The sequence below is a fragment of the Haemaphysalis longicornis genome, unplaced genomic scaffold (genome assembly GCF_048455015.1).
Source record: "Haemaphysalis longicornis isolate Haplotype H1 unplaced genomic scaffold, Haemaphysalis longicornis Haplotype H1 scaffold_4, whole genome shotgun sequence".
Lineage (NCBI taxonomy): Eukaryota > Metazoa > Arthropoda > Arachnida > Ixodida > Ixodidae > Haemaphysalis > Haemaphysalis longicornis.
This window is the reverse complement of record NW_027526361.1, coordinates 122,334,580-122,478,758: the sequence shown is the minus strand read 5'-3', so window position 1 is coordinate 122,478,758 and position 144,179 is coordinate 122,334,580. Positions and strand designations below refer to the sequence as shown.

Genomic DNA, 144,179 nt, shown 5'->3' with positions numbered 1-144,179 from the left:
GCCTGCGTTGCGTCGGCGCGTTAAACCCTACAATCAATGAATCTTTCCCGTGTTTTCGATCACCTTTGTTTTATTAGATTTTTTTATTACGCCGCTGCTACCCCTGCTGTTTCTGCAATGGGTGGACAAAAACATCATTTCCACGTTTGTCTTTCAAATTAGAAACTGAGCAACCCTTTACACAAAACTTAGAGCAGTGCTCACTATAAATAGAAATGTGAGCGGTCAGGATATTTCAGTTTAGTTTATTCGGTACAAGGCGGTAAAAGCGACGCGACCTTTGTGTCTTGGGTCACGAAGCAGAAAGGGAGGCTGTAACTGGTAAAAAGAGGCAGGAAGGGGAGAGGTTGGCGGATAAAAAAGGAGCACTAGTGAATGAATCTTTCACGATATGCCCATAATCGATTGGTCGCAAAGGAACTGAAACGATATTATTGAGCTGACACGCTTGCGGAAGAGAGGGAGCTGCTGAGGCGGCTGCTAGAAACAGTGGGGGGAGAGTGATACCTCGCTGGCCAACCGAGCTGCGTAAGCAGCTCTGGCAGTTGAAATTGTTTCCAGCAGCGCGGTAATTCCACGCTAGGCACGTGGTTCACCTCCAGCGGGTCGTGTGTCGCGTCTCCTCTGGTGTCACCTACACATCCCAGTCCAGGAACCTTGCACCTGCCCCCTTCCATTCTACCCTCGTGAGGCAAAACGGGGAGCCGAGGCTGTACGTAATCGGGCTCGTGAACCATGCATAAACCACAATAGAGGCTGCAAAGATGACCAGAAATTTCGTTGAAGTCGAAAAAAGCTTGCAAACGCTTTTTAAGCAACCTCAGTGTCTTGTTCTTTTTTTATAGGGCTCGTGGAGAGGGGATTAAGTCCCCCTACTTTCTGGCCAAGGGGTCGAGCTCATTACGGCAACGATATTAAAACCCTTCGAAATTATTTTGACGTGAGCCGGTGATAGAAATGAAGCGCTTACAAGAAACCGGCAACGGAAAAAATGGTTCAGGCGAAAACGGTTAAACGTTCGAAATTTGAGTACCTTTCAGATTTTACTTTCGTGCAAAATTTTAAAATTTAATATACCAATGAACAGTCCCAATCCTTTATACTTCAGTGTTACTGAAGCGCTTTGATTTCAATTGATTCATCCTGCCAGCCCCTCTCGGCCCCTCACTTGTCCTCCCCAGCCCGTCAACCGTCAGCCCGTCAACCGATTGACCAGGGGGAGGGGGGGGGGGGTTGCTGGAGAAGCAGCCTCCTACGTCGGTCGGTGCCATTTGTGCTTTTCCACTGTGTAAAGTGGGCGACGACTGTTGCAGCTCTCGCCACACCAGCCGATTAAAACTTCCTTCCTATTATAATGGGAGAAGGCGAGGAGACGTCTGCGTCCAACAATGTCAGAAGTGTTAATATACCCGGCTTGAAGAGTTAATCGCCGCTGGGGCCAACGGGGCGAAAAAGGAGCGATTCCTGGAGAGGGGCGCCATCGGTATGACTAAGGCCCTTAGCACGGTGTAAGAAGAAAACTTTTCTTACACCGTGGACTAAGGCCCTTAGGTATGACGGCGACGCGCGGAAGGGTGCAGGGAGCAAGCCTGTTCCTTGAGATGGGGGACACTGGGGCGAACGAGACTGGTCATTGTGTCCTCGGGCGGCCGCTTTTTTGATGGAGGCGAAAAGCAAAAACGCCCGTGTGTACGAGATTTCGGCGCACGTTAAAGATCCCCAGGTGGTCAAAATTAATCCGGAGCCCTCCACTACGGCGCGCCTCATCGCCTGCGTTGCGTCGGCGCGTTAAACCCTACAATCAATCAATCATTGTGTCCTCGGGGGCTTCTTCGGTGGCTTTTGTTGCGCACAAAAGAAATTGTGTCAACTCGTAGGGCATGTATTGTTAGTTTTTGTGGTGTGTGCAGCATGACCACAGTGCGAAGGGCGCAGAATGCGGCAGTTTCGCGAGGAGCCGAAAGAAACGACGAGCGGCCGTCAAGCTGCCATCTTCTTTATTGAAACGTAATACGCACGAGCGCGCGGCGCGCGGGAGTAAGACAATATGCCCGTACAAACGAAAAAAAACAAAAGCCACAAAAGCGCAGGACGGTGCGCGCACTCTGCGGTGAGTCACGGAGTCTCTTGGAGCAGACATGCGCGCTGCAGTACACGTGGCACCATCCGGTGGCCGTTTATTACACAACTAACACTCCCCCTTAATGAACTGCCACCGATTTATGGAGAACGAAGTGCACAGCACACACTTTTCACTCCCAAGCACTCACAATACGCATGCGTCTTCTTTCCATTTAACGGCTTCGTGAAAAGATCCGCGCTGTTCGTTGACAACTCAACGTATTGCAGCTGCAGCCTTCCTTCTTTGATCTTTTCCCTCAGGAAGAAATACTTGAGGTCAATGTGCTTGCTTCGCTCCGAAGTCACTTGGTTTTTAGCGAGAGAAATAGCGCCCTGATTGTCCACCTTCAAAATTTGCGGTTCTTGCGCAAATTCGCTTGCGGAAAGGTCCCCCACGAATCGTTGAAGCCAGAGCGCTTCTTTTGTGGCTTGGAACATGGCCACGTATTCAGCTTGAACAGTTGAGAATGCAGTGCATCGCTCTTTTCTGCTGTTCCATGAAATAGCAGCACCAGCCAACGTAAGCACGTATCCGCTGAATGACTTCCGATCGGTTCGGTCGCTGGCCCAGTCTGCGTCACAAAAGGCCTGTACGCAAGTTCCAGCTTTCCTGAAAACAAGCGCATAACTCTTCATCCCCTTTATGTAGCGAATAATGTGCTTTATGCCACTCCAGTGTTCTTCTGTTGGGTGCTCGCTGAACTGGCTCATGTATACAGTGGCAAAAGCGATGTCCCGCCTTGTGCCTCCAGCAAGGTAAAGCAGTGCACCGACTGCTTGTCTGTACCTATACTTTAGGTCTTCTTTCGGCGGGTTCCTGCTGTCTCCTTTTTCGTATTTGCTTCCTGGATCTAATGGAGATGACGCTGGTCTTGAATCTGTCATGCCAAACGTCTCCAAAATATCCTCTGCATAAGCCGTCTGATCAAGAGACAACTTCCCACTTCCTTCTTTCTTCAGTCGCATGGAAAGTATGTGACTAGCCTCTCCCAGATCCTTGGCGTCAAATTTTCGACCCAACCGGCTTTTGAAATCAGCGATTTCTGTCTCGTCTTTTGCGATGATGAGGGGGTCACCAACGTAGACTCCCACGGTGAGTTCTTTTCCTTGGCTGACATAAACACAGGGATCGGCTCTGGATCTTGTCATCCCTTCCGACTTCAGGAGACTGTCCAAAGTGAGATTCCACTCTCGCCCCGACTGTCTTAGCCCATATAAACTCTTCTTCAAAAGGCAGACCTTGCCATCTTCACGGGCTCTTGAAGATTGTGGCTGTTCCATGTAGACGGCCTCTTTCAATGTTCTGTTCAAATATGCTGCAGTGATGTCAACCTGGTGTATTTTCCACTCCCTTTCGACGGCTATCGCCAGCAGCGTTCTGATGGACTTGAGCTTCACTACAGGAGAGAAGGTTTCTTTGAAATTAATTCCCTCCACTTGCGAGTATCCACATGCTACCAAGCGTGCCTTGTACCGCTCCACGTCACCATTGGCGTCATACTTCTTACGGAATACCCACTTGCATTTCACGACTTGTCTTCCCTTTGGTCGTGGCACAAGCTCCCATGTTTCTGATGCCTTCAGGCTGTCCAGTTCGCTCTTCATGGCTGCTTTCCACTCTTCCTTGTCTGGAGCAGCCAAAGCTTCCTGAAGCGTCTCTGGGTCTTTCAAGCTGTGCCTGGCTACACAGCACCCGGGGCATTCTCTTGAACGTAATTCATTGTTTGCAAGTCTCTCAGAGCGTCTCGGTGCCAGAATACTGTCATCTGTGGCGTTGGACGGCTGTTGCATAGCTTGCTCGTTTTCGTCTGATGAAACGGCTGCACGGCCGTTTCGGTCATCGCTATGGTCAGCGCTATCAGCGTCCTGTGGGTCATCTGAGCTTGCTTCAACTTGAAACATTGCTGGTACATCAGTGCTGTCGCAAACCTTAGGGCCGGTGGTCGCAGCTTGTACATGCTTGCATGGGAAGCAATCCTCGTCAAAAGAGACATCCCTGCTAACGAAGAAGTGGTCTTCTTCGAATTTCCACAGCTTGTAGCCTTTCACCCCTTCTGGGTAGCCGACCAGTACGCACTCCTCTGCTTTCGGATCCAATTTGCCCTTCTTCCGCAGCATACCTCGCACGCTCCATGCTCTGCATCCAAACACCCTGAGGCCGTCCAACTTCACTTCTCCCCCTGTCCACAAAGCTTCCGGCGACTTTCCTTCAATCGCTTTGGATGGACATTTGTTTCTTATACGGCTTGCAGTGACAACGGCGTCAGCCCAAAGCTCCTTGGGGACACCTGACTCAATGAGGAGGCACCTTGTCATGTCTAGCAACGTCTGATTTATCCTTTCAGCAACTCCATTCTGCTCAGGTGTGCCAGGGATGGTTAGTTGGTGCTTGACGCCATGCTCAGTCAAGTACTCCCTGAAGTCAGGGCTGGTGTACTCTCCTCCGTTGTCACTACGTAAAACCTTCACTCTTCTGTCGTGAAAGTTTTCCGCCATGCATCTGTACTCTTCGAACCTCTGAAGCACTTCGCTTTTCGCCTTCATAGGATACACAACGGTGTACCGTGAGTAGTCGTCAGTGAAGGTTACGAAATAACTCGAACCGCCCTTGGATGTCGGCATGATTTTACCGACGACATCTGAATGAACCAGCTCCAATGGCGGTTTGGCCCGAGTTGCTTCTCCTTTCGGGATGCTTCTTCTTCTCAGCTTTCCTAGGCGACAAACGTCGCCATGATCCTCCATGTGATCTTTGCCGGTTCCGCACAGGCTACGAACAGCAACCTGATGCAAATAGCCCAGCCGCCGATGCCAAAGAGATGTGTCTTTTGTCTTGACGAGCCTCGACGACACCTCTGCTTCTTTCACGGCGTACAGTCTCCCTTGCTTCGTTGCAGTAAGGACTACTTCTCCGTTGCCTTTGGAAACGAAGGCTTTGCCGGCAGCGAACGTAACTTGCAACCCTCGCTTCTCAATCCTTCCAACCGATAGGAGGTTCCCGTTCAAAGCAGGCACATACAGGACATCTTCGAGCGTGATGTTTGTCCCACCGCACTACTCAGACAGCTGAATCTCGACTCTTCCTTTCCCTTCGACTTTGATGGACTCGCTATTTGCGGTCTCCACTGTTGATTCGCATGGCATGAAGTCAGTGACCTTTGACCTTTGGGACGTCATGTGATCAGGAGCACCGCTGTCAAGGTGCCATACAACGGGGTGTGACGCTGCCTCGTCCTTCGCACATAAGGCCATATGCGTTGCTATTTTTGCGTGTGGAAGACTTCTCTTCTTTTGCTGGTCCTTCTCTTCATCCGGAAACTGGTCGCAGTCTCTCACTATATGACCGATCTTGCGACAAGCAAAGCATCGCACCTTCTTCTTTTGGACACCTGACGTCCATTGGCGAATCTTGTCGTCTTTCGTATGAGCAGGCTGATAGCTCATCTAGTCGTTTTGCGGCTTGCTGTCGGACGTGGAACAAATTTTGCTGACCAGCGCCCTAGTATGACTGCCGTCCTTGTCGACGCTCTCTTCATTGCGACGCAGCTTTCTTTTTTCTTCAATGAGCAGCCTCGTCTTCACTACCTTCGTGGTCAGTTGCTCTTCGTCCTGCTCCAATCGTACGACGCTGGAAGCCCCATAAGCATCACCAAGGCGACTTCTCTGTCGGTGAATGCATGTCCTGCACTTGACATTGTTCTCTGCAGCTCCATGAGTCTTCTCTTCCCAGGTAGCTCTGCATTGATTCTTCTTTCTTCATCCTTACGTTGAAGAAATCACGCATTACCTGGAGTAGATGCACAAGTCCAAACTTCGAGTGCATCTCCTCAAGCGTCGTCCACGCTTCTCTCGCAGTTTTACTTTCGCCGATGTCATCCAGGTAATTGTCCTCAACGATGAAGAATGTCTACCTTCTTCTCTTTATCCGTCATTTCCTCAGAATAACCGGGTTCGATGGCGTCCCAGCATCCCTTCTGCACGAGAGCGGCTCTTGCTCTTATAGACCAGGTATGGTAGTTGTCCGCCGCCAACTTTGGTAGCCTGTCTGATGCTGCCTTTTTGATGTTGAACTGAATGCCAAACAGAAATGGTGTTCCCCTAGTTCGGCAAGCGCACAACCTATATTTCTAATACTCTTCTTTCTCACGCCACAACTGCAGACGACAACGCAATGTCAGTCCCTTCTTCCCGACAGTTTCGTTTCTCCGCAGCCGCGTCGTTCCGCCACTTACTGTGACCGCCGCCTTGTGTAAGCACCAGCTCGAGTGGCGTCAGCAGTGAAGCAGGTGTCGTATGACGTTTCGTCCTTCTAACGAAAACCACACACCCTGTTTCACACTCTTCGTGATTAGGCACACCCCATTCGTCAGTCCCTTCGTCCCGACACTTCCACCACCCTACACGCTTGTCGCTGGAACTTCTTCCGTGGGCTGTAGCACGTGAAGCAGAGAAATGGGTGTGGTTTGTGTTGTGTCTGAGATTCCAAAGTGGACAGGTGCCGCCGCGTATTAAAATTCGCGCAACTACACGCGTGAGTTCCCCAGTGCTACGATGGGTGGCGCCACGTCCCCGGTGGGCACCTTTCGGGAGACAATCACGTGACCGTGTTTTTCCCCGCCAACTCTCTCGGCACGGTCTCCATCTTGTGCACCGCAAGTCATGTAAACCTCGGACGAATAAAGTAATTTGCAGTACTCAACAAAGTACTTAACATTGGCGAAGAGGCGGATCACCCGCGGCAGGGAAACCCCCAGTGCATCCAGTAAGTCATGGCTGGCCGCCAGCATGATTTTTCGTCACGTTTAGAGGAGTTCACGAGCTCCAACTGGTCATCGTGGTTCGGCCGACTACAATTCTTCTTCGAGGCCAACGATGTGACCGACCCTGTCAAGCAACGTGCACATTTGCTTACACTGTGCGGTGCTCACATTTACGACGTGGTTTGTGCGCTACTTCAACCGAAGACGCCGGACCGAGTGAGCTATGCCGAGATTGTGGCCGCACTTCAGGCGCACTACGACCCTCGCCCGTCGGAGGTCTACAGTCGTGCCATGTTTCAAAGGCGGGATCAGCTTCCAGGCGAGTCGGTGAACGACTACGTTGCGGCACTACGCAAGTTAGCTACGAGCTGCAATTTCGGCACGCTGCCGACGGCAACAGCACCCCCGGCGACGCAAGCTGGTGGAGCGGCATCAACACAGCAGGCAGCTACGGACTACAATCCAACGCTTCTGCCGTTAGATGTAATGTTGCGGGATCGCTTTGTGTGTGGTCTCCGCGACGAGAACCTTCAACAGCGACTGTTCGCAGAGAAGGAGCTCACGTTTACAAAGGCCTACGATTTCGCTATTCGAGCGGAAAGCGCCGTCCAGCAACAACAAAAGATAAAAACTGATCACGCGGAAGTCAACAAGGCAGCAGCGCACGCCAGCGACAGCGCTACTAACTGCAAGGCGCATTCTCAAGGACAACGCTGTTGGCGCTGCGATGGATCCCACAGTCCCAAGACATGTAAGTTCATCAAAACAACGTGCAATTACTGCCGGAAGCAAGGCCACATTGTTAAGGCTTGTATCTCAAGGAAGAAGGCTGAGAAAAAGACGTACCAGCGCAGCATTTCCTTAGGAACTTCACAGACTGCCAACGTGACGGAGCAAACCAAACCAGACGTTTCAACGCTCCATGATCTCTGTACAGTGGCAGACGGGTTCAACACCCCGAAGTTCACCCTGAAGCTTACAGTGCATGGCAAACCAGTGACTTTTGAGGTTGACTCCGGTGCAGCGTGTACCATGGTTAGCAGAGACACTTTTCAAACTGTGTGGCCAACGCACGCACCTACACTGCAGCAGGACGACATTCATCTACGCACCTGGTCAGGTCAGCAACTCCAAGTCATTGGAACAGCGACAGTTAATGTTGTTCACAAGAACGCGACTTGTCAACTACCACTTCTTGTTGTCCAAGGCACAGGATGCAGCTTGTTGGGACGCAACTGGTTTGACAAGCTGGGCATCGAGCTTCACGGCATTCACCAGACAACGGACGAAGGCATTTTGACCAAGCTGCTACGGAAGTATGATGACGTTTTTTGTGAAGACACCACGGGACACACAGGCCCAGCAGTAAATCTGGAACTGAAGGAGGGGGCAAGCCCCAAGTTCTTCAAGGCACGGCCTGTGCCCTTTGCCATGCGCGTATCATCGGAGGCGCAGATTGACAAGTACGTAGAAGACGGTATTTGGGAGCCTGTCCAACACTCAGACTGGGCTACACCACTAGTATGGGTACGGAAAAAAGACGGAAGCTTGCGTGCCTGCGGTGACTACCGCTGTACCGTAAATGAGGCTGCGAAGAAGACTTCATACCCCTTGCCTACAACAGAGGAAGTGTTTAGCACTTTGAAGGGAGGGCAAGTTTTCAGTACCTTGGACTTGGCCCAAGCTTACACTCAACTTCACGTCAGTCCAGAGACAGCACAGATTCTCACAGTCAACACCACGAAGGGTCTGTACAAAGTTAACAGGCTTCCATTTGGCGTTTCAGCTGCTCCAGCAATTTTCCAGCGCTTTATGGAGACAACCTTGAGCGGCTTGCCAGGAGTATGTATTTACCTGGACGATATCATAGTGAGTGGAGCAACTGCGAAAGAGCACAAAGACCGTCTTGCGGCAGTTCTGGAGCGACTGGCCCAGGCAAACCTTCGACTGTGCAAATCCAAGTGTCAGTTTGGTGTGGCTGAAGTCAAGTTTCTTGGTCACAAGATTGATGCAGCAGGGATCCACACGTCAGATGACAAGGTTGAGGCCATCGTGAAGGCACCAGCACCCACAAGTAAGCAAACACTGCAGTCTTTTCTGGGCATGCTGGTCTTCTATGACCGCTTCCTGGAGCGCCGCGCTACAGTGGCGTCAACACTGTACGAGCTGCTGGCGAAGGACAAAACTTGGAAATGGGAGCAGCGGCATCAAAAGGCATTTGATGAGCTCAAACAGTGCCTTTTGTCGAGGACTGTCTTGGCACACTATGATGAAAGCAAGCCCCTCTTAATTTCATGTGATGCTTCGCCTTATGGCGTAGGTGCCGTGCTTGCTCAGCTGGACAGTCAAGGCAGAGAGGCACCAATTGCATTCGCATCCCGGACATTGGGTTCCGCTGAGCGTAACTACGCGCAACTCGACCGGGAAGGACTTGCTGTAGTCTTTGCAGCCACTCATTTCCACAAGTACATTGTGGGCCGAGAAGTCAACTTTTTGACGGATCACCAGCCGTTACTCGGGATTCTTGGGCCACGAAAGCCTGTACCTGAGATGCTTTCGCCCAGGATGAAAAGGTGGTGCCTCAAACTCTCAGCGTACAACTACAACCTCCAGTATCGCGCCGGTAGTCGTCACCAGAATGCGGATGCGCTTAGCCGACTTCCACTGCCAGACCGCATTGAAGAACCTCACCCACCTGGAGACATCCTAATGTTTGAGGCGTTACCGCGACTACCGCTGACAGCTGACGTTGTATCCACACTCACTCAAGAGGACCCCATTCTTGCGGAAGTCTTTTCAGCAGTACAGAATGGCACCGTGCAGCGATTACAGGGATACAGGTCACTCCATACCGAAGAAGAGCTACCGAACTTGCTATCCATCGAGGATGCATTAGCTGGGGCTCAAGAGTTGTCATACCTGCGGCAGCTCGAGAACAGGCCATGTCCTTGGTTCACGCGGGACATCGTGGAATTGTAGCCATGAAGGCTTGTGCGCGCAGTTACCTTTGGTGGCCTGGCTTGGACGCCGAGATTGAAACAACTGTCAAGTCATGTAAGCAGTGCCAGCGCACCCAGAGCGATCCCAAGAAGGCTCCAGTTCCAATTTGGACGCAGCCGACGACACCATGGCACACCTTGCATGTGGACTTCGCTGGTCCGGTGGAGGGACCTACCTTTTTGGTCGTCGTCGACGCTTTCACCAAGTGGTTGGAGGTGCGACCAGTGAACAGCCCGACATCGACAGCAGTCATCAGTGTGCTGCGTTCTCTGTTCGCCACGTTCGGCATACCGCGTAAAGTTGTGTCGGACAATGGGACTGCGTTTGTGTCTTCGGAGATACAAGGCTTCTGCAAAAGAAACGGCATTCGGAGTGTAACGTCAGCCCCATACCACCCTGCTACGAATGGGCAAGCAGAACGTTATGTAGGAGAACTGAAGAGGGCGCTCGCAAGAGAACCGTCCGGTTCGCTCAACGTTCGCTTGTCGCGTTTTCTGTTCAGGCAGCATACCACTGTGCATCAGTCGACAGGCATAACACCCGCTAAGGCTATGTTTGAGAGGGAGCTACCAAGCCAGTTGGACCTAGTCAACGCATCTGAAGGACAAGAGATGACACAAGCTGAGCTACCCCAAAGCCGTACACTCGTTGAAGGAGAAGCAGTATGGGTCAGGCAGTTCAGCAAAGCCAGCAGGGGGCCCGACTGGACAGAAGGAACTCTGGTTAAGAGGATGGGTCACCGATCCTGGCTTGTGCAGTGTGCAGGAAGAACGGTAAGACGCCATCTGAACCAGCTCAGGAAGCGTGCCGGGGAAGTGACCCTGGACAGACAAGCCTCAGCGACACTCACTTGGGGCATGGACAGTAATCCAACGGGAAACACACTAGCGAAGCCATCATCACGTCAACCGGAATCTGGCACACCAAAACGTCCAGCACGGATTAGACGACAGCCTACATGGTACAAGGCATCCTTCTAAGGGGGAAAAGTGTTGTGTCTGAGATTACAAAGTGGACAGGTGCCGCCGCGTATTAAAATTCGCGCAACTACACGCTTGAGTTCCCCAGTGCTACGATGGGTGGCGCCACGTCCCCGGTGGGCACCTTTCGGGAGACAATCACGTGACCGTGTTTTTCCCCGCCAACTCTCTCGGCACGGTCTCCATCTTGTGCACCGCAAGTCATGTAAACGTCGGACGAATAAGGTAATTTGCAGTACTCAACAAAGTACTTAACAGCTTGACTGTTCACGCTTCTTCATGGTCGAAACTTTCGCAGCTCATCATAAAGCAGTCCGTTGCAGTTCTTCGCCAATGATTGTCGATGCGCCGTCCTGGGCCCATAACCTGTTAGTTTTTGTGGTGTGTGCAGCATGACCACAGTGCGAAGGGCGCAGAATGCGGCAGCTTCGCGAGGAGCCGAAAGAAACGACGAGCGGCCGCCAAGCTGCCATCTTCTTTATTGAAACGTAATACGCGCGAGCGCGCGGCGCGCGGGAGTCAGACAATACGCGCGTACAAACGAAAAAAAAAAGCCACAAAAGCGCAGGACGGTGCGCGCACTCTGCGGTGAGTCACCGAGTCTCTTGAGCAGGCATGCGCGCTGCAGTACACGTGGCACCATCCGGTGGCCGTTAGCGGATAAGTGCCTGAACTAAGCATCCCTACTGCTCCCATTCAAAAGAGGGCTACGCGTTAGGCAATGTTTATACAGGCGGCGTTGGGGGCATTTTAGATATCTCAGTGATTGGCATACCGAGCTTCTGTCACGTTGCAGTATGTAGAATGTATCAGGTAAGCCTTCCAGCAGCGCTTAGAATCTTAACGTTGACTAGCCGAGGCGTACGCAGTTACTGAACGCGCTCCGCGTCAAGGTAGATGCTCAACTGCGTGGTGCTTTCCTCCCACTTTCGGAGCTTTTCCTGGCTCCTCCCTGTGTCGTAAGAGGCGCATTCGCACTAGGCCGACACACGGCTGATTCGGTACTGTGCCCGCAAGGTGCCGGTGCCTATGTAAACACCACGCCAACAAGAACTCGCAAGCGCGTCAGTGTCCGTCTGCAGGGCTTCGTAACGCGTACTAAAAAAAAGTTGTGTCTACCTCCCAATGGCTTCATCTCCGCTTGCAAAAACACCAAGGCACATACACTACACTTATACACGGCATGCGTCGCTCCTCCCAAAATTTTTACGTTAGTGGATATGGCCCCGGATTACTTACAACCCGCGAATCTCGAATAAAAAAATGACGTTAACAAACTGCTGCTACATAGCGAACAAGAGTGCGAAGCTGGGCGAGTCAGTAAAATACACGACAAAAAACTGCTCAAAAGACATGACGTGTGCACGACAGTGCCCTTACACTGTTTAATGTTTAAAGTGTTGGTTAGGAGCACCAGATGCGGGCGATGAGACTCCTCGTATTTATTGGCTACAGATTCATTTAACGTGAACACGTATTTAGACAAATAAATGCAACTTTTATGAAATAAAAACGGCTGAGAGAATTTGCGATTCTGCTCAACACTGCCGCCACAGAGCCACCGATGCGGCACACGTACCAATGCAATTCTCATGTAATTTGTCAGAACTACGATTTTCCTTTAGAAACAGCTGATAGTCATACACATTATTCCCATGGCCTGTGTTTATCCTAATTTATTACTTTGAAGACCACTCTCAGTGGGGGGTTTTTACCCCCATTTCTTGTCGTTACGCCAACATTACTTTAAACCACTACGTTGTTTCGAAATTTTAAACATCGCAACTTCGATGCTGCGAATCTTCACTGGCGCTATTAGGTGCGCCAAAGGGGAAGACTCTGGATTAATTTTAGGCACGACTTTGCCTAATTGAGCAAAGTCATAATTGAGCTGTACGTGAACACTTAAGAAACCTTTTAATGTGTTCTCAAAATCATTGAGCCGCCGTTTAATTGAACACATCGGGGAAATATTTCTGGCCTGGTATTTATTTATTCCGTAGGGGAATGTCTATGGGTTTAAACCCTTAGTTTTGTTTGTACGATTATTATCCTGACCACCGTGCGTGCTGCAGAAATTTTTTTGGCTCATTGCTTATAAAATCGTGCTTGAAATTTTACTACCTGGAATAGCTCTGACCCTCTCTTCGGGGTACCGGCTTTTTTTTGGCCCTACATGCTAGAAAGGGATACCTAAAGACAGGTTTTTTTGTTTATCTTTGGAGATCGGTCATATTGCTGTTGCAGAGAAATCTGTGGTATTCGCCCGTTCGTGTTTGGTGGGTAATGTCGCCATTGGCGGATTTTGGCGCAATGAAAACTTGGGGCTTTAATGAGAGACACTATCCCCATTATAATTTCTCTTCCACCAAAAGTCGGTCTCTACGAATTTCAACATGTTAAACTAGTATTATACTGTACGGCTATGGGCCATGGTTTTCTGACCGAGCAAGCGACGAAGCCCCATAAGCACGCGAGCGGTTCGCGGGATTTTTTCCTGGAATTAGCAGTGTCAAGACTGAATTCCAGAGACAGGCTGACCCGCTCCTCCCTGACATAGCAGGTCCTGAGCGTATTTGACGACAATAACCGCTAATAACCCCATTGTTCTTCTTTGCCTCAATATTAGGGCAAAAAACTGCTGAAAAGAGGGAGTTTTGGGGAGATTGAGCGATATCACGAGCCACCTGCGAAGTCACTCAAGCAGTATGTGGCGAGCGATCTTTTGATTTACTCCGTTTGTGTCATGGCTTTTGCGAAAACGTCTATTTTTCGGTATAATTGTTAGCCTAACCCTAGGTGTGGGCGGTAATTTGAGTTCAATGGTTGTTCTTGTGTGCAAGAGTAGATGCTTCATCTGAACATAATACAGCTCAGGCGTGTTGTATGTTCAACCACTCTTCCTGCTTCGATTGATGGCAACGGAAGGCAACAATAGTGGATAAACTGGGTGATTTACCAGTTCCCGGCTAGCCAATGTGTTCATTTTTGTTCGCAAAAAACATTCCACTTTTTCCGTACGTAATCTTAAATAATATGGTGGAATAGAAGGCAGCAAGGTTGAGAACATAAGCGTACAAAAGCTAGAGCCCGTAGCAAGGCTGGTCCGGTCTGGTACCTCAAACTGAAGACCGTGTAGTGCCATGCTAGAAATAATGCTATATAGGGTTAATTCCGTAATTTATATGACAGTTCTGTACAAGATTTTAGTATATTCATTATCATATTTATTGAATAAAGAAATTTTCCGTTTCCTTCCTGTAAGACCTGGCCTGCGGACAGTCGTCTTGTGAGAGATTCGGTTCGGTCCCCGAGCAACCCGATAGATTTTTTGGCGAATACCACCTCGTAAGATCATAACAGCCATCAGCAGTGTTCACTAAAAAGTGGCCTTTTAGAGTGATGGGCAACAACGTGCAAGGTGTATGCCAGTTGACTATACGAGGGCGATCTACAATATGGCTAAGATTTCTCGAATATCTACGAGTAAAGGTTAACGTGTTAGGCACTGCGCTTTAAGCAGCAGCGTTAGAAATTTTGGCAAATCGTTCTCCTCGTGTGAGAATGAAGAACGAAATAAAAGCAATTTCTTTCTTCACCAATTGTGAGTATTATATGTGATATTGCATGAAAGAAAGCCCAATTGTGGAAACTTCTAAGTTTCGACATTCTAAGAAGGCCACCCATGCAAAATAAAACTACATAGCGGTAATCACCGACATAATAAAACGTTTTCACGAAGTGTGATTTTAACCTGCCTGTTCTTTTTTCGTGTCACGGTGTTCCAATAATGCAATCAACTGTCAGGAGTTCTAGAAAAACGAAAACAATAGGAGCAGCCGGAAAAAAAGTGTGTTTTACGGAAACTGCCTAATGTTTTGTAATCAAATTTTCTTTTGGCAGCTGCCTGTACTATCTTATAATAATACCTAACGTGCATAAACAATATCTTGTTCCTTTCGCCTGCAGTAAATATTTTCTTACGGATAGTTACGTATCGGGGCCAAACCCGCCGCTGGAAGGCGTCGACATCAACCAAACGCTCGTAACGTGAGCTCCAGCCGCAGTTGATACTGAGAATTCTTGAAAAAAGATTCCACCGACTGTGTTTCACAAACCAGTTGGCATTTAATTTTCAGACAGGATATGTCTTAAAGATTCTGAACACTTTTAACACATAAAAAGAAGGACTGGCTTTGTAAACGGAACATCCCAAATCTTAGAAGGGTGCAGTATCTTCGATAAAAGCTGTCAGCAGTTGAAACGCGGCTCTCGGCTGCTCGTAGGGAACCATGTGTCCACTGTTCCGCACTACAACGAAGCTAAGGTTCTCCACACTCTTCTTGTAACCAATCAACTGCGTTCCATCCGCGCTCCACCATTGGTGCTGGGGCGCATGGGCCCACCGCTGTGCCCGTGACCAGGCCATCTCTGACAGGAAGCGCTCAGTGGTCGTTGTGGGAACGGAAATGTCGAGTGGGCCGCTGTAGACAAGCACTTTGTAGCCATTCTCCAAAAGCAAAGTCAGCTGCGGCACTGCCGAACGCATGATATCATCGACAAAATGATTGATCACGACATCGCGACTCGTGGAAAAATATTCCTGGCCAACGTGCAGGGCGCGGCGAACCTCCGTCCTCGATACAAATTTCTTGTAGTCTCTAGTGTCCCCTGGCTCTTTTTCACGCAGGAAATTGTAATAGTATTCAATTCCCGTGGCTTTCTTCAGAAACGTTTCGTTGGTTATCAATCCTAAAATGAGGCTGTCCATAATATGAAATGCCATTGACGTGCGACCCGCACGGATATTTTGTCTAGCTTCAAAGGAAGCCTGTGCCATGTAATCAGCAGATAAGCGGTCAATATATCCAATTGTATGCAGAAACTCGCCGTAGTTGAGCATATTGACTGGGTCCGTAAATCCGTTGCCCACGGCAATGCCTTGGAAATTTATCTTCACCGCTATTGTGTCAGCGTTTTCATGTATTGTGGCGCCAATTGCAGGGACATACTTGCCTGTAATGTAAAGAAATATACCGTCAGTAACCATCGAACCAGCTGCAAGAAGTGTGAACACATACGAGATAGGCTTCGATCACTCACACCAACGAGAGCAAGGCATGAAAAAAAAACGGGCAGGCTGGCAAACTCTGCTAAAAGACAATATTTTTCGCATCGCTGAATACAGTAAACTTTAGTTATCTCGAAACCTCTGTATGAACATATCGGTTGAGTCGAAACGTTTTCTCGCCGTGCATTTAGCTCCCCTAGGTGCTATGTATTTGGTGATGGTGATTGTGAGGTTTAACGCGCCGACGCTAAACAGGTAATAAGCCACTCCGAAGTAGAGGGCTGCGGAATAATTTTGACTACCTAAGGATCTTTAACGCAAGCCGATATCTCAAACATACAGGCGTTTTCGCTTTTCGCCTCTATTAAAAGAGCGGCCGCTACGGCCGAACATTGAACCCGCACCATTGGGCTCAACAGCACAAACTCTGAGTCACTGAGCCACCGTTGCCGGTTGCTCTGTATTCGCCCCCCTTTATCTCGGAACGCCTTTTAGAGGGCACTACGGATATTTCAAAACGTCGACAGAGAGAAAACAAGGCAAAGTAGGCTACAGGCAGCTGATAAGGTCTTGATACGAACGCTTAGCTACCACTACGCGCTGAATATGGTCGTGAAAACCAAACGTGAAATTCCCGGCACCGCAGCGGTTTTCTTACCAAACGTGTCAAACAGGTGTGGGAGTGATAATGTTCGCGTCACCGCGGCGCGCACTGGTGGCGCCACTGCTACGCGAGTTATCAAGTCTTTTAAATGCAGAGCATTTCTTAGCCTCGCCTGTTCCTGCGTCGGACGGTGTCAACAGTTTCGCGTCCGCAGCAGGTGCGCCTCTCCTTCCGTCCTCTCTCTCAACAGCAGCTGGCGCGCGCATGCGTCGTAGTCAGCCCGTTCGCTCCGTCGCGGTCTCGGCGTAACAGGTGCGTGATAGCAGCGCGGTGGGTCGTGTAAGGGCGCGCGCTGCTTGCGCATGCGCGCTCTCCCCCCCGTACTGCTCTCCCTCTACTGCGCGCGCTGCAAATATAGCGGCTAGCGGTCGCTCGTGTTTCAGTCACTGCGTTGCTCCTTCCTTCCTTGGTTGACGCTCGTGCCCACGTTTACTTGTGTCTGCTACTCCAGCATCACGGAAGAAGCGATGGAAGCAACACTGCCTTCAATCAGTACTGAGGCCCCAATGCTCTGCATTTACTCGTGTTCCCCAAGCGCGAAGGCGCGAGAATTTTTTTTTGTCTGTAACTCAGACCATGACCGGACCCAGGAGTTGTGTGTCTAATTAAGTGTTCCTGCGTAGTGCGTTGCCGGTGCGAGCATAGAGGTTCTTACAATATACACTAGAGAGGAATCTGGCGCTAGCGTCTATGCGGCTCACGTGAATCAAGGCCGTCTGTGTCGTCATGGACCGCCATGAAATCATGCGCTCGCCTCAGTTTCATTATTGGCTTGAATTGAAACGTTTTAGTGACCGCAAATTTAAGCAAAGTTCTACGAAAACGTGAAAAATGGTGTGCATTTGTGTAAGTGGAAAATAAACACAGCCTGTTTTAAAAGGAAGTAAAGCGTATTTTTGCCGGAAAGTTTGTGCATGCTGTTTTGCAGGCCAAGGTGGTAGTTACCAACAATGTTGATATTTGTGGAGGAAGCTCATCAGAGACTTTTATTTTATCAACTTTACCATTACTTCAAATAATAAGTTGTTTGAAGAGTTAGGAAAATCTTTTGAGCATCCTTATGAAAACGTCACCTTCTTGGTGAACCGGTCCACCGACCGTCAGCTACAGTTTAACCAGAAAAAAGTAAACGTGGCGTTAAAGAGTCAGGGATGATAACAAGATAGTACAGTTTCAGGCGCCCGTATGTGTCGTATCTAGTCTTCGCCGAAGTACCTTTGGTTATTTTTTTCGTCGGCTACAAATTTCGCGGCGGTAGACTACCCGCTCAGTCATTCATCCTTCGACTGCGACATTACCAACGTCAGGTACGATCACGCACTGCCTGCTGTTTCACCGAACACCGCTACCACAGGACAGGAAGGATTTCAGCTTCATCGTAGCTCTTGGTCGTGTTAATAAATAGTGAAGAATACGAATCCCCCAAACCGCTTAAGAATCCAATTGTCATTCCAAGCCGAAGCCAAAAAGCAGTGTCTTCCTATAACCCCCCCCCCGACGACATGGATTACGAGGCGCAGTTTCCTCTCTAGTATACTTACTAAGAAACTCTGTGGGTGCGATAACAGAAATGTCGCACCCAAAAGTGTGGTAATCCCGGACGCCGGAAAACAAACTCGCTATGAACAAGCAAGTGGAAATGAGCAGGATGGACTAAGTTGAGGAACACCGAAGAATTCAGCATCCTTTGGTCGATGCTGTAGACAGTACACAACAACTAACAGGATTTTTTTGTTGGCTTCAAGGAAAGCTTCTCCAGCCGGATGAAGAGGAATGATCACAAAATTTTCCGCATTTCGCGAAGTAGAGGCTGTGATTATCTTGTGATTTTAGTCATTTATGCTGATTTGCGTTATGCTATTAACGCAAAAAAGAGCGTGGAAATATCATTGTTCAATACACAAGTAAAGTAAAGGGAGGAATTTGTGCACTCTTGGCAGGTTGCTTCCAACCCCCAGGAAGTTATAATCGCACATCGGTTCCATGTACCTTCGGAAAAACTTGTAGACCGCGGAGAAAAGTCTCATTGATCTGGAATGTCTGTACAAATTGACATGACAAGACCAAAATATTGCAATCATGTTCATTTTTCATACTAGGGACAGCTTAAAAGACTGATGAATGTTTGAATTTAAAAAAAAATGTATTCCGGAAGTATTACTTTCGAAATAATTGAGTATCCAGTGTTCGTTGCGCGAAAATGGAGTACTTCATCCAGGTTGGACGGCGGCTTTTATGACATAACCTGAGCATCTGGTATCACTTGTTACGTGGTAAATGTTTCCATTATGTTGGCTGCGTTCGATCTGCTTATTTCAAATACTTTTTTATCACTTGTTTCTTATAGAAGCTTTATAATTCACCTGTGGTCTGCTAGAGCTCTCCCGTTCGTATATCAAAAAGCGCCTACAAAGCCAATCACGGCTCTCTGGTCAAGCTCTTCGAGTTTACTAATCCTGAAGTAGTTAGCGCGACTTCTAGAATAAAGTCTATGTTCACCGACAGGTTGGCATTACTGCTCTGAGTTGATGCATTTACTACCAGGTCTTCTCACTTAACTAAGTTTTACTATAGGTGATATATACGAGCCATACCGACACTGAAAACACCAACCTAGGTTACCGTCTTTTTGAGTAATCAAGTGTTTGCGGGTCCAGTTTTATTTTACAGTTGTACAATATTTCTTATAGGTCTTACTGTTATCTTGGTTTACACTTTTATGAAGCCCTACAAAAGGGGTGTGAATCTCTTGGTTGAAGTTAAGTGTCCTGGTTCTACAAAGGAGGTTCCTTTGTATGAAGTGTGATTGCCCCACGCCGGGCTCATGTGATTGTAAAAATTTATTTGCCAGGAATGGTTTCAAAAATTACTGAAACTATCCACTTGTTCTAGCAAGTAGCAACCATCAGAAGTTGAGTATGTGCAAACAGCCGGGATCGTTACTCTTTCGTGCTCCATCAAAGTTATGGCCCAATCACGGCTGCTAAGTCTTGGTTATCACGTAACGGATGGCCGCATTACAATGTGGGATGGTGACCATAACTTTAGAGATAAGGATAGAGACTTGACATTGGTGCTTGTATGAAATACAGAAATTCATATGTGCATCGCTGGGTCATGATTTAGCGAAGAGCCCACAAAGGCGTTCCGGCATTTTTAGTTTGATTGATTGTAGGTTTTAACGCGCCGACGCAACGCAGGCGATGAGGCGCGCCGTAGTGGAGGGCTCCGGATTAATTTTCACCACCTGGGGATCTTTAACGTGCGCCGAAATCTCGTACACACGGTCGTTTTTGCTTTTCGCCTCGATCAGAATAGCAGCCGCCGCGGCCGGGAATCGAACCCGCGACCTCGTGCTCAGCAGCGCAACGCCTTAGCCACTGAGCCACCGCGGTGGGTCGCATTTTTAGTTTCATTGACCTTGTTAACTGCAGTTCGTGAAATGTTTTGACTCTTTTGTTTTGTGAATTTCATAGATTTAACATCCGGAATGGTCACCTGACAAGGGTCATTATAACCTTGAACATTACTTAGCTTCAAGTTACTGGTCGGAGCTAGTTCGGTGTTCGGTTGTTTCTTTTAGTTCAAGTTCTTGTTATAGCTAGTTCGGTGTCGTACTATTGCTTCTTTTGGAACGCCAAAAACGCGAACTCAGAGTATATTTATTAGTGAGTGGAAAATTGCAACAGGGTTAGTAATTTTTGGGATAAATGTTCGGAAGGTATAATTCAAAGCCGTAAACCAGCCAAAAATACCTTTCCGGCCTGTATTTGCACCCATCCGCAGCGGACGCCTGTGACTTCACATTAACAGATACAACATTTTGGATGCCTACGAAATACACCAGCCGCTACTATCATTATCACACTCCCAATAAACACACAGTGGTTGTACTATGTTTTCTTGCTGGTTGGAAATAGAGGACTTTATTGCTCTGAGGTATCAATACTATTATGAACCGGTCCGCTAGCAATAGAATAATGTAAAAAATTACTATTATTCAACGCTTGCAACCTTCTAATAGCTCTCCGCCGTCACATTTTCAAAATCACTGTTTTTACACCAATAACGGAACTTCTGTTGACATTGTATTTGCTATCATCAATGCTTTCAATAACAATCGTGACTCCTGAAGTGCTGCCTACCAATATGGCTAACAAAAACATAACTTATCCATGATATTTTTAGAAAAGGGACATGTTGCAAGTTTGCAAATTCAGTTTAGTTTAGGTAATAGTGGAAAATGTCTCTGGCCGAAACGACGCTAACAAATATAGGCTACCAGCATTGTGTGAAAAAACACAAACCCGCGTAGGATTCTCCCGCAATGTAGAATTCGTTTGGCAACAGTTCGCTGAAAAGCGTGAAGAACTGCTCCAGGAACTGCAGCATGTCACGGCTAACGTCCGTCATGTTCCCGGCGAAGCCAGACACGCTCTCGGTAAAGCTGAACCCTGTTCCCGCGGGCTGGTCCACGTACAGCATGGAGTACCTCTGTGCCCATGTGACTCGGCGGAACTGCGCTCTCGTGCCGTCCCTGGACACGCTGTACGGCCCATGCTCGCTGAAGACTCAAAGCAGAGAAGTAGTACCCGGACCGCCTTGCAGCCAAAGTATCACCGGGGCATTCGCCGCATTATTCTGCGCAAAAGTATAAGGTAGATTTGTCCACGAAGCAGAGAAGGTTTGTGACGAACATGAATGGCCGTGTCTGCTGCCGAGAGCATGTTCTTAAGTTCAAATGCCAGCACGGCCCCAGCTCACGTGCACATGCTATAAGATGGCGGGTTATGGGTTGTAACACTTAGCTCCTCGTAGGAAATATCTGCTGTCTTCGGAAACCACAGCAGGCAAAAGACCAAATATTTCTTTTTCACTGCGTGGCGTAATGTGGTTTGCTTGCGTTTCGTCTCACGTGTGATTCGCTAAATGCGCAAGCTGGCCTCACGCAGTTAGTATTTGGCACCCCGATCGATCACTTGATCCAGGAGCCTTGGTATTGTTATGGTGAACGTCATCAGATGAGACAGAAATTGTGCCCGTAGGTGTCACTTCGTGACAACAAAGTACGACAGTGTGAAGAGGTCTCCACCGAACTGCTGCACGTAAAGAGCGTTCGACCACCAACTTCCGTAAAATGAGAAAGTCACAGCGAGCAGCAGTGGATGCACCCCGGAACGATGTACACTAAAGGCACCGACAAGCAGAGAAGCGACTAACACCGCCGTGTAGCGAGCAAGGCGATTGTGCAAGTGCAATATACGGAGCAGAGAAAATACGACACAAGAGGCAGCCAGAAATGCGCTTAACTGGATGTATCGCCACTTCTGATGGTACAATTCGCCGTAATTAGCAAATCTTCTTGTGTAGTTATTTTACCAATCCGCAGAACATTAGTAACTCCGCACTGAGAGGACACTAATGTGTGTTAGAACGCGTTTGAGAATCCACAATACAACATGCGTAAAGTAATAGACTAGCATTGCTGGAAGAAGCCGGAATCTTGACGCAATCAAAGCACCTTGCCTTGAAAGTCATGCATTGTTTAGCGTAATCTAGAGGCGCTGTTGTGTCGCGTGAATATCCCCGCGCGCATTGGAGTTTTTAGCTCCTTCCACGGTTCTTGTTTTTTAGTTTACGCCACGTAGAAGTTCGACGGCATCGACTGCTCAAAACGGCAGATATTATTTCGCCTCGCGTAAAATACATTTCTTTTTCAAATAAACCCATCCCTACAAATGATGCATCCTTACGGGTGGAGTTCAGTAATGGCTGTTTCTGCTGCAGCGCGAGTACTACTTGATTGCGAGCGCAGTCACCCAACTCGACACTTGCAAATTCATCTGTCTTTTAAATCAATTCAAATAATTATTCTACAAACATGCATTCTAGACGGTTCCCTGTGTTAAATCTGTACACCATCTTGTGATATACCAGGAAGTCAGCAAATAAATGTTCTCACGTCGCAAAGACGACGCAGGTTTCTTTAATGAACAAAGTTTCTTGTAGCGAACTTGTAATTCGCTAACAACTCAAAGAACACACAGGCGGCGAAGGGAAAGTGCACAAATGACCTTCGGAGGCCTGCGCGTGTCGGCGAATTCAATGTGGCGGTGTGTCCCTTGCCAACGGTTATCCCTCAGCGTTTATCGTCAGAGAACCACCGAGTCAGGTCTAGAATATTTACAATCAAAGACGAACATTCTACTCCAGTGAGCAAAGGCCATGCAGCTAGCCTGCGTGTCACGCAAAAAAAAAGTGACGCAAAACACGCAGACGCTGGCAAGAAAACAAATAAGTAACCAAACCAGAGGATATCGTTTGCCGTCTTACTTTGCAAATGAGAAAGAAAATTTCGTAATTTTCCGGGTATTGCATTTGCAGGGCGACACAGATTCTTTGATTTTATGTTTCCTATTCGATGGACAGCTGAAGGTCAAACACAGGTGAATCCAATTTCGAATTGGGCAGGTGCAGTACCATATATCACGCATAGTATAACGTGATATGCGGCGGTGAGGCAAGAATCAAACAAAAAATTATTTGGAACCAAATGCTCCCACTTGTGATAGGTTGGGCGTACGTAATATGTAGCCAGTCATGGCTCGTGCCTCAAATTGCCAGGGACGTCACAGAGCTTGAATGTATCCAATTTTTCAGCTTTAACACATCTGCCTGTCATCCAATGCTACACGTCACTAAAAACACCTCCTGTAGAACAACGGCTTCACAACGCTCCATCAATCATTTTGTGTTGTGTTCAATTTAACGTGCCAGAGCTGAAGTACGGCTGGGAAATGTGACGCAATCAATGTTAGTACGCTCGGATGGCTCGTGCAGGTTGTTTTTTTGCAATATATATATCCTTCAAATCAAAACTTGGCCACCCAGAATATTGAAAAGACATCATGAGAGCAATATAATGGCTCAAATTAGGAAAGCCACAGGAAAAAATATAAGGCTTTGGTGTATATGCAGTAAATTAATTTGCTTAAGCCTCCTAAAATTCTGGGACGAGCGGTCATCATCGTTAAGCAAGCTATTGCCTATTGTGGTTTTATACCGTCGAAGTTCTCATTTCAATTACATTGTTAAACACTTGCTCTCTGTGCATTTTGTTTGTGTGAGAACAGGTTAAATAAGTTCCATTTCCTGTAACTGCCGGCTGACATACATTCCTAAAACTTGTTACCGAGAAAATTAGGGGCTTACACGTACCTTCATACGAAAGCGCGCACGGCTCCAAAACACCATCGAAAATGGATACTACAGCGCATCCCGCCAATGCAAAATGCTTTTTAGAGCTGGAGACGAGAGTTGATTGATCAACCACTGGTTTTTGTAGACAGCATGCGGAATATGCAGGGGATTTATGTAATCGCATGCTTGGGGTAACCAAATGAATTACCTGTCAAATGACATGCCCGAGGACTCATAGTGTGAGACATATTGAATTGAACTGCCCCAAACGCGATGCTAAGAGTGAGTTTGTAGTTCGTAAGGTGAAAGTTCGTAAAGGGAATCACAGCGCATTTGATCCCTGAGATTTTCGCCTCATGTTGCCAGGGATGCCAGGAATTCGCCATGTTGCCAGGAGTTCGCCGCAGTAGACTAACATGCCCTCTTAGGTCTTGACCGCAGCATTCGCTTAGTATGACCACAACTGCTTACACAAGACTCGTCGGTGTTCTACTTACTTAGCACGCCTTTTTCTGGAGCTTTTATGGAGATGTCAAACAGTGTATGACTCAGCACCTTACCCTGAGGAACGCCTCTTGTCAACTTGGGTCGCTGCTGATGGTATAAATGTACACGTAATTATTGGAGAGGTATTCTACACCCATGCAAACGTACGTCCCAGATGAATGAAGACTTCGCCGCTGCGGGTATGGCTTCACGGGCCACGCAGTCTAACACTCACTTTTATGAATGAATACAGCAAACGTAATCTTCCGCTGACAGTTAGCTTGTCTAATGCTATTCCCGAGAGCATTAACGTCGAGGCTCCAAACATCCTTGCAAAAGTCATGCACCTGTGCCGGGTATGCATTTAGTGAACGCGTCGCCGCAGCCCTCACGAAGAGCATACCTCACACTCTTTGGTAGCGCCTTTTGCCATACTGGGCATTGCGCCAATAATATCTAAACATCATTAGCATACTTCATGCTTGAAACTACACGTAACTAGGGTTTAGGTTCAGCGTGAGGCAAGTGGCAGAAAGATTAACTTCAGAGATATATACGATCGGGCCTCTTTCCTCCTACCCTCGCCGTTAGCGACGCTAGGAAGGCGTTAATATTAGGATGTAAAGACCGTGAAGGTGTGTACGTGGGCAGCCTTTAACGGCGTTGGGATTGGCATTATTCTTACAAGCTATTGCAATGTCTGTTAGAAACGCGCACACAATTTGCACTCCGGAGTGTCGCACGGTTCCTTTTTTTACTTTAATAGAACGTACACGTGGGAAGGATGGCTGAATAACATACGGCTTAGTCGCCTTGGGCTCCACCGAGAAACAAAATGTATTTTCGCTTGTGTATAGTATATCTGTTTCTGACGAAGAATTTTAATTCTGATGTTGCTATTGGTAGGCAAGTGTCTCATAAATCCGGGCGCCTCTGGCATCACATATAATATTTAAAAGCTCTTTAAAATATTTTAAAGCGCCGTTGTAAGCCCTAGTAGGCAAACAGGTCATAAATGCCTCTACTATCATTGCTACCGGTGGTAGGTTTCGCAGAAAACCTTTTGCGAAATCGCTCCGCTTCCTAGGCGATGACGCCGATATATTCAAGCCTGACATTTTTAGGGGAGCCTAGATACGGCAGTAGATTGGGAAGTTGCCGCCGGAACTTTTTTTGCTTAGCACAGAATTACTGAGATCTCCACATCTCACCGTGTCAGGAGAATGAGACCTCCCGTACAACTAGACGTATGTTAATTGTTGCAAAATGTTATCTCGTTAGAAAGACAACAGGCTATAACGACAACAAAGAGAAGAGTAAAGGAGCCACCGGACGGGTAGCACTTCTCGTGATATCGCCATCTTCTACAGAATTACGCTGGTAATTTGAAGGTAGCCAAAACCCGGGGCTCATCTAACAGGCGCCTGCTTCCTTGGCTTCAAACATTAGAAGGCGGGACCAGGAGGGAAGCATTACAGCGTTGAAGAACCCTACTGATGAAGCAAGAATATTAAAAAGGACGCACGGCCAAAACCGACGCAGCGCATCATCCCCCACCCGAGCGACATATCTGCGTACCGAGCCCCATCATGGACCGTATGAAACCGAAACGTGGAGCGCTCCGCGCCTCCACTACAAAGATCATCAGAGAGATGCAGGCCGTGATGGAGGAGACCCGACTACCGATCGGTAATCTGGCTGAACCACTTAATATGTTCAAGCGAAAAGATACCGCCTTCACCGAAATAGTGAAAGAGATAAATGACCTCGTCACCGATGAAGAAGTAGACGATGAGCTAAGAACTCCAATAAAATACCACGCCTTTATCGCACGCGTGCTCTTCGCGCTGAAAGACATCTTGAAGCCACATGTCCTTTAACGACGCCAGGCGCGGTACAGGCCGTAGCTTTACTTTAAGAACGAGATCAAATTAGCTTGTCTAAATTTCATATCCAACCTTTCACGGAGAATTCATACGGTAGAGTGCATTTTGGGACCAGTTTGAGTAGACCACAAATAAAAACCCATGGCTAACAGAAGTTGACAAATCGAGGTAGTTGCGCAGTTATCTGAAGGAAATAGTGAAAATCGTCATCAGCGGATTACCAACAAATAACGAGAGGTATCTCATCTCCGTCGAACTGCTGCAGCAATGTTTTGGAGGCAAAAACCTCACAATCTACCACCACTCGAGAAAACTGCTAAAACTCCCGAACGTACCCTCCTACGAAGACTTGAGTGGCTTTCAGACGCCCCACGAAGGTGTGCAGATGTTAAATAGTCTAATAATCTTGATACAATGTGTCCTGACGAGTAATTTTAAAGTCTGCGCTATTTCAGAGTGCCCTATGAGCTCGTGCTCAATTTCAAAAGGTTCACGTTAAGGGAAATATTAGCACGAGAACTTAGATGTGAAAGACCCGAGGATGTATTGACGTCCAAAGACAATCAAAGATTGTCCAAAGACAATCGCGCCAAAAGGTCAACCTCTTCATTAAGGAGTAAACCTTTATCCCCGGGTACCATGATGAGGCAGATGTCCCGCAAATGGAAAGGCACAAGAAAGTTGAACTCACGAATCAGGGGTGAATTTTCGGATGATGACAAAACGGAACAGACGGATAGCGAGTCAGTAATTATAGCTATATTCAAGTGCTGCGGAGGTACTTGTTTTAAGGCCAGTACTACCGATAAGAATTCGGCTTAAAATATTGGAGCCAAGTCTGGTAAAGGCAGTGAGACTGAGCAGTTAAGGTGTGGACTAAAAATGCCCACACCTGCCCTATCCGGACGTTTTGATGCATCTGTTGCCACTACAGTCTAGTCCACTTGTAACAATATCCAAGTGCCAAGAAAATCCCATCGTTATAACCGATAATTGGTATAAGCGGGTTGCGAAATAAAAAGATGGAACACAGCTCAAAACGTTTTATTCGCATGCCAGCAAGGTCGTACTACAGATAATTAGCGGAAAAGAAGCCACAGTCGGTCACCTTTGTTTGCCGCGTGTAAAGTTGGCGCAAATCTTTTCCAAGAGCATTTGTTGGTGCTTTACCTAGCTGACGTAAATGTCCTTGGCGGAAACAAAGTCTCCGAGGGACTGTGTTCCGCATTGGGCCTCCTGCAAAAACACTACCTGAGAAGGCTGCGCAATCACGTTGTTAGAGTCATCACTGTTGCACTTGTAGTGCACAATGTAACCGGATTCAACCGTTATATCCGATATCGTGGCACTGGAGCATTTTGATAACCGGTTTATTTTATCATAGAAAGAATACAAAAGTTGACGGTGCCATAGCTGTTCATTGTTATGTCCGATGTATTGTTATAAACGGTATCGTTATAAGTGGACTCGACTGTATTACGTAATATTTCAAGCTGGCCAAATTGTCGTTCAGTAGTCCTACCAGTAATCTGGATGAAATGATTTTGACGTTATTGGTAAAAAACATTATGAAAACTTAGAAACGCAGGTGGGACCTCACAGATTATTGCAATTATTGTCGTAATGTGAATTTTCAATGGAGAACGTAATGCTTCGGCGTAAATACACTCAGGACGAATGAGCCAGGGCCCGCAAGTGTTGAAAAACAGTGCCGGCTGAGCTACCATCAACGAAAGAAATGGGCTCTGTGGCGATTAAAATGTGATTGAAGATACGTTAGACGATGACGACGCAGAAGCAGAGGCAAGGAGCCTCCGCACGTGACGCGAAACTCGTGATATCATATCTTCTACAGAAAAACGCCAGGCGCGCAAATGGTGCATCAGCCGGTGGTGTATTTCCGAACACGTCGCTGCACAGAGCACCCACGTGACATGTCTGTTCGCGCGATGGGGAGCAGTTTTTAACGTGGTCATTGGCTCCGCCCCAGACCTAACGCGACCTAAAACATACCAAATCGCTATTATTAAGAAAAACAACGCGTAGATTTCAGTGTAGGAAAAAAATGAATTTTAGACAAAAAAGTAAGGAAAGAAAACAAAAAAAAACCCGAAGAACTGCAAGTGGTGGGGCTCGAACCCAAGCCGTCAGCACCAGCACTAAAAACTCTACATAAAGGCCACAGAGGCTGATCGGCGGGCTCGTATTAGCAGGTGCTCAAAATGATAGCGCGCGCAGTCACATCACGCATGTCACGTGGCTGCTCTGAGCAGCGAAGCGTTTGAAAACACGCAGACCCGGTGTCCTCTAAGACGCGCATGCTTCCTGGTATTCAACAGTAATGTTACGGCGGGTTCACTCCTCCGCAAATATTATTGATAATGACCGCGTCATTCCGCGGTAGGAATTTCTCCTGCTTGAACGAAATCATACACATAGATTTCTATTTATATACACTCAAATATTCAATATTGATGCTATGGACAGAAAGCGATGTTTTTAACTAATCACACTATTAGTCGTTACGTAGACAGTTCGAAATGTATTGAAACAACATATGAGCCGTATTTCAGGCACCTAGAAGGGCCATGAAGGCAAATTAATAGTTCGATTCTTAAAGAGACTATATCATCTCGATAACAATGAGACTTATAAAACATTTGAAGCAGTCACAAATTTCCAGCCACTTTTCACACGATTTCACAGGGAGACTTCTTTGTGCGATTGGGGGCCGTTGACCGGATCCGCAGCAAAGCAACGTAACTGGAAGATTCTAGTTTGGCCTCCAGTTTGGTTTCGTAGTATCACTTTAAAGCAAACGCGCTATAAAACACTAGAAACTGTTTTATTGCGAGACCATATCTTACCATTTCTTCCCATAATGCGTCGCTGCTACGCGAAACTGTAGTTTTCAATGCTTATACGTTTTCTTCGTTTAGAAATAGTCTTTTATGGCTGGGATGTATCTGACTAAATAACCAACAGGTAGTTAGTCCAAGCTTAACAAACATACTTTGTCTTCTTCGGTTTCTCTAAATGATCTATGATTTTGATGCTCACCGCACAGTTACAGGACCGATGTGCTTGTTTACCCTAATAAAGCAGCCCTTGACTTGTGCTCAAGTGTGACGCATGTTTTTAGCGCGTCGAGAACGCATTCATTGGCGGTACCTAATATGGGTGTGCAAGGTGCTTTCGGGAAAACGACAAATTTATCGCAATTTCGTAGCACGGAACGGCTGTAACTCCCGTTTTATCAAAACTTCAAAGTTTTCGAAATTGAACAAGGTGACAATTAGCCGCTGTATTGACTATACGTTCCAATGTATTTTTTGGTGTTCATAGGTAGTTTAAATTGAAATTGCAAAGCTGGCGGAATTCTCGTCTGCTATCAAAGTTTTGGTCTCTACGTGAGGGACACGGAAAGCCTTACACTTCTCTGTTGGAGTTAAACTCCAGTTCCTCCAAAATCATTAAGTAATCACAAAGGTACAGTTTATTACAAAATAGCCCTCAAAATTAGGGCGTATATATTTTTTTCCACGTGCGTGATGTGTTCTCATTCGCATTCGCTGGTCATTTACTTTCACTGAGTGTAGTGATTTCTACTTTTACTTTGGTTTCTCTCTTTCTCCTCCTTTAGTGTTTTGCGGCGCTACCATGGCGGGAATTGTTTTTTTCCCCTGTTTAGAAAATGGTCTTCGACTTCGAATTGGCTTTCACTCAGAAAATTATTAGAGACATGGTGTAAGCTTGCACGAGTAATATGAGCATGCTAATTGCAAATTTGTCATAGCTTGGAGAAGAAAGAAGCTAAACTGGTGACGAAAACAATGCCGTGATATCTGCATTGAGTCAACTCCCGGACATGACACAGACCATTATGACAACCAAGGAGCTCATGCACCAGCAAAACGACCATTATTATAGCCATGGTTTATTTACCCAATCCATCCCTCCTCGAACAGAACGATTGATTCAAATGTGCTTAACGTTCTGTATCGCGCCTATAGGCCCAGGGGGAACGGTGCGATATAAAACGTTAATCCAACCCGACGATAGGCACGCACTGCACCTAATCGGACGAAAAACTTCAAATAAAAAAATTCTTTCCCTAAAAAGTGCGTAGTAATATTCTGAAGAACGTTTTTACTATAACGGATGCAAAAGTTGTAAGACCCGCAGGGTACAAACATTGGACGTCAGTGTCAGAACCAAAACGAAATTCTACCTTCAAGGCACAAACTGCTAACGGCGGGCTTCCTTTTGCTGTTTCCCAGGAGTATGAACTGTTTAAAGTTAACCAGGAGATGGCGACTGGCTGCACAACAAGGGCGTGGTTTTCTCCCTCCGGGCAATAAAATCTCGCACGTCGGCACATCGTGTCCTAAGTTTTCCTTTGATGGCCTCACTCTCGCATTTAATGTCTGACTCTTTAAACACAAGCAACTGTAACCACGTCGTCTCAATGCTTTGACACCCCTAGGACACCTCACCACCATCTCCACCCTCAGCAATGCAAAACAAATCGTTCTGAACAGCTTCGTTATAAACACCGACACATCGCCAGGGACAATCCCCTGCCGTTCTAACAACGTCCATGTACGCGCGCAAATTTCAAGTTGTTGCACTGCGAGTCTCTCAAGGGATACTCGTGAAAAAAACGGTTCGAACGATTCTGCTTTGGGAATGTGGGCTTTCTCGTTTTTCTCTTGTTCCGGATCAGTTGTCAAATGGCCATGCACATCGGCGGAGTCTTGTTTCGTGTACGGATGCTTCACGTACGCGTTCTTTGTCCAGAAAATTTCCTCAATTTTATGCTACCCGTATGCCACCAGGCGTTTAAAGGCTGCACAGGTGAGTGTGGTTTATGCCGTTATTTTTTAGGTGCTTTTTGATTGATGAGAGACCTTTCTAACTTTCTTGAAGTTGTTTCTTTGCACAGAGCGTAATTGTGTTCTACGAAATGTTTGAAACCCACACAAACTTTCAGGAGTTCTGAAACGGTGTTGCCTCACTGATGACCACTCATTTTTCTAGTAGGTAATCGAGGAAGTTCAATATTGAGAATGCCAAACCGTTGTCGAATTGTCAGTGCCAGCAGGAGTAAATGCAGTGCACAATGTGCAAAACAATACATTTCGTAATTTGCAGAATCCAGCTGGTTCAGGAACTTGTGACTGTTCCTAAACTTCTTTCAAGATTGCCGTAAAACAGATTATTTTCTTGATAAGGTTGGTAGTTCCTCATTGCTGGTTTACATTTACGATAAAAGTGCGCTCATTTCGGGCTACTGCTACGATGTCATTGTTACGTTTTTACGTCTTGAAAAAATTATCTGAATAAAAGCGATCAGCAGTGTCAAAGATTTCATTTCTGCGGTTTCAATTTCTAGAACTCGTTCAAATATGTGTTTTCCAAAAGGTAATTTAATTGGATGGATGTGACTTAATTGGCATGTGTAATTTTTTGGGACAATAATCACAGTCACTTCGTAAAAAGTGCGTAGAATTATTTTTCTTTAGTTTTTTTTTTTGCAAAAGCAGCTCTGAATCGGAAGCGACATGAGGCGGGTCTTTTCTCGCGGACCGTCCCTCATTATCTGTGCGTGGCCTTGAGGACGTTCATACTTTTTTATCATGTGCCCTGCCCTGGAGAGGCAACATCTCATCAGCAAAATTATCTCGAAAAAAAATCTTTTAGAGACCTAGCTCCACTCGTTACTTCCACCGTTGCCTCCGCGATTTGCCGCTGGCGGCGCGCCGTTGCTCCGGCCGTCCCATTCGGCGCGGAAGCAAGGGGAGCGGTGTAGTTTTGCTAACTCCGACACACGCCGCGAGGCGGCGCCGTTAGCCTAAGGTTGAAGCGAGGCTCGTCTGGCCGACGCTGCCTGCGCTTTGAGTTGTAAATCAGCCTTCGTTGCCGCGTCTTCGGGATAGAAAACTTGAATATATGGTCTATGTGTTTTGACTCGATCCTACAAGTACAAAGTTGTTTAACGTACGTTGTTTCACAGCCACGATTGCCTTTGCACGCAGCTTTAGTGGTCGTTTGCTTGAAAAGCGAATGCCGAGAAGGGTTCTGTCGCCGCCGGTAGCCGATCGCGGAGGCCACGCTTCCACCTACATGAGCAGTCATAATAACCGCCATACCAGCACAATGAAAAAGTGTAGTCAGGAATTCTAAATATTGGGGCTTTAGATATATTTAGACGTAAGATGCACCAATCCTGGCTTCCATGTTTTGGCTCAGGTTGAACGGGAACACCAAAAACAAATAGTGGTGTTGCTTGAAAGCTTAAAAATGCACATAAATCGTTCAAACACAACCGATTACTTAAAAATAGTTATGAGAACACCGCAATAGTATGCTGCCTGGGTCAGCTGCCCAAGCCCGTACCCACAAGAAACATTCTACTCCTAGACTGCTACAAGACTGGTAGTTTTTCTGTATACATCAATACATGCTATTCATTCGCTCTGAGCACTAGAGGTATTCTTTAGTGAGTAGCTAAAGAAATCATGCTCCCAAACTCCGTCCCAAAGTCCCAAACTCCCTCCCCCCGTTCTTAGAGGCCAGGCTGCCATATTTCCAGCATGCCTTGTCGTATATTAAAGTGAAGGTACTGATGTTTCATGAGAATGGTCACAGCATATGCATGGCAGTGTTCTTTTAAATAAATAGAATTGAGTAATTTTAATGTGAAGCTTTGGTGGTCTCACTGATGCGTCTGTAAGGCGAAAACGCCCCGCAGGAGAAGAACCTTTATTTGACGATGATGATAAATTATCTTCGGTGAAGTGAAAGAGAAAAACGCTTGCATTTGCCGCAATAAAACCTGGGTCCTATGCGTTATGAAGCTGACGTGTACTCAACTGCTCCATTTCGACATGGCCGAAGCAGGTTGGAAGGCTCAGGCAACCAAAGAATTTATTACGTGAAAGCTTCGAGTTCAACCATTGTTGTCGTTGGACGCACGGGCGCATAATGTTTATGCATCTTACACCCATGGGCAAACTGCATTACGTAGGCGAGTGTTCCCCCAAAAATTCAAATGCTCCGATTGCTTGCACAATAGGCCCTTGTCTTCGCTAAAGCCCTTTGCACCAAGAAAAAACCCGGTCAACTAGGTACTGCAACTGTGAAAGGCCAGCGCAAGCAATCAAATAAAAAAACAGCAAGAGATACAAAAAACGTGCAATAAAGCCATTGGTTAATGAAATATATTTGAACCATGTCTGCTGATTGCTCCACGACGAATAGGATATTTCAATTAACTGCTTCTGTGCGGGAAGGCATTAAGGGACACAGGCAGGGGGCTTCAGTGGCCAACCTTGTTTGTAAAATCTTATTTCTGCAATTTTTTTTCAAGCCACGGTCGATTCCTTCTTTTTTCCCACGACCGAATATTATTAGGAATCGCGCTACAGGCCCTGTTGTTTTCTTTTTCACTGCCACAAGTTCTCTTGGGCAGTTCTCGCACCATTTCGTTCTCTTGTGGCTCGCTTTTCTTCAATGCCTTACCGCTGTGAAACCTAAATACATAATAAGCATTCGCCAGAAGTGCCGCTCTCACAGCCTTTTTGTCGTTTCATGTCATGTGGAAAGCAGTGCCGCGATGTGTTGAACAGCGTTTTAGAAATGACGGGAAAATAAAAAGAGACATCGTTTTTAGGTAGCGTTGAAATGCGAGTCCAGCTGTGGTATGGCAGGAAAAAGAGTGGTAATTTTTTCTCAGGTCTAGGGAGCGAATTCTAGAGAACCTGCTCTACGGCGCACGTGACCTTGCATATCCTGCCACCCTGGCCTCAGCGACGGTTGATCTGTTTGGTTTCCTCTTTTGAGCCCCGTGTAAGTGTCCGAGCGCGAAGAGAAAATGCGCGTCAACTGGTTTTTTCTTTACTCTGCAGCGTATTCTGAGAAATTTAGAACTCAGGAAATCGTTTGTTGGTAACGCGGGCACCATGCCACCTTGTAAATTTGCCTAACCAGTTGTACAAGGCCACATTTACACCTTAAAGTATTATCTCCTAAAGGAACTTCCAAAGGTACAGCATGTTTTTCTGAGCTACTGGAATGCTGTTTTTAAAACGTCCTTCAATGAACGCTGGAAAAGAGTTACTACTGATCTGGCAAATGTTGACTTAATGGCGGATGGTTCTCTAAGCAATATACTCCTAATGGAATTGGTTGGCGCTTACATGCACTTGTAAAATAGCGATTTTGTGCAACTGTGCGCACACTCCTTTTGTCATTTGGTATTTTGTTCAATATGTACATAGTATGTGAAGAGTAGAGCAAAATAGAGCGAAGAAAATTGCACTTTCTTGAGTCAGTAGAGAGACATAAAAGTTTCTAAAGAAGTTACTGAACCTGCTATTTTGTTCGCAAGACGTGAGTTCAGTTGAATATGTTGTTTGCTAATTTTTACAGTGAACCATAAACCACCAACTCCTTTGCGAATAGCTTAAATATAGTGAGAGATTTGCTAGTAACCTCGAATTTATATTATCACGCAGCTGTGTTCAGTTCAATAGTGGACATGAAATTAGGAATTAATCTGACGACCCTTCTCTAAAGTGCGCGACACCTGACTGGTCTTGCTGCAATTGGTCACGACTGGCGTGAGTACACTGCTAACCCTGGCATTCTGCGTTTTGCAACCTGTACTACCCCAATCTCCTACTCAGCTCTTCGTTTCTTCTTCCGATCCGTACTTCGTGACTGTACGGTTGGAGCTTCATCCGTACTGAGTGACCTCTATGGTCATGATGATGCTAGGTATCGCGTGCTTAAATTTCTGCGCGTTGTCTGCATTTGGGCTCTCCTTCGATCGTAGCCGCCTGGGTGCATTGAAGTTCCGCTTTTTTTTCTTTCCTTCCATCATGTTCGCCAAATGTGCGACATTTTATACCGCTACCTTTATGCTTTTGCAGATGACACGATCGCTGTAGCCCGGCACATGTGCCTCTTCGTTCGTCTACAATGAGTAACTGCGGTTGTCCGGCCGCCATTGCAGCAATGACAGTGTAACTGGCGGAACAAGGTCAGCGGCAGATCGAGTGGCATGTGCACTCCTGCAGCGAGATGCTGTGCCCTTGGCGCGACGCGATCATTCCCAGCTGCGCAAAGAGCTTATAAAACTGGCGGGACCTGATCTAACTACGTAGCTGCAGCTGGCCTCGTCATTTGACCACCGCCTTCGGCCATCGTAGTTGCTATGGGGGCAGTTGTTTATGGAATAGTTGCTGTGATTCGGGGTTGGTATGGTTGGGAAAGGTGATGGGCGTATTAAAGCTTTTTTATCCCGCTCGAAAACTTATTGTGAGGGTACTGCGTAAAAAGGACTACTCAAACGCGGCGCCCAGGTTGATTTCGCAATGCTGCCAACCTCGTTTATTCTAGTGCAATGCTTTGGGCGACAAACGTGTGATAACTTAGCAGTTACAGGGTGATACGTGGCCTTGGTCCTGCAGTCCAAATAGTAATGCCTGGGGCTCAAACATGTCGTCTTTGCAGCAGAAGAGTCGCTAACTGCGAAGCTACGAGCGAGTGTTGTTTCCCGTCATGTGACAGTATTATCTCCCCTACCGGAAGTTTGTGCAAAATATTCGCCTACACCAATTATAAGCATTATTTGAAACGAGCGTGAGTTGGTTAAGGCTTGCTGAAAAACACAGGCCATCTCCTCAAGCGAGAAATCTGGGAAGGGGCGAAGCATGCAGTGTTTAAGCGTATTCTTGGCGCCTTGGCGTTCTTTCCACGGAGACGAAACTAGGGGGGGGGGGGGGGGGCGGAGGAGTTTAACGTATGAGGCGCGAGGCATTCTAACGAGAGGCATTCGAACACGAGTGTCCCGGTACGTTCTTTTAGTCCGCGTCTTCGCACACGCAGATGAAATGTTCTAGTACGGTGCGTTGAAAAACCAGTGTCTCGGTATTTAGTACCATAACTACGTGAGAATACGACGACGACAGGAGACGCCCACAAGCTGAGTCCCTAAGAGGCTACGCTCCTAGCATCTTTGCAGAAGGCTTTGGGGTGAGGATTGTTGCATACCAAAGCGATCTCATCAGCGGTTTCAGCTAGTGCAGGGAGTGGAAAGTAATAAATAACCATACAATGCTACGATACCCATGATATGCCTCCAGGGGCCACTTTGCTGACAAAACCAGCCACATCCCAGATAAAAAATGAAATGTCAGACCAGGAGTACCTATTATCGGGGTCATTTAGGTCGCCCACTTAGTCTATTCCTTCGTTCCTGGTGATTATACCACAGTGAACCGTCAGGCGGGATGACATTTCAGAATATTATTATTTTAACACATTCTGGAAAAAGTTTCAGAAATGAAAATACTGCCTGGAAGAATAATGACAGCATGAAATTGCAGAAAGAGGCTCGCAATCACACATCTCGTTAGACACTGTTTCTTCCAACAGACCAGCCGTTGTGCTGCTGAGCGCGAGGTCGCGGAACCGATTCCTGGCCGCGGCGGCGGCTTTTCCGATGGAGGCGAAAAGCAAAAACGCTCGTGCGTTCGAGATTTCGCTGGACGTTAAAGATCCGCAGGTGGTAAAAGTCAATCCAGAGCCCTCCACTACGGCGGACCTCATCCCCTTCGTTGGAACGGCGCGTTAAACCCTACAATCAATCAATCAATCAATCAATCAATCAATCAATCAATCAATCAATCAATCAATCAATCAATCAATCAATCAATCAATCAATCAATCAATCAATCAATCAAGCAAGCAATCATTCAAGCAATCAATCAATCAATCAAGCAAGCAAGCAATCAAGCATTCAATCAATCAATCTTTAAACGTGAACTTTTGTGCTTGCAGAACTCACTCTAAACAGAAAGTATTTAAAAGCAGATTGAAATACTTTTGCTGAGGTGAAAGCAACGAGATTTTGTTACAGGGGCTAAACAGCAATTGCTACTCAACTTTACGTCAAACGAGGCGAAGTGTGTGCAACAAAAGCCATTGGTCGGAAAAGGCATTAAAAATATCCGGAGATACTGAGTTTATGGCTGTTCGATTGAAATCGCGTTAGTCGCGTTAGCAGCGCTTTGGTCTTCGTAAATGAAATGTTGCCAGCTTGCTGTTTATTTTTTCTACTGCACAGACATAGGATAAGTGATGAGTATAAATATTCTGAATATTAAATGTTATATACTGAGAAAAACAAAAACTGCAAATTTTTAAGTTTTTGTTTACGAAGCTAATGGTAGAAATGGTGAAGTGCCTAAATGTTTGCCACTTTGCGATCAAAAAATCATATTTGTGGTGCAATAGAGACCGAATTTTCTTGACAGAGAAAAAAAAGCTTGGAGTACTGAACGCTTAGTCCTTAGAACGGTGAAAATGATCTAGATCTGGAAGCAGTGCAGCAAAGTTACCGTTATTGCAACCTTATTTTGGGGGATGCACCACAAACACATATTAACAGGTTGTTTTTATTTCAGAAAAGAGCAATTCGACATATTGCGAACGTTGCATATACGGACCACAGGAAAGAGCTGTTTGCCGCCTTCAATGTTGTTCCTGTCACGCAAATGTATAGATAACAGTATTTTACAAAATATAACAAATACCTAAATCTTACGAATGATTGCTTCTTCAAATTATGCATTCTCCGGACACCCGCACAAGTCCGTTATGATATGAGACAAAAAGAGAATTGGCCTGCACCCTTTTGCAGAACAAACCACGGCATGCACCGAATAGAGTATGCTATGCCTAGTTTTTTAAACTACCTAGAATACACGAACGTTAACACAAATACTCGTTCTAAGCGTAAGTGGAAAGACTATTTTATCAACTTCTTATTGGCTGTGTCCTAAATTGCCGACACTCATACATTTAAAATATGCCGACGTGTATGTACTGTTCATTTGCTCATTTTTGTCACTCATGTGTTTGTATGTACCACCATTTTACTTTCGATTGTATTCTTGTTCTTGCATACCCGCATATCAAGTTTGTGTTTTAAGACAAACCAAAAATGTATCCTGTTTTAAATCTGTGTTCATTGTATGTTATAAAAGTGTATGATGAGTTTTCCTCTCGTTGTTTCCGATGACAATTGTGGGGCAGAAACCCCGTCAAGCTACCTTTTGTGGCTTTTTGTTTCTGCCCTGGCGTTGTTTTTATGAATGCAAAAAGAATGCTGAATAAACTGAGAACTGAAAATTAAAAAAAATTGCAAGCGTCCGCAATTTCAATGCGGGAGAACCAAATCGTGCAAATGCCGTTTGAAAGGCCACGTTTTAAATACAGTCTTTGCCCTGAATGATCGGTGCACGGGAATAATATATATATACAATTCAATGAGGCTAGTCATTTTTATGAGAAATATTAGTTGAGAAAAATTCTCTGGTATTGAAGTGGGCTTACGTGACTTCAAGGTGAAGCATGACAATCTATTGTGCCGGGTATTTTTATATACAGACCACTTCTTGGCACCGCAACCACGATTTTTACCGCTCTCAAATGCGGAGTTTATTTTGATCTACCTTCAACCATTCCATTCGATCTTTATCACTCTGACATATTTTCGGGCTGCAGTTCCCCTTATTCTGTTTCTATATCACCTTATTTTATCCTAATCCGCCGTATCCCACCGTAATCTCAAACTAGGTCACGATGATTTAAATTGTGCTATTCATTCATTCATCCATTCAATAAATAAATAATTTATTTATTTTTTATACTGCAAGTGAAATGCTATTCTTCCGTAATTGCACTTTACTAATCAATAACTATTATACAAAGTTATCCTAATTCATCTTAGCCCGTCCTATTGCACGCAAACTTCTTTTTATTTATTTTAGTTTATCTTATTCCCCCTTCGGCCCGCCTAATATAACTAACTAATCTTTATTAATAATCACCAATTCACAATTTTTCTTGTTTGGTTACAATTGCTGATCGAATGCATGGCTGGCAAGCATTTGTTCGCGTGTTGGGTTCCTCGCATCGTTGCACCATTAGTGCCGACGTAGTTGTGGTATCAACCTTCCGGTAACACATATAAGGATTTCCCTTATATATCGTGAGGCACTTTAGATTCCTGCCTGGCTTTTAAAGCCAAAGCCTGATATTTAAAAAGATGGGTAGAGTCAAATCTTGATACAACCAATTTCATGGTACCGCTGAAAATAGTTCGTTATTTTGAATATACGTTATAGTAAAAAAATAAAAAATGCGCGGTAAAAGTTGTGAACGTAACAAAAGCTTCCAGCTACCTTTACTGGGAACGCTCGCACAATCGCGTTAGCCTCCAACGCGAGTCTGGATGCAGGTTTTTTTCTTGAAGAAATTGGTGATCTTTGCCTGACGTGTGCCACTCAACTGCTGCAAGACGAACGATTCGAATCTGTCGACGTTCTTGAGCACTGCCTCGGTGGCATTGGTGCACCTGCTCAGAAAAGTGCGCATTTGTGCTACGCACTGCAAAACATCTGCGTTAGACACGGCTTTCGCCTTGGCTTGCGGGCGCTGTCTCAGCGTCGTCCTCGTCGCTGGTTCCGTCATCGCGACGAACGGTGTTGACGATATCTTAAGTCGTCAGTTTAGCCGACCTGCATGCTTCAGCGTCGCACTGCATGTAATCTTCAAAGGTGGCTACAGCGTCCACGGTGAGCTTCTCTGCGACTTCGTCCCGTGCATCGCATTTTTCACTGTCTTCTCGCCGCCACTGGCTAGCATGGCGGCGAAACCCCCCAAGCGCAGGCGATGGCGATAGAGCTCACGCGCATTTAGCATGCTGATGATGAGAGTTGTACATGCGCACCATTACTCGTCGTTCACACCAACACGAGTAATTTCGTGAGACTCAAAATTCGTTATTTTTAAATGTTGCTTTATATGAAGTATTGTTTTATACTTCTTATTCACACGGTGCTCCTTCAACATAACGGCCAGGCTATGTTATCGTTCTCATCCGTTTTATTTTGTTCCATTCGGCCCTAGATCAACGTATTGAGCTTAATCCATTCCATCAAAAAATTCATTTTATTCTCCCATAACATACACTAACTTATATTATGCCCTCCTAGTATAACATTATTCCCAAGTTAAAAATACCATTCTTGTTTCAAATTCCAGCACTTTCCTCTTACTTGTTATTACTATCAATTTCCAATCTTTGCCGATTTATCTTAGTTCAGCTTATACCACTGAATTCATCTCAATCAACGCTACTCCCTTCCTAAGCACATATTTGCCGCAATAAATCTATAATAAATTCGTTTTTTGTATGATTTCCTATGCATAACCTGCATGCTTTGAGCGTCTGGACATATTTGGTTCTTTGTAGAGTTTTGCCCCAGGCCGGCGTCTCCTAAAGTCAGCCTTTTAAAGGAGCCATGAAGACAAAATACAAGTTGGGCTTATTAGAAAGACTGCTTAGTCCCGATAACAATGATACCAATATCATCGCAATCTTCGAACAAATAACGGAGATATTAAAGAAAACGTGTGAAGCAGTCGCGACCCCCTAGCCAATTTCCCGCAACTTTTCTATGACGTCACGGAACCTTGTTTGCGCGATTGGCGGCCGCCTAACTGACCTGTCGCGGTGACACATGACTCGACGTCTGTAATGGGGCCTCTAGTTTCATTTGACCGCATCACTTGAATGCTAACGTGCAGTTAACGCACTGAAAATTATGTTTTATTGTTGGCCCGTATGACGTCATGCTTGCTCATAGCACGTCACTGTGGCGCAAAATTTGAAAGTTTTTAAATACTTTTTGCTTTTTTTTCGTTAAAAAAACATCTTTTGGGGCTGTAATGGAGCTGAGTGAGATACTGAATCCTAGTTCTTTCAAATTAAACGAAGTTGTATTTTCTCTTTATGGCTCCTTTAATGAGACAGATAGAGATTTCGCCTGAAAGGCTCCACGTGACTGATCGAGGAGAGAATGAACACGCGCGAGTGCTCGTGACAGGCGAAGACCTGACACTCACGAAGGGTCGTGGTGCCTCATGTAATCTTGTCATCGGTTCTATTTTGGTTTTCCTATTCCCAATTAACTAGCACACACAAATAGCCTCTAAATGAATTCAGGCCTATTCATTTTTAATATAAACGAATAAACTTGGGGTAAAGTATTCAGACTTCTAATGAGAAACAATGCCGGTCTGCAAAGCTTTCGCACAGCGGCAGCGGCGACCAGCATCGGATCCCCGGCCTAATTGTCTCCCGCCTGTTCCGCAGGTTGGTGCATCGTCGCATCCTCAAACCAACAAGCCAACGCTACCCCAGCGTTGGAAACGAAGATTGGCAGCAGCTGGGCTTCTGCGCACGCGCCTGCGCTGGCCACTGCAAATCGCCGGCGCAACCAAGCCATAAAAGTGACGGGACTCGGAGACACTCTTGGCACTTTCGCACAGCGACAGCGGTGAACAGCATCGGATCCCCGGCCTAATCATCTCCTGCCTGTTCCGCAGGTTCGTGAACTTTCGCATTTTGTGCAAACGCATATCCAACTTCGTTCACTTCTGCTGCTGTGCTGCTGTTGCGTGCTGCCCTGTGCCGATGGTATGTCTTCCGGTACGGACAGAGCGTGCCTGGCATGCCATTTACAACTGCCCGACGATGAAATGTACCTTACATGTACTTCTTGCAACTACATGTACCATCTTGGCAAATGTTCGGGTGTCAATGCTGCTTCCTTTTGAAGTAAAGGTGACGCTCTTAAAGCGAAATGGTACTGCACGACTTGTGAGACAGCGAGAAAAAAAAGCGCTTTGACCTCTAGTCAAAAAGGCAGTTCCAACATGCAGCGCATGTTGACTGAAATAACGAAAAGCTGTCCTTGCTCATGCCACTTGTAGCCACAGTGGATGCCCTAACTAACCTTGTTGCGAAGGTGGACGGTATCGCGCCTTCAATCGAGCACATGTCAAAACAGTACGACGCTGTGTTAGAAGTTGAAAAGCAGTCGAACGATGTCTCGGCACTAAACAAAAGGGTGGAGCGCTTAGCGTCAGGTAACGCCCCTGTCATGATAACAGTGAACGCACAAGTTAACGAACTTGACCACTACAATCGGCGTCAAAATCTCGAGATCCGTGGTTTTGTGCAAGAAGACAATGAGAACTTGTTCGAGGAGTTAAAAGACCTGGCAGTGAAACTTGGCCTCCCTGAGCTAAAGCAGAGCGATATTGAAAACGTACATCGCCTGCCAGAACACCCCCGAAAAGAGCCTCCGATAATAGTTCGATTCTCGTCGCTAGCTCTGAAGAAAGAATGGGCCCAGAGTCGCTCTCTTCTGAAGACTCCAGATCCGAAGGTGGGGTTTTTGGATAACTTAACGTCAGCAAACAAACTGCTTCTGTGGCTTGCACGCAGAAAAGCCGAGGAAATAAACTACGCCTTCACATGGCCAACGCCGCCTGTATTAACATTGCCTGACGCGTCGCGCGCTTTTCAATGGGAAGGGTAGGGACGCTTAGTTCAGGCACTGATCTACTATGTGGCGCGTTCCGGCGGACATCTCGCCTTACGTCACTGCTCGCGAGTCGCGAACGCTGCACCCACTTCTACGACGTGTGTCTGTCAGCTTGCCTGTTGGGCTTCAAGGGCCGTTTCGCTTACATCTTAGCCGCGACGGGGCGCTAGTTCTGTGGCGCACTGGGGATCTCGTTCAACGTGTCTCTCGCTTCATACTTGCTGCATTTTTGGAAAGGTAAAGACGGAGGCGAACTGAAATAGTGTAAGAACATACTGATTGTCGGGTAGGCATATAGTTAACAGAAAAACGATATTTTCTGCTGGGGCCGCCATTATTTTACTGATATTTTTTTTCTGGGGTATTTAGAGAAGAAAAACTTGCGTGCGCGTTTTTTGTTCAGGCGCTCACTTCTATGATTACTTTCCAATAATATCGCGTGCTTGTAAACATCAGAAAATTATAGGAAACAAAAGGATAAGCAGCTGGGATCCCGCCACGCTGTCCGGGCGCTTCTACAGTACAGTCCTCAATTTTCGAAGTGCGTAACGATACAAAGTGCGAACACCGGGGTCAAAACAATACCTAAATGCGGAGGGGATAGAGGTGGGATGCCCCACTCAGAAAATTTCAGGGCCTGTGATCGGAGTAGATAAGCGCGCAAAGCCGGCATCAGTCTGCTGCAGCGCAAGGGATTTTGCTTCGTGACAAAGGAAGTTTTATCAGTGACATACCAAGACAGACAGGCATGGTGAAAAACAAGAAGGCGTAGGAGCGCCGCCTCGGGAACGCTAAACAAACTTTCCACTATTTTGCATAGTTTCCGAGAAGCGGCGCTGGCTGGCGGACACGAAAGCACGCTGGAAGGCTACGGAGCGGGGAAGGGTAGGAGAGAGCAACAGGAGAGTGGCTGTTTGGCCATTTTTCGCTCACGCGTTAGGCACTGTTTATAGAGGCGGCGTTGACATGGCAAAGAAACGGCCACATCTTTGTTCGGAAGCACGAGGGTGCGAAGCCCCTCCGTATTCGTGACGAACATAACCTTGTTAAGATGACGTAATCCGCTAACATGAAACAGAAGATTGTGATAGCGTTTCCTTTCTTCAATTGCTGCCTCAAGCCCGTACTGCGCTTATCATGACACAGATTCTTCCCGTGCGTTTGGCTCTAGTCTTCAGAAACCGTCCAACTATTTTGCTTTTTCTCATTTAAATGCGCAAAGTCTTAGAAATAAATAGAAGGAATTGAGCTTGTTGCTATCTTCTTTCGATAAACAATTTGACGTCTTGGCCTTTACTGACACATAGTTTTCGAGCACCAGTGATACAAAAGTTATTGACGGGTATTATTGCAAAGCAATATGTAGGACGAAAAATAAGGGTGGTGGTGTCACCATTTATTTACAGAACAAGTACTCTTATGACGTTCTTCAGGATTACTGCATTATTGATCCAAACTTCAAATCACTTTTCCTAAAGACAAGTGCCTTTATAGTAGGTGTGATTTATCGCCCACCTTCTGGGTCTTTGAGCCAATTTTATCTGTTTCTTGAACCTGTGTTAGAATTTATACCAAATTCCAAGACACCAGCTGTTATTCTTGGCGAATTCAATGTTAATCTCCTGCCCGTTTAAGATTTAAATAGAGAATTTTGCGATATGCCGTCCGTAAATGGTTTTTCCAACGTAATCGATATTCCTACTCGTATCACACCATCGAGTGAGACACTGATTGACCTCTATTTGACAAATTTTCACCGAAGTGATAATCGAGCGGGTGTTTTAACGAGCGATTTGAGTGATCATTTGTCTATTTTCTGTTTTTCTCCAAAAAAATTGTACAGCGCTGCGAAGAAAACAAGTGACAGAACAATAATACGTAAGGTTTAAGAAAGGGGACAGACTTCACATATCAAACTACCGCCCCATAGCCGTATTATCCTTCTTTAGCAAAATTATTGAAAAGCTACTTGTTCTGAGGCTCACAAGTTATATATCAAAATTTAGCATACTATCGGCGAATCAATTCGGGTTCAGGGCTGGGTATTCCACTGAACTTGCTTTAATATTTCTAACTGATAAATTTAAAGAAGCCATTGATGCGGGATATCTGGTTGGTGCGCTGTTCATTGACCTTTCTAAAGCTTTCGACTCTCTGAACCATACCATATTGTTTAAAAAATTAAATGCAGTTGGAATTACCGGCCCTGCTCTAACCCTAATAAAAAGTTATTTAATTGATAGGAAACAAACCGTATGCATCTCTGGTACTTACTCTGAATTCAAATTAACAAACATAGGCGTACCACAGGGATCTCTTCTTGGTCCTCTTTTATTTTTAATCTTTATCAATGATCTCCCGCAATGCCTTAAATTTTCAACTGGTGTACTTTATGCTGACGATACCACTATCTTTACAACTGATATGAATTTAGAATCGCTAATTGTGAAGCTTAATGCTGATAGTAATAATTTAGCTGCATGGTGTCGGGAAAACATGTTAACCATTAACTCGTCCAAATCTCGATTTATTATTTTTAGATCTCAACACAAAATAATCCCGGAAAACTCTTCCATCTGCCTAAATGATACTCAACTTCTTTGCTCGGTCTACGCCACTTTTTTAGGTGTTGAGCTTGATAAACATCTCAAATTCCAAAAACACATCTCTTTGTTAACTAAAAAGGTAGCATATGGAATACGAATATTAATTAAGGTTCGTCCTTATTTTGGCTTGAAGACTCTAATTTCATTGTACTATGCTTTCATTCATAGTCACATTAGTTATTGCATATCGTCGTGGGGCAATACATACCCGACGCACCTGCAACATATGCAACATATCCAGAATCAAGCCATACGGATTATTACTCATAGTCATTTCCGTTGCATTTCTTTACCTCTGCTTCGTGCACATAACATTTTATCAGTTTCTAATTTGGTTAAGTATTCTCTTTGCATCATAGTATTTAAATTCTTCAGCGGTATGCTTCCCATCGAAATTATCACTGCTAACCAACTTCCACTTCAGAGCTGCACTCGTTTTGCCCTTCATAACAATGTTTTACTTCCTAAAGCTCAAACTAATTATGGTAAACAAGCTGTTCATTTTTCTGCTGCTTACGAATGGAACTGTTTGCCTCACTTGACAAAAAGTGCTTCAAATATTTTTTCTTTCAAAAATAGCTTACGTGCTCATCTTCAGTCAATTTGAGTTCAATTCGTTCGCGTTTATCACATGTTTTGTTTGCTTTCTTACTTTGATTGTGCAATCTGTTTTGTAATATGTTTTGTCGGTTTCAACATAATACTGTAACCACTGTTTGTTAAAACTTTTACTTGTTGATGCTTGTTTTATAGGAGGTCCCCCTGCAGTCATTGACTTCGGGACCTCCTCCTGTATATACCCTTTGAATGTTGTTTTTTTTGTGATAAATAAACCACCATCGAATCGAAGGTAACTTGGGACAATACGGAGCATTTTGGCCAACTCGTAGCGTTTACAAATTTGACGCAGTGCTTGAAACAGATGGATCCAAATGTTATGTATGATAAGTTTATTAACAAAATTATTGAGTCGTACAATATCGCATTTCCAGAAGTTATCTTGCGAAGCTGCAGATAAATCATAAAACCTTGGATAACAAAAGAACTACTACACAAAATAAAAGCCAGAAAAAAATTATTTAGCAAGGTCATAACTTCACATGAATTACCACTACTAAAAGAATACAAATCGCTCCGGAACAAACTTTCTAGTGAAATAAAAAAATCTCGTATTCGATACTATTCGAACAAATTCTTCCACATGTTACGATCCCAGTGAGACATGGCGCACCGTAAAAGATTTATTACGCAAAACAACCACTACTTTTCCAATGGAAATAAAAATTGGGGTCAGATGTTAAGGGGTAAAGATCTTGAAATGAATTTAACCGTCATTTTTACCCTCCGGAGCTTACAACAAAAATGCCAACAACAAGGTCGAAAGGTACATGCCTCCGAGTCTGCAGCAATCAATGTTTTTTTGCCCTACAACTCCTATGGAAATCTGCGATATGATACATGAGCTTAAAAATAATTGTGCTTGTCGTTTCGATTGTATCAAATACGCACTTATTAAGGCAGTATCTGATCTAATTTGTTATGTGATTTGTCATTTATGTAACTTAATCTTAGAAACTGGCATGTTCCCAGACAAAATGAAAATTGCCAAAGTTACTGTCTTGTACAAGGGTGGTGCGGTTACCGACATTTCCTATTACAGGCCAATATCAATACTCCCGCTTTTTTCAAAGATCGCTGAAAAAGTAATTAACGCCCGAATAACTGTTCACCTTAAAAAATATCAACTCTTATCTCCAAAACAATATGGGTTTCAAAGGGGGAAATCAACAGAATCAGCTTTACTTAACATTAAAGGAGCCATGAAGAGAAAATGCAAGTTGGTTTTATTCGAAAGATTTCGTGTTTTATAGTGCCCCCAGCGCTTGTCCGGATACAAAAGGTGCTTTATTCACTGAGAAATTAAACAATTTAGGTTAAACTTTTGATTTTCCCGCTCAATCGTGCGTTTTCGTGGTCCCAAATGACATCACAGGAACCGACCGCTCTGCAGCCTAGAGTACCTTCATTCACGCATCCGCCGTACAGGGTAGAGACACGTATACGCTGGCGCCGCCATTTTCGGTTGCTCGCTCGCCGCCGAAGCAAGTCATTGTGTCAAAACCACGCTAAAATTACCGCCGCAACGCGGTTTACTGAAGAAGTTTGAATCATATTGTCTGTTTCGCGTTGCTAGGTCTCGTGGGAAACGAAAAGAATAACGCGTTTAGCCCGTTGGCCCAATTGCGGCGGCACGGGACCGTTCAAAGGTTGTCTCCACCCTGTACAGCGGTGTTGGTTTGTTGCCGCATTTCTTTACGTTCCGTAACCTAGATGGCGCCACCATACCGTGGCAAGCGTTTGGTTTGTTTTTGCCCGCATTTAAACCTGGCTTTTTTTTTGTTCTGGGAGAAAATATTCGTTCCCTTAAACAGTGCTCGCTCGACAAATTGGGTCACGTAAGACACCGTTGCTTGCGTCAATCGGCCAGTGTCGTCTGAGACAACCCCATGCCCCGTAGTGCTGTGCAGCTAAACCAAGCATGCTGTGCGCAGTACGAACAGCAGAACGCATCAGTACTTCTATGTTTACATGTGCTTTCGTAACTTCCACTGTTTGTGCCATCATTCTTATTGCTTTGTAAAGAATGTGCCCTAAATTTAAGCGCAAGTCGCTCGTTCGTCTAGTTTGTAAGCTCTACCTAATTTGCGTCTGCTTCTGCCAGCCTCCGCCAATCGCAGAGTTTAGCTCATGTGACATCACAGGTTCTTTTGCGGGAAATGAGCTGGTGGGTCGCATGACCATTCCCGTTTTTCCTAATTATGTGGCTTATTTGAGCGAAGTTTACGATAAAAGTGGTGTCAGTATGATTCTAACGAGACAATCTTTTGAATGAACCAAGCTTGTGTTTTCTCTTCATGGCTCCTTTAAGGGAAAAAATGTTTCCAACATAGAAAACCGCCTCTATACAATTGGAATTTTTGTTGATTTTAAAAAAGCTTTTGATTCAATTCTAGCATCATATTCTTTTCAGACAGCTCCCATATTACGGAATACGTGGCACGGCGTATAAGCTTTTCCAGAGCTATCTATCAAATAGAGTACAGTTTATTGTATATAATAACGTATTATCAGATGCTGGATACCGCGGTTTTAGTGTCCCACAAGGGTCTATATTAAGACCAGTACTATTTGTTCTTTATATTAATGATATTTTCAACATTCCTGAGACTCCTGAAATGGTGTTATACGCTGATAACACAAATGTGTTCTTCTCCTCAAAAGATTTAACAGTCCTCTTACGTGATGCTAACATTTACCTCCAAAATTTATCGCAGCGGTTAAGTGCAAATCAACTACTGTTAAATACAAAAAAAACTAAGTATATTATTGTTTCTGCTATAAATAAACCAGTTCAACGTATTAATGCCATATCGTTCGAATCAGAAGTGTTACAAGTTTCAGAATGTAAGTTTTCTGGCGTGTATTTCCACGAATCTATTCGTTGGACCTATCATGTAAATTATGTAAATGCAGTGTATACATGTAGCCCAAACAATTGGCACCATTAACAAGCTTCGTATGCTGTTACCCGAGAGCATAAAACGACAACTTTACGACAGCGCTGTTCACTCAACGCTACAATATTGTTTACTAGTTTGAGCCGCTACGTCAAAATCGAACATTCATGTCCTGTATTTAATGCAAAAACATGGTTTACGATTCATTCACAACTTATCAAGTCGACAACATGTCTCTTCGTATTTTAAATGTACCTACATATCGACTATTAAGGACATATATATTCAACGCCTAGCCGAAATAGCCTTCCTGAACTTCAAATCAGACCCAGAAATATTTTTATCATTATACGCAAATACTGATCCGCATTATAGTCTCAGGCACACTGAATTTAAAAAATTGAGACTAGGACAGGGTACGGCATGCAACTGCTTCAATGGCAGATACCAAATCTTTTAAATATGTATCCTTCTCTACTTGATGTGATGCAAAGCTGCACTTCTCTGTTAGCCTTCAGGAAAAAAGTTAAAAAGCTTCTACTCAAGCAATAATGTAATGTTCTTCCGTCTCCTTTTTCGTAGCTCTATTATTGTGTGCGTGTGTTTTATGTAATAATGCTTTTGTGTTGTCATCACTGTAAAAAACTATTTTTCGGTACGTAACAAGAGTTATTTTATTACGCATATTTGTGCTCACAAATTCGGATCGTGAATACTGTGCAGACTTCAGAAATGGATACAAACTGTGTATGGTTAGCCTGACGTTGTTCTATAGTTGTACATCGAATTGTATGAGGTTTGAATTACAATTTCTAAGCCATTTGCGTTTTGCAACAAACTGCTCTTTGTGTGTTTGTGCTGCCTGGGGCTAGGGGCGTAGTCGATTGATTGATTGATCTTAGGGTTTAACGCGCCGACGCAACGCAGGCGATGAGGCGCGCCGTAGTGGAGGGCTCCGGATTAATTTTGACCACCTGGGGATCTTTATCGTGCGCCGAAATCTCGTACACACGGGCGTTTTTGCTTTTCGCCTCCATCAGAAAAGCGGCCGCCGCGGCCGGGAATCGAACCCGCGACCTCGTGCTCAGCAGCGCAACGCCTTAGCCACTGAGCCACCGCGGCGGGTCCTAGGGGCGTAGTCAGGCGAATTTAAATGTTGCCTTTTGCCATAGCCCCTGGGCAACCTCCTTTTGTTGCCGAAATAAATAATTCAATATTCAATGTTCAAAAATATCGTATGCTATTGTAGCGTTGTCCTAAATCAATTCAGCTAGATATTATCGGGTACCACTAAACCATTCGCACTCATTTCGCTTCGCTCGCAGGCCGAACAAATAGCTTTCGCTTAGCGGGTTTTGCGTTCATTTACAGTACGCCATAGTTAACTTTTATTCATCTCACATTTGATAAATCACTGGCAGGAGGTAGGTTGTATGTTAAAATGAAACTGAAGTCACAACAATTTTTCTCATGGAATTTGACTAAGGCCATTACGTTGACATGCCTCCCTTGAGCGGTTTATTTCTGCTACGTAAGGTTCACAAACTTCATCGTATGGCGGTGGGGGGCGGGGGGAGGGGGTGCAGTGTTGCCGCAAAACAAATTAGCCCATCTGGTCGAGTGTGAAATCCTGGTGTATTCTTTTTTTTCCTTCTTTCTGTTTATTAGGTCATGTTCGTGCTTTTATTCCTATTTTTTCTGCTAGGTTCTACACCTGTGCGAACGTTGCTCAACAGAACTTTGACGCAGCATTGTGCTACCATCGAAGCGTCACCGACCACTGTCCCGCCACGTGTTTCAGCATTTCTATCTGCACTCTAACACGCCATCTTGAATTCCACTTGTCAGAGAAATGCACGAAGTTAAATTATAAACAACTCATGTAGTTTAGCCGTACTGCGAGAACTTTAGCTTGAGTGCAATTCATTTCCTTCGCCCAAATTACACTTGCCCCATTTTGGCATAATAGAAACTGAGATAGCAGAAGCTCCAATTGAGCCACCACTGATAACTCAGTTACAATAACTGGTATAAGAGGGGGAAGCATGTGTGTCCACTTACCGGTGTTGCTCAAATCCCTACACGTGAACGTTATTGTACAGGGTATACTGGTACCGCAAATATTTGTGTTAAAACGAAACGGCCCTCTTTTTCAGGGTTTTCAACATGAAACCTATCACAGGGCTTTTTCTTCTTCATGCAAGTATCCTGGTTGTCCGCATTGCTCATGGGTGAGATATAATTTCGCTTTTTTTTTCTGGTTCGGAAAAAACCGTATAGGCAAAAAAAGTGAAACTCCGTTTAAAATACAATCGCACTTGGGGATGTTTTTTGCTCTGTCCCCATCTACGCAACTCTTGTTCTATACTCACCACTAAACGTACACTTCTGCTGTAGGGTTCTTAAAACATATGGACGCCTGCGCGCATCACGTAACTTGGATTTATTTAAGACATATGTTATTCAGGCGGAATATGAGCCAATAATGCAAATAGCTACTCGCTTTTGATCAGGTGCTTCATTGCAAAGTTGTGGCTAACATCGGAGGTTGAAGTTTATTTAAGAATATAAAAGTCTTTCTGCCGCCACAGCTTTATTCATTAAAACGCAGGAAATGGCTTCCTAGCTTCTTCTGGTACACGACCAATTTTTTTTCACAATATATATACGTAAATTATCAGTGGCAGATGTTTGCCTTACTATGATGCGCCTATAGTGGCGTCAACCCAGTAATTTAGGTTCTCTGAGTGCAGGTATGACTGCCAACTTGACGGTGGTCCAGGTGTTTGAAATTCACCTAATAGGTTTTGGCACACAAACTCGCATTCTAGAATGAGTGTTTGCTAAAGGGAGTCATATCCTTTCAGATACGCGAGTTTTTTTCTGCTTCAATGACGGCGAGGTTTTATGTACAAAATTATTGGGCGAATAAATTGTTACCTTCCCTATTTAAGTTTCTTCTCCCAAAAAGTATTTTCTCTTCACGAAATTGCAAACCAAGCCACTGACAGACTAATCCTCGCTTTTTTTTTTTACTCCAGAGTAAACATGGATTTTTAGTATATGATCACACTGCATTCATGAAGAGTCGATGTGAGTTCCATGAATGTGTTTAGAAAGAAACCTATGCAGAGCTCGCAACATTTACTTAGCGCTTAGGATTTTTTCATGAAACCAAATCACTGCTCTTCGCAATTTTTTCTTCGTTCTTAAACTACATGCTCACAGAAATGTTGCAAAAACCGGAATTATCTGGGAAGAATATTTGTCAGCTTTTCAAACTCTATAAAATAGTAATGAAAGAGACCTTGTCATGGCCTAAAAGCAGCGTCGAACAACTGGGTAATATATGTATAAAAAACAAAATTAATAGACAGATAGATCCTGTCTCGCACTGTCGGGAGGGGCGGCAAAGAAAACATAAACAAAAAATGAAGGCAGTCGGGTTGGCCCGCCTAAACTCCCCAGCACTTGTGGCGACCGCCCATTCGCTTGACCAAGAGCGTCCTACAAAGGCGATCCAACTCTGATTTCTATTCACGAGAAGGTGGCGAGTGTTGGGGGCAATTTTTTAGTTTACAAAGCAGTTACTTTAGCCCCATAGTCGTCTTGGATATGCGCGGAAGTTCTACTACAAAGCCTAAATCAAAATTCCCCCGGGACCACCAAATGACGCCTAGCACTGGGTGAGGAAAAGAGAACACGTGTCTCCTCCATTGCTGTCCGAACGTTTTAGCAAAGAAGTTGTTTTCACTACCTTTAATCATAAAGTCCTACAAAAGAATCACATTCGCAGAACCATTTGTCAAACAACGTTGATCAGATATTCAAGAGTGCGTTTGTGGAACTTCCGGTGTGAAATTCCGGTCATGTTTCCTACCTTAAGAATACAACAACGCTGTTTAAAAGATCAAGGGATTGAGACTGTAGCCAAGTTACTTTTTCCGAGATTTCAAGGACGGCAGAAGTGAGTGTCCACAGTAGACATTTTGAAACATTGTCCGACAAGTACTAAAAAAAGCCGCACTGTTTTCTTAAAGACATTTATCGTTGCAATGCCCTCTCGACCCTTCCAGATTTTCGCTCCGAGAGGAAGCTTCTCGCGCGGACCAACCTGATGACACCAGTGTCGGTGAGTCTATTAATTTATACCAGAAATTTATTACAGATCACCTTGCTTGCTGTCAAGTCCTAAAAGTTGTTTAATATTTGTGACTGTGAAAATTAATTTTTACAAAAGCAATTCTCCAGCACTTTAGTCAAACGCAAACAACCAGTGCTACAAGTTACTCTCCGAAAAAGTCTGTTTCTGTTTTTCCACAAGACCGAATATTGCCATTGCCACGTTCATAGCTTCGGAACAAACTTCGGTAGCAGGTACAGCGGTAGGCATCCATAAAACAATAGTATCCAAGCCACGCTGTGAAGGTGGTTGGAAAGTAAAGCTTTAAACGACACCCACAACAACTGCCCACGCGACGTCACTTGAGTTCGCACACGTGGCCTTACAAACAGCGAAAGCAGAAATTCGGCCAGCCTTTACCTGGAATGCGCGGGGGTGGCGTCCCGAACACAGCAACCTCGGCCAAGGGGGGGTGCGGGGTGTCTCAAGCGGTGGACGCTGTCGCTCTAGGCCAGCCATGGGTCGGCAGAAAGAAAACAGAGGGGAGCGCCTTTCGAAGGGTAGACAGCGGTACCTAGCCATCGGGATGTGCTAGCTCGGGGCTACACCACCACGTGACACACGCGCAGTCACCGAAACAGTTCTGCATGTGAGCTTAGTGATTCCCAAATGCACCCATTTATACTAGTTAATAGCAAGTTTTACAAATGCGAGAAAGCTGAGGGTACTATTATAATCGTTATTTATCATGACCAGTTGCTCCTTTCGCCTTTTGCAATACCTCTGAAAACACAACCGAATTCGTAGCGTTTCTCTAGCGTCCAGATGTCTATACGTGGTCTATACATTTTTTTGCCGCCCCGAAAACAAATCCTCAGCGTATCTTTGCCGTACGACCACTTAATTCCGCCGTGTCCGGATTACCTAGGAGATGCTGTCGAACAAGTTGATCAATTTATGCGAAGGAGGCGTGCAATGGACCTGAAGCTGCGCCAAAACAGGTTCAAAACAACCGTCGATAAAGAAGGCGACAAACCCGGTGAAATAGTTTCCGCCGTAGTGCCCGCCGGTGCGGGGGGAACTCTGGGTAATAGCACGCGTTCGCCGCACCGTCTATCTTCTCCTCTGTGAGTGATAACCGCCCTCCTCTTTCAGCCGCGTTAACAGTGTTTTCCCGCACTCCACGAAGGAACCGTTGGCTGGTAGAGGTAGAAAGCTTTGCTTTAAAAGAAGAGATTGCCGCTAGCGGTCTGCGATAAACAAATGCCGCTATCCAAAAACAGAAAAACCGCAATTACTTAGCCACGCTGGTTTACATCATTAAAGGATGTGATTCCGGCGGGAAAACTCTTTCTTAGAGATATGAGAATGGAGCGTAAACGACGTTGGTTGTAGGTATCTAATGATATATTTTGCACGACCTACTCATTATCTTAACACCACTCATTCCACAAACCTGATGATGATGGTGATGTAGAGGATGCCCTCAAAGGTGCTCGCACGTACCCACAAGGGGGATTGGCCAGGGCTAAATAACTTAATGAAATTGAAATCACTTATTGAGGACCTTAAAATTCTGATTTATGTCGGGAAAGAAAAAGGCCGAAATGAATGTTCGTTATCATTAAAAACCAAATTACGCTATAATTAGTACCCTTCAGCAATTGAAGCGACATGGAGCAGAATGAAAAGCTTGAATACAATTATATGTATCCCATTTTACACACCGAAACTTTGCAGCGCTAATAGATAATCTGCACGGCATTGGGTCGTGTGGTCTAGTGCTTCGTCGTTGTTTTCTACCAGCTCATTTGCTGAGCGCTTCGACGTCCTCTTTCACCGTGCAACATTATAAGTACGCTATAGCATCATCGCCCCCGCTAGACAAGCAGCGGCGAAAGGAAAAAGAATAGCGAGGAGAAAATATCTAGAGTGGAAAGTTCACATGGCAGGAAGGGATGGTGCGTTGGACAGAGTATGCAACAGCGCAGCTGGCGATGGAGTTACGGTCGAAGTATGGAAATTTGAGGTGATCCACGGGAAGTGCCTTTCCGGCCGTTGGTGAGCAGATGGAAAGGTTTGAGTTACGCTGAACACCGGTAAGGGACCGCCGTGAGGGGCCTTTAGATGAGGGCAACTGCTTCGTAGCAAACAAGGACATGTACGCAGGTCTGCAAGAGTGGGTGGACGTAGACACGCAGGGAAGAGTGTTGTTGTTGACGGGAAATGACGTGGCGCAAAGCGATGCGTAAGGGCGAGGAATAGTCGGAAATGTCCGCAGGAGTGCTTGGCGAGGAGTGGAATGACTCACGTGGGATTGGAAAGGTGGGTCTAAACAATAGATTGGCAGGTCTGCACAACCAATCATTACGAGGAGCGTACGGATGTCTAGCATAATGGTGCTGGACAAGCTGAAGCAATGAGACAATCATTCAGGTAGCGCGGAAAATGTTCGGCAAGACTGCTTTGTTTTAAGACGTAACAACTTGTCTTGATGTAATTGGCGTTAAAGAGTGTTTATAGGCAGTAAATGAAGCGCGGTCAAACTGGCGACCACGGTCGTTCATGATGACACAGGGTAGGCCATAGCCGTTGATTGAGAGACTAGTGAGGGCTCGAGATATCGACTTGGCTTCCCTTGTGTGTACATCTTTAAATAAACCCCTCATTCCTAAATTCCATTAGCTACACGCACAGGGAGCGACTCGCTTCAGACAGCCTTGGTGGCATATTATGCATAGAGAAGGCAATCTTCTAGCTTACCGGTGCAGACGGTGTAGACGCTCGATTTGTGGTTCGAGGGTTAAAGAAATCTTCTTCCCGCTGAAATTCTGAGCGGCACTGACTACCACTCTCAAGCGCAGCATGTCATTGCCTTGACCTAAATACCCAGGAAAGTAAAGGGGCGCAAAACATCCGCGCTATTCGAGTTGGTGAGGTATAAGACGGGTGTTCTAAAGGTCGGGGGTTCGGATCTAGCCGGGGACATGATTCTTCTCACTTACTTTCTTTTAAACATTTAAAAGCGAATGTTTGAAAGAAAGTGGGTGAATAAATACGTGCGTTTGCGTTTGTGTACAGCATATAAACCAGTAATTCTCTTCGTGTTTCCTGCAGCGCTAATTTTCGGACTTCAAAACTGCTTTTGAAGTCCAGATATTCCTTATTTTGAGCACAGCATATTTGTTTTTAGTCGCGGTGCGTGTTCATTATTGCCTAGAGGGAGCGTCCCTGGTCCAGTGGGTGCAGTTTCATGCCAACCACCGGCGGTTTCTTTTTGCAGGCGAGACGCTGTACCTTACCCCGTTTATCAATGAAGGTCGCCTGGAAGAGGCTAAAAGCTTGTCCAAAGTAGGCGACATCCCTGCCGACGTACAAGTGCTTAGCTATTCCGGGTACATAACGGTGAATCCGCAATACAACAGCAACCTGTTCTTCTGGTTTGTGCCTTCACTGGTGAGTAGAGTACCAATGGTGCAGATATTCTTTTTCTGAGAGAGTGCTCATTCGCGGGATGTTGAGTACCTGAACTTGTAAGTAATGAACAAAAGGAACATCTGTGGGTCGATGGTCATCGGGAGCCTAGTATTGTCCTCCTGCTTTCTTACTAGGCTTTCAGATCAGCTGACGAAGGTACATTGTTGTGTATGGTATACAACACCCATTCTTTTCTGTCTGACAAATGCCTCTGATGAAGTGAGCTCGCGTTGCAGGCCTACTGAAACCCCCTTGCTCTTCTCGCGTTTTACAGGAAAGCTGCATACCTCTACCCCAATAGTTTCCTGGCCTTGGGCAAAAACCCCAAGGCTCCAAGGCCTGAGACGCCCTGTGCATGCGCCATGCTAATCAGGCATACAGCATAGAGCTCAGAATTCGTTTAAAAAGACAACAAAAAGAGCATCGCAACCGCGTTATGGATGATAAGGCGCCTGTGAATAATGGGACTCCCCACCATGTGTTCCTGGTAAAGATCATGTTTGTAGATTATCGTTGAAGGGTCTCAGTGGCTAAGGCGTTTAGCTGCTGAGCCCAAGTACGCGGTTTGTTTCCCGTTAGTGGTATCCGCTTTACTGATGAAGGCGATACGCGAGAACGCCCGTGTTTTCAAGATTTCGGCGCACATTATTGTAATGCAGGTCTTCAAAATTAATCAGGAGCCCTCCAGTAAGGCGCGCCTCATCGCCTGTGTAGCGTCGGCGCGTTCTAGCAGTTCCAGCACTCCCGGTCTAGTGGAGGGCTCACATAGACCGTACACTTCTCGTCCTGGGTGCCTGATAACGTATCCTGAAACTAGCACCGAGTTTGTTCACATTTTGTGCCACAATATATGCAGAATCTTATATAAATTTCGAAGTACCGTAATAATCATGGTAGGCGATTTAACGTACCCAGAATAGAATGGTCCACATATTTTCTTACTGTGCAGAATAACCACTTCGAATACGTCAGTTTCCTTCACTGCCTATATTAACACAAACTTACACAAATATTTTGTGAACGAATCAACCCGACGTAAAAAACGTGCTTGTTATGGGTGCGATAAGTGACAATAAGCGATCCCTTGCTTTGTAACAATCCTGCGAGCTATCAAAACTGAAACACAGAAGCAAATCTTCAGTTACGCCCGCACCGACAAAGCAACAAAATAGAAATTACGCCATCTTCTCGTAGGGGAACCCTGAGTAGTATGCAAAGCATCCAAGGGGTCGATTCAAGGGCCCATTAGTTTTCAGTTCGTCGTTTCCGTTAGGTTGATGTACGTAGCTACCGTTATATTTACAGTTAGGTTTTGATGGTAACTACCACAATTTTCACTTACAGGAACTAAGAAATGGGTTCCCCTACGGAGAGTTGGTGTAATTTTATAAGATGCGACGGGGCTATTTCCCTCCTTTATCATTGTTGCGCCGTCCACACCCCCACTGCGCATGCTCGGCATGTTGAATGCCCGGTGGTGTCTTACCCTTTAATGGCTCCTGGAGCGACAGTGTTGCCGGTGTCTTCCTGGGCCGGCACGAGGCGAGAACGCTTCCCCTAAAGGGCTCATGGGGCGGCAGAGTTGCCGGTGTCTTCCTGGGCCGGTGGATGGACGGACGACTGACGACGGACGACGGAGCGGAGAGCAAGAGATGCTTTGCATCTAAAATGAGCCATATGCTACTTTCTTAAACTACCGAGCTTGATATTGGCTTTCAGGATTCAAGCAAAAGTGGTCAATCTGTCGTGACAAAATAAAAGTTATAGATTCAACTTGCGTGCCCAAAATGGGAATAAGTTCCAGGACGAACGACCCATGGTTAATTCGTGATGTACAACGGCATTTAAACGAACGATAGAGGGTACAGAAAGAACGTACAGAAATGATTGCGAAGACTCGCAGAGGTATAAAAGGTTTTCTACTTTACCTGAACAGGCAATTAGTGAGGCAAAACACATTTATTTTATTGTTACGCTATCAAGCCTAATGAAAATGACCCCCAAAAATTCTGTAATATTGTAAAGCCAAAAAACATCCGCACAGTACCTGTTCTGAATAATGCTACTGATGATGCTCCCCCGCTGGGAGATTGCACCGAGAAATTTAGCAAAGCCTTTGCTCACGTTTTCACAGCTGAGTTACCTCGCAGTGGCAGTGCCACAGCCGAACACACCTCACAGATTCGCACCAATTGTAATTACAGCCCATGGCATCGCCTGCGCCATTGACCGCATAGAAGACTACACCTAGACCTGACAATAAAATTGTAAAGCTCCTAAAAGAACCAGCCCCACTCAGCTTACCTGCTATCGCTATTATTTCAACAATCACTTGATTAAGGTCGTTTGCCAGAGGAGTAGAAATTTGCTCAAACATTATTTTTGTTTCAATTCAGCGACAACACTGTTGTTATAAACTCTAGGACTATCTCAATTACCTCCATTATCTCCCAGTTACTTGAAAATATTTTTTCATGCGTATAGTCACCCACCTCAATAAGAACACTTTCCTTTTCAACATCTAGCACGAATTTAGAAAACATCCCACTTGTCATGCTAAGTTTACTGCCCCGGTTACAGACCTTCACGTTTGACAGCACATGTCACTTTGAACTGATGCCGTCTTTATTGATTTATCGAAGGCTTTTGATTGACTTTCTCATACGTGCGTAAGTATTTAAATTGGAAACCTTAATCTTGGCAGAAGCACAACAACTTGTATTAAACTTCTTAACAAAACCGATTGCCATCAGCAAAATTAATTGACTGTCTCCAGCCCTGTGTGTGATTACTCTGGTATCCCTCAGGGGTCTGTGCTACCCCTCTTCTGTTTGGAATTTATATTATAATAGAGTTAGTTATACATCCTTGTGACCTCACCTATTCCCCGACGGACGCCTGCGTAATTTGAAAATAATTATATTAGAACAGGTTACGCGACTGCACTACGGCACAATTAATCAAAATTAACTGAATGGTGCTAACGATGGTAAGTGGAATAAAGGTAAAAAACAAAACACGTGCAATTTTCTTTGGCAGGGAGCCAAATAGTTCTGAAATTCTGTTTTCTCCTATCAATACCTTGGTATCACATTCACCTCGAACTTAAGCTTGATTCCTCATACAGAGAAAATTACGTTAAGGCGCTTAAAACACTTGGTTTGCTCAAGCGTCGCCATCATCTTTCTGACTCTGAAACGGAGCTCCACTCGTACAGTTCTTTCACGCGCCCTCCTCTAGGATATGCGGGAATAATATGGCATCCTCATCGAAAGGTCTCATTAACGCGATTGAATTGTTACAAAACAAAGCTGCTCCATTTATTCTGTCCTCAATCTTCCAAAACCAAAGCATATCTCCCCTTACGGACCATATTGAATCTTGTCTCGTGTCACTCTGCGCCGGCCATTTTCAATGTTTTTTTTTCAGACGATTCACCATAATTCATCGGCCTTCGCTCGCAAATTTGTCTTTGGTGAGGTTTACCTGCGTCTCCCCCCTGCCACAGCTATAAAATGCCTGTTTGGGCCCTTGGGTTATTCAACTAAATAGACAAACACACAAACAAACAAATACACGAACAAATAAATAAATAAACAATAAATAGATAAATAAATAATAATAAGAAGTCATTAGCGTCTGCAGTTGTCGGATGGGTATACCGGTAACGATGGGCTCTTTTTTTAGTAACTTCCACACATTTGCGTGCGAAAATGCTCTTCACGGCATTCGAGAGTGTGGGAGAGCCCTCTTTAGCCATTTAAAACGTTTCCCTGCGTTAAGTTTTTAACAGTGCCAGTAACAAGACCGACAAAAGCAGAGCTGTACACATTGAAACGCTGGGCATTCTGCAGACAGTATTGGCTAATTGGAAAAGGATCATCCTATCAAGAAAATAAGGCTTTCAACCTTTTGTCCCTACGTGGAGCCCGATGTAAAAGAGCAGCGTCAGAAATTGATTATAAAAGCTGAGCTGTCTTCGTCAGAGGCAGTGCTGTCTTGCTAAAAGTCCGCGCTGCGCGTACCGATTTCTTGTTTTTGTGTGTTGTGTGATGTATTCACGATCACGTTGAGCCGATTAGCCCAACTTACAGGGTTTATTCTTTCCCCGTGACACTTTACGAATTCTGTTGGCCAGCGCAGGCGGAAGTTGATATCCCGTGAAGATCATTTGCCAAACCAAAGGTGCGTACAAAATACGGCGACCGATAATTGTCCGTTATCACCCCTCACAGAGCGACCCGCAGAATGCCCCCGTAATACTCTGGCTGCAAGGTGGACCGGGCACCACTTCGCTGTTGGGCTTCTTCGCCGAGCACGGGCCATACCGAGTGGCAGAAGGCAGTACGAGGGCTGAGTTCCGCCAGCTGACGTGGGCACAGCGCTACTCGATGCTCTACGTGGACCAGCCGGTGGGTGCGGGGTACAGCTTCACCGAGAACGAGGCTGGCTACGCCCGCAATATGACCGACGTCGGCCGCGACATGCTCGAGTTCCTGCAACAGTTCTTCACGCTGTTCGGCGAGTTGGCTGACAACGAATTTTACCTCTCTGGAGAATCCTACGCTGGTATGTGAAGTCTTGTGATGCGGAACTTGCAACCTGAATTAGTTGATCGTGATTCCGACGCTATAGACGCCATCAAACGCCTCCTATAGGACCTATTCGTGAAGAGCTAGAGTTGTTTCCGCATTGATAGCAAATATTACTCCCCAAATTTCATCGTGGCAACTGCACACAACAACCCGACGAGTAAAAGATGTTCCTATCGCATCAGCTATTTACGAAAAAAGCCAATATTTTATTGCATTTTCCATCATGCAAATGATTGCATATAGTTTTGTAGATTTTCTTGTTTTATACCACCAGCTTTTTACACTGATCTTCTGACTTTATATCTTCACGATGCGTTAAATCATAGCAGAAAAGCCTTTCTCTTTGAAAAACATAATTTAATGGCTGGTTTTTTCTATCGCTATAAATGTCCTTCACTTGCACAGTGGTGGTTCTAACTGACGGGAACAAAAAAACAACGCAGGTATTTCCAAGCAGAGCACGTATTATCATTTGTCCATTTTATATTTAGGCACTTTTTTAGTAATGTAGACTTTTAATGGGTGTTTCGAATTTTATCATTACCCGTTCTGTAGGTAGTCGGTTTTGTGTATTGGAGGCGTAAAGAACGGGTAGTGCGCCAACGCATTTTTTGGGCGGGGCGGAAAAGAGGGGGTTGATTAACTTAATGCTTTGTATCACATTAGAGGCGGCTCTCTACGTTGAACTGCTTCAACACGTTGTGCGGCATTACAAAGTATGCTGCAGGGACCTTTCACTGAGAAAGCCCTAAGCACGGCCAAACATTTTTCAGAAACATGACTAATCGCCTTTGAGATTTTACAAACTCCTTCAAACTCGTCGCCTCCTTACGCTCACTTTTTCCAGATAGCAATCATTGAGCATAACCTGATAGGTATCTATATAAAGGAATGATGATGATGATAAATTCTTTTATTAGGAAGGGGAGGACCGAAGGTCGCTGGAGGGGGAAGAGGGGGAATAGGGAGGGAGGTAGACACCCACTAAATCACGCTCGCCAGGCCACTGGCAACGCCAAACTCAGCTAAGGTCACCAGGTGTTGAGGATGTTCGAGAATGTCCCTATATAATGCTTCCATATTTGAATTTTGAAAAACACTATGGTTTAGTCTATGAAGATCAAAAGCGGAGCAGTGCAGAATAAGATGGTCCATGTTTGCTTCACACACAGTGTGGCAGAAGGTACATGTGCAGGGGGCAGCGGGGCCAATGCCCTTCTTCCGGTCAGCAAGTGTCTGCCACTTATGGATCATATGAGGTGTAGTGGCCGTGTTGGCAAGTACTTTGTTAATAAATATTTCTTGCGATCGGCTGAGGGGTAAATTCTTAAAGATTTGTGGAGGGGTAATGTTTTTTAATCTCTCGCGGTGAAGAAACTGGAGGTAGCGTCGTACTCGCGCCATTTCGAAGTGGCCGCCTGGCAGTGAGTCCGCGTAGGGGTGATCGCGGAGGTCGGGGGATCCGAGCAGGAGAGGCTGGAGATGTACAGGTATAACTCCAGATTGTGAGGTGGCAAGACCATGTGCCACCTTGTTACCACCCCCGTGATCCCCGACGTGTCCCGGCGTCCAGCTGACCCTGGCGTCAATGTCGTTCCTCTGCTTGTGCTGGAGTATCTGGCGGATGCGTTGAGCAGTGGCGTCGTCTGTTTTTGGGTCCTCAATACTACGTAGTGCCTCAAATGAGTCTGTATATATGACGGAAGGCCCGGTGTTGTCCCTCAGAGCTGTCCAGATAGCCAAAAGTTCTGCTTGTGCAGGTGTTGCGTGGTCCAGTGTGCAGACTTAACGTCTGGCTTCTCTTGTCGAGGGTTTGTACCAGGCCAAGGCCAGGCGAAATTCATTAAGAGCGGCGTCAGTAAATACTGCATTGGCGCTGTGCTGATTGTGCCTATGGGAGAGGTTCTCTCTGGCTGAAGTGGCGTCATTTGCGGGGGTCGTGCAAGTCTTGGAGGGGTGCAGGGTAGGGAAACTCAAGGTGGTTGTTTCGCCTGGAGTAACCCGGGCTTCTGTACAGACTCGTCGGGTGTCCCAAAGCAAGGTGTCTTGGCCCTGTATTGTGAGGTGCAGCCGGTTGTCCAATGACGACTGAGCGCTTCTGAGGATGTCCTCGATTGGCGGTAGGGGTGCAAGGTCCCGAAGCTTTCGTAGATCGGTGAACTTGGGAAGCCCCGTGATAGTCCGAAGGATGTGTCGGTGAAGTACTTGCAATGTCTTTTCAGCTGTTTTCGACAGGGTTACGACTGTACCCCCGTAGGTGATCTTACCAATTGCAATAGATCTCAAAAGGATAGTGCAGGCTGTCTGTCGTGTTCTGCCGAACTTGTTGGAAACGCGTTTGATTGCGTGTAGGACCGCAGACCATTGCCTTTTGAGTTCCATGATCCAATGGCGGCCCGTGTTGCAGCTGTGTAAAGGAATGCCGAGAATTCTGACATGTCCATGCTTAGTCTTGATTCCATGTTGCCCCAGTGTTAACGTGATTGCCTCCCCTGCCAGGAGGGCACTCCGCCTTCCATTGACAAAGAGGAGTTCCGTTTTCTCCGGCGCTAATGTAAGTCCTAGTTTTGGAAGTGTTTCCTCAAGTGCAATTAGCGCAGCCTGCAGCTCGGTGGCCATATCTTCAATATTCCCACTGTAGTCCCGTCCCTCTGTCCAAATGGTGATGTCGTCCGCATAAATGCTGTAGCGGGCACCAGTATTGGTTTCAAGCTCTTGGGCCACAGTAAGCATGGCTACATTGAAGAGCAGGGGACCCAAAATCGAGCCCTGAGGGACACCACGATCGAGATAATATGTCACTGGCTGGACACTGATTGGATTGCCAGATTCCTGGAGGCCCGACCAATTCGACTTCGGAGTATAAAGGAATGAAATCGTGCGATTTCCTCACCTAATGTATGTTTTTATTAGTAGATAATATATAACGGCTAACATATCCCGCGAAGAAGGCTACAAGCAAGTAAAGACTTTTTTGCTGGTCGCAAAGAACATGTGCTGCAGGGCCTCTTTTGAATATTGCGAAAGCCCGGGTCAACGAAAAAAACTATAGGCCACCATAATTTCTGTCTAGAGATTATTCCTGAGCATTCAAACACAATGAGTATAAAATATCTCTATAATCATAATTTTGTATACTAATGTAAAAGGTACTCGTCACAGTAAAATTATGCAGTAGCTCAATGGTGACTGGCGAGAATGACGAAGTTCACACGGAGATCTGTATTGACAAAAAAACACCTGCAATAGTACAGCAAAATCTAACACGGAGCAACCACATAGCTGTCAATCAGAAAACAAAATTAAGCTCCCACAAAATCTGGCAGGAGCCCTTCCCAAATGAAAATAAACATGGGTGAAAATTTGTTTACAAGAACAAGGTCTGACGACAATCTGCGTGCGCACAACGTATACTGACGAGAAGTTTTTTTTAAGTGTCTGCCACTGTTTCCACCTGCTTCGGTATGCATTCCCGCAACCAGCATGTACGAAAACGACCAACCCGCCGCGGTGGCTCAGTGGCTAAGGTGTTGCGCTGCTGAGCACGAGGTCGCAGGTTCGATTCCCGGCCGCGGCGGCCGCTTTTCTGATGGAGGCGAAAAGCAAAAACGCCCGTGTGTATGAGATTTCGGCGCACGTTAAAGATCCCCAGGTGGTCAAAATTAATCTGGAGCCCTCCACTACGGTGCGCCTCATCGCCTGCGTTGCGTCGGCGCGTTAAACCCTACAATCAATCAATCAATCAACGAAAACGACCATTAGAAATCGTCGATTATCCGCCGCAATCCAAATCGTTCGGCTTGAAGAAGTAAGGTCGCTCTGTCGCGGGAAATTAGATCAGAGTCATTGATTAAAAGACACGATTGTGTTTTAGAGTGCATGATTTGTGAGGGAAGCATAAATTGGCCATAAGTAGGAACAGTGTTTTTTTTTTCGTCCTAGCCACAACGACACCCGGAGAACAAGTTGAGATCAGAAGTTCAGGTCGAATGATGCCGTAAAATCCAGCAGATAGAGCTAATGCTTTGTTAGGTCAACGTACGATATACTTCTTGCGGTTATAATTACAGATGGAATTTTTTCTTTAATATGATAGCTGATGTTTAATGACGCAAGGCTAACATGGGCAAAGAACGCCAAAGAACGACTTATTTAGTAAGTGATACAAGCTTAAATTGAAGAGCCTGTGAATAACACAAAGTATAATGAAACAAAAGACAATTTACATTACTGATTTATAAGGCCAGAATGATTACGCGTGATAATACAAACGCCGCAGAAATTTTATCTCAGCCAGAAACTTAAGAACACGTTGACTATAAACATTGGTTCGTCGGCTAAAAAGTATGATAGGTGCAGTGGAATGTATCGTCTGTAGAGTTCGGGGACATGCTAGTGTCATGTTGTGTCAAGTGCCTTGCATGGGATTAGGATGTGGAATACGGATAGGCCCTTCCCACACCCGCTACACAGGTGTCTTGAAGATCCAGTGAGCAGGTCGGAGTGCGCCACATGTGTGTGGCCTATCCGTAGCCTAGACAAGGCCACTTCAATTTGTCAGTAGTGTGATCCAGTTGTGTAGCATTCTAAGTGTGGTTTTGTTGCTTGTAGTTTGTTTTCTGTTTGTTGAGTCTAGTGGGATTGCCGTGTGTTACAAAGCGGTACATTGCTGTGTTTCTTGAAGTCAGTGTAAGGTAATGTTGGTATGTCAACTGTGTTCATGACAGAAGTCGCAGGAGCCTTTTCATCGGCAGCTTCACTGCCCGGGATTCTACGGTGCCTTGGTACCCAGCCTATAGCAATTTCAAGATTTGAGGCATATGCGGTCATTAAAACCTTTAAAAAAGATTGACCCCATAGTTTTTAGAAGGTGTATGACAGTGCATGCACAACGCTTAAGGAATCTGCGTACACGATGGACTGGGTAATTTTATGTTTGATGATCTTTTCTTTAGGCTGTTCGTCCGGTGCTAGTCAATGAAAGCTCTAGTGAAAAGAGGGCGAAGCTGGTTTCATAAATATGTAAAAATGAAATTTGTTCAAGTTCTTTTGTAAGCTGTTCATTTCTCAATGTATTTTACTTCTGGGCCATTCACTCGGTCCCCTAAGATTCCGGGCACTTTCTTTATTTAACAGAAGTAGCGTCTGTCACTGCGCATAGACGGTGCTGACGGTGGTTTCCATAAAGAGAAATGGATCTTCTCTGCAGCAGATTGTCTAGTTTCTGCACAATAAAACGGCTAAACCAGTCAGAACTTTAGGCGGTGCAATTTTCGCCTTGTCACTGCCCCTGAAAGTGACCCAGTGAGATGTCGTGGCGAAAGATATTTATCCTACGGGCTAGTTTGTGCTGTATTTTCAGAACATACACGTCCCTGGTATAACTAAATGCAAACATTTTGCTCTTGTGCCCGTCTTTGTGTCAGTCTATTAAATGGCATGGCAAAAAAAAGGTCAAGTAATGTTTGACCACGGATTAATTCTTGGCTAGAACACTGAAAACTACTAAGACTGGAGCGACCGCCCATACTTGTCTACATAATAAGCGCAAAGAAAACCGCACGTTTATTTAAGGCAACATGAGTACATAACCAAGGCTACCAGCGTCTTTTCATTCGAATACGCATTGAACTGGGCCTCTTTAGAAGTAAAGGAAATGAATGCATTCAATGCGTTCTCAAGGAAAGGTGTGGTGAGAGAAAACACGGAAATAAAAACATTTGGCACGAAGAGTTCTCAGCACAATGCCAACAAAACGTCTAAAATTGTAGCGCACGACCAGCGCCAACGAATGAAGATAGAATTGACTTTGGGGAACCTCCATCATATTCATCATGGGAGGCCAGACAAGGGAGCGCAAATGTGGGTGCGACTGAAGCGGGAGCAAGAAAAGTCCGTTACGAGGAGGCAAGAGTGGCCAAAGCCTCGCGTTTTCCACGTCAATTCGAGCAAATCTAGACGGAACACGGCAATCCTTTTTTATTTCAGCTCTTCATTCAGACAGCCTCATACAATTGCACAAAACACGGCTGCCATAGTTTTTCGTTCTACAAAGATCCTCGTCTACCTTAAAAAAACCAGCGGCATTCAATTGCTTGAGCGATATATGAAATGTTCTTGTGAGTTTTTTAGGTAAAAAAACAGCCGCATTCACTAGCTAAACCGACACACAACCTTTTGTTTTTTTGCAGTGCCCCCACCAGGTGGTGTAGAACTGCTTTGACTGCCCCTGCAGTTCGAAGGTGTGGTGGCAGCATAGAGACCTGCTGGCACTTAACACCCGAGTTGCCAGAGCAGTCAAAGTAGTGAACACTTCGTGGTACTAGCGCGAGCTAGCGATAAAATCCTGAGTAAGCAAGAATTCCATTACAGTTTTATCGTGTGCGGGACGAAATTAAAAAAAAACGTGAAAGTAAACACCAAAGCTAGCAGGCACACAGCGCCGTCCAACACACCGTATCTTATCGCCGCAATGTATAGAGAAGCATGTTCGAAGTCCCCATGGCGAAGTTCAAATCAAATTTTGGCTTTCATTTGTGCGGAAATAACATTATTCATTACGCATTTGCTGTTGTGATCCAAACTCTTGTGGTGAAACGGAGTTATAGCATGTTAACACCATAATGCCTATTGAAGATGAGAGAAAGGCTGCTGGGGAATGTGAAAAAAAAAAAACTACTTGAACAACCTTGTACTGCAGCTGGCGTTCTTTAGAGAACACTGCATGAAGCAGTTACTTCTGCATAATATATACCAGGCAGCAAACCTCGAAGCATGGTGCTGATCTCCCTGATAACCGGCAGTACGGCAACTTGTTAAAACTCTGCTCTATCCAGACATAATAATGTGTGGGCGTGAGGTATATAGGCCTGTTAAAAGTGAATCGCCATATTCGTGCCAGTTCCACACGAATGAGTGAATGGGAAACATCTAGTCTCATTTCCAAAACTCTCAATATTACTCACCGTGCCGGTTTAATGGATATGGCGTTGTGCTGCTGAGCCCAAAGAAGCAGGTTTAATTCCGTCCGCAGTGTTTGCTTTTCTGTTCGAGGCTGAACGCGAAAAATCCCGAGGGTCGAGATTGGCGTCTACGTTAAACGTCCCAGGTTCTCAAATTAAATCCAGATCCCCCACTATGACGATGCTGATAGACCTACTGTAGCTTCAGCACGTTCAGCCCCACAATCAATCAATCAATCAATCAATCAATCAATCAATCAATCAATCAATCAATCAATCAATCAATCAATCAATCAATCAATCAATCAATCAATCAATCAATCAATCAATCAATCAATCAATCAATCAATCAATCAATCAATCAATCAATCAATCAATCAATCAATCAATCAATCAATCAATCAATCAATCAATCAATCAATCAGTCGCTCAATCAATCAGTCGCTCAATCAATCAATCAATCAAACAGTCGCTCAATCAATCAATCAATCAAACAGTCGCTCAATCAATCAATCAATCAAACAGTCGCTCAATCAATCAATCAATCAAACAGTCAGTCAGTCAGTAAGTCAGTCATTGAATGAATCAATGAATGAATGAATGAATGAATGAATGAATCAATCAATCAATCAATCAATCAATCAGTCGCTCAATCAATAAATCAATCAATCCTTCAATCAATCAACGAAAACTAGCATTTTTATGTTTTTGAGGAAGCGGGCAGGCTAACTTTATCATCACTGCGGGAGGGTGTATGGGTTGAATGAGAATTTTGTTTTGCCAGCTAAAGAGGTAAAGTAACAAATACCCGGTTAACTGAACTCAAAATATATTACCAAGCTTGAAATATAATGAGCATAATTTTATCAAGCACCTTTATCTAGTTTGCATGCACAAGGCGTTTAGCGGAACAAAACTCATTCCATTAAAACTGCAATGCTATGTGTTATTCGCTTTCAAACGTGACGTTATTGCCCCCAGCAACATGGCCCGGTGACAATCATTCTGGAGGAAGCAAGTCACGTGTAATAAATGAGAATGACGCCTTTGTAATCCGGGGAAAAAATTCCCTGGCACTTCCCCGAGGGGGAGAGTGTGTAAGTGCGAATGCACGGTTGTTGATTGCGCGATTACGGTGGATATCGTGATCTTAATGAGTAGTCGAGAGATTACACACACGCACACAACTACAAAGAAAGATATTTCACTCGTTATTGCTGGTACCGTTGCCCGGTCCGCCATCATCGTTATCGAGATGCAGGACCAGCGACCGCTCTCGACGACGGCGCGCGCTCGACTAATACCCTCCCGCGCCACGCGGCCGCTACACGAGCGCCCTCACGCGTCGGAATGCGGAGCGCCCGCTACGCGAGCGAGAGCTCTCCCGCCCGAAGTGAAGAGGAGGCGCCCAACACCCGCAGTCACTGAGCGGAGAGAGGAGGAGGAGAGTAGCGCGCGCCCATCTCCCCCCGTTGCTAGGGAAGACGAGGAGCGCGCGCACCCGCAGCTGTTGCTATGCGGGCGACGGCGGCGGACGATTCAGGCTCGCTTAAGAAGTGCATTCGCACTTAATACATGACCGTTCACGTGAACTTAATCACAAATTTCAAAAAATTAGGTCGCGAGAATCATGCCGCGAAAGAATTTAATGGAAACAGCAATCGGCAATGTCCAATACCGAAGCTCTGTTCAACCGCGGGTAGTACGTAGTCACTTCGCGTAATGTTAACTGTCACTTGACCGGGACACCACCTGCGTGTATCGAATTGGTTCTTTTTTTGCTCTTCTGGGGTCCACGTCTATTCGGGCAGCAACTCGGTAACCCCAGATCATGCCAGAAACAATTAGTTTTGTATGTTGATGAATGAACTCATCAATTCTTTATTAGCACTTGCGGACACGCGTGTACGCATGACGTGGTGGGGCCCAAGAAAAAAAAGCTGTATTAGACAACGGGACTAGGCCGTGCTCTCCTGTATTGTAACCCGTGATTTCAAAAAAATGAAGTGGAGTAATTTTTGTTTCCACTACACCAATTTGTTCGTCTTGGTAAATTAGTAAGCATAAGTAAAAGGTGAAGCCCTAATGTACTCATCCTTTTCATCCCACGTACTCCAGCTGTAAATTTCTCTATCAACGTCGCCTTATACGAATTGTGTGAGAAGTACTCCTATACTCCTAGTAGGGAAATTTACTCGCTTACTTTATAGTGATTCCGCACGCACCGGAATGTATAATTGCGTTTGGCGAGCCTTAGAATGTAGAAGCAGAGACAGGCGCTATTTTTTGCAGCGTCTTGCTAGTGGTAGGCCTGAGTGTTGCCCAACCTTGACAATCTCATATGTTGTTTCGAAAGAATACACGGATTAGGCACACTCACTCAAAAAGGAGAGAAGCTGACATGCATTGCTATTCCGCTGGCCGCATTACTCGCGATGCTACGTCACCAAAAACATTTTCTTTTAGTGCGATGAAGCCTCACCATACTTTCAGGCACGTGAGAATCACTTCTGAAAACTTGCACACACTCGTGCCTTCCAACGGGAATAATGGTGAATCGAAGCTGCTGTATATGCAATACGGAATACATACTAGTCCATGCTTGGAGCTCCATGACCACCAAACAGCGTGTCGCTTTAAAGTCCCAGAGTACTGTAAAGAAGTTGCTGGATTTACACCTTATAAAAAATATCCCTTCTTCATAACAGCGTGCCGCTTTCTCAAAATATTGCTTCGTTTTTTTCGTGTGGCCAAATAAGAATCCCTTCGTTTTTATTAAAATTGATGGTAAAATAGGTCGTGCCTCAGGTGCAGTGCTTCAGCCATAAAATCTGAATAAAATCGCATACGAAATAAAGTATTTTAATTATTTTGTATCGGCGACCGCTTTCTTTTGCCTGAAACCAGCGTCAGTTTTTTTGCAGAATGAGCACTTAAAGTTGAAGCCAAATATCTTGTCGCCGTAAAAAAAGCAGAAAGATGCTTTTATAATCCGCCGCGGGGGCTCAGTTGCCAAGGCATTGTGCTGCTGAGCACGAGGAAGCGGGTTCGTCACCCTCCCGCCGCGGCCGCTTTTATGATTGAGGCAAAAAGCAAAAGCGCCCGGGTGTACGATATTTCGGCGCGCGCTAAATATCCCCAGGTGGTCAACATAAGCCCGAGCCCTCCACTACGGCGTGCCTCATCGCCTGCGTTGCGTCGGCGCGTTAAACCGTACAATCAATCAATCAATCAATCAATCAATCAATCAATCAATCAATCAATCAATCAATCAATCAATCAATCAATCAATCAATCAATCAATCAATCAATCAATCAATCAATCAATCAATCAATCAATCAATCAATCAATCAATCAATCAATCAATCAATCAATCAATCAATCAATCAATCAATCAATCAATCAATCAATCAATCAATCAATCAATCAATCAATCAATCAATCAATCAATCAATCAATCAATCAATCAATCAATCAATCAATCAATCAATCAATCAATCAATCAATCAATCAATCAATCAATCAATCAATCAATCAATCAATCAATCAATCAATCAATCAATCAATCAATCAATCAATCAATCAATCAATCAATCAATCAATCAATCAATCAATCAATCAATCAATCAATCAATCAATCAATCAATCAATCAATCAATCAATCAATCAATCAATCAATCAATCAATCAATCAATCAATCAATCAATCAATCAATCAATCAATCAATCAATCAATCAATCAATCAATCAATCAATCAATCAATCAATCAATCAATCAATCAATCAATCAATCAATCAATCAATCAATCAATCAATCAATCAATCAATCAATCAATCAATCAATCAATCAATCAATCAATCAATCAATCAATCAATCAATCAATCAATCAATCAATCAATCAATCAATCAATCAATCAATCAATCAATCAATCAAATATTATAGATATTAATGACCTCTGAAGCACCAATAATGACCCCTAAAGCTTCCGCGGCATACGACAACCAAAGAATTTGTTTTGCATGCCGCTTGCAAAAAACCACTATGATGTTTCTGTGAGAAACAAATAAATTACAAGAACGAGACTTTTAGCTTTTCGATGCCATAATCATCTTTTCGATGCCATAAGTGTAAGTTCTGTTACTGCATCAACTTTATTCATTCTATTACAGGTAAATACGTGCCTACAGTGGGCGCTGCAATTCACGAGAACGCTGACACAATGCGGGTGAAGATCAACTTTCAAGGCATCGCCTACGGCAACGGCATAACAGATCCCGTCAATATGCTGGACATCGGCGAATTTTCGTACGGGATCGGGCTCATCGATCGCTCAACTGCAAATTATATGACACGTGTTGCCGGCGAAGCCATAAAATACATTCGTTCCGGCCAAACAGGCTTGGCATCCCAGATCATGGATAGCCTATTCTTCGGCATCGCCACTAACACCACCTTTTTCAAGAATGTGACAGGGTTTGAGTTCTATTACAATTACTTGTATGATATCGAGCCGAAGGATGTCAGATATTACAAGCAGTTTGTTAGTCGGCCTGAGATGCGGCGCGCCCTGCACGTCGGAAAGCAAGTGTTCTCCACGACACGTGACGTCGTTTACGGCCATTTTGTGGATGACTTCTTGCGATCTGCTGTGCCCCAGCTAACCGTTCTTCTAGAGAACGGCTATCGCGTCCTTGTATACAGTGGTCCTCTTGACATTGCCGTGCCTACAACACAGAGCGAGCAGTTCCTCTCACGAATGGCCTGGTCACGGGCTGACCGCTGGGCCCACGAACCTCAAAAAATTTGGCGGAGTGCGGACGGGCAAAAGTTGCTCGGCTACAAGAAGACTGTAGACAACCTTAGCTTCGTGGTGGTCCGCAATAGTGGACACATGGTGCCTTATGACCAGCCGGAGGCAATGCTGGAACTACTCACAGCATTTATTGATCGCACCGCGCCGTTCTAGGCGCAGCTGATGTTACACTTTTATATTTTTGATCATAAAACAGACCAGAAAGAAGGGGGATATTTCTACTTTCTTACATTCGCTCCTAAATTTTTATGGTAACGTACTTAGTAGTAATAAGACAGACTCCACAGTCAATGTTGGTTTGCTCAATGTCACAAAAATATTAGAAAAAAGAAAAGTGTTCTCTATATCTTGCCAATTTTGTTATATCCACGCTGCAGTTGTAAATCTGCTTTTGTTTCCTCTTCACCACACTCCTTTCTTTTACGCACGGTTGTCAACCTTCAGCTATCGCCTTGAAGTAAGAAACGTGGGGAAGGCGGTTAACCCCGGTAGAGGTAGATTGTGTGAAACTAAAATATGTCACTTAACGTGTAAAAAAATGTTATATCTTTGTCTGCCATTTCAAAAATAAAACTGTTTCTTGCTCTCACATGCCTTCATTCAATTGTTGTTGTCAAAGATTTCTTTATGGCACCACGGCAACTGTAACTTAAACCTAACAGCTTTTATAAAACAGCGCCCCTGACTCTACTCTTGAGTCTTCTATCAAAATCTCAGTTCTACCAGAATATTAATATAAATTTTAATGGCATTCCATAACCTTCAACTTGTATTCTAGAGTATATTTATTATAGTAGGTATTAAAGTCATCCAAGGCTTTGGGAATGAAGTTGCCCGTGGAAATAAAGTTGCTTGATATCTCACAAAAACAAAAAGAAACACAAAGAGTTTACAACTCCCCGAAAAAGGTTGTCCATCCAACCCTGAAGAAAAATATACATTAAAACAAGCTCTTACGGCCGAACATTCTCTGATAGAACAGAGCAGTATATAAACAGACACAGATTTTACAAATTAGGACGAATATAACGCATCATTCCTTAACAATAGGTGAAGCAAACATGCGGCATCTTTAATTCGGGGCTTCATATGCAATGCGATATTGCATCCTTCGGTCACCAGAGAAGAGAAAGTCTGGGCCTACTTTACTGTTCGCAAAAAAGTAGTCGACGCATTGCTATATATATAATTCCCACCGAGAATGTTTTCCGCCCGGCTTGAGTGGAAAACCACATACGTTTGCACGGGCACAATAATGAGGGCATGTTCCTCACCAACACTTTCCTCCGTCACTTTTTCATGAGCAGTTTTTGTCGTTTCCTGTGTACTTTTGTGGTGGCCCTCTTACCAAGCCCTTTAGAAACATAGGTTAAAGTGTCCAGCTACTTCAATTTTTAGTTTTTGCGGAACAGGGCATACACTTTTTATATGTAAAAAGGTCCTAAACGACGATGGACACCTCGGTCTAAAAATGTTTTTGAGTACCCAAAAAAATAGCCCGCTGTAACAACACCATTAGAAATTCGTAACTTTATATAATTTAGCCCTAAGAGAACTTAAATTGCTTGTCCGAGGTGCGCTGCATGCTTGAAGGAAACCAATACGACCAAAAGGAAAATAACTCTTGGCCTTCTTTTTGTGTTATGATCATCTCTCACAATAGAATATTGCCCTTGCTGACTAGAATCACGGCAGAACTGTAACGGAAGAGTGGCTGAACATTGCGCAGGCCCTCTGTTCCGATGGCTTCTGCCTTAGTACCAACTAGCGGATTGAAGGTCAGGCTCTACAATACCTAATATTCTAACCTCTCACCCTCATGAATACATGAATACTCAAATTGGCAAATTTATAAAACATAGTTTTCATCAATAGCTACAATTTCAATTCTTGACCTCCAACGTTACTGAAATACCTGTACCTAAAACATTTTATATTGTTCCTAAACGCCCCTTATTCTCGTAGTAGCATAAAAAGATGGCAGTGAGCCTGAACTAGGTAAGCGAAACTACACACGGAAGAATTACGGAGACACAAATGACATTACCAGCAGACGCTCCAAAGTGTCTGTTCACTTTGGTGTAGAATTCGGCCCACAGCTTTGAGCGACCAAACAACAGAACTCGTGTATTTCAGCCCACAGCAGAAGCGGAGCAAAAGTCTGAGGCAGTGGCAAGCTGATGGGTTGGAACCGCTGGACGCTTGTCACCAAAATTGTTAAAGTTGCTCGAAAAGAAGCCTACCATTGGTGGTGAGAAACTGCCATGGGCATGGGCGTTTGCCGTGTGCTGTGGGGTCTGTTTTGTTTAATACGAAAGCCCCAGTCAAGAAAAAACTATACCAATCCCCTCCAAAATTTCCGTCTAAACATTATCACTTAGTATTCATATATAATAAGTATAAAATATCTTTAAATTATAAATTGGATAATAACGGTAAATGCACTCCTCAAAGTAAAATTATGCAGTAGCTGTATAATGAATGACAAAAGGCAAAGTTCACTCTGCGATCAATATTATGAAAAACACGTCTATTAGTACAGCAAAATTCAACGTAGAGCTATCATATCACTGTCAGTCAGTAACACACAATTATGGTCCAACAACAGCGCAGGAGCGCTTCCTCAAATGAAAATAAACAATGATGAAAATTTGTTTACAAGAAGAAACTCTCACAACCATCTGCTAGCACTGAGCGCCAGCTGACGACTAATTAAGTTGCTGTCAATATTACCCCCTCCGTATTCATCCTAACAACGAGCGAGTATGGAAATGGGCATCAAAAAATCTTCGATCTCCGGGCAAATAGAAATCATTGGACTTGAACAAGCAAGAGCGTTCTCTCGTGGGAAACGTTATTCTAATCGCTTAGGAAGAGAAACGTATGTGCTTTAGGGTGTATGTTGTGTCATAAAATATGCATGTTGGGTTAGAGAAGCATTTTTAAATAGGCTGAATAAATTGGCCACAATTAGCACCAGTATGTCGTCCTAGCCACAAAGGCACACGGGTGAGCATATGGACAAAGATATTTGAGGCTGAAGGACTCAGTAAAGTGGAGTAGAAAGAGTTAATACTTTCTTGTATCCAGGTACAAAACACTTCCTGCGATAAAAACTATAGCTGCAGTGTTTTATTTAGGCTGCTTATCAGCTGCTTTTCAATGAAAGTTCTACCTTAAAGAGGGCGAGAGTAGTTTGATATATATGGACAAGAATTGTTCAAATTTTTGGTAAGCTCTTCGTTTCTCACCGCATCGTAACTGACTCACCTCGTCCACTGAGCTTGCAAGCTTTCGGTTCATGTATGAGAAGTCAAATCGGTCAATGCGCATACACGGTGCTTACGGTGCTTCATCTTAACAGACATGTCTTCCGTCACACCACATTTTTTAGGTTCTTGCAGAATAAAACAGCTTAGTGGATTCTAAATCAGCCGAAAGTTTACGCCGTGTTATTTTCGCCTTCTGACTGCACGTAAAAGTTACACGGTGAGATGTGTTGAGGAAACAAGGTAGGGATACGCGGTGATTGTTGTTCTATTTGGAGCAAATATTTGTTTTATGTCTGCCCTAAAGAAACCATTCTGCTCTTTCTGTCCGTCTTTGTGTCAGCCTGTTGAACGCACTGGCCAAAAAGGCGAAGTAAACGTACAGGCACGCCCGTTAAAAACTACTAAATTGGGAGGAATAGGTTTCCCGTAATGAGCAATGTCGATACATACCCGAGGATACCAGCAACCTTTCATTAGTATGCTCGCTGAATTTGGTTTTTTCAAAAGGATAAGAAAACAGTACTTGCAATTCGTTCTCAAGAAGGCTACAATAAAAAACACGTCGAAAAGATTTTGGCACGAAGTGTTCCCGGCACAATGCAAACGTGACGTCCTAATTGGTTGCCCACAAGCAGAAAAAAGGATGACAGATTGAATTTAACCTCCATCGCATTTATCATGGCAGGAAGGGCAAGGGAAAAGACAAATGCATGAGACTGTCGGGGAAGCGAGAAAACTGTTACGGGCAATACGACTGAAGCCTAGTGTTTTCAACGTCAACCCCATTGAACCCAGCCTATACACAACAATATTGTTTCAGCTATTCATTTAGACAGCCTCATATTATTGCATAATACAATGCTCCCATAGTTTTCAGTTCTACAAAGATCCTCGTCATCCTTCCAAAACAAACACCGGTTTTGAGTTGCTTGACCGACACATGAAAGATTCTAAAACTATAAAAGATTGTAAAATGATTTTTACCAAAAAAACAGCGGCAGTCAATTTCTCGACCAACACACGAAAAATTCTTGTGAGTTGTTCTGATAAAACAGCTGGGTACAATTTCTTAAACAACGCATGATCTTTTTTAGATGCGACGCATCTCTTGCTCTGAGGCATGTCCCCCCTGCGTCGGCGTCAGCGTCGGCGGCGTCCGCACGCCACCTGCGCAGGCGCGACTCTCCTCCGCTCTTCTCTCCGACAGCTGTACGCAACACTCTCACTCCGTCGCATTATCATAAACAACAGCTGCGTGCGCGCGCTTCGCTCGCTTCGCTCCCCTCCCGCCGCGCAAGTGCGCGCATGCGCGACTCTCCTGCGCTGTCTCCTATCCTTCAGGCGCTGTGAATATAAAGCGGGTAGCGCGCTGCGGCGCTTCAGTCAGCGCTCGCTCTCGTTCGACTTCGCGTCACAACACGTTTCACCCGATTTAGAGAATCAACCCAACGGAAACACCAATTTAACCCCCCGATGCCTCGCATCACACAAGGGTTCCCTCGCGGGAAGATGGGCGTAATTTTTTTACAACATGCTCACCTGGTGGTGTACAGCTGGTGTGGCTACCGCTGCATCTCAACATTGCAGTGGTAACATCGACAAACCTACCAGCATTAAACACTGGAGTTCTCAGAGCAGTCAATGCAGTGAATACTTCCTGATGGTGGAGCACCGCAGCTATACAAAAAGTGAGAAGGGAAGAGCTGTTCTTAAGCTTCAACGTGTGCCATCCCAAAGTGACAAACCTTGGCAGTAAATACTAAAGCACCCAGTTCCGCTGCCTATTTAACATAGCGTGTCTTCTCGCAAGCGCTATGTATAGACACGGACCTTCACCGTCCTGTGGCAAAGCTAGAATCAAATTTTGACCTTGCTTTCTCAAGGAATAATTTCTCTTTATTAAGCAATAGCTGTCGTGATACAAACTATCGATGTGAAGTGGTGTTTTATCATGTTAGCAACATGGCGCTTTTCGAAGACGGGCAAAAATCTGTTAGCGACGATGAATAGAAATTAACACTTTGTATTGCACCCGGCGTGTTTCAAAGTACACTGCCCAAAGCTGTTGCTCCTGCATATTATACACCAGATCCCAAACGCCGAAGCATGGCGCTCACCTTTCGGTTGACCTGAATTACAGTATTTTTTAAATCATTAACCTAAGTCACCCTGACAATGTATGGGTTCGAACTTCATAGGCCTGCTAGAACTGAATGTTCACATTCCTGCCAGTTCCATACGAAAGAACGCGAGGGAAACTTGAACGCTGAATGCCAAAAATTACGTTATTCGCGGCAGCGGTGTCTCATTGGCTAAGGCGTAGGGCTGCTGAGTTGAAGGACACGTCTTCGACCCCGGTGGCACTGGCTGCTTTTCTGATGGAGGCGAAAAGCGAAAACGCACGTGAGTCAATATTTTACCTAATATCGAAGAGCCCAGGTGGTCAAAATTATTCCGGGGCTCTCCACTAGGGATCCCCTTGTAGCCCTGTTGTAGCTTCGGCACGATAAACGTCACTATCAATGAAACAATGAATAATTTAATCAATGAATCAATTATTGTGTCAACCAAGTATTAAGCCAAAACTTGAATTTTTATGTGGTCCACAAAGCGGCTGCGGTAACTATATGATGACTGCTCTACAATATGCGATGAACAAAAATTTTTATTTTCCCAACCAAAAAGGTGAAGTATCGGATTCCGAGCTAACTATCCAAAATACCTTCCCAAACTTCAGACTTATTTTGCAGGACATCACCACGCATATGTCTATTTTGAATACACGAAAGCTGCACCGGAACCAAAAACGTGTTGTATAGAATCTACTATTGTACCTTTCACTGCCTCAAAAATAGGGCTTTTGTGCTCAGGGGGCACGGCGACATTGTCACTCTAGAAAAACAAAGTCACATGCAATTTATGAAAATGACGCCATTGTTAATTGAATGTACCCATCAAAAACCCCTTTTTCGGTAACCTGATGTTAGTCATAAATAGAAAAAAGTAGGCCACCATGATCAGGCGTACACAGACTTTTAGAAAGCACAGACTGCACCAATGAATGTCAACGAACCGCTGCACAGCTGCGAGGGGTATATTTTCTCTGTGCAATGCAGACTGTCACGCTACTACGATAAGAGATGCGGTACACAAACTGATAAGTGAGGCATGTTTTCCAGCGATAAAAAGACGCAAACACCAGGGAAGAATGTGGACAGGACAGCTGGTGTTCGCGTCTCTTTCGTACTCGGAAGGATGCCTCAGTTATCCCTGTACCAAATTGCCCCAGTTTCTGCACTAGTTACCGTACTCAATTTGGTTTGTATTTTTTTGTCTTTGTTCTCCTTAGCACATTTTTAGTGCACACGTCGATCAAGACAGAAACGCTCCACCGATTGCATTACGCACACACTTCTTCTTTTTAGATTTTTTGCGCATTTCTTGGAAGCAGAAGTTTAAAAATTGTAGTGGAGAAATTTTTGTCTCCCCCACACATTTATACTTCGTATTATAATAATAAAATCAGAATATATACTGATTCTGTAATTGAATCGTGCTTTTCATGGAATGTGCCCCACGTGAATTTTCTCAACCAATACTGCGATGTATGAACGCTGCAGCAAGAAATATAACAAGGAAAAATTGTTTACATACCATTGCTGTAGTTCACCTGGATGAATCACCTTCGGTGAGCCTTATACACCAGAACCCGCGACGGCCGCTGTTTTTTAGAAGCATGCTTGTATTAGCTATGAGTGTTGCCCCACCTTGACCATTTCATCGGATTTCAAAAGAATGCGGGGCATAGTGGACATTCTGTTCTAAAGGATAGCAGTTGACACACGCGCCCAGCGCGCTGTCCGCAAGCCGCGCTGTTCTACGTTGAGCGCAACTCCTTTTGCCTGTTCTAACAAGCTTCAACTTACCTTTAGCAATGAGAAAACCGCCTCTAAAAACAGGACATTGAGCGTACTTGTGTTATTAAACAAGACTAATAATAAATCAAAGCTCGTTTACATGCCTTGCGGGGCCTGCTCGTGTATGGTTCGCGTTCCACGATGTAGGCGGAAAGCAAAAATGCGTATGTGTTCGAGATTCCGGCGCACCTTAAAGATCCCCAGGTGGTCAAAATTAATCCTGAGCTCTCCGCTACGGCGAGCCCCATTGCCTATGTAGCGCTGGCGCGTTAAAAGCCCTAATAATCAGCAATCAATCATCAAATATGGATGGTGCAAAGCAGTATATTGAAGACAAGTTCGGCTAAATCTGTTTCACGGTGGCTTTATGTTGAGGCCAGAGACGATTCAGGGAGGCGGCTGCGTGATATATTGAACAAAGCTGCTACATAATGTATCGGTGCTACATAATTTATGCTGCAACTACTGGCGTTATTTGACAAAGTCAAAAGCAAGAATGATCGATGGCACCAAATATACAACATTGAAATACTTCGTTCTGGCAATCTCCGCGCAGTTCTTTGTCTGGATCCTTAAGATCACTGCAACCGATGCTTTTTTTTTCGACGTATTACATATATGTCGCGCGAAGACTTCAGAACTTGTACAAGCAAGAAATCCGTCACACACACTGCTAACCATAAATAAAAAGAAGAAAGAAGCAATAAAATATTTTTCCTACATCTCTTACACGTCTTAGAAAAACCTCACTAAATTCTCCACAGTTGATGTGCGATTTTTTATTTTAATTAGCGTTTTGAACAAATGAAAGGTGTCATTTTTTCCCTGTACTTTTACATGAAGCAAAACTGATAGAAACCTCATTTAGCCCATACACGAGAAAAACAACCGCGTGTAATAAAGTTAGTTAACCAGTTTTATGTTTCACGCAAAAATAACGGGGCGTATCAAAGCCACGCTGCCCTCCTCTCGAAGTTTATAATTTAGAATTTCTCTATCGGAAACACTACCAAGCAAAACTGAAATGTAGGCTTGTTCGGAAAGCATGTCTTACGGCAAAAAAAGCGCGCAAACGGACGGGACGAAACAAATCTGCACACGATGTTCACCTCGCCAGTGAAAAAAAAACGTCTACGGCACCCGCGCGCACTCTCAATCCCCGCGCAGTACGGATCTTCCTGGCGGGTTGTCTCGCCAAGATGAGGTCCTGCTCAGATGTATTCACCTGGGAGTCGCCCTCACGCCGGCTGTGACGAAGTCCTGGCCACCTCAATACCATGCCCCGTTCAACAAAGCGCTAAGGTTTATCTATCACGCATACGGGAGGCCAGTTTCTATCACGGAATGATACAACAGGTCCGAGCTCTCAACGCTTGAATCACGCCGAAAAGTACACCGCCTTAAAACTCTGTTCAACATTGTCAATAGGCACACTAGACTAAACTATCATGACTATGTACAATGTAACACAGCGCGCGAGACACGATGGAAGCATGATAAGACACTTCTTGTTCCTCGTAGTAAAACTAACTCCCACCGTTTATTTTTTTTTCCAAGGACGATAAGGAACTGGAACGTTCTTTTGTACGACGTGGTAAATGCGTCATCCTCGGATTTTTTTTGGCCACGCTCCGCTTTAATTCTTGAACACAGAACTAAATCTGCATGTCTTATCTGAAACCCGACAACTGCTGAACTCTGGCTTCGTACATCTGAGTGTCGTTGAACCATTCAATAATATGAATTTATAAGTGTGGGCTGTTGCCCTGTGCTGTTTTTTCTACGCCTGGATTTCCCCTGATCATGTATTTACAACTAGTGCTACGCCTGTCGTAAACTTTTTTTCCGGTGTGTACTTTGTCATTTACATGCCCAATCATACTGTTGCGAACTTGTTCCTCGCACATTAAAGAATTCAGTTATATTTGTTTTTTTTTGTCGCTGTTCTTTGAATATTCTGCATATTTGTGTTATATGTCTAATTTATCCCTTGGGCCTCTTCTGTGCTCGCAGTTTTCAAAATGTATTGTTTCAGTGCTTTGTACACTCCTGCCTTGGCAGCGAAAAGGCTGCGAGCAGTATTGATCAAATAAAAATAAATAAAGTGCAGAGCTTACATAAGATGATCAGGAGAGCTAAAATTCCCCATGTTCATACCATTCCTTCTTGGGTCTTGCTCGTATCTGATTTTGCTCGTGTGGCACATCGCCTTTTTTTTTGTATCTTGCTTTTCAGTATGAGTGCTCTGATGGGAAGCCTTTGCGATGCGCAGGGGATCATTATTTTTTCGTAGTTGTTTTTATGTTTTCGGCGTCTTTGCACATTATACTTCTACATGCTGTGGCTGCCAGTAAGAAAAAATCGGCGACACAGAGTAAACACATCCACCAAAAAATCCGAAGCTCCTTTGAGGAGCATGCGACGGCTCCTGAACGTAAACAACACGCGCGAAACATCGCGCATCTGCCTGGTGCGAAGTTTGATTTTAGTGGACGAATGAGGTAAAAAAAACACTATTAGGGCTATATTATAATTTTGTACAGGATAAGATTGTTAGCTAACAAGCTAAAAAATCCAAGCAAGGGTATTTTTGTGTTGCACGCAAAACTGCACTTTCAGTTTGGGTTTCCTAGGCGCCGAGTGGGTTTACATTTTTTATATATCTTTTGAAAAAAACTCTGCGGGAAGGAACTATTTTAAGCAAAACAGTGTCCAATTAATTCCACATCTAACAAAAGGGAACAAAAGAAATTGACATTTTGAAAAACTTTTGCGATTTTGACTTGGCGTCAGGCGACAAATCAAATTAAACAGTACTCCTTTCTTTGCAGAAGCTGTTTCCTTTACCTGCGTCTTCGACACACAGCCCACTAGCCACAAGGGCTGTTGTCGAATATAATCATTGTGACTGCGGTCGCAGAATCGTGTGTTTCGGAATAATTAAAGTGAGGGATTTTAATCTTCTTAATATAAACTCTCAGAATTTCTGGAATGTTTCTTTTTCGGAGACCGACTAAAGGCTGAAAAATTGCAAACGGAAATATTATTAATAAAACGTTAGAGTACGGCCCGACAATATACACTTTGGCTAATTGAGGGCTACATTCTTTTGCTCAAATTGAGAAGTTTCCATTGAACTTGCAAAGCACGAAGAAACCTTATATTTTGGATAGTGTGAAGAAAACTTTTTTGGCAGTGTAGCGAAAGTTTCGCCATCGAAAAGCGGAATCTACTCGATTGCCGAAATCTTGTGCTTCCTTAAAGGAGCCATAAAGAGAAAATGCAAGTTGGTTTTATTAGAAAGATTTCGTGTTTTATAGTGCCCCCAGCGCTTGTCCGGATACAAACGATGCTTTATTCACTGAGAAATTAAACAATTTAAGTTAAAATTTTGATTTTCCCGCTAAATCGTTTGTCTTCGGGGTCTGCAATGACATCACAGGAACCGACCGCTCTGCAGCCTAGAATTCCTTCATTCACACATCCGCCGTACAGGGTAGAGACATGTATACGCTGGCGCCGCCATTTTCGGTTGCTCGCTCGCCGCCGAAGCAAGTCATTGTGTCAAAACCGCGCTAAAATTATCGCCGCAACGCGGTTTACTGAAGACGTTTGAATCATATTGTCTGTTTCGCGTTGCTAGGTCTCGTGGGAAACTAAAAGAATAACGCGTTGAGCCCGTTGGCCCAATTCCGGCGGCACGGGATCGTTCAAAGTTTGTCTCCGCCCTGTACAGCGGTGTTGGTTTGTTCCCGCGTTTCTTTACGTTACCCGAACCTAGATGGCGCCACCATACCGTGGCAAGCGTTTGGTTTGTTTTTGCCCGCACTTAAACTTGGCTGGTTTTTGTTCTGGGAGGAAATATTCGTTCCCTGAAACAGTGCTCGCTCGACAAATGGGGTCACGTAAGACACCGTTGCTTGCGTCAATCGGCCAGTGTCGTCTGAGACAACCCCAAGCCCCGTAGTGCTGTGCAGCTAAACCAAGCATGCTGTGCGCAGTACGAACAGCAGAACGCATCAGTACTTCTATGTTTACATGTGCTTTCGTAACTTCCACTGTCTGTCCCATCATTCTTATTGCTTTGTAAAGAATGTGCCCTAAATATAAGCGCAAATCGCTCGTTCGTCTAGTTTGTAAGCTCTACCTAATTTGCGTCTGCTTCTGCCAGCCTCCGCCAATCGCAGAGCTTAGCTCATGTGACATCATAGGTTCTGTTGCGGGAAATGAGCTGGTGGGTCGCATGACCATTCCCGTTTTTCCTAATTAAGTAGCTAATTTGAGCGAAGTTTACGTTAAAAGTGGTGTCAGTATGATTCTAACGAGACAATCTTTTGAATGAACCAAACTTGTATTTTCTCTTCATGGCTCCTTTAAATACCGATGCGAAACTACGGTGCTCACTATCCCGTTGCGTCAACATCAAAACGATACGCTTCTCTTTCGAACCCGTACTGTTTAAATTTTATCTTCTTCCTCAAGTCAGAGTTGCTCGTTAAGGTTCTTTCTTCATGTCATTCAGGCCCGTCGTTTCAGATGTCGACATCTTAAAAGAAATAACTAAAAATAAAGAATCTCAAGCTACAGTGTCTGTACCTTAATAAAAAATAACCACCGGCTGCACCGTCAAGACCGAATCCAATTAGATAATAAATTTTTCTTTCCTAAACTTAGTTCGCTAAAATGTTTACGGACAAAACAAAATACATTAAAAACGCGTTTGCTTGCTTGCACGTAATACGAAAAGTCTCTCAAGTGGCACCTTTTTGTTAATTTTCATGAGGCCAAAACTGTATTTTTAGTATCCTCATTATTTCTCGTTTACCGGCCACATTGGAGCTTGCGTAGCCTAAATTAAGGCCAAACGTTTTTCTTCTTGCAGTCGAACTACGGCGTGCAGGTGAGCAAACCTACGTGGAACTTTTATTAGTACCGTGCAGGGTTGTACACAAAGTTCACTGCGTGTAGGAGAAATGATAACCTTGGAGGAATTCGGAAACCTCGTCTTGTGCGAAACCCATTTCACTTCATCAATTTTCTTCCGTCACTTTTCATTTTTTTGGTGGATATCTTTATTCCTCCTATTTTTCAACAAGGTCAATGCATGATGTCAAAAAGTATTAACTCTAAGGAAAAACCGACCCCTGTCACGCTTAGAATTGCAGGCTGTTTTTCTACCCCAGACAGCTCTATCACAGTCATCAGACATCCTGATGGGGTCGAATGATTGAGTGCTAAGGGAGCGCAGTTCTCCTGGCAGCATTTTGTTAGTGACATCAATTTTCTCAGCCTTGACATGGCACTACATGGCAGGACCTCTGTACCGCAAAAGCAGCAATCAAGGGAACACTGAGTCCGCGCTTCAATAAACTGCATAAGAGGAGGGCGTGAGTGTGCATAGCTTCTACGCTGTAGTTACGTCCGCGCACTGAAGAAAAGTGGCACGCATTCGCTTCTGGAATACTCCCACTGCAGCCGTTAAAAACGAATCGTAATTGATTTGGCAGGGTTTGTCAACATGCAATCCACCGCAGCCATTCTTCTTTATGGAAGTGTCTTGTTTGGACTCCTAGCTAACGGGTGAGGCAAAATTTCGTTTTTTGTTTGGCTTAGAGATCAGGGTCTGTTGTAAAAAAAACCTAACACTTCGTGAAAAAAAAAGCCCTGTTCAGGCTGGTTACGGTCTTTCTCCTTGTATGCACAGCCTTGTCTTCAAACAACCAAGTGACCGCTACATAAGCTGCAAGACTTCCACATACTCACGGCATTCTGTGGACATGACGTCGCTGAGCATCATTTCGCGCTAAGTTCGTATGGCCTGCCATGCGGGTGCGCAACTCAGTACGTCGGACGAACGCTAAACCTTCTCAGTACTCTATGGCCATAGTGCCGTATATTTGAACTATTTCATCGGTTTAGAAAACCTGATGACGGCAATTGCAGACCGGCGTTTCACAGTGAGTCGGTAAATTGATCGAATACCGGGGGAGAAAGTGCGAGTAAAACTTCTTGAAGGAGCACCCCTGCAGGCTGCAGCCATTAGTCTGGATGGCCATTCGCCGGCCTGATAACTACCGCTCCCTCAATCTAATGTTCATGAGGTTCATTTCGATTAGCGAACAGCAGGTGCATTCGTGTTATTTCAGAGTATAGCTTGGCTTGTGCCAGCAAGTATTTGGGGCTGCGGCAGCGAAAAGGGTCTGTAACTGAGTCTGCAACGTTCCGGTTTATTTGATGTAAGTTCAGTGGTGCAGGTTATATTCTAGGTTCAGATGAATCCTCCGTGGCCTGCTCGACGAAGCATTGGCATGGACGTGTGCCTGCTCCTCTTGTTCCAGAAAAGAGTGGCCCGCCTAACACTCCACCTCTATTTTTCTGCATGCTGCCTTGATTCATTGCGTGCGCTTTGTCATCTCAGCCGCCCATCCCAATTTGACGGTCTTGCATATTTGCTGGTGGCCTGTATAAAGCAGTCACCGTTTGCGTGAGAGCTCAAGCTACGGCTTGTTGTGCCCCTTGCGTGGAGTGACGTGACCGGGAGTACCGACCAAGCCGTCCATCTTCGCGCTCACCACTCCTGCTGAGGAATTTCTGTGAAATATAAGGCGGCGTTAGTATCGACCATTCTTAGTGAGAACACATTGGTTTTGTTCAGAGTTAATATTCTTGCTTTTCACCCAACATTACGGTGTACAGGGTGGATGAACATCTGCTGCTGCCACTCTTCCGCCATTTTTTGTGTAGTAGTGCTTAATCATGTTTATTTATTTAAATATTTTTTTTTCTTCTTGGTGCAAAGTGAATCTTTGAGCTAAACTGTGGACACATTCTTTGCTCTATCGCTTTCTTACGCAGCTTAACATACAAGAGCCTAACGGCGGGCATACCCATCGAAATCCCAAGCGCTTGTAGCCTCGACATTATCATGATGATGCTAAGTCTGTTGGTTTTCTTGCTAGTACCGCGCGTACAACTAAGTAGAATATTCGTGAGAGTACGACAGCGTGGGCGAGACGCACGCTACCTATCTCTTTTGGGCAGTAGTGTCGTTTTGTTGCTCTGCTGTAATTGAAAACAACTGCTTGGAACTTTTTACGGTGCCTACTCAATTGCCCGAAGAACACTTGGGCAAAATTTGCGAGCCGCTGTATTTCGGAATCTTTTGTGTACATGGAGCGAAAATGTCAGCTCTGCGAACGGTAAAAAGGGAAATAAAAAGGACAGTGCCCTATACAGAAAACGCCGTACAGGGGGCATGTCAAATAAACAGCTGGTAATAGTGGAAGTGACACTCCAGCAGGCACTGCTATGGTGCCAAATAACGCATACCGCGTATATAGTTGTCTTAAAGAACAAATGGCACACAAAACGTCTCCAAAACATACAAAATGAAAGACAATAGTTATCAATGCAAAAACGCCGCGACGTCATTAGTGGCATCCGCGACATGCTCTTGTGGCCTGCAAGTAACGTTGGCAGCCGTTCTTTAAAAGTTCTGAGAATGATGTAGATAAACAAGATATTTTAAATGCACATATTCTTTACATATTGTACAGCGTAGACATGTTCCAGAGGCCGAAGCTCCCGCTCCTATTTTGGCTAGCAGCCTTTACGGTGCGACCTTTTGCTACCACTACACAACACCGGCTGTACAACCTGTACAACAAGGTGACGGGCAACACACGTCTGTATTCTTCGAACCTCTGGCCTTCACCTCCTTCTTAATGCAGACCACTTTTATGGCCCTGTGTGGGCGCCTGACATGAGGCCGCGCGTGATGCAGGCTTTTATGCACCCTGGGGTACATGGTGGTTCAAAACCACTTCCTTGGCGTATCCCTCTCGCCCACGTTTGCATAAAGCTGCATTATAAGTCTCCCCGTCCAATACCAGTCTTTCTAGTGGAACTTGCTCCCATTTGGGACTATCTCCACGCCATTGCATTGACAGTGACTTGTTCGGTGACGCTTGGAATTTACAGACACAACTGTACGCTTAATTGGTTTACGTCGCGTGTCACACCGTACCAGCGTACGGTTGTTGTTTTCTACTTTCAAAAATATATTTGGCAATGCTCACTTAGCTCCCCAATTTTTGTGTGCTTCAAAACTTCTAACACTGACGAATCAAAGCACACTGCTCTAAGATGCGCTGGGGAAGATTAAAACGAACTCTTTTTCCTGATCAACCAGGACCACCGAATAAACGCTTCGCACAAAGCACGGGGAAATAGACTAAAGCCTTCTTAATATGTCAACTACTTGTGAAAAACCGAGATATCTTCTGTGTCCATATTACAGTTAACTGCTTTCTCTCTCGTCGCAGGTTCCCGTTTCCAGAGGACGCAAGTCATCGTGGTAAACCCGGTCACAGAAGTGCAAGTGAGCTTAGTTGTTTAGACAGGGAATAAAATACATGAGCTAATGGTTTCGCATGAAAGCCAGGTATTGTGTTTGTTCGTCACTGTTGAAATAGAGCTCCCTTAAAGATATCGAGAAAAAGATTTGTGGAAAGGAGGATTACAATCGTCACTGTTTTTCCATTGTCATAACCATTTTTTTGTCGCTATAGTATGATTACTACAGTAAAATGGTTTATCCCATGGCCCTCACCTGCTCTCCTCATTCACTGTGTGAATCTACGACGGGAATTCTGTGCAAATTTACCCCTCATTTATGAATAAAGGCGTCACTGTTGTGCGCTTCTAGTTGTATATGGATAGCCAATCGGTTATAATTCCTACCCATTTGTCACTTCTTTTGACTTTTATATAGCCAGGCACATCCACTCTGTGCTCTTAGTTTTACAAATAATATATTTTGTAAGTGTGAGATGCTTGCCGTCAAATATCGTATCTGCAGCGTGACCGCATGGCACGGGTAGAAGTTTCGGACTGGTTCACTTTGGATTGCCTTTATCTCTACCACACTTCTGCGGACTCAGATTTCCTGCCACTGAACCCCTCGCAAGGGACTTGCAGTCGTCAAGCCTCGTGTCTTTGCCATAACGAAGACAATTTTCTGTGCCAAAACGGGGGCAACCCTCTGAGGCCGGAACCTTCTTCATAGTTTCCGTTTTCGTGTTTTACGCAACATCCTTTAAAGTTTTTCGCTTCCTCTCTCTCTCTCTCTCTCTCTCTCTCTCTCTCTCTCTCTCTCTCTCTCTCTCTCTCTCTCTCCATATATATATATATATATATATATATATATATATATATATATATATATATATATGTGTGTGTGTGTGTGTGTGTGTGTGTGTGTGTGAGTGTGTGTGTAGCGAATCAGAATATGAAATGAGGGGCTCGTTGAAAGAAGACACCTCGGAAAGCAAAGGGGAGGATGTGGTACGTCATTAAAACAGCTAAGGCTACCACATACCTACCACATCCTCCCCTTTGCTTTCCGAGGTTTTCTTGACTGCCAACCCTTATTTTCGTCTTATTTCAACGAGCCCCTCATTTCCTATTCTGATTCGCTACATGCACAGAGAGGGCCTCTGTTCCGGCAGTCTATGTGCCATAGGGAGCTTAAGAGGGTTCAACGCTGTCGACCACTCTCGACATGTCGTAGACACTCGAGTCACGGCCCGGGGGTTAACAAGAAGGTCCCCTCCATCCCGAGTAGTCCGAGTGGCGCTGGCTACCACCCCCAAGCGCAGGAAACAAAAATACCTTAACATAAATACCCCAGAAAGTGGAGGGGAAAATAGCCCCGCTGGTAACGTAGTGGTCATCGCACCAGACCGGTATTCTGGTGGTCGTGGGTTCGGATCTCACCCGGCGGGCATTTTTTATCCACTTTCTTTCTTTCTTTCCAAATTCTTTATCTGTTTCAATGAGCTACCACATCCTCCCCTTTGCTTTCCCAGGTTTTCTTGACTGCCAACCCTTATTTCTATATATATATATATATATATATATATATATATATATATATATATATATATATATATATATATATATTTATTCTCGTGACCGCATAGCAACCCCAGCATACCTACCTGCAATGAACACATTCGGTTGTCTTTAACTTTCAGATTCATAATTATTCAGATGGAACCTTATCTGTGCCATCGAAGCACTCCCAAGAGACCACAGCTTCCGGAATATTTCCGTAAATCACTGCTTGTTTTTGCAGGCCAGACGCTGTACCTGACGCAGCTTATTAATCAAGGCCGCCTAGACAAAGCTAAAAGCTTGTCCATGGTATCTGACATTCCTGCCGACGTACAAGTACCCAGCTACTCTGGATATATAACTGTAAACCCACAATACAACAGCAACCTCTTTTTCTGGTTTGTACCTTCACTGGTGAGTAGAAAAATGTAGATGCAACTTTGTATTTCGGGAGAAAACATTTATATCCGAGGAGTTCATCTTTGTATATATCAAGCCTTGCACAGATGCAACAATGATGCCTTTATGGCAAGGAAACAGGAACACCAAATTTTTCTCCTTTTCTACGAAGCCTAGCTTCTACAGCAGTCAGCTAAGCCCGAGGAGGGGTGTCGGCATTTATTAAAAGAAATATCCCGCCGGACTTTCACTCATCTTACGAAGCTCCCTTGAATAATTAGCTCATGCTTATGGCCGGGCAAGAAACTGGCCAGGTCCCACGCACGACCGGTGCTGTTTTAGTAGATTCAACAGCCCATGTTAGGCCAGATATGATGCATACTACAATCCTCGAATGTTCGAAGACGAATAAAAACTGCCTTGCACGACAGCAGCTGCTCGTTAAAGTGGAGCTTTTCCAAGGAAATCCACCACCACACTCAATGGGTGGGTGTATAAACAGCCCCCGTCATCGACTGTCGCAGTGCAACTTCCAACTATTCTGAGAATGTAAAATTTCCAGACAGAACTACCGACCTGTTTCTGTGCCTAAGGAGTGCGTCTTGGTTTCCGGTGACTCGTCAAGATCAAGGAAGTATATTAGCGCGCCGAGACCGCGGAGAGTTTTGGGGCACAGACATTAGTGGTGTGCTTCCTGTTTTAAAGTTCAAATAAGGAATGGTTGGTGATGTTCCCAGTTTTGCAGTTGCAGGTGAATACACAGGGGGAGTACACGGTAATGGTTGATTGATTTACTGGGTAATAGAATTATAAAGACGCGAATGTTTACGCCCCAAAGGGGGACGATAAGTTCCAGTACGCATTTGGTTAACTGGCATGCACGGAGTGTGAATATGCCTGGAGCTGTTACGTGAGGACTTAAATATACCAAACTCTAATGATTGAAATTTCGGCCGCGGTAAAACAGGGTGGCCAAGCCGTTCCTCGTTCAGCGAAATATATTAGAGTAAAAGATCGTTATTTCGACTTCAAATATTCGAGGTTATGCATAATTAGAATTTTACATATTGTTCCGGCAAAGTCTTGGTAGAATCCTATGTATCAAAAAGCCCGTTAATTCGAACGCGAAGAACCTCCGTCCAGGATAGTTCGAACTACGCGAAACCGCGCCAGCAGCTTGGGGCCTGGAGTGCGGCCAAAGAAACGGCCCCACCGCGTATACACGCGAGGCTGTGTCGCCCCGTAAAGGAGATAACAACCGAGAGAGAAGTCAAACAAGCTAAAAGCGATCGGTAACCCTATAGCGGACGTTTCGGAAGGAGTTGTTTTGGCGGACTACGTAGATGTGAACACGAGTTCAGGGTGTCAGGCGTGCTGGAAGATGGCATTCTCTCTGATGTCAGTAGCGTACAGCCTGTCGCTGCCAGTGACGACGAGGAGGTGGCGCACGCAGCACCACTGCGGCCATCGCTCGCAAGTAATGCCCGGATGGAATGCCACCCTTCACTGCTTCAGTTTCGCCGTACGTAAAAGAAAGCCTTCCACTAAATTAGCTCGTTAGAGAAAACATTACACCATCTTCCCGTAGGGGAACCCTGAGTAGTATGCGAAGCAGCCATGGGGTCTACTAAAGTACACATTAGTTCTCAGTTGGTCGTTTCCGTTGACGTTCAGCTTCGCGTGCCTTCGTTGTATCAGTAGCTTTTTCACGTAGTTTGGATGAGTGAAGGACATAAGGCGCGTTCGTAGTACATGCTCCCGTCTCGGTTTGTAGCGCAGAGGGAAGAGGGCCACGTACCTCCCGTTGCGGCCAGAGAGTCGTGGGATCGAAACCGGGCGCCGCCTATTTCTTTTTATAGTGGACTGCGCAGACGTCAGCCCAAACGCTCACGGGGCTGAAGAGACGCGCATGCGGAGTAGAATGCGGACAGCGGACAACGACCACGACAACGAGTGATGGAGGTACACAGCCCCAAGCATGAGATGCTTCGCATTTAAAAAAAGGTTCAAGCTTTTGCCTTCAAACGTAAACGCAAGGTTTTAGTGGCCGCCTTTTCCAAGTGTTCAATTACAGACATGCTTTACTGCTCATCTCTCGCGCTGTATGGCTTTTCTCCTTCACTTTTGCTAGTTTGAACTTTCATTATTTCGAACTCAAGTGCATTCCCTTGTAGTTCGAATAATCGAGCTTGTACGGTATAGGCAAGTGTCGACAATTTTCGTCTCCGTGAAAGCGGTACGACGTTTAAGCAGTTGATTGCACCTCTTCTTAAGAACAATGTGCTAAAATCACTGCTTGCGTCATTCAGCCTGAGGGTTTGTGGGATAATTGTTCAAGTGATTTGAAGTCGGCGTTGGGTTTAAGTAACTGTAGAGAGATCAGTTGTCTTAAGCATGTTCCGCGAGAATAAAAAACGTTGTTTGGTGAACGGAAGTTGCGGTCCAGCCCCATTTGCGGTATATAGTTGTTACTCATTTAGTTGAAGATACTGCAGTGAACAGCTAAAAGGAACAACAGACAACAGCAGCCGAACGCAACGTTTCACATCTTGTAAACCGGCGCTCTTCCCATAGAAACGGCTAGTGGGTCGGAATACTTCTTTACCGCAGAACTTAATCCAGAAATTTATCGTTTTCTTTCTTCTTGAAAACAGCAGCTTAAAGCAAAATTTTAAAGCCTAACACTTCTAAAAAAAGGTCCACGCAGAAGGCCCTGGACTCTCGCTGTAGCCACAAAGGTGGGCGACGTCTGCATGCTAGATTCCCCATTTGCACAAAATTCGGCAAATGTAGTTCCGTAAATGGAGGCCAAATGCACTTGCTGCAAGCCAAGACCAAAAATGCTAACCAGCCAGGATAGCTTGCTATTATTGGGTACATTCGAGTGCTACTCGTGCTCGGAAATCCAACACGTGCGGCAAGACTTGTTAAGGGGCTACTCGGGTACGCAATAACGTTCTCACAGCAACAATAACATGTGCACAACAGTAGACAATGCGTACATATTTTTATTCTTAAAGAGCAAGATATTTTTGTCGACTTGACTCACGGCTTATAATTTCCGCCACTAAATTGGTGGCGTGAGCTAAAATTGAAGAATAAAACCCAGTTACAAAATACCCCAGACACGCGAATAAGACGTTTTGTATGTCAAAAACTATTGAAGGAAGTACCGGCCACTTCCATTTCTGCAAACTCCCCTGCCGACGACATGGGCGCCTCATTAACAGCCAGATTTCTACTTGTAAAAAGTACAATCTTCTGCCGTTCCCCACCCTGGCCAGTAGGGCCATACTTGGTTGATGGCGTAGAAAAACACAGCAGCTGACCAACTGGACAAAGTCACCGTAGAAGCTTTTGCAAGGCACATCCTCAAGAATTAAAACTTGGATAACGAGCTGCTAAGTCTCTTTCACCTATTTCCTTGAAGTATAAAGTATAATCTTTGTGTGTAGAGAAGAGAAATGTTAAGCCACCGATAATCAAGCAAACAACACCTAAGCGGTTTTGGTACAAACCGATATACAGCGGCGTTACCAGATGTACAGCTGCATGCCTGGACACCAAGGCTAGCACACCTGACTCTCTTTTTTATCATATCTTTGGTTACGTTGAACAGCCCCACTTATTGGACATCTGCTAACGATTTATGCACACGACGTTAGCATGAAATGCCATGATAAACCTCTGAAGGGCAGGTTATCAAAAACAGCGGTATTCTGCGCACGCAGGTAGATACGGGTCCTGAAGAGCATTTCGAGCGTTGGCTTTTGTTTAACGTGGGTGCAGAGAGAGAGACTTGCCAAATGTTTAATGCAATCCCTGCAGAGTATCTCGGCTGATTAGCTTCCGGGTAGTCCAAAGAACCTAGCTACCATGTTCCTTTTCATGTTCTATCACTCATTTAGATTAAGAAGCGAATTCACACAGAGGAAAAAAGACCTGCGTTATCTCTTTATCAAACACCAGGCAAGCATACACTATAATGAAAAGTATTTGTTTAAATGATTTTTTCTATCGCGCTTTGCACTATATATGTCAACCACGGGGCGCCGTTCACCGTAGATAAAGACACTGCTTGAAACACAACCTAGTCATACGGACAGGGTGTTGCTTACTTATTTATGTCATGACATCCTTGCAGAGCAACCCCGAGAAAGCGCCCGTGGTACTCTGGCTGCAAGGTGGGCCGGGGACAACTTCACTGTTGGGTTTCTTTTCTGAGCACGGACCGTACCGAGTGTCGAAAGATGGCACCAGGGCAGAATTCCGCCAGCTGACATGGGCACAGCGCTACTCGATGCTCTACGTCGACCAGCCGGTGGGTGCTGGGTACAGCTTCACCGATAGCGACGCCGGCTACGCCCGCAACATGACCGACGTCGGTCGGGATATGCTCGAGTTCCTTCAGCAGTTCTTCACGCTTTTCGGCGAGTTGGCTGAGAACGAGTTCTACCTCTCTGGGGAATCGTACGCTGGTATGTTAGTTTGGACGTTCAGCTTACTACATGTACTGCTTGAAAGCTCAATATTGTCATAATGGCCATCTGCATACATCTTTCCGTATCCACTATTCGCATTGAACTGTCCTTTCGACACGATGATAATGATCGTGATTATAAGTGGCTTCTTTCTGATGCGACAGTTGAGCACAGCAGCATCACCACTAACTACGCCGCTCACCACGTTACCATTGTGGCTAAAGAGAAAGTGATCAATCTGAGTGAGCCTTTAGTATACCGCGTGACCAGTTTTTTAAATGCTTCTCGCTCCTTTTCCCGCTGCTTTTACCCAGCAATATTTTATTCTTAGCTTACTAATTTTACTGTTGTACCATTCATATTTCCATTCACATCGAGACCACGAGCTTCCTTAAAAGCTTCAACTAGCGGAATAATAAGTAGCATATATGGGTTTTTTCCCTGCAGTCTGTCTTGTTGTATCTCAAAGTCGCCAAAAGAAGCGTTAATACTACTACAATGCGCAGGTATTCTCACCATTGTATGGAAATTATTGATGCCTTCAGCATCCAGGCCTTCATTAGGTAGTTAGCGTTCATATCTGTCTGAACAATAGGCAATCACGTTTGTTTGCAGTTGTGAACTAGTTATAAGAGGTTCCACTAGTATACATAGGTTTTTTCTGGTTTGATCAACGTTCGAATTAACAGTGCAAGCTACTGTATGTTGTTCAGATTCGCCTCAGGTTAGATCACACACATATCATTCTGCACAGGCTCATTATCTAAGTGAAGAAGCATCGCAAAGTATTTTGTCAGGACGGATGGGTATGTGTGAGCTCGGTTTGACCCTTTGTAGGTAACAAATATGTCAAACCTAATGCTCCTGTACTGGACATCTTTAGGCTCACTTCGGTATGGATTAACGTGAAGTTGAATTCGACCCCTACTGCGCCACAAGTAGACAGGCTGCTTTTTAGTTACATTATGTAATCCGTGACATGCGCCTCAAGGAGGGTCGTATACAAAATTAGATGCCGCCTTGTATTCGCCTTGCGCATGCTTATACGCTTTATTATTACAACGCCCGCACTATGGAACACGCGTTCCTCAACGGGGGTGCGTAAAAATTGCCCAGCCACGGCCCCTAGGCAAACGAGTCACGTTTAAAAATTCGGGTTTTATTATTTAGGAAGCACGCGCAATGTACCTGCTTGCCGCAAATGGGAGGCTTAGGGGCCGTTTAGCTTATGGAGGCTATGTACACCGCATGTCTGCTTTTTGCAAAATGGGCCGTTTTTTATTGGCCTCAAAGCAGATGTTTAAGATTCCTGTCCGACGAAATGTAGTGATGTAAAGATTTAAATAGCGAGCGGCAAACAGAACTTTCCGTTTCAGTATTGTACGAAACCCACACTTCATAATAATTAGGAATTGTATATGTGCGTGTATGTCCAGATAGGATGACTTACCTAATACGCTCTTGGTGTTAATGTTGTGGCTAACAAATATGGGCATTTTATTTATGCTGAGTACAAGATGTGCTAAATATCGGCCACTGCTGCTCTACCCACGCGTGGTGAGAGTTGAGCGCTGGGCGATGCACTTATGCCATCGCTTTTTTGCTCCCAAAAAGTATTTTCACTGCTTTTCACGATGTTAGGTCCAAGCATGACAAGAGTGTGTGAAAAAAAGACGCCAACAAGAAATTTCGAAAGTCAACAAAGTTTATAAAAGAGGTGTCTTTCTTTAATGAAATGATTCGATCTATTGGAGGTGCATTTCTTGAAACTGGTTCAGCGCTATATTTCCCCGCTTCACCTAACGTAACGGACGATGTCAGCGGAAGACGAAAGAGAGTAAAAGATGCGGAGGTGATAGCTAGGGGTTGCATTCCGTTCACGTGCTTTTCCAAGAATACAACCCTTTATTATATGGATTGTAATACACAAGCGTACTTATGCCTAAACCTTATTCTAAATTGTCATCAAACCTAATTTACCAAAATAGAGCCAGTTGAGCTACGTGGAACTTTGATGAATCAAAGTAAAATGCCTTTTCCAACCATCTAAAGTTCAACTGCCCGAGAAGTATGTGCAGTCATGGAAAAATAAAACTTGATCCCAAAAATATGAACCAGACAAGACAAATAGCGCGATTTTTTTCAATGCAAATCACATTTACGTGTAACGTAATTACAGCAACAAAGTTGCAAATCTGTTGCCCCCGAACATACCAATAGCGCGCCATTATTGGACCTTTACGAAGACTATTTTTTTATTTTGAATGTTCAGTTTTTGTTTTTTCGTGTTCGCACTTTAATTTTTTATGGGTATACATAATAGACTTGGCATGAACTGCGATCACTTCATTCTCTACTCCTGGTTTAAAAACACAGAGAAAAAATGTTTTCGCAGGCTGCAAGCTTAATATCATTTAAAAGAGTCCGTACGACGAACTCCAGCTAAAGAAAGCATATTGTATATTTCATACGGGTGACATGTAACCCTCGGAGAACATATATATTCATGTTTCTGTTATTTATAGCTCGGCTTCAAAATTAAAGTTGAGCAAACTAAACTCTTAGAAAACCTTCAGAATCAGTACATGGCTTTACTTGACCTGTCGTACTTCAACCGCTAACAAATATCGTACTACAATGTGGAGACGCCGGGGTTAAAACGAAGTTACCCATTTCTTCTTTAAAACGAGCGGATAAGCTTGCAATCGCGTAGGTACCCACTATCCCTCAGGCGGGTTCACGTCAGCTATATTGCGAGCGCAGAGAGACCTTCCGTAAATGCGTTCGCCACGTCAAAATATCTTCAGAGTTCTCCTCTTTTTATAGATCTGCGTGCTCTATTTTGTGCTATTCCTTAGGGGAAAAATTACATTGCAGGTAAATACGTCCCTACGATCGGGGCCACGATACACGAGAACGCCGGCTCGATGCGAGTGAAGATCAACTTCCAAGGCATCGCTTACGGAAACGGCCTGACAGATCCCGTCAACATGCTAGGCTTCGGCGAATTTTTATACGGCATCGGGCTCATCGATCGCATCACCGCCGATTACATGACACGTGTTGCCGGTGTAGCCGTTGAGCACATTCGGTCAGGTCAAACAGGGTTGGCAACCCGCATTGTGGATGCTCTTATCGCTGGCATTGCCAGTAAAGACACGTTTTTCAAGAACGTCACAGGCTATGAGTACTGCTACAATTACTTGTATGACGTGGAGCCCTCTGATATCAGAGATTACAAGCAGTTTGTTATTAGACCTGAGGTGCGCCGTGCACTGCACGTTGGGCAGCGGGACTTCTCCACAAAACGCGACGTCGTTTACGAGCATTTTGTGGAGGACTTCGTGAGATCAGCCGTGCCGCAACTGACTGTGCTTCTAGAAAAGGGTTATCGGGTCCTCGTGTATAGTGGTCCCCTTGACGTTTGTGTCCCTACGACACAGACCGAGCAGTTTCTCTCTCGAATGTCCTGGTCGCGGGCTGACCGCTGGGCGCATGCCCCCCAGAAAATTTGGCGCAGTGTAGACGGGAAAAAGTTGCTCGGCTACAAGAAGACCGTAGACAACCTTAGCTTCGTGGTGGTCCGCAACAGTGGCCACATGGTGCCTTACGACCAGCCGGAGGCAATGCTGGAACTACTCACAGCTTTTATCGACAGGACCACGCCGTTTTAAGCACACTTTATGTTTCCTGTTTCTGTGCCGCAATGACGCAACAGAAAACAGACGAGTTACAGTTTTTTTTTTCAGTTGTTGGCGTCCTTCATAATTTATTATTCTTGGTGCAGTTAGAGTAAGAGAGAACCCAGAAGAAGTGAAAATTGCTCTACGCCACCACACTATAATAGGGCTCAGCTTTGCCTTCAATCTCCGCACAATCTGGCACTTGCGTTCACATCAGCTGTGAACTTGCGTCTCCCCTGCCCCTCCACCCCCGGCTTCCCCCATCTATTTCGCTATCCCGGGTTTCACGCAGAATTATTCCTTCTCAAATATGAACTTTTATTCAGTAACGCCTTACCAGGATGCGCAGTAACGCATCCTTGTAATGAAAATAAAACTTTTTTGTTAGCTCGAGTATATATGGCGTTAGGTATTGAAATATACTAACGAGGTGAGCGGTCAGCCACATGAGTAATAAAACTTTTCGTCTTTGCAATCTGTTCTATTGTGGCGTCTGTGTCAGTTTGCCGGTGCCTTCATCGCAGGATAACGAAAGCTCACTGTGCCCAATACTGACGAAAAAGAGCAGCGGACAACAAGGAAATTTAAATTAAAAAAACGCACAAGGCATTTCGGCTTTCCAGTTTGTGCTCTGGTAATAATATATTGTATCAACGGACAACTGCATTTCAAGTTTCACAAAGTAAAATTAACGTCGTCTTAATACACATAAAGTGCGGACTAAATGCAAAATACCGCGTTTCAAATATGAACGCGATTTGACGCGAACGGTCCGTGAAGACTGGCGTTTTCGAAACCGAAACTGAAAAAAAGGCAGCGATTACCTGCAGCCGGACGTGACGTAGGTTTTGTAATGGAAGCGGCCTCGCAAGCACCGGTCATGGCCGTTCACTACAGCATCCGAATGCGCGGTGTACCGCCGTGTTTTCCATTGTGATTTCGATGGAAGGGCTTCCACTAACGCTTGCCCAGGCTAATGGACTTAATGGCAATTCTGACGTCGCATTGCTATTAATCCACATGAAGCAAACCGGCAGCAAATCCTTGGCATTGATAGTAAACACGCGGATGCATATTTGCAAAGCTACTTCCTCGAACGATATCGAAAAGTATTTTTGGTTAGACAACCACTCGGCTCTCGTATCGCTCGTTTAGAAGGAAAAAAACCGCGCGCGGGCGGAACTCCATTACAAACAATTTTTACTATATACGAGCACACGACTGTGTGAATATCGGCCCAATAACTTTCGTTTCGCTGCCCATGTACAATCGACATGAAAAGTTGTCCTGAAACCGTATGTCAGCTGTCACAGCCAGATGATGCCCTAAAACACGAAAAACGTTACTTACTGCTGCTTTCTCCTCTCATAACACACGTGCAGCATTCATAACATCAGACAGTTTCAGTTTTAGTACAGAGAGAGTTTACGTACGCATGCGTGAGAAGTATGCGTAGTCCACGCGCATGTAGTTGGAAACTCTATAGTTACACGTACGTGACGGCCGCCGCTGGTAGGGTGCCTAAATGCGTAGCGCCATCTACGAACAGAGACAGACACTGCTGTAACCTCTTGTGATCTCGTTAGACCATTGATACGGCGGCGAACGACAAACGCTACTTCGTCAGGCTCTAAAGCTGCAAAATCACTCTTCTATCTGAAATACAAAACCTACTTGTCGCTTGACACTTTTTTTAGGGTAAGAATGGGCAAGTTGAAGGCGAAATCGACAGCTTACAACACGATATCGTATCGAGCGATTAGCGACGAAGCTGTTATCGCTGCGAAGTAGGAGGACAGGGCAACACACCATGTTGGTAAACTCAGCGTACGGAAGCAACGTAAGTACCGCAACGTAAAAATTCGAATCTCACACGTCCATAAGACGCATGGCAACCCTTTGCGTTCTGAGCATGCGCAATGGTCACCGGTGAAAGCTCTACGGACGTCAAGCTTCAACGTACGTAAAACTAATACTGTCTTCTTTACTTCCAACAAACTAAATCTAACACACTGAAAAAAAAATTACACCATCTTCCCGTAAGGGAACCCTGAGTAGTAAGCAAAGCAGCCATGAGGTTGATTCAAGTGCCCATTAGTTTTCAGTTCATCGTGTCCGTTAGGTTGAGGTACGTAGCTACCGTTATATTTACAGTTTGGTTTCCATGGTAACTACCACACTTTTCACTTACCGGAACTACGAAATGGGAAATTGCGTTGATCCTATGGCTGTTTCGCATACTACTCAGGGTTCCCCTACGGGAAGATGGTGTAATTTTATTAGATGTCGTTGTTGCGCCGTCCACACCACCACTGCGCATGCTCGGCTTGCTGAACGCCCGGTGGAGTCTTACGTTTTAACGGCCCCTGGAGCGACAGTGTTACCGGTGTCTTCCTGGGCCGGCCCGAGATGAGCCGAGCATGCGCAGTGGGGGTGTGGACGGCGTCACAACAAGGGAGGGACATAGCCCCGACACTGAGATGCTGGAGCGACGGTGTTGCCGGTGTCTTCCTGGGCCGGCACGAGACGAGCACGCATCCCCTTAAAGGGCTCCTGGAGCGGTAGTGTTGCCGGTGTCTTCCTGGGCCAATGGATGGATGGACAACGGACGACGGACGACGGAGCCGAGAGCAAGAGGTGCTTTGCATCTAAAAGTAAATTAATCATTTTGGGATTGAAAAATATAATGTGGTTTATCGATTAGGACAGCTGCAGTTCCGCTAGCTTTTGCACTTCGCGGAGACTACAGACAATCTTCGTGCAGATGTATTTCTTACCACACGAGCAAGGCTGATTTTGTTTCAATCAGGGAGGGAGGCGAAAGTCACGGAAAAGTTTATACCCGTGCGTACAACAACTCTAGAAAGTTCATCAAACTTTCGGAGAGGTCTAACGGGTGAGGTGGCGTTGGGCCGGGCCAAATACGGCAGATATTGCACGCTGAAGTGCAAGTGGTCAATACTTTATAAAAGATCCTTTTTGTCTGTGAGAGGCGCTATAGGAATGATAACTTTACAGGCAAGGGTGGGTTGTCGCTGTTTGTTGGAATAAAAATATTATTTTCTAGAAAAAATTTTGCGAGGTCCAGAACCTTCGCATGCGCGCATGTAGTTTAAGTCTTCTAATCTCTTGTATTGTATAAATAAGTGGCGGATATCGCTACTTTTGCAGTTAGTTTTAACCATGCAGTGCTGACGGCGGTACAACGCCACGGTGTAGAAGAGGCAAATGCATCCCTGCACCTGGCAGTGCGCCTTGCAAGTCACCGAAGAAGCGCGAGCACCCCTTTTTCTTTCCCCTCCACCTTTCACTGGGAGAAAGCTCTAGGAATCTCTGACCTGGCAACCCAAGAAACAGTCACGGCCGGACACCTGGACGTCGCGGGGCTCTTTGCACCGCCGCCACCCCCTTACCCTGCACACAATGTTAAATAAAGTGGCACTACTACTACTACACAGGACAGGTTCCTCTTCTCCATCACACGACGCACGGGATTTGTTTCGGCGACTCTCCGCCAGGTGCAAACTTCATCTCCTCAGCGCTACCTTTGATGACGGCACCTAGAGCTCCCTGTGCTTACGAAGCTTAATATGTTGCATGGTGATTTGACAGGCATAAACTACTTAATTGGATCAAATTTGGGGAACGATAAAGTCGAGTGCCTTTAATCATTTTGTTAATTTTATGATTACGACCAAACGAAATGTCCACCCTTCCAAAGCCACGTAGGTCTTCATTGGCAGCGTCTGACAGACAGAACCAGAAAAGGCAACAGCAGATGCATAGGGAAACAGCTCGTATGCGTCACATGTACATAAAAATACCTTGAAAATACAGAGAAAAATAGAGAAAGAAATAAAGAACGCAAACATAATTGGTCAGCTTACTTTTCGCAACCACCCGACATAGAGGTTCCGGGTGGGCGCTTTGTCAGACAACATCCAGGAGCCCATGGTTCAATGTGGCGCTTCCACGAGCAGTACGCGCGCAGCTTGTGCTTCGGGGATACAGCTGAGCAGCGTGGCCTCCCACTGCTCGTAAGTACTGATATTGTCATATCACAAACCCAGGCCCAGAACGAAGGGGTGCTTTAATGAGTGAGGAGCGGCGACCAGAAATGCTATCAGCCGAAGCCTGGAGAGAAGAAGAAGAACACATGGCAACCAGGCCGAGCCTCGCGCTCTTAAAGCCGTGCAGCCGCTTGGCGGGGGCAGCAGCTTGCCAAAAGTGTGAGGCCCCCAATGCCATGTCATCGTGGCAATATTAAAACCGTGGTTGGCGCGATGGGTGCGAAACGCTGTAGAATGCTGGCACAACATATGATTATCAGTTGTTAATTTGTTTATGGAAACATGCAATCAATATTTTTACCCCACTAGTTTTAACGAGCAGAAACATCGCATTTTTGAGCTGTAAATACGTACAGCTGCTGCAGAAACTCAACAGGGCACGTGAGCGGGGCCAAAGCTGGCAAATATGCACGTCAGCGCGATCTAAATGTAGATGCGCCCAGTTAGCGGTGCGGCACGGCACATTTTGTTGATTCATTTCGATGTTCAGACGCTTCCTTCATCGCCTGCTGGAGCGAAGTCCGGTGAAACTATAAGCGTTCACTTGGGGTGGTCATCTTGCCCTAAGCAAGGGAGAATTTTCCCCGGCGCACGAACTATATAATTAACTTGTGGGATGTCTCAGCAGCTTACTGAAATGTTATTTTTTAGCTCGAAAAGGAAGGGTTACAACACCTTTGGTTGTCAGCAGCTCTTAATACTTTTTCGACGCATGTTTCCAATACTTAACTGATCGCGTGAGTCCCACGCTGTCGTTTTCAAAGATTATATTTTTAAACTTTCTTTGAAGAATCACCTTAGTAAATCGTCTCCTATGTAATGAGAAAATTTTGCATTAGCCACGTGTCTTCAACCGGTTTACTTGCTCAATTCTGTTGGGTGCCTATTTTTAGTAAACAAATAGTGCAGCCCACAGACGTAAGCCATACTTTTTTGCGTGTTTGTTTCAGTGAAACATACTTTTAACCACACTTCCCAAACTAGTCTGTTCCACAAGGCGCAACGAATTTTTCGCTGAGAGAATTTCAAACGCTGTAGTCACACCGAAAGACCCGTGGCATTTGCAACAACAATAAATCGCCCACCGCTTAGGACCAGCTTTTCTTGAATGCCCGGTACAGAATATTTTGGCGTAAAGCACTGAAGGAGCGTTTGACGACCAGGGGTTGTTATAAAGTTCACATGGGAACGCCAGAGCACAGCGGCTGTCCCCAAAATCACAAGCAAGAGAAATGAGAGGTACTGCTGGACGGCGACTGCTGTGAATTAGGGTCGGATCAGTCTGATTCAGCGGGCACACAAAGCAGCAGCAGCTGCTGTTACCCTGGACCAAGGTGTGAATGACGACCAGGGTAGAAAACCACCCGTGCTGAGCCCGTCGTGAACTCTAGCACGTTGCACAGGACCCCCGAGGAGTGCTGTACAACCACAAAAAAAAACAAATAGACATTTTCTCAATCCCTCTTATGAAGTTCATTCTTCGGAATAAGTTCACGTGTTTCGTAATAGTAAAATTCCAACCCGCCGCCGACACTCGGCTGCTCAGCACAAATTTGCGGGATCAATAACAGCCACGGCAGTCCTTTTATGATAAATGGCTACGATTTAAAAGGACCATGTAACAGTTTTTTAAATTGATCTCTGAATCTTAAATGCTTGCGGAACGAATTCAACACATCCAGTACATCGATTCGGGGGTCGTAAAGTACCTCAGCCAAAAATGACTGCCCCATGTTCATCAGACAACTTTAAACTTGCACAAAACGTTTTTCTCTCTTTCCCGGGTTTGGCGTTCTCCCACCGCTGGAATTACGTCATCACAGCGGTGTAGAAGCCATTGGCAGGCTTTCTTTCAGTTGCAGCAGAGAATGCATTCGATATCCACTTCAAAAAGAAAGCTACGAGAGCAAAGAACAAACGGCCAGGCGCACCCGCTGTGACGAGCAAATCACGCTGTGCCGTTCTGTTGATTATCAGGTTTCTCCCGCCGACGCTATACAGGCTATGAGGCCCTCCGTAGTAGAGGACGCGTTTTCGCTTTTCGCCCCCATCTGAAAAGCTGCCGCAGCGGCCGGGAAACGAGTCCGATTACTTGGGCTAAGCAGCACGACGCCTTCGCCATTGAACCGCCGCGGCACGGAGCGGCACTGCCAGCACGGGCAGTGCCGCTCCGTGCTGGCGATACCTACAGCTTTCACAGTGCTTACAGACGCGAAGGCAAGAGTTAAAGCGTTTATCACAAGTTTTGCATACTTACTTTAAAAGGCTATTCTGTGGCCACACATTGGTGTGACGGATTGCCCCTGCTGGTGGCCTTTCCTTTAACTTTTTTCAATAATATCATTCATTCATTCATTCATTCATTCATTCATTCATTCATTCATTCATTCATTCATTCATTCATTCATTCATTCATTAACTCATTCATGCATTCATTCGTGCTTAACACTTCTAGACCTATTTACCACGTGCGAAAGCAAAGACTACGCACATGACGCTTCATAAAAGGTTGCCTTGCTGGAGATTACGCAGCATTTTGTCTAGCTGTATCTGGATGCATCCTTTCGCCTGTGAGCAGAACAGTCAGAGCGAGCCAAATCGGTACGCCATCGATTTCGAGACAGGAACCAAGCGTCAACCGAGCCTCCGGCAAAGCACCATCTTTGCGTTCCAGCATTCTCTTTCTCTGGCCTTGTTCTTGCAAAAGGAGGCAGCGCAGTGTTATCTAGTATAAGTTGTTGAACCATGGATTACTCACGGGGTTTTCTTGCGCTGATTCGCCAGTAGAGATGTCCTAGCCGTCGCCTCAATGATAAGGCACAGGCGAAGCAGCCATTTCCCCCTCGCCTCGTAATATGGAACAGAAGTGGCGAAGCTCTGGGCATGCGAGGCGATAAGAAAAATAATGGCTCGAATCCACGCTGTGAACGTGATTGGAAAACAAAGCTTTAATCGACATCCACAACAATTGCCCATGCGAGGTCACTTGAATTCAGGCACGTTACTCTACAAAGAGTGCCAGCCCTTACATGGGATTAGCGTCGGCCACGTCCGGGCTACAGTGGTGGACGCCGCCGCTGTATCCGAGATGGGCGTCGGAGAAAAAAAAATGGAGAGGAGTCTGTCGAAGGGTGAGACAGCGGAACCTAGCCATCGTAATGTGCTTGATCGGGGCTACACGACTGCGCGACACAAGCGAAGACACCGAAACAATTCGGCATGTAAGCTGACTGATTCCCAGTTATACCAATTTAAACTAGTTATACAGTAGGTTTCAGAATTGCGAGAAAGCCGAGGGAACTTTTATAATCGCTGTTTATCAGAACCGCCTGCTGCCTTCGCCTTTTGTAATACCTCTTTAAACACAACCGAATTGGTATTCACCAACTTAGAAAACGGAGTCCCATTCGTGGCAAGCAGTGAGCCAAAGGTAGCGTTCATCTTGCAGCCAGATATCTGTATGTAGTCTCTGCATTTTATTTTCCCAACCTGCAAACCAATACTTAATGTATATTTCCCGTACGACCAGTTGATTCCGTCGGGGTCGGGTTACGCAGGAGGTGCTGTCGAACAAGTTAATTAAGCTCTGCAAAGAAAGCGCGCAATGGACGCGAAGCTGCGGGAAAAGAGGCCGAAAACAACTGTCGCTAAAGCAGACGGAAAAGCCGACGGAATGGATCCCGCCCTCGCTAGCGCCGGGGTGAGCTGGCTCCGGCGCGCGGGGAAAAGCTGGGTAATAGCGCCCATTCGCCGCGCCATCTACACTGTGCTCCGCGAGTGAGGGATATTAAAGGGGCCATAGAGACAAAACACATGTTTGGTTCATATGAACGATTACACTGTGGGAATCATACTTCACCACTTTTAACGTAAACTTCGCTCAAATAGACTGTATAATTAGGAAAACCCGGAATGCCATGCGACCCACTAGCTCATTTCCCGCAACAGAAACTATGATGTCATAAGCGCTGCTGTGCGATTTGCTGAGGCCGGCCAAAGCAAAAGCAAATTAGACAGGACTTATAAGCTTGCCGGACAGTTATTTACGCGTAAATGTAGGGAACATTCTTTTTACATAAGTAAGAATTGTGTGGTGAACAAATAAAGTTCGGAACGAACACGTAAACACCCAAGCAGTTACTGCGGCACTTTGCCGGTTGACCGCTAACACAGCCGTCTGACCCGCTGGACTTGTCTGAAACAACACTGGCCCACTGACATAAGCGGCACGGTCGCTTGCGTCACCATTATTGTCCAGTCAGAGCTTACGTTTTCCGGAACGATTAGTATGAACCTTAATAGAAATACGGCAGGTGTAGAAGTCCTGCCAGGAGCAAAATGCGTACCTGGCCCTTCAGCAGTTTGCAGTGCCATCTATGAAAGTTGGCGATAAACAAGATAACCAATCATGGCCTCCGCGATCGGCGACCGGCGACCGGCTGCACGCCGTTGCTCCGGCCGTCCCATCAGGCGCATCCCCACGCTAAAAAAAACGAACGAAGCTCACACTAACACGTAAGACTTGAAGGTAACGAAGCTGGACGCAGCAGTTGCGTGTTTCCTCTTTTTTGCATCGCGGCATTGTATAAGCGTCACCGCTGTACCAGCGACCACAGCTGGACGTTCGTCCAACTCCATCGCACACGTCTCTGCGCGCACGTCGCCTTCCTTCGTCCCGCGCAGTTATCGCTACGGCGGCGGCGTCCTCGCCTTCCTCCGCCAGGTGGCGACACGGGTCCCGCGCACTTCTCCGTTCCCTCGTCGCCAATTTCTCCCCGCCATCGGCCGCGGCTCAAATCCAGGCGCTTGCGGAAGCGGGTGTGATTTGACGTCTAGCTTTCAAGGTCAAAACTTGTCACCCCGAGAAGTCTGCGCTAGGCAGCGTATTGTAGCTTTCGCTACAAAATGTAATGCGGCTCACTTCGCAACGTGCCGTGAAGTGGCGGCGTTAGCCGATGGCTGAGCCGCTCGCACCGGCTCCCCTGAATGGGTTGGCGCTGATTGGGGAGCCTGGTGTCTTCGCCGTCGTCATTCCTCTTAACTCCCCTGCGGGCGTCAATTTTTATTCAATAATAACCTTGACAATGATATTAAGGGCCGTATTCTGAGTCCCTCCTCGACTCCGATTGCTCCCTCCACTTAGATGAAGGGAAGGATTCCCCATTGCCTATGCATGCGGAAATCGATTTCAAGGGCCTGCTCCACTGGAGGCTCAAGTGGAGGAAAGATATAGAATACCAGGGTAATCGGCTCGTCTCAGAAGCTTAGAGAAACTGAACTCAGGCAAAGGTGTGCCAGTGATCAACGAAAGGGTGACCATGTTACGGAGCGAGCGTACGGAATGGTACGCAGTACTTTCTCGGAGGTTACGTATAGGTTTATTATAGATAGTTATTTATGGTAACGAACAAGGTTGCGGTTGCCATGCCATGCTGTTACAACGGTCACCGACCAGGCCCCATCGCGCAAGAAACTTTAAGATCCAGTCCACTGCAACGCAAGTTGAAATTGTAAGCATGTATATGAAGTTTCTCAGCACACTGAAATATTTTCTGTTTGTGACTACATGTGCACACCCTTTGTGATCCTACATTTGTGAATAAAACTGCTGGGTGTATTGAAAGAACAATGGTTACTGCCGTTCCTTTCTGTCTTGGCTGACCAGCGGACCAGTATGGTGCAATCGAAGAAGTGCACGAAATAAACACGTTGTTTTAATTTGTGATTGAACGCCTTAGTTAATTGGCTTAATGAAACTTGTAGGGACTAGAGTTTATTCCAGCGGACAACCATGAATCTGTCCGTTTACCTCATGTCAGACAGCAAACGGAAATTCCAACTTTACTGTGAAATACGCGATGATAAAATGCAGATAAAACCTGGCGTAATTTCCGAGTCATCGCCGCTGCTAATTTCCATATAATTTGTTTTGCGATAGTGTTGATGAAACAAAACTTACAACCGTTTTCTGTATCTATACACTCGCCGCGGGGCCATGCAGAGCAAACGGGTATTCTGTAACGTTCAGAACGTCACTGTAAACTTGATGTGACAATTATATGAAGCACAGTGTACTATTTGAACATCTGTGGCGGCCAATTTCTTTATAATTTTTTTAGTATACCAAGATTTGGTCGACATAGCCTGCAACATTTCACCTCTAAAAACGTCCACAGATGCACTTTGCTTATTTTCAGTCAGAGGGATAATCTGGCGTTTAATCTACTTGTCGCAACGGTTGAGGAGCCGCCGATTACGAATGGAGCAAGAACTTGCATCTTCATACCCCTCGCGTCATTATTTTGTTCTCTTGCATCTTCTTGCGAGGCCCCTTCTCATCGTCGCCCGTGTTTCACAGCCCCCGCTGAGGAATGTGGACCTGCCTACGCCGCTAAAATCGAAACGTAACAGCATAACGCAGATGTGCCACAGATATTACAATGTCGCTCAGGAATCATTCAGCAAAATTAGTTTCCGGCGTTTTTCGATCTCTTAACAATACAACCGGTTTTACGTCCAATAAACGTTGATTCGAATGCCAGAAAAGAGAGCGGCCACCCGTTGCCTCAACTTAATAGCCTTGACGGTACAGAACTGAATTAATACCGTACGCCCGCATTTGAACCTATTAATGAGGGAAACATCATTTAAGGTACAAGGACAAGGGCAGGGGAAATTTTAAGAACAGAAAGATAAACAATACAGATTTTTGATCTGCATCGCAAAGCACACTTTATTAGGCCCACGGGAGCTTTATAAAGCATGTTTCATGTTTGCTTTTTTTGAAAATTGTATTGAATGTGGATCTGAGGTCAACACTCACAACTCCAATTTACCTCCATGAAAACAGACAATTTTGGGGAGTGGTGTAGTGGAGGCTTTGGCCTGTAGAATAAGGCAAAGGTAATAAATTGGATTGATCCTCGAAGCATAGTGATCAAATAACCGAAGAAATTGAATGTTTCGATTGGTGTGCCTTGGCGCAAAAGGTCGCCATATCAAATCTTGTAGTTCACTTTAATTTTCTGAGGTTCATTGCACACCCAATAATGTGAGAAAGGATTGTTCCAAGTTTTACTAAAAATTCTTTATTAGGTTAGAAGTTATGAATGTTCGCGTCTGGAGAAATCGCCAAAGAATAGGTTCTGAGAAACTCGACCAAAATGTTTTGAAGCAAGTGCAGCGCTTACATAAGATGACCAGAAGTGCTAAAATACCCACATTCGTAGCCAGTTCCATCTTGGGCCTTGCTCGCGTCTGATGTTGCTCGTGTTGCACATCGCCTTTTTTTTCTAGCTTGCTTTTGTATTATCAGTGCTCTGGTGGGATGCATTTGCGATGCGCGGCTGATCATTCGTTTTTGGTATTTGGTTTTTCATTTTGTGAGTCGTTGCACTCTAAACTTTCCCCTACTGTGGCTGCCAGTAAGAAAAAGTAAACGACAAAGAGTAAGAAAAACCCCCAAAGAATCCAAAGTTCCTTTGACGCGCACACGAAGGCTACAGAACGTAAAAACACGTGCGTAACATCAGGCATCTGCATGGAGAGAATTTTCATTTAAATCGGCAAATAGAGGCCTGAAAACACTATTCGGGCTATATTTCATTTTTTACGTCACACGATTGTTCAATAACAATCTAAGACCTCCAAAACAGGCAACTTTTGGGTTGCACACAAAATTGCCAGTTTCCATGTCGGTTTCGTACACTCCTACTGGGCGCACTTATTTATATGTAGCGTTTGAAAGAGACTGTCTAAGAAGAAATCTTTCTCAGTAAAATGACGTCCAATAAATTCCACATTTAACAAAGAGGAAAACAGTGAATTGACCTTTTGTAGTTATTCTTGTGAATTTCACTTGGCCTCACACATTAAAAGAGGGAACTTTGTTGTTTCCGACGGCCGTGTTATCGGAAGTACATAGTCGGCTCCGAGAAGCGTAGTGCGGAACAGCGCTTGTGAAATAAACCCGTCTAGTCGCACCGCCAACAGGGGCTATAATATTGCTTTTCATTTTTAAAAGCAGCCATGGCCATTTATTTTTGTCATGCGGAGCGCAAAAGCTGTAGAAAGCCATTTAGAGGACTGTCGCAGCACGGACGGCAGTTGATTTCATCCATCGGCTCCGCTCTCCGTGGTGTGGTGAAAAACGGCGAAACAGCCCCTTCGGAATTACGCTCTCTCCGGCCGATGGGACGCCGGAGCAATGGAGCGCCGCCGGCAGCCCATCCCGGAGGCTATGACCAAGCACTGGCACTGATGATGATTATGATCATGATTAGATACCTTCCCTTTGTATCGGGACGTCGGCTGTCACCAAATTCTACTTATTTGCCCTAAGCTTAACTAACCTAATGAGTTCGCCCCCCAGCACACCCCCCCGTTTTAACTCCAATCACTACCCTCATTCCTGCCCGTCCACACCTGTTGCACACCCCCCTCCCCCTTCTGTTCTAAATTCTAATTGGGTAGATTACTATACCTATGTCCCGCTCCCATCCCTACTTTTCCTCTCATTACCACTTCACCCCTCTATGGCCCTGACGTTGAGGATCCAGCTCACACCAAATCCCAAAGCCTCCATCATTGTCCCTTCCCCATTGTTCCGCAGCAGCCGCACCTCTGTGCACTCTATGACATTATGGTCTAAGGTTTCGCGATCCCTGCCGCAGCATAACCAAGTTGCGCCCTGTTGCCTGTGGTTAGCCGTGAATGTCTGTGTTCTCAGACACACCGCCCGGGCTTCAAATAGCAATACATGCCCCACAGTGCTCTATGTTTCATTAGAGCCGCGTTCTACCTCACTTTTCTTTTAAAAGGTCCCTGAAAGGCGTTTTGAGCACACTAAATTGACTAGCGCAATCGTTAGATTGGGTCGTCAACATCATCTGTGCCAAGTATTAGTCTTTTCCGCGCAGCGGAAAGCTCACACTTTTTTTGCAAAGTTTGTCGCTTTTTTCTCACCCTTTCCTTCGTGTTTTTGGACGCCGCCATCTTCACATGTCTACATCATCGATTCCCAGATGTTCGTCATGAGCTAGACATCCTGCTATTGGGCGGCTTTTTCACGCACTTCCGGCAAAGAGATGAGTCGTCTGCTCAGCGTCGGCTCGCCGGCTGATCTGCCAGTGGAGTGCCGGAGTGCTTGGACATTTTAGGACAAACGAAAAAAGTGTAAACAAACGCTTAACCTGTTTGTATTGAATGCAACAGGGCCATAACACGACATGAATATTGTCTTACTTGAGTACGTTCCATAAAGAAAGCGTTGAAGCCCCGTGGCACTTCTTTCTTGCAATCGCAGAGAACGCCCTGACCCGAATGCCCGGGTTTGACGCACACATTTTATTCAACTTCCCAACAATCCAGAGATGCGTTTTGAACGAACACAACGTCACAACATGCGTTGCAAGTCCGAACCGCGATTGACAGACGATGGGTTGCCTCCTCCTGCCCGTCGTAAATTCGGCACTCACCTCGCGCGCGGTTTGCGGGCACGAACAGCAAGTCACTTAACTCTGGCGCACAAGCCGAGATGGCTTTTAGCCACGCACACTGCACATACCCCATGCGAGGTTGAGTCGTACGCCGCTTCAGAAAGATAATCCAGACCATGGGAAGCACTATCCACCCGCAGAAGCACAACGTCGCATTTCATCGCGAAACAAAGGCGTCCACAACACACACACCATCGCCTCCTGTAATGCCAAACGCATGTCGCACTTCCCAATGGGAGTGAGTGGTACACCTGCAGTCCCCACATGTCGCCAGGTGGAGCCCCGAGCTGAACCGGGATCACGCAACCGTAACTGACTTCTGGGGCGGTTTGTGCCTTGTTGCCAGGGCAACCGATGTTTGATATTGTCAAAGAAATGGTGCTCGCTCCAGCGCTAGAATTCTCAGAGCCGCGCCGGAGCATGTTTTGCCAACGTTGCCGCTCTCCACCACGCGTCGCCCCAAGCTGAACTGGCGTTTTGTGCACGGGTTCTGTATCGGTTTAAAATGTCTTTTTCACATGCCGCCGGCAGGAATTACCACCGCCACAAAATAAGACCCGGCACCAACGGGGCCACATCTGATACGGCGCTTTTTGGATAAACAGTGCGCTGTGCATCCAAGGGAGCGAGCGCAGGATCCTCCCCGTGCGGCTGCGAGTTCGCCGCCGATAAAAAGTCGCGTGCCACCGATAGCAAAGTTCTGCAGCAACGTACACCGCGAAAGGGCAAGGCCAGGCCGCCGCACACATGGGGCCAGATTTTTCGTTCGCTTTTCCAGCCTTGAGCGGAGTGTAGGATTCATGGTGTCAACAAAGCTTGCCCGTAGCAGACGGCTGTGCGAGCAGCGCAATAGCGGAAGTACGTCACCGCCGAGGAGCGCAGCATCATGGGAGGCAAGGCTCGCTCGCCGTCAACAGCGGAGAGTAAGTTGAAAGGAGGAGGAAACGCAGTGCGACGATAATGCGCGGTTTTTGATTTACGATTTCTCAGCTAATACTAATCGCTTTAACAAAATTCTTGCGGGAGGAGATTGCTAATACATTGCTTTATTTGGTTACATGTACATCCACGCATCGGCGGAAGGTATTTCAGGACCCCTTTAAGGTGGGCCTCATGCGCATGCGTGTATTCTGCGCCGGCGTTAAGCCATACTCCTAAATATTTATACTCCTTTACCCGTGGTATTTCTATATTGCTGAGCTGATACCGATTTGGGCTCCCTGTCGTCGTTTGAGACCTTGATCCTTGATTTTTCTCTGCTAAAAGATAGCCCGAGGTGCGTCGCTTTCTCTCCGCATATATCCATCAGGCGCTGCATCCCCATTCGGTTATCCGCCATGAACAATATGTCATCTGCGTACATTAATCTTGGACTTCGCTGTTATCCCTACCTGTCCGTTATTAATGCTTAATAAATCGAATCCCAGCCTACTGCCCTCTTCCACTCTAAACCCCCCACGTAGATCATGAACAGCAGTCGAAAAAGAGCACATCATTGTTTCAAACCCTTGTATGTGTAACCATCCTATAAAGAGGACATCCTTGTTTCAAACCCTTGTAGATGTATACCGGCCTATTCTATGCTACCCTCTCCCACACTTTTTTCCCCTGGCTCTCCCGGTATAGCTCCCTGAGTAAGTCAACGAATTCTGCCCCTACTCCCTCGTCCTCGTGGATACTCCATAGCCGCGTCCTGTCCACATTCTCATAAGCCGCTTTAATGCCCAGAAAGGCAAACCACAAAGGTCAGTTTTTCTTCTTAGCCACCTCTATGCATTGACTAACTACAAATAGGTTGTCGTCTAGTCTTCTGTGCTTTCGAAACCCTATTTGAAGCACGCCTAGCAATGTATTTTCTTCTACCCACTGCTCTAGTGCAAGTTTCACTGCTTGCATTCCTGACGTGTATAGCACGGACGTGACAGAGACTGGCTTGTACGAGCTCGGTTTAGTCTCGTCTTCTTTGCCCTTATAGATTAGGCTCATCGTATGCCACGTGTCCGGTATTTCCCTCTTCTCCATCCCTGTGCTGATTTCATGTAGTAGCCTTCCCTCGCTAATTGGTCCTAATTGGTTGATCAACTCCACCGGTATCTTATCCGTGCACACTTCAGCAGTATTGCAGCGCCACCTATTAAAGTTGGCGATAAACAAGATTGTCAAATGGGTGTCTCTGAGTTGGGAGCAGCCCTGGTCAGCTCCCTATATATAACTTTGAGGCTTTGCTCTTAACATGTCAATGTCGGCTCCACAAAAACATGATTTATCGGGAGGATTGAAACATGGTTCACTATTTTCACTATTTTTTATATCTTTTATATTTTTTGGTGCTTTAAAATGCGCCCCGACCTATTATGTACAATTACTCTATTATAGCGATTACATGTGTTACTTCCGCAAAATATGCATTTCTGTTGAAATACACGTCGTTACACGATACTGCTTATGGGAGTAAGCGCAAAGAATGCTGCGGTTTAAAATCAAATAATGTAGCGCCGGTGGCCGCCGCTACGCTGGAAGCTTCAATTTCTATGGCGTTCCTCGAAGTGTCACTATAGCCTAATACCAGAGAAAATTTTAAAGAAAGGTCGTGTCTTTCACCGGATTACAGAGCGGTTGCCTTCACTGTAGAACCAAACGTTAAGAAAGCACTTGGCTCGCTTTGTACTGGAGCCTTATTCTACTCTTATACTCCTTGTGAAGTACTTTGATGAGGGACCGAGAATGCTTGTTACACACGTGTCCCACTCATATTTGTGGCGGTTATCAGAGTGCAGGAAACATCCAAACTGATCTCTCACTTGACTTCGAAATGCGTTTTAATGTACCGCAACGCTGATAGGTCTACTTTAACGCACGGGGTACTCAACTTGGAAGAGCAAACAAGCAATTTTTGTTGCACTGGGAAGGTCTTCGCAGAACCAGAGCAGTGCTTTGAAGAAATACAGTTTGTTGGTTTTAAATGCATAGCATTTCAGTAACTCATGATGTCACCTGCGTTGACGTCCGTAGTCCGCACCGTCGTTGTCCCTACTATAAAAAAAAATACTATCCGGTGCCCGGTTTCGATCCCTCGACCCTGCGGGCGGAACGCAATGTACATGGTGCTCCACCCACTGCCTAAAAAGCCGACACAGAATGGGACGCTACCAACGCGCCTTATATCGTTGACTCATTCAAATTACTGCTGACGAGCGCTCTCTCGTCAGCAGTTGCCACAAGTGCAACAACATTAACGTAACGCAAACTACTTAACGTCGTGCGCCCCCGGAAATGCTCTGCATTTGATCGTGCCCCTCGCGAGGAGGATGTTTCACTGCGTCTTCTATCGGTCGCGGGAGCCGTGGCGCCATCTGGCGGAGGCGCGGCACAACTCGTAGCACTTTGAAAAGATGCGGCGCCAGTTTTGTACAGGGCGTCGACTTTCTCCATATCTGCGAACTGTAATGCTAGAGTTTAAATAAGAGAACGGAAGGAGGCGCATTAAAATCTCGAAACTTTTTTCTACAGTGGATGTAGTATTTCATTTTGCAAAAATCAAGAATCTATGAATTTTTTTATAAAGGAACACTGAAAATACCCTGGTGTTTTTGATTTGCGAATAAGGTCATAACCTTGTGGGCCCCATTCTGAGAAAAACCGTCGTTGCTTTTTTTGTATTGTCCAGTCATATAACTGGCCGTCTCTGTAAATAGAAAATTAATAAAAAGGAGATTATGATACGATGGGAGTTTGGACCTGACTCGACACAGTAGCGCCCAATGAGCGACTACAGTGCTATATCCGCACCCAGCCACCGCCAGAAAAAAGTTGTTGATGTTGTTGCTTTCTCTGTCGCACATACCCACCCGGGGAGCGGCTAGGAATGAGCAGCTTTCAGGGGCTAATGTGGCCAGATAACAAAATTTGTGAAACTGTATATTAGAAACTTCAAAGTTGTAGAATAATGCGCGCCGCGTAACACCTGAAAATAATGGCACGTGAGAAGAACAGGTGCGCATTAGCCGCACAGAGTGATGATTATATGGAGGCTGGTGGCGTGTGCCCGTCTGCCTGCTGACGTAATTTGCACCGTAAGACTCCGAAACTAAAGCGATGGAAGAGGCGCCCAAGAGATCTAGGACAATCGAAGCAGGTCGAAGTAATTCGCGCCATAAGACGGAGAAAGCAAAGCGAAGGAAGAGACATAAATAGTATATTGCAGTAGTAGTAGTAAGAAACACTATTAGCGCAGAGATTTGTTACTAAGTATCGGCAGGTTTTCTCCTTCGAACAGCGTTAGCAGACGTAACTTCTGCGAAACATTTTGATGTACCGCACGTCTGTAGAGATTATAGTTTGGCGTGGGTATTTATAACGTCACGTATTTTTTTTTTTAAACAAAAGCTTGTTTCTACCAGGTACACGGTCAGTGCGCAATTTATCAAGCTTTCATCTAAATATGCAAAGACTGTGTTTCCAAATAAAAACTTGTGCAACAAAACCTGAGCTGCCTTTTTGTAAAACATCAGAAGGTGCTGTAAAATGCCTGATATGTAAATATTTTTGCTTAACCCATCTAAATAGTCTTACAGCAATGCGCAATGGTCCTTAAGGCTTGGCTCTCCTCAGCATGCACTGACGACCATCGTGACGTGTACTGTGGCACACGTAATACAAAAACAGGTTTTCAAGCACATCCGGTCGGTGACGTTCACAGGAATCAAAGAACTGCAGCTTTACGAGCAGGGCGTTAATTATCTTGTCATCAGCAGCAATTTCGTTCCTCTGTATTGAGGACTATGACTCCGCCACATGCGGGAACAGGGATAGTGTATGCTTGGACGTGCGAACTTGCGCCTTGAGTTCAAGGTAGCTTCGTGTACTCCAGGATCCATATATTGTGCAGCGCCAAGGATATTCCACAAAAATACACGGTTTCCGGCCACCTGAACGCATGCGGCATAAATCGTGCGACGTAGTAATGGTGAGCCTTAACATTCACCCCGCTTGGGTTTCACAGCAGAGCTGCTTATGATTAGGGTTTCGTGTATTTTCCACGTGCGTGAACCAAACCTCCTGTGCTTCCACGTGCCTCCTTTGAGACACGAGGCGCTCGAATAAGCTGCAAGCTCGTGCGTGCGCGCTTGTTTGTTTTTAATAAGCGAGGTGTTCTATGTAGCGAGAGGTTTGTGTATTTGCGATAACGTCTTCTTTTTCTGCTTTACTTTCCCCCTTGACTTTATTTGTCTATGCAGTTTCTTTTACTCGACAAGTTGCCGTTTTTCATTCTAAATATCGCTACCCCTCGGTATTCGGAATGAATGGGCCGTGTATTATCAGGACTTTTGTATGCCGGGAACGCCAACAATTGCAATGAGCGGCGGGACATCTAAGCATTGCTTAAACGTGCCGTGCTTGGATTCTCTGCCCCGAACGGGTACGTCTACATCTGATTCCCACAATATACGAGGTTGAATGGCATCGAGGAATGGCTAGTCGCTGCATGGCTTCCGAGAAATGTTCGTACCTTTGTTCAAATATTTTTGCCACGGCAGCTTTTCGTGTCCTTTATCCCCACAGAGTGAACTTGGTCCGTATTTTTAGCATGTTTCAATCCTTTTGCGTTTTAAGAATTTCACGTGAGTGTGCTACATAGGAAAAACCTTCGTTACTTTGTATATTTTTTTTTTCATTTCACCACATCAGCGCTGGACATGTCGCATCGCGCCATTTTTAGCGTCAAGCATGAACCAGCCGAAACTCTACATTTCGTCCTTTTGTGGCAACACGCCGGCATTTTCTGTGTGCACCGAGTGACATCTACTGCTTCACTTACGAGACTCCTTCTATTCCTTTATCCAACTGTAAACATTAACCTTTAAAATCTGCCTAGTGGCCTAGAAGCGTAGTCGGGAGTTTTGGAACGAATGCTTCGGGTGCAAGCCCGAACAGTAGCAACAGCTTTTTCAAGACAGGTGATTGTTTATATTAAAAAGTTCTCTTAGATCAATTCTGCGCCTGTGTATTTAAATAAAAGTGCTTTGGTATCTCCTAGTTTGGCTCCGACGGGGCCGCAACATATAAACACGCTTATTTATTATTTTACATCGCACCCGAAATTCCACCCTGGTTGCTACATTGAAACACAATATCGCGCCACAAATCCGCATATTTAGGCCGCTCGGATAGTTAGCCACCCAAAGAAAACGGCCATTATGACTGCAGAACCATGAATGCCGTTACTCTTCCTTCAACCAGTTTCCTTTGTTTCCCACGGTATTTTAGTGCGAAGCATGTTTACTCTACTTCGCCGATCTCGCAAAACCTGATTTCTGGAGTCTCGCCAATTGTTAAGTATTATTACTACCTTCCCGAAACGTAGATATGGGTCTCAAAGTAGCGACACGGCTAGGCGAAAGCCCGAGGCCTAACGTCGTCAACTGGTACAAGCAGCTCAGCGTACAATGAATATTGCTTTGCCTGGTTCGACTTGAAGGTTAACTAACGTTAAATATTATTGATGAAATAACCGTTTGAGGTCAACCGTATCAATCGGTATTAATTAAAAAACTACTCATCGTACTACTCGTACGTAAAACCGCGGGTACTGTCTGATATCACCGGATACAGCATGAAAGGAAATCATTAGTTCTAGCTTTCACGCATACCCGACACCGACGGTCTTATTCTACAAAGGGATAAACCCACGGAGTGGCACATAGCAGTTTTAAAACCGACGCGAATTTCCTTCGCGCAGGGAATGATCGGATGCGCACCAAACAACCAACAAATTATTCAGCCATACACCTCGGGTGCATCCACTACAAAGATCAGCCCAACAAAATCTGCGCCCTGTCCTAGGCGGCGTGTGCGTACCCTAAGGCATAGGAAGTGTTACACACCCACCGAGTAGCAAATACCCGCGTGGGGTACTGAACGCAATTAAAAATCATGAGGGCTTGTTACTTTCGCAAATTATTTCGTGACTGGGAAACCGAATAATTTGTACTTTTGTTTCAGTTCTTAGTGGACTCCTTGTTTTTAGCCATTATTAGCACTTTTTGCCTAGTAATGAGTGCTGCCTTAAAGTGGCAATCACGCCACAAGCGAATACCTTGATGAGGGCCTTCGTGTAAGCCCTCATCCGACTAGTGGCAAGCAATAAATGCCGTTTCTTAAACTTCTGAGTTGCGGGAAAATTAACAAAAATCTCCGACAGCCCGAGGCCTAACGTCGTCAACTGGTACAAGCAGCTCAGCGTACAATGAATATTGCGTTGCCTGGTTCGACTTGAAGGTTAACTAACGTTAAATATTATTGATGAAATAACCGTTTGAGAAAGGCAGACACAGGACTATAAATGCGTTTAGAGTAACCCGGTAGCAGTGATAGTTCGCAATGTCCTGTCACAGTTTCTCATTCTCACTAGCAGTTTCTCCAGGCACTCCCGAAAGTTTTGCTTGAAACCAACTCAGGAAAGTACATGGAATCATATACTATCTCCACTGCCCCAGACATTATTGTGTCAATTCGTCAGTATTTTGTCCAAAGATGTCTGGATTCCAGCGGTTGAAACAATAACCAAGGAAATTGTAAAGCTACCCGTTACACTTAAGCACAATAATAACAAAAAAGCGAGCGAATGGTACTGATCACGCATTCCTTGAAGTTTAGCTCAGAGGGGGTGTGCCCAGTCGCTGTCATAAAAGAAATGCCTCCGTTTTCTTGCAAAGCAGCACAGCTTCGTTGGCACGCGCCGAAGTGACTTATTTTAATAAGTGTTCAGCACTGTTTCGTTCAAATTACTGGTGGATAACAGTTATATGATAGGGATAATGTAATTACATTTTTGTGAGATTTGGCCCCAGGAACAGAAACGAGCTAGAGAATGTGCTGTATTGCACTATAGCACATCACTAGTACGATTCGTCTTTCCAGTTCGTTTCCTTCAACCACAAAGAAAAACATTGCATATGACCTATATGGTGTTCAGGGCCAACGACTTTCGGCTGCAATGCACGGCTTCTGGCCAGCTGCGAGTACCCGGTGTAACCCGTAGGATGTAGCAACGGGGAAAGTAGTGACGCTCATCCCGTCGCGGCCTTTTTTCTTTCTTTTGCTACAGTGAGAGAACACATTACCCTTTGGATTAAATGCAACGCACGTGGTGTGTTTACCGATCGGCAGCCTCACTTTCATTAGAGTCCTAGAGAATCTACAGAGCAGCTGTACAATATCCTGCACTGGTTGATTTGGAGCAGCTGGAAGTCAGGCAACTTTTGAAAAGGCACTTTCAGACTGGCAGACCTGTGTCCCAGATAAAGCAGTACATCATGTAACAGCATTGCGTGCTGTAATGGTATTGCCTATCTTTAAGTGGTTTAGACAAACTTTTATTGACCGCCAAAAGAAACTACTAACGCCTAGAACAATAATACGGGATTTTTAAATTCAGATGTCCTACTGTGCTACCGGAATCACATTTGGACACGTGCGCTCACCTGCTTGTTTTTCATACCGAACGGATTGAATGTCTTATTTCTGACACCAAATAGAAGTATAAAAAGCGTTATTGATTGCTTGTTGCGAGAACTTTGAAGACAAAGAACTCTACACGACATTACGTGCCCTAATACGTACAAGCCCGGCTTTTTTTGTGCACCAAGCGCCAAACTGATCCGCTTGGGGCACTCCTTGTCTGTTTTTTGGTCGCCTGCTAAAACAACTTCGCTGTTCCCCTTAGATAACCGTGGATGAATAACCCTTCACCCTCCTTATACCAGAAAACCGTACACGAAATTGGATGCCGTTATGAAATAATGGCCGAGATGAGGGCCGCACTTGATGAGAGTCGGAAAAGAAGTGCTCCCGCCCAGGATTAAATCCCATATAGTACCCTATTCAATTTTGATGACAAATCTATAAAAATTCTTCTGTGAAACTACAACGAATATCAGGAATCAAGAAAAGTTCCGACTGAATGGAAGGAAGCTTAAGTGCGGTTTCTTCCTAAATTGAATAATAAACAATAGGCCCATGCCCGTCGCGTCCTGGATAGCACAACACATGGAGAGGGTCGTGCTGAGAAGGCAAGAACATTTTTTCGGAGCTACAGGACAGCTCCCCGACACAATTTATGGCTTCAGGAGACATATTTCTACCCAAACCGTCGTGCTCCAAGTACAGCGCCAAGTTATTTACATCTATGATAAAGACAACCCACAGGCAATACTGAAATTAGACCTGAAAGGATGCTTTGATAATGTCCTGCACAGCGCTATTCTTGCGAAACTAAGCGGAACCGGGTGTGGGGCACGAGCCCAGGAATACGTGAAGGACTTCCTCACGAACAGTATGGCCAAAATTAAGATCGGCAATCTAGCTCGGTGCAATCTAGCTCGGCGACAGCGGAACACCTCACGGAGCAGCGCTGTCAACACTGTTGTTTAACCTCGAATTCACCAGACTACCTGGCCAACTACAGACAAAAGAGGCGTGAAGCATTCGCTCTAGGCTGATGCCAATACACTCAGGACCACAGGGAGCCACTCAAACATCATCACCACAATCAAAAACAACAAGAGCAAGCATCCTTTGCAGATGTCATCGCCCATCGCTGTTGTTTGGTATGTTCGCCACAAAAATCACAGTTGCTTCTACTGGACGGTCACCAGCGCCTCAGTAAGGTACGCTTCTCTAAGAGACCAGCAATCCAAATGGTCGATAATATGATCCGTGAAGTTGCCATCAATCGCATCCTCCGGCTGTATCTTCAAAAATCAGGAACAACACCATCCCTATTAAAAAAACGAAAGTCCACATGCAGACAATTAATTCAGTTAATCAAAAGAATCGCAAGCAGAAACCGTGGTATGAAAGAGGCGGAATAACGAGAATTGTCCAGGCGTTTATAATTACCCGAGCCATTTACAGCACACAAAAACTCCGTCTTTCGGCTCGTGAAACTGACGAGATTAACATCATTATACGCAAATGCTATAAACAGGCGCTGGGCCCACAATAGAACAATAAGGACAAACTTGAGGAACTGGATATCTATAACCCTAAGAATGAACTAATCACACCCCATCTGACCTGCCAATATAGAGTGACCGAAAAAAAAGGCGGGAGTATGCGTACGCCGACGCACGGACCTCACCACACACGGGCCTCCAGAGAGCCAAGTAAATTACTCATTACCGAAAACTTGGCGTTCTAAAATCCAGATAGACCCCATTCCCACAAATATGCAACCGAGGCAACATCGTGACAGCATTCTCAAAAAAGCTGCTACCATCGAAGCTCACCTATCGTCCATTACGCCTCAAGCGGCTCTCTACAGGGATGCTAAAGCCCTGCCCATCGGGGGTGCCAGCTACAATCAAAGATCTCTAGTTCGACGGGAATGGAAACACCGTCTCCGCTATGACAATCCTGCCACCGGTCTCTGTTCTAGAAGCCGAATAAGTTGTAATTGCATTTGCACTAACAATGTCCCCCATCAAAGCGTACTCAAATAAAGCGTACACTGGGTGTACGTGAGCTTTAGAGTGCGCACACCCGAATCAGAGTAAAGGAACACGTTTGGTGTGGCCGATATGACTGGTTCTTGAGGCTTAGGTATTTTTGGTTTTTTTTATTGGTTGCTTTGTTCACGCCTCCGCATGCACTGTCTGCGTTAGCGCCTGTAGCATACGGTGCTGAGGTAGAGTATGTTCTTGCTTTTGAAGCCTTTTCGACTACACAGCGGGTATGTGCCCCTGTGGGGTTTGTACAGCTTTAATGGAATAACACCGACGCCGGCAGAATACACCAAAATTCAGGCCAAACAATTCGCTTCACGGTATGCGGCGTAAAGATTTTCGTATTCCTTGTCGAACAATTACTACCGTAAGCACTCTTGTGCCGTTAGTGTCGGTTCAAGATATAACAGTTCATATTTACATTATAGCTAACGTTGAAAGCTTGTATGTAACGTTAGCTTCTGGTTGAGTCTGATGAGGACCCAAGAGATGTCGTACTCATTGTATGCCGAGCTGCTTGCTTTGGGTGACGACGTTACACCTCAGTCTGCCACATAACCCCGTCGCCCAGTCCTGTGCGCGAATACAACTAGGTTGTCCGTAGAGGGTTTGTTACGTTCAGGCGAAGTCTGCCGAAGTTGGGTAATTGCGATTTCGCACTCAATTGTGGGGGAATTAGAGGGCAATGCGACGAAGCAGATTAGGGGAATTCATAAATTGGGATCCCTGCGGGCAAATATTGTAGCGTTGGTCGATATTCGAGGGACTAAATTATGAAAGTTTTCTGCTTGCACTCGCAAGACGGTAAAGCTCCCTGAGTGCACGGTGTATGCCCCCAAAAAACACATAAAAAATACGCTCAGGAAATCTGAAAGCACTTACAAATCCAGACGTCTCAGGGAATTTAATAAAAAAGGAACTTAGATAGAACAGAGATCCTCCACGAGTTGAGGTGCTTCCTCCGCACAACAGAGAAAACACGAAGTTGGAGAAATGATTGATTGTTAATGATGTTTAGCTCACCGACTCTCGACACGCGAATAAATAATTTTTAATCCAGATTAATTTTGAGCACCTGGGGATCTGGCTAGCGGTTTCCGGCCGCTTACGCCTATGTAGACAATTTCAGATCATTTGCAGTGTTTTTTTAAATTCAGTATTAAAAAAATACAGTCTTGTACAAATTAAAATAGGAGAACATGAATATGAAACACAACACACGAAAGTGAAAAATCTGTTCGTTAATGTCCAATAATTGAGCGCTATTGGTATACCTTGAAAGCCACATTTCCCCACTTTTCTTTTGTAACCGCGCCACGGATTACTTTCTCTTGAAAGGAAAGACATTTTGCTATTTGTGTGGTCTGTTTGATATTCTCGATACAGCATTTCATATGTCTACGACTGCACGGGTTCCTTCTCCCTCTATCAAGCAAACGTACACTTCTGATTCCGCCTACGTATGGCCGGCGAATCCTATAGAAATGAACAAAAATGTTTCGAAGAAAATGAAGCCCTACAATTCTCACCGGCGAACGTGCTTCACCTGGTGCTAGCATCACCCAACACAGGCCGCCGCAGAAGCTATTGCGTCCTATTTAACATAGAGGTCATCGCGGTAAACTTACGTAAACCTAGAAGCATAAGATAGCTTTGCTATCTCTGGATTTGACAAACATTGTCTTAATTGCTTTGTAATTGTTTTATTCCATTCCGACATCGTGCATAGTACCGTCACCAAGTAGTAAGCAGGAATTTGTAATAATCACGGTTTACTACAGTAAACAGTCTTGCTGTGCAATAAACTAGAAGAAAGGCTCAAACGCCAAGGTAAGGGTCAGCGAAGTGACGTGCACTTTCGAACGCCGCTGAATCGAACGCCACAGCGTGTTGTACGCGTACATTCGTCTGGGAGCGTAGTACTTTCCACATTTAATCATATCACGAATATTACCGAGAAAAAAATGAACGCCTTAGACTCTTGCTTCTAAAACAACAAACGCGCGTCATAGCCCACCAAGGAACAAAGGAATGGCAGCTTTTATTGCAGGAAATGATAACTTTTGATGTCCGGGTGCAGGCAACAAATTCACAGAGAATATTTCGATAAAGCTGGCTTCCGTGGCTGTACGTGACCAACGGCGGCGTTTAGACGACTCTGACAGATGTGCAGCGAGCCGTGGTTTTGCTGGGTGGATATCATAGTCCCATAGTCACGTCGGAACCAGGCGTCGGCACGCTCAGTTTCTGCTTAACAAGCTGGATGCGATTGTCTTAAAGGGGAATTAAAACGAGGTATAAATTCCATCTGCCCCCTATCCTAGCCGCAAATGACGTAACCGCACGTGACGCCTCCGTGTGCAAACGTGCGAGGCATCCGGCACAACCGCACGCGACGGGCATTCGGGAGCGTTGCCGCTGGGGTCGAGGAAGATTTGTACAAGTTGTACAGAAGAACCCCGCCTCGTCTGAGGATCCTTCGCTCTTGACGGAATGCTTTTAAGCTGTCTGGCAACACTGCATTGTTGACCCTCTGTTATGCGCGTGCCCTATGCCGGTTATTTGCAGTACGGTTACTTGGCACGTTGGCAGCAACCACCGAATGTCAGAAACTTGGGCCCGGCTTGCTCATATATCAGTCATCTGCAAGGAATCACATGAGAGAGATTCACGAAAAGCGATGGAAGCAAGTTTACAGACGGGCGAGAAACATTTCGCTAAGAGCGATGCATTTGCGCAGAGGCGACCCCTGAACCCGGCGGCGCCGGAATGGAGGGCCCGCCGACAGCGCATCCGCCGGCTGCACCTCATGTTTACGCACGGAGACGTGACGTGCGGTTACGTGATTCGTGGCGCGAAGAGTGAGCGGATGATTTTCGAAGCGAAGCTTTAGTGTCCTTAGTCACGCTGTTCTCTGTCGGCGATGACGAATGATTGTGGGTGAAGGGGAGGAAAAAAAAGGGCCATGTGCTCTCATGTTGAACCTGGGGAGGTGTGACGCATTCCGTGCATATTGATTAACAATTGTAAGCTTCTCTATGGGGGGCCAATCTGGGTGTTCGACGAGGCCCTGGTGCCAGGTAAGTATGCCTTTTGTTGCTTCGACCGACCACCCGGCCCGATCAGGCTAGGCGTAGAGAGCCGGTAGGTATTAGATGCGACTGTATCTCATTCACTCGCGTTGTCCCTCCATACGGCGTTGTTGTTGTCCATCCACACCCTTCCCCCATTCTCCTCGCCGTGCGAGCTGCGCTCTCCGCCGCTCACCTCCTCTCCTCTCCGATAACGAATACTCTCTCGCGAGGGTCATTGGATTGGATTCGATTGGATTGACTTGGCTTGGCTTGGCTTGGATTGGATTTGTATTGGATTGGATTAAAGTGGATTGTGTTGGATTGTGTTGCGTCATAGCCGCGACACGTTGCGTTATAGCCGCGGCAGGGGGTTCACGGCACGTTTCACGCGATGGGAGAATCAACCTAACGGAAACAACAACGGAACCCCCTATGCGTCACATCTACACAGGGGTTCCCGCGAGGGGAGGAGGGAGTAACTTTTTAATGTAACACAAATTATAACCCGTCTACAAACAGCTGCTGCTTGTGCTTGACGATTGCTGGAGCGGACAGGGAGTGTTACAGAAGTCTTTAAATCATGTTAGTTTATTTTGAACCAGTTTTATCCATTATGAACTTTTCTTTTATTACGTGTTACGTTCTAGTGCGAAGACTTGGAAAATAAGTGTTCCGGTTTTTTCAACCGTGACTACAGCAGTCGGCGACAGGAGACGCCGACAGCTCGAGCCCTTAAGATACTTCGCCCCTAAAACGCTTTCCGAGGCCGGAACCTATCCTGGGTTCCTCGCGTTATGAAGCCGGCGTCTATCCGATTGCTCCATGTCGACATCGTTGGGGCGATTGGAAAAGTTCCGATGACAACCAAAGAATCCGTCACGAGAATATAGGGGTTGCTCCGCGTAAAAGATGCTACAGCGCGAAATAAAACACGGACACAGAAAGACGACGGGACGAGGGCTGACTTCCACCTAAATTTAATACGATGAACCTTGCACCTTTTATCTTTTATACACATTCTTCATGTTAGCAGAACTACAAAAAATTCTTATCTCTAGTAATACACAATGGTATTACACAAACATTACACAAACTACTCGGGAAATTATTGAAGCGCACCAAATTTCAAGGCATGGCAGTAAATGTGTAAGCAGGGCGTCTATTGCGTTGTGAAAACAAGAGATAGACTTCCTTTCGAACACGTGCGGTACTTTGCGCATGACGTTAATTGTTGTCTGTATAGATTGTGCCAAGTGCATTGAATGGTTATGTAATACTAGGGATAAGAATTTTTTATAGTTATGTTAACATGAAAAATGTCTATAAAAGGTGCAAGGTTCATCGCATTAAACTTAGTTGGAAGTCAGCGCTCGTCCTGTCGTCTTTCTGGGTCCATGTTTTATTTCGCGCTGTAGCATCTTTTACAATGAACTACCTACTCGCCCAACATTACACTTTGTTGCTCCGCGTGCCGTACGGCTGATAGCCACAAGACGTTAGGCCCAACTTCCCATTTTGAGGTTTTAGTACATTAGGCCTAACGACAAATCTTGTCGTTTAACACCTCAAACCGGCACCCACTCAAAATATTCCTTACTGAACTCCAAGCACCAGGTACCAATTCGCACCGTACACCCCAAACCAAAACACTAGGCCTACAGAGTGAACACCCGAGAGTTGCCATTGTTATTCTAGAAAAATTGTGCGTTCCTCCAGAGCAGCCCATACCAGCAGTGTGGGATCGTCCAACCGAAAAATATACCACGAGAAAGCTTCACATTGAACCATCGCCGTCGTTAGAAAGAGGGGTGCACGATGTTTATCCCATACCCTGCGTGAATACCCCTTTAGTCGTGCCTTTATGCAACAGGTACAGTTTGGTGGCGATGGGTGAACACGGAGACGATATCAGCAAAGTCGTCCGGCAGTGTTGATGAACAAGCATTTTTAGTGGTGAGATGATAGACCCACGAGGTCTGCTTCGGGAGCACTCCGCCGATTTACCAAGTTAAAAATATAAAACCCAACTCCGAAAGTGCCAGATATCCAGCGCATCTCCAAATTTGTCTCTAGAACATCATGGTGCATAATTATTTGCGGCTTTGTTAAAATGCCGGCACACTTTATTATTATGCTACGCATTTCAAAACAGCGCTGTGACATTAAGGGATACAAGTAGTGAGAACCATCGGCATTGCTGCACACAGTGTTTGCCGGCGTTCACTTTTTAGTTGGTCAGTTGGTTTCTTTACGCGCACTCGGTGCTCATCTGTACTTAACTCTCGAAAGAACTGCTCGAGCGCATCCTGCAGAGGAAAGTAATACCGCCGCGGATGCCGGGCTATCCTTTATGTACTGTGCGTCCTCCAAAGCCGCAAATTCCCTTTAACCTAAAGTGTCATTGAACAACCCTAATATAATAGAAACAAGCCACTGTAGGCGGCTACGACGCAGTATGGCCGAGCCAACGTTTATATGCGTTATGATGGCTGTTCCATGGCGAAGGTTACAAATTTAAAACAGGGTGACTCTACAGGGTGGCTGCCGACCATGGTCTATCTGTAAGCTGGCTAATAGTGCTGATGATGATGATGCTGCTGAAGACGATGACAATGGTGTCGGTACAAGACTCCCCTCGTAGCGCGCAGCGCGATAAAAAGGAAACGAAAGCACATGTTTTACCCTACGCGGGAAAAGAGCACGACGGTTTGGTAGGGTATAGAAATAACAAAACGGAAGTGCATGGTGCGGAACGTAGATGCGAGGAAGGGCTGGGCTGATTGCAAACAGTCATATCTACAGCTATGTACAATTTGTCCGTAGTCAGGGAGAGTTTGTGGGCAGTGAGTGGTCAAGTGGTTAATTAAACGGCACGGTCCTGGTAATCGGCGAGGTAGCACCCGGGACGTGGGGACACCTCTGGTGGACGAGGCTGACCATGCAGCGGCGGACGCGTTGCTGGTTGTGGAGTGGCTGCTGCAATGTATTTCGGAGCGTACGGCAGGCGTACCTCGACGGACATCGACGAGATGAAGCATGGTGCAGCGCAATCACTACCCAAGTGCGCGCTTGATTCTGGTTTGGTGTGAGCTCTGGGTCATCGTCGCTGCCGAGCATCATGCGCACTCGTGGTGGGAATTGGCATGATGGAGACTTGCAATGATAAACTGTGCTTGAACTCCAGTGACGTCGGATTCTCATCCTGCGAGCTAGTTTCGTCTGTTTGATTTGTAGACAGATAGATGTTCCCCAGTTACAGAGTCTACCTACACTGTCCTGGAGACGGGACTCTGTTGAGGTCTGGGCACCAGCCTGTGTTGCGTCTCTTGATTGCATCGAGACACGGAATACTTCTTTCGGGGAAAGTTGGTTCGTCGTCTTATCCCGAAATGCTCTGGTGTTACCATCGTAGCCAAGATGTGAGAATTGTCAATAGCAAGCTGATGTGCTTCGAGGAAAACTTCTACTCGCAGAGTCCTCGAGCTGTGTAGTTGGCTGCTGTAGGCTGTAAATCCTGAGGCAAGGAAGAGGGCTGTCGTGCACCGGGAGTGGAGTGGTTCTGGAGATTACCCTCACCCGCACCCTGCGCGGGCGGTGCACTTTCCCAGCTAGGATTCACAGGGGAGCCGATGCTTGCGTGGGTCTGTACAGCAGATGCGACAGCCTGGGGTGCTGCGTCCCAATCTGCTCTCGAGCTCACGAAGTAAAAGGTAGACTCCGTCAGTTCGAAAGTCGTAGCGGGGGGTCCAGTTTCGTGGGGAGGCGATGCTGGACATTCCGGGAGACTATAGAAGTCTGGGAGCTCTGGACGTCTGCCGAGTATACCGGTTCCGGCACTTTATGGTGGTTCCGGCGCAGGCACCAGGGGCGGCAACGGTCGAGGAGGGCTGGTGGTGGTAAAGCCTGTCGGTTGTGTTGCAATGGTCGTCAGCGGGGCTTCAAGTTCAACACCGTATTGGTGGAGGACGAGGTCTTTTAGGTCGTCATGCGACCTAGGGCATCGGGCGGGCAGCTGAAGGTGCTCAATAAGGTGGGCCAATAGCTAAGTAAAGTAAGGAGGCACCTGATTTCCTGGGAAATAATGTCATTAATGTGGAAATGGGTTTCCAGGATCCCCTGCACTGGCTACCGACTGAGACAAACGAGATCAGGCCGGGATGTCTGGGAGGGCAAGTGACGTTCGTAGCGTGCCGTCGTCCGCGTTGTGGCTGGGGAAGAAGTGGTTCGATGCCACGGCTGAGTCGCTTGCTCGGGTCACCATGTTGTAGGCGGCCGACGAGGTAATGAGGCCGAGCCCACGTTTATTTGCGTTGTGATGGCTGTGCCATGGCGAGGGCTAGGAAAGTAGAACGGGGTGGCTCCCCGGGCTGGGTGCCGAGCGTGTTCTCTCTGCCAACTGTTAATAGTGCTGCATATGATGATGATGCTGGTGAAGACAATGGTGATGGTATCGCTACACAACTCACATAGCTTGCTGACCATAAAGTGTGTTTATTTTGTGTGAGACGCCGTGCACAACTCTTCTGTTGGGCGCCTTGACTGGAGTTGGCCGAATGGATGGTGGTGCAGACAAAGGCATCAACGGCACAGATTAAAAGCTAACGGGTTGTTGCACATTTTTCTTTGTCACCACAGAGCTGACCGCCTCACAGAGAAGCCGACCCGCCTTTCTCGATGCTGTGCGTGGCCTCCTCGCTTGGCTACAATGAACTAAATTGACAAAGGTAAAATTCCCGGCGTTCCCCTCTTTCGGTTTATCTTAGTGGTACGGACGGCCGTTCATGTTTAGCAACTAAGGTGGTGATGATGGTGATGGGGTAAATGAAAAATGCTCAGAGCCACTAACGGCATATGTCGCCCGTACTTTCAAGGAGAATCTGTGTTTAATGGGCTCTAGGGAATATTCACTGTCCCTTTGTAGTTAAGTTCTAGCGAATCACAAAGCCGGCCAGAAAACGTTAGGGCAAGTATAAAAGCAGGGGGATTACATCTTATTGCGCAGAGTCGCAAACAGACACCTGAACATAATTTGGTGCATATATCTGTCCACCGAAGGGCAGCTGTACGTCACGCAGAGTAGTTATCATGGCGACCGCACCTGTTCTCACACTGCCTGCGGTGGCTGTCTAGAAGGGCTTAAAAAGTGTCAAGCCACACAAACGCAACGCAGCGTTTGTTTTAACGCAAAGCTTTTTTTTTTGCTCTTCTCCCGGGTTTCAGAGGGTTGCGGTTGCTGTTTCTGGCATTTTTGTCTGGTGCATCTCTGGGTTTTATGTGAATTAGATATCGCTGATCTCCACGTATTGCTCCCGCTAATTGCTACCGTATGGCTCCAGAAAAGTGAATCGAGGAAGGAGGGGGGTGCGGGTCGCCTTCGGACGTTACACCATATAACGCGCTACCCAATTTATCGCGCCAGATAGACGGTCGGAGAATCCGCATGTTGCACAGCGGACGATGAAAGGAAGTACCTGCGGGGGTCACGTTCTCTGCACTTGAAGCTGATGGAGCCTTTGCCAGGGGGATGGAGACGTTGAAGGTTGTTCTTACTTCTCGTAGTTCTCGTCGCTGTTGCCACAGCTAACCGTTCTGAAAAAATTAAATCCGTTCCACTCAATGTAAAAGCTCTCGGAACTGCAGAGCAGGGATTAGCCATAATAGGCTATAGCGCCGTTATCCGCTCACTGCTATCAGCTAATGCAATTCAAATTTCCCACCTTCGTTGTGCTCGCGCGCCTCCTGCGTGAAACGGCACCAGCGGGAGTTCAGTTCTTTTTGTGTTGGTTTTTACTCCCACACGTAACGGCGTTTCACTGTCACTTTTTCTGGCTTACTCTCGCAACAACCAATCCAAAGAGCATTCCTAACTAAATGAACGCAACAGCTGCCGGTTAATTACGTACATATTTCTCAAATGCACCTAACGTTTTTCTTGCGCTAGAAAAATGAGGGGATATATGACAAGCGACCGCGGTTCACGAGTTTTGAACGCTTGTGACTACATAAACCGCTTGGCTTTTGAAGCCTCTATGTTACGCTGCGACGACAACTGCTACGACGGAACTCTATGTGGCTCTACGTGGGTCTGGAGAGCGAAATACGACGACAAGGCGAGTTCCCAAAGTGCTCTACACCTAAAATCAGCAACTAGACGCACTCTCAGAAAATAGCCACACGCTGGTTTCGTTCAACCCAGGTATGGCACACTGACAGCTTCCTGTTACGCAAACTATCACTTGTGCCCATGACCCACCAATTTTTTTGCGGGTGCCGTATTTATCTCTTCTTGAGTATTTGTTTACGGAATAGTGCTGTGGGCTGCTACGGGCGTGATTAATCATTTTGAAATTACATTACTAGCCACCTAATGCCGGGTCTCTTTCAAACATTGGTAAATGTTGACGAGAGAGCACTGCAATCTATTGTGGGGAAGTCAACGCTTCAATCTCACTCTCTTTTGCCACACCGGAAGAGATGTTATGAATAACCCGGCGATGGACTTGGTTTGATGCCTGGTTGAGCTTTTAGCGAACATACTTGCCTCGAATGTGGAGAGAGACAAGTTTTATGAAGTAGTATAAAAGGAACTAAAACGAAGGCTGTTTTTTTAAGTTTTATGGTTCCGGTCATCACTCAGGGAGACGCACGTGCAGGATGCCCATTGGAAGTGATCAGTCTTCACTTCGTCGCACAATTCCTGGAACTGTTATGCAGGAGCACCAAACAGCAGTGTGCGAGATAGCTGATACCGTTGGCGTCCAAACTGAAAGAATGCAGACAATGCTGCCAGAAAAATATGAGATGAAAAATTATGTGCACCTTGTGTTTCTGTAGAGCAATAGTGGTGGCAGGATGCCGTGTGTCTCCAGTATGCGCTTGAGTCAATTAATGCGAAAGCAATGTATGGCCCGTTGTTGCAAAAGCGCCGGCTACCCGCGGCGGCTTCTTATGACAGCTCCTTGAAATAGCTTACCTCCTTAACTACTGGATGAGACAGGTTGTCCTGACGTCGCTGTAGCTGCGTTGTTAGTGAACTGTATATTACAGTGGAAGGCTGCTAACGTATATTCCACTCTTATCTGTGACAGCCCTAAGAAATTTGCAGCTGGGCGTCTTAAAGAGCGATGGTGAAGTTGTGCGGGAGCGCTGTTAGCATGAGCTTCGAAATACAATATAAACACAGATTAAGCTTTAGAAGAAACCAGCTGTACATGGAAACAAAGGACTAAATGTTAACAAAAACTGACAGGGACAATGCTGGACTAGCAACTGAACGTTTATTACAAAGGTCAAACATATATACGGTTTGTGAATGCTTATCTTTCGTTTCATGTTCAGCTGTTTTCTTCTAAACTTAATATGCACCAACTAGCCCAGCAACAAGTTCTCCTGTATTACGAATTAAGGACTGCGCTGCTAGGAAACGAAGAGCCCGCGAAAAGGGGAGTGTTCAGCTGTGGCTGTGAATGCGTTTTTAGGCAGAATATCAAGCACGCAACCCGAAGTCATGGCAACAATCGAAGCGTAAAACTGAAATGAGGGCATTCACTCACCGGCATTCACTTTTATAGCGTTTAGTAATATTGGTTTCGCACTCACCACTTAAAAAGGTGCTTAGGCGTCCTCGGAACGTTTTTACCTACCCGCAATACTTCCCTTTTCATTTTGTGCGGCTGGAAAGTCAATGAATTCTTCACTAAACCCGATTCGAATAAGATGAGAAAGCTGTCGGTACTGCCACTTAAAGAAACTTCCAAATATGCCAATATTTTTTTGAATAACAGCGTGCGCTCCCTTTTTTGTGATCTGCCAATAATATTGGTTATTCACTGCTTCTATGAGAGCAACAATCTAACGAGTGAGATTTCTCCAGAGTAAGTGACAGTTAAAAGAAAAAGGAAAAGCTTAGAAGAAAGGGCATTTTAACCAAGTTACCCAACGTCCACACCTGTCGAAAAAAAACGTGGCGTAGGCGTAAATTTATTTTCAAGCTTGTTTGCCGCACACTGCATTTGTAATAGTGAGACGTCTGCACTGTACCTAGCAAAATTAAGAATTTCCTTCACACCTACAAATTGGTTCTGCAATTAAGATGCTGCCAACATAGAAATGTCTACTTGTCTGGAGTTGACCAATTCGACGTTCGTGACGAGAATGTAAAATTGTAACCCGCATTGTTCGTAACTATGGCGGAGACGGCGTTTCGAAACAAATTATGGTACGCAAAGAAGGTTTTCACTTGTAATTCACCATACTTATGAACGAACGCCTGACTCAGAGTAATATTTTCTAAAATTGTAATTGTGTGAAAGTAACCAGATTACAGGCTGAAGCACGCAACAGCAGCCGTAAACAAGACTAAGTACCATAGTTTCAATTGCAATGAAGGCTAATAATTAGCGCTTCACTTTACAACCTTGACACTCAACAACTATTGAAGAATGAGTAAGTTGCGCACCGAAGGATATCCAATAAAATCGGTACAAACTTCCATCTCGGAGTCGGTTGTAAACAAACCAACATTCCAGATAAGGCGTATGCGTTGAAATTTGCTGCTCATATTCACTGTAAGTCCCATTCAAGCAGCTCCTTTTGACGAAATTGTGAGATCATACCGATAAATTTTAGGATCCAATGAGGTGTAGCAAAGGAAACGAGGTTTAAAATATTTCGGCCTTTGCAAAACAAGACGCATTGCTGTTGGCTCAGATGAAATGTAGTGATGTACTAACACAAATTTTTTGCTCGAAGCATGAAATAAAGGGAGGATTTTCTGGCAGCCGTAACAGGCCCTAAATTTTATGATTCCCTTAGAAGTGGCTTTTTCACTTTTGTATTGTGGCCCTATAAGCAAAAAGATTTATTCCCGCTCTGCGTTCATTCCTCCCTGGTCACCTTGAAGATTACCCGGTTATAGGAGTAGCAGGAAGTTGAATTTCTTTTTTCTTTCAATGGGGCGAGGGCACTGGCATTCACATACATCACTCAAGTCCTACATGACCAGCCCGTAACTTTTCCTGTAGAATTTTCAGCCGGGGCACCCTGTTTTCCTTGAAACCTGCGGTGGATCTGCATATCTGCGATACATATGAATCACTCACCTGTCACTGAACCCGTACAGGCATTGGTACCGCGTGCGTAATATGTCTGCTACCGCTTTATAAAACGGGCTTTCACTTGTATTCGGTAGACAGAACTTTATTTCAACAGGCCGACATAAGGACCATTGCAATCGCCAGCCACGACCAGGGATTGTCAAGTTGCTCTCAGCGTGAATTACAGTTATAAAAGAAGGGTGAAAGGGCACCCAAATTTTTTATGATAACTCATATCAATGCATTCATTCGCGCTTACTTGCTGCAATGGATGCCATTGTTGGCAAATTTCATGTTTGAAGTACAACTGCCTTTTCTCTTGCAGGGTAGTTGAACGCGCAGCCATTTGACCGTGTCTGCTGCTTCTCGCAGGCTATCTGGCGGTCTCCTTGCTAATCGGTGAGGTATGGTTGCATTTCCTCCTGAAGATGAACACCAGTGTGTTCTGAGATGAAGTTAACCTGTATGCCAAAACATTTCCTTGTTCAAGTTGTTTTGCTGCGAAAGCAAAAAAAAAACACCCAGTGAGCAAAAAATACGGCATCGACGTTGGCCTCAAAGTTTGAGAACGTGAAATACAAGTAGAGGTTTACGTTGCTACGGAATGCCCAGAATTCGCCAAGCCAGGTGCAAAGCAAAGAGTTACAGCTCTGCCTGTAAGTGCATTGTTCGTCGTCATATCAAGCACGCGCGCCAGTGACCGACACGCCGGCGCAAGCGCCACAACTAGTTCGAGCAGAAAATTGAACGGAGAATTCGGTGGTGTTAATGAGACGATAATGGTTTTGTATTAAAAACTCTGGCGAAGTGCTTATGTGTCCGCGGAGTTTTTTTCCAGTTCATCACAAAAACTCTGAAATATTTGAAAAACTTTGAAATTTTTCAATATGCTACGAAATGAAAGGTACCGATTTCGTTCGAAAATACCCGATGCTTCACAAGACTAACTTTGCCGAAAACCATGCTTCGACGGCGTAAAAAGTGGATTGGAGGCTTCGATATTAACAAGGCGTGAAAAAGAATGTTTAAGTATTTTACAAGGTATGCTAAGACGGGAAATTGATCTCTAATAGAGGGGGGAATTATAGTTGCCCAATTTATGAAGCGGTAGCACCTTTTCCACTTGATTCATGGTTCACAGCTTAAAAAAGCGGACAACCAAAAAGCAGACTACAAGAGCGCTTTTAATCAACTGTTTGTTTTAGGAGAAAATGCGCCTTAAACGCAGATTCTTCCTTCGCGATACATGCGCGAAGAACACGACGATAACATTCGCGTTTAGGTTTATCATTCCGCTAGTCGTCTTCAGTATTTCCTCTGAAACCTTATGTTATTCGCCTCCATCGCAAATTGAAGGCTGGCCTACGGGCGTGTAGTCCCATTTTCGTAATTTCTACCACATACTGTGTGTGGGCATGTTTAATCTATGTGCACAATTTCCACAAGATGGATGGCAGTCACACCAGTATTTTGATAGTCGATAGCGTTATGTCCTCGAAACCCCCTACTCAAAACCACTCAAAACCCCACTTTCCTGGCGAGTGGCGATCACACTCCAAAGCGTGACTCAGGCATATACCGCTCGCTGTGAGCGCCGCTTGCGACGCGTTTATTCACAGTCGTTTACAGTTCACAATCCGCGCTCCATGACCAGTGGTTGTAGCTGCGGCTCTCCACTCGCACGCATAGCGGCTTGTACCTTCAATATGCGGTTATTTATAGGAAGTAATTTATAAGATAGGTCGCTATTGCACTTATGCTACGGGCTACCGTAGAATCAAGCATATATAGAAGTGCATGTAATAAAATACAACTTGACGCAGCTACCTTACCTGCAATGCCCGGCTACACTCACGCGTCTTGAAAGGTCTGCTGCTTAGACTAAGAAATGTCGGCTTTAGTCTTGTTGGGTTTTTTGTCAGAATTATTGGGTAAAGTGTTCGCGCAAAGCATGTTCGCCTTGCTCCTTGTGGGGCGTTAGCATAGCTGGCCAATATGCATCTCCGTTATGCTAACACAATTATGAGATGATACTCGTTTTGATACTGGCACAAGCCAAAGTATAAACCATGGAGTTTAGGCTGTAAACTGGCAATGAAGTAACATGAAACATTTTGTTACGTTATTACAGCAGTAAGAGCCCTTTAGTACAAAAACGACACTTCCATTTGTCACAAACGATCATCACTAAAAGTAATACATGTCTTTTACGAAAATGACAGGGGATTTTGCCGTAATGTCCTGCAGTACTCGCGTGAAACGAAGCAGTGAAGCACACTCACGATAATTTCTAATATATTGCTGATAACACTGAAAAGCAAATGGTAAAAAAATGAGACAACCCTCGACTTTATTCGAAGTATTCTCAAAATGTGAAGGTTGTTGCTTACGGGGAAGGCCGACCCGAGCCGAGCTACGTCGCCTCCGACATAAGTTTGGTTGCGTGGTGTGAAGCGAGCGGCCAGCCGCTGTTGCAGCCGTGAAGAAGCCTAGAAGCCGTAGGCTAACCCATCTGTTTACTTCTTAGGGAGAGGTGAGCCGAAGCGAAAGAACAATTCCCCAACGGGCGAGGTTACAGTACAGGACTCGAGCAGAGTGACAGCATTGATTCACTGCTCAAACAGGAATGGGTTATAGCGCTTGCGGGGGTCGTATTTATACCCAAAAGCGTCAACAGTCAAAACAGCGTTCCCTCTAGATTGTGCCCACGCCACGAACGTCACAGACACACACCACACTCTTTCCAGAGTTCGTGAGCAGTCGGTCGCAGCGGCGCACGCTGAGCCCGAGAGAGGTGAAAGAGGAGGACTCCGCTATGATCGCGGGGCCTCTGTGTCCTTAAAGCGCGTTGAGACGTGCTTCGCCGGTAACCGTCAAAGTTCGAAACGCGCAGAAAGCGAAGCGTCTGACCCGGGATTGTCGAGACGAGAAAACCTGCGTCACCGACACGGTGGGGCTTGTCTGAAAGGCGCAAGTAGTGGAGGCTTCGCCGCACAGCCGAGGAGTATTGAAACGAAGCCCAGCGGCAGGCTTATTCGTAACAAGGCTTACACAATAAATAAGTTATAAAACATTTTCATCTGCGCAAGTGCATTTCGCGTGTTACCTAAAGCTGCGGTGTGCGCTTCGATGCCCAGTGGCGCGCGAATAATAACAGGTTGAACATATCATGAAAAACCCGAGAAAACATAATTTGTCCCCAATTGCGAATTCGTCTTAATGGGTCTTGTAAGGGAGAAACCATGATATTAGCTTCTTCTTATTGGTTAGCGGGCAATACTTCAATCAGAACTAGCCGGACATCTAAAAAGACTAGGGAGATGCCGAAGATTTTTTAAGGAATTACATTGGCGTCTTGCACTCCCCTTGAAGTGCATACATACTACCGAAGCTCGAAAAAGATTGTGCGCTTCAGAAAAACTGCTCTCCCTAAATTCGAAGTCATTGCATTGGTACCCGTTTTTTCGTACAGGGTGTTGTTGTATGACACCACTTTTGTTTTCACTTTGTTACGGGTTTAACTTACTACATTCGACCTTCCCCCTTTTCACGCCTGTTTTGCGCATTTCAATGAGTCTCATTTTCAAACAAAACTGTAGTAGGTATATCAACATGCAACAGATACTGAGAAATTTGTAACTAAATATGTCTACAGGTTAAAGACATGAAAAATTTTGTAACAACAGGACATTCAACCCACGCCTCAATTTGTCTTAGCTATAAAGAACCCTGTACAACCCCTTTTTGCACATTCAAATGAGCTATCTGTATTATCAGAAAACAGTTATGACCTGAGCGGGCTGCGAGGTAATATATACAGTGTAATCTAACCATTTAGCCGCTTGTACTATTTCAAGGGTTTGATTTCATAAAAAAAGAGTCGTGTATTGAGATAATTCCCGAAAGTTAAATATACGCTGCTGGAAATTGAAGCCTTTAAATACACCAGTTTTCTGCGCGTTCATGTTACCTCTTATTCCCTCTGACCACGCATAGATGTAATTACAATAAATGACCTCCCCACTTGCAGCGGCTTCCTGGGGTAAAATCCCTAGATTGTTATTTCCCATTTCTGTGGCTGTAATTTTCCAGGAAAACCATTTCATAAGTCAACGGCCGAAACACATATCGATATCGACCCATGCATAAAACACAATTTGCCACCAGATTCAGATTAGCTCCATGGGGGTTGATAATTACGAAAGAACCAGAAACTACAGTTTAATCATTTTAATGGGTTACGTATATCAGCAAGAACATCTTAAATATTTCAAATAACAGAGCGGTAAGCAGTGCAGTAGATTCACTATAAATCAATCTGTGATAATTCAAACTTTCGGCTAATTAAAGAAATTTCAAACGTTTGGTTGGCCCCTTATATTTAGGTGTATTTTAAAGCCACTTAACAAAAACTACTCTATCGTGAAAATTCGAATAATTCGCTCTTTTTGCTTGCTCTTGCTGAAAAATAATTTCGGAATTTTCTGATTCCAGCTCCACATTTGCATTCGTTTATCAGAGACTCTCGCAGAAAACTCTCGCACTTAACTGGCTGCTCCTGCCGGCGCAAAAAACCTTGTTTTGAACCATGATTTAAAAAAAGGACTCATGCATTGCGATTTTTTTTTCAAAGTGGAAAGATCGCCCAAGTATTGTGTGCGAATGTTGTGTTATAAAATATGGGAACATTTCATTACAGCCCAAGTAGGTATGTTACACCTCAATAATATTTACTCGGACGTCTGACAATTCAAACTACTCATAATTCAAACTAGATGCGGGGGTCCTTTCAAGCTTGAAATATTAGGAACCCCCTGTAATTTCTATAAACACTCTCTATTTCACCTAGTGAGAGATGCGGTTTCCTAACATACAACTTTGTGACTCCCTGAGCTACGGTAGAAATGTACTCGCAAAAATTTCAGAATCTGGGTTCTTTGGTTTTGGCGAGGCATAGGTGAATCAGACAGTCAGTGGGTCTGTTGATCGGTCGGTAAATGGGTCGGTGAACCGTTCCAGTCTATACTCGGTTACAACTGAAGAACGGCACCACCTCATGTAGGGTATCAGTCCGCCGAAGCGCCGGACCCGTAACGGCAGTGCGCGCGCGTTTTGAAAGGGGTTTGCTATGAATGCGTGATATCGTCTGCCTTGTCTCACGCAGTTTGTTTGTCATCACTGGAGTCGTTTATAAGCATATTAAGTCGAAATAATCTCGGGAACGGCTCACGCCATGTTCAAAATATTCACAGTAACTCCCTACTTGCGCCACGCGGAGAAACATCCGGCAACGGTGATAAGGCACAGCGGCAACTTCCGGTGCCGTTCTTACGTAGTCACCGAGTATAGTCAGCGCGGCGCAGTGCAATCCAATCTGCAGTCAGGTCCGGTTTCACGGTCCACTACGGGTACAACACATTGCTCTCAGGGTAGTCCTGTCAGCACAGTGAGTCGAGCACATTACATTATATATATATATATATATATATATATATATATATATATATATATATATATATATATATATATATATATATATATATATATATATTTATATATATATATATATATATATATATATATATATATATATATATATATATATATATATATATATATATATATATATATATATATATATATATATATATATATATATATATATATATATATATATATATATATATATATATATATATATATATATATATATATATATATATAGTTATATATATACATTCTAACACAGTCCCACGAAACGCGTTTGGGTATACAATCCGCAACTTCACAACCAGGGTATTTTTAAAAATTTTTTTAGTAAATAACACGTGTCAGTAGAATACTCTACACAAATTTCGTTGCAGTTATATTTCTCTTTTCTCGAATTCAAGACGTGCTTCTCACTCAGATCTCCGCTCTGTGGATATCTATTTGTCTAAAACTCCGCTACGCACTCGTAGCAATGCGTGGCCCGATTTGTAAGTGCTAAGCACTTTTTGCACCCTGGATGTCGTCCATTGAATGTCATTGGACGTCAGGCAAGTCAAATCACGCATACCAACTTAGAGGGATTTCTAATGAATAATTTGTTTTAGTCGTGAAAACCAATTCCAAAAGACAAATTAGGAGAGCAGTAAAAATTATTTAGTGAGTGAGTTCAAGGGGGGGAAAAAAGAAAGAGGAGTAGGAAAACGAAATCTGTGTCCACGTGATACAGAGTTCTGGGACCGCAGACGAGGCGTTTCTTCCATGAACGATTGGACGGCACGATACACATCACTAAGGCAGCGTCCCAGCTCCCTTGCACCCCGGAAAGATAAAAGCGCTGGAAGAGACAATGAAAGTTAACCAATGAGAATCAGAATACCGTTTCCACGTTAAATGGCAACATAAGAACCTCAATCTGCCTCATCTGCAGGCTGCCTCACCCTGCAGCAGCCGTGGGTGAAGCAGCCAGCAGAAATATAATGGCAAACTATCGCGAAAAAGGGAACTTATTTCAACACTAAAAGGCGGGTAGATCAAATTGAATCAGCGGAGCTCTCAAACGGGAATAATAGAAGTAACACGAACGACATTCGTGCGTACAACATGCCTGGGATCGAGGAAAGGTTGGAGACAGGAGGAAGCATGAAGGCAACAGTGAGGAAGCTTGCTATTGGCAGAGTTACAACGTACGCACTCAGAGATGAACAGGGTAACAGTACGCACAATATGTACGAAATAATAAAACTATCCAAATGATTCTACACAAGGCTATACGCCAGCGACGTTGGACCGTGGTAAACTAATGAACCTAGAAGCTTAGCCTGCATTCGCTGCTAGTAACTAAAGAGTAAGTAGCCAATGCACTCAGGGGTAATAAAAGGTGAAACTTTTGATGGCTCCCTGGCCATACGGACCTCATGGCCAACGAGCTAGCGGATTATTTAACTAATATCGCTGTCACAGCTCCCGTTCAATTTGGCATACGTAATCTGATCGTTTTTGCATTTTCGAGATTAAGGCAATAGTGGAATTTAGACGCTACTCGTTTCGATGCACTCCAATCGTTTGAAAGTATCATCATTTAAATTTCGGTTGGAATGCTCATTTTTGAGGTCCTCGGCAATGCGAAGTGACGTTCATCGAGCTGTGCTCCATAATTACAAAGCTACTTTTCTATCTGTATAGAACAGGGCGTTCACCTGCAGAACAATGTGTGCTGCGACCGGTCCAGGAAACAATCAAACTTTTTTTTCTCGCCTGTCGCCGTTTCTTGGAAGCTAGACAACTGCTTTTGAAGGACCCTCTTAAGCGTTTGTGTTTGTCTTTATGTTTTCTGCATATATTATCTATTGAGGCGGCAAATTTGTGGTATGCAGAAAAGGATATATATAATTTCGTGAAAGCTTTTCTTTTTCCTTCATTTCGCTTGAATTCTGAACGGTACTAATGATTGGGTGATTCGGGTTTTAATCACAACGAACTTTCATTTTGCGGAATCTGTCTTTCCAGGGATAACTTGGTATTTTGAGGGCCTCACAATTCCTCTTGTGGGTACTTGCTAAAAGCTTTGAGGCCATCACCACCATCATCAAAGCTACAAGCGAGGACTCCTTAATTTCGGACCTTTAAAAACATGGTGGAAATATTGTGCAGAATGGCTTGATAACCTATACTTTCAAAGTATACGTAGCCTGAGGGAAGGCCAACATTGTTCTTATTCACGTGAATGGAGATAATAAAGATGTTAGGAACTATAGAGCCATCCGTGTACTGCCATTTGTTTACAAGCTGTTTACCAAAGTAACGGATAACCGCAAAAGCGACAGCCTATATTTCCAACAACCCACGAAACAGGATGAGTTTAGAAAAAAGATACTCTACAATGAATCATAATCCTGTTAGAAATCAAATAATACAAAAATCCGCGGACTACAATAAACCCCTTTATGTAAGATTTATAGACTATAAAAAAGCGCACGATTCAATGGACACAGAAGCGGTGTAGGAAGTGTTAAAAGGCAAAGCAATAGATGGCTATATACGAGTCCTGGACGACATATATAAGGAATGTACAGGCAGCATTATCGATCACAAGCAAAGTGAAATGTTCCCGATCCAGAAGGGAATGCGACAGGGAGATAGCACTTCACCAAAATTGTTGAAGCATGTGTTGACGGGGTATTCAGAAAACTTAAATGGGAAAACCCTAGTATACGAATAAACGGGGAATACTTGAGCAATTCCGGGTTTGCACACGACATAGTCTTGCTCAGTGAAACGGCAGTACAGGAAAAAATTATTGAAGATCTGGAATCAGAAACCTCCGCAATGTGGATACAAATAAACGTGAACAAATCCAAAGTAATGATGCATCAACCTGCTCAATGCGCACTTCTAAGCATTGGTAACAAAACACCAAAAACGTATAATAATATAACTAACTTAGACAGGGGGTCAGTTGAGATCCCCACCGCGAGGAAGATTCGGGCGAAGAATTGGAATGGGTTGTGGCGCACTCGGCAAGCACTCACAAATAATAAAAGGTAGGCTACCTCTATCCTTCTAAAAAGAGGAATATTCAACCATCGCGTGCTACCGGTGACTGCATACGGAGCGGAAACTTGGCGCCTACCCAAAACGTTAGAAAGTAAACGTAAGTCGGCGCAACAAGCCGTGGAGCAATTATTAATAGGAGTAACACTTAGGGACAGAAAACGAGCATCTTGGATAAGGAAGCTAAGTCAAATAGAAGATATCTTTGTTCAAATTAAGATGATAAAATGGACCTGAGCTGGCCAAGTAGTCAGACGAACTGACAAGAAGCACACCACAATGGTAACAGAATAGATACCGAGACACGGAACTAGAAGAAAAGGAAGGACATTAAATCAATGGAGAAACGAAATAAGAAAATTCGGAGGCTAAGAATGGACACGGGCAGCGCAGTACAAGCGCGAGTGGAGTTCAATGGGAGAGGGCTTCGTCCTGCAGTAGCCCTAAATGAGCTTTAGGTCTTTCACTGCACCTCACGGAAGCTTAGGTTTTCAAGCGTGGTTACCACTGAAATCTTAATTACGTTTCCGTTCTACCGATACAGCATCATCGTCACAAATACGTTACACGGTCAAGAACTCACTAGCACGCAGCTTTGCCAGAACGTTTACCCTTTCTTCCTAAAGAAAGTTGAGAGAAGCGCGGAAGCTAGAATTCTGGCCAACGTTCACTAAAACTGAATCTAACCTTTGGTGAACATGCGCCCAATTTGTCGTCAAACCTTCAATGACCCAAACCGCCAACAAAGAACAAAACATGCAACGATTTTTTCACGCACTAAGTAAAGGCATCTCCATGCGATCTAAACACCTAAACCTGGTTTATGAGATAAAAGTATACTATTGCACAACTTTTCCATGATCGATGAGTGTATGGTCTTATTTAGGAACGTTCCTTTTGGGCAATTTTCCCGTAACCGCTTCGATACAATGAACACCCGGTTTCACGCACATGCTGTGCGTGCAGAAATATTAGCGTTTTTCGGTCGACCAAACTTTCTAAGCGTAAATGCATC

The 144,179-nt window shown here is 45.2% G+C and overlaps 2 protein-coding genes and 1 pseudogene across 4 annotated transcripts; 2 read left to right on the top strand and 1 right to left on the bottom strand.

Annotated features, from left to right (window-relative positions):
• Positions 1-14,930: 14,930 nt before the first annotated feature.
• LOC144179985 (venom serine carboxypeptidase pseudogene) lies at positions 14,931-21,323 on the bottom strand (annotated as a pseudogene).
• A 20,029-nt stretch (positions 21,324-41,352) lies between these two features.
• LOC144179357 (venom serine carboxypeptidase-like) lies at positions 41,353-73,265 on the top strand. Of its 3 annotated transcripts, none has more exons than XM_077707678.1 (6): positions 41,353-41,400; positions 50,918-50,992; positions 52,838-52,893; positions 56,168-56,340; positions 60,597-60,930; positions 72,090-73,256. In XM_077707678.1, the coding sequence occupies exons 2-6, from the start codon at positions 50,928-50,930 to the stop codon at positions 72,884-72,886; spliced, it is 1,425 nt and encodes a 474-aa protein (XP_077563804.1). In that variant the 5' UTR covers positions 41,353-41,400; positions 50,918-50,927; the 3' UTR covers positions 72,887-73,256. The 3 variants fall into 3 exon arrangements, with proteins under 3 accessions (XP_077563804.1, XP_077563806.1, XP_077563805.1); XM_077707680.1 differs by lacking the exon at positions 41,353-41,400 and adding an exon at positions 41,548-41,633 and having other exon boundaries at positions 72,090-73,253; XM_077707679.1 differs by lacking the exons at positions 41,353-41,400; positions 56,168-56,340 and having other exon boundaries at positions 50,922-50,992; positions 72,090-73,265.
• A 12,048-nt stretch (positions 73,266-85,313) lies between these two features.
• Positions 85,314-98,814, top strand: LOC144180549 (venom serine carboxypeptidase-like). The gene is made up of 5 exons (XM_077708877.1): positions 85,314-85,502; positions 88,247-88,302; positions 90,061-90,233; positions 94,363-94,696; positions 97,577-98,814. The coding sequence occupies exons 1-5, from the start codon at positions 85,441-85,443 to the stop codon at positions 98,371-98,373; spliced, it is 1,422 nt and encodes a 473-aa protein (XP_077565003.1). The 5' UTR covers positions 85,314-85,440; the 3' UTR covers positions 98,374-98,814.
• The last annotated feature ends 45,365 nt before the right edge of the window (positions 98,815-144,179 follow it).

Bases quoted from the DNA above. Each gene is read 5' to 3' on its own strand.
- LOC144180549 (XM_077708877.1), top strand. From the start codon at position 85,441: ATGCAATCCACCGCAGCCATTCTTCTTTATGGAAGTGTCTTGTTTGGA. The intron at 88,303-90,060 runs GTGAGCTTAGTT...TTGTTTTTGCAG, and splicing joins ACCCGGTCACAGAAGTGCAA to GCCAGACGCTGTACCTGACG. The intron at 94,697-97,576 runs GTATGTTAGTTT...ATTACATTGCAG, and splicing joins CTCTGGGGAATCGTACGCTG to GTAAATACGTCCCTACGATC.
- LOC144179357 (XM_077707678.1), top strand. From the start codon at position 50,928: ATGAAACCTATCACAGGGCTTTTTCTTCTTCATGCAAGTATCCTGGTT. The intron at 50,993-52,837 runs GTGAGATATAAT...CGACCCTTCCAG, and splicing joins GTTGTCCGCATTGCTCATGG to ATTTTCGCTCCGAGAGGAAG. The intron at 56,341-60,596 runs GTGAGTAGAGTA...CACCCCTCACAG, and splicing joins TCTGGTTTGTGCCTTCACTG to AGCGACCCGCAGAATGCCCC.